Below are 144,179 nucleotides of genomic sequence, written 5' to 3' on the forward strand. Positions count from 1 at the left end.
ACGTTAGCTTCCGTACTTTTCTTACGGTTTTTTGTATTTCGCGCCTGGCCATCTCCCTGATTTTCTGAAATTCGTTTAAAATTACGCAATTAATAAAATACATATACATAAGCCAGAGAAAGGTTTATTACGAAATACATTCATATACATGTATTATACAGATGCACACGCACACACGAAATCTATTTCGACGCATATCGAGAGAAGTACATAGTACATACACTCGTCACTACAGTTATATATATTTAACAATAATGGTACCTTTATTTCCGCCGGTACCTCCGCTCTTGGTGCCCCCGCCGCCGGTGCCTCCGCCGCCGGTGCCCCCGCTGCCACATTATCGTTGTCCATTCTCAAATATCTGTAAAATGAAAGTTATAAATTAAAATAGGATTATTATAATCCCAAACTCACAGTTCGTTTTAATTACAATCACATTTGCTGAACAGAATACAAGTTTAATTCTTACCTTTTGTATAATGACGACGGTTTTTTTTTGGATGCTTCCGTTTCTGCTGCTGATCTTCATCTGCACCATGCGTCTACTAGAAGGCGGCATGGGTGAAGGTGAAAGTGGGGATCTATGCCCGATAGTTTTTTCGTAATTGGTCGAATCGCTTGACGAAGATGTCAAATGAATTGGTTAAGTGAGACTGAAACAGTAATATGCGCAGGCTCTCTCTCTCTCACGCATTGACACTTGTCTCATTCCCTCCACTTCACACTCGCTAGTTTCCTAAAGGCAGAATTTCCTATGTGCGTCGATCGCATGCGGTTTAAAAGAATATAGTCGCAAGTCACCGACGCACATAGAAAATTCCGCGTTTATAATGAATATTAATTAATAGTGGTCTTCCACACCACCTTTGAGGTTCCACTAATGGCGCGTTAGATTTTTTTATAGTGGATCTTCGCCTGGAGCCCTATTATACCACTTCATAAATTGTCAGCCCACGTTAGATCGCCTCTGACTGTATTTGTTATAAATTGTCAGCTCACGTTAGATCGCCTCTGACTGTATTTGTTATAAATTGTCAGCTCACGTTAGATCGCCTCTGACTGTATTTGTTATAAATTGTCAGCCCACGTTAGATCGCCTCTGACTGTATTTGTTTTAAATAGACAAGTAGAAAGGCAGATATTCTGAAAATGAAAACAGTCTTTCACAGATTTTGCAATTTTCGCACCTTTGCGGTTGGCTTGTGAGAAAAACTTTTAGGGCGTCGTAATTCTTGACCGAGCCAGACCGTATCCTTATGAATTTTTAATCATAAAGTATGCTATTTTTTTCCGATGTTCGTTACACGTATTACTATCAAACCAACCATGAAGCTCAGGTGAATTGTTAACACCTTGTATAAACTAAGGAAATATTTTATCAAGAATACCCTCTTCAGCCCGTAAGATAGGATATATTTTATCAAAAATAGCATTAAATATCCTGAATGCAAAAGAAAATTTCTTACTAGGGGCTATAAGACTTCCAAAATCGGAATCATTATTTTTTTTCTTGTAGGCACGAAGAAAGATTAAAATCTGTTCATTTCGTGAAAGAACTGTTGTACTATCTAATAATTCTGCCTTGCATATGTCGCAGTTAGTTTTTCTAATGTTTTTCATAGCGACATATCCCGCAAAATATTCAATGGCACACGATTCTAAGGTGTGGGCAGTTTCAGATACTTCTTGCAAGATATCAGCGATGATAGTATCACTTGCATCCTCTGCTTCTAGGCTTTTACGGGTGACTCCAGAATCTCTGATGAATCTGGAGTCACTGCTGTCATAATTAACAAAATCTGACGAATCGCCGGTACTAATTGACGCAACATTTTCCGAAGATTGTGGTAACTTCAACAGATTAAGATCTTCATCATCTAAACAATTTGCAGATTGCGACGGCTTCATTAAATTTAACATCATATTTTTCTGCAAAAATCTAAATGTTTTCGCGGACGGATTTTGTTCATAATTACCCGCGTTATGTCTGATCATAGAAAACAAATTTTCTATTGGATCTTGTTGTAATCGCGACGTCATTAAATATGACGACCTTCATCGCGAATGTCATGCCACAATTGTATCGTCGCATTAATTGACAGCTGCAAGCCTCTGAAGCACGGAGGACGTACCTGCCGACCCTTTTGAATCACAAACCAATTTGTACATGCTGTTGTCTGTCTTATCAAATTCTCTTCTACTTGAGGATTTTTATTTGATAAGGCACACTTTTGCGGATTAGCATCATGCGCGGTTCGACTGTTTAAATTATCGAATAAATCATTCAACAGTCGAACAAAACATGCAGTATTCACAACAGTATCGCTTTGGATCTGTCCCTGCGTGCTGGCCGTTAACAAAGCTGCCGAAACTGTTCGACTAAACACTTGCAAAGCGAGCCTACAATTCATTCGTTCGAATACATTCGGTCGAATATGCTTTTCTGACAATTTTACAGCTTTTCTTTCGTTCAAGGTCCCATAGAGATGATATATCTGACCATGAAACTACAGAATCGTTAATCATCAAATCATACTGCAATAAATTGTTGCGAATGTTTTTAAATATATGCAAATAATCATGAAGAAAATAAATTTTATTTCCTTCATGTATTATATATGGTTTCTCAAGAGATACTTTTCGATCTACTACCGATCTGTTAGCAGAACCTTAATCGCAAACAATTGCACGTACGCGTAAACCAGCGCTACAGACAGCAGCAATTACCGCATCAAGCACATTCAACAAGTTTACAGTTGACATGTTGCTGCTACTTATGAAATAAGCAATTGGTTGCTTCCAATTAAAAAATAAACCGCGAAGCATGAAAACTAAGGCTTGCGTGCCTGGTTTCATCTCAGATCCAAAAGCACCATAATCTTGGAAGCCTTCAATTTTTTGTTTTTTTTTAATGAAAATCAAAGGACTTCTTTATTGTCATTTCGTCGAACAGTAACACGCAATTTCGTTCAGAACTATCCATCCACGATACCTTTCTATGTAACTGCGTAAAAAAGGTCGTACAAATGCCCGGCCACATTTCAATGCTTCCAAACCATCTACTAATTGTCATAGCACATGGTAAACGGAAACCGAAATCGTCACGAAGTTTTCTGAATAAACTCGGTGACGAATAGTGCATTGATAGACAAATATGTTGCTCGTCCGCAGAATATACGGGTTGCGGATACAATACTTATTCGTCAACTTGTAAATATAGTCCAAATTATATCGCGTTTGATGTCATTTTAATCAGAAAAATGTTACAAATATCCTGGTAAAAGATTTATAAGATTTAAGTATTAAGATTTCAGTTTGTACAGGAGTAGTGACTGTGACAGAGAGAGAGGGATTGAACGAGAGAGAGAAATGGCGAGAGTATGAAATGACGAATGGGCGAGTGAATGCATTTGAAATGAAGCGAGTGATAGGTTGGACGAAGAGAGAGCGAGAAGGAATCAGTGAGAGAATGAGAGAGAATAGCGACCAGGCGAATGTGTTGGCCTTATCTGGTGCATTATACTTTTGAATAAACTTTATTTTTCTTTGAATTCAAGTAAAGACTACAACATATTGAAATGTGTAAAGTTTGAGTTTCAAGTTCATATACATATAAGGGGTTGATAGGTCCAGTGCCGCTGTTTGCAGAAACAGTAAGCAAGCGGCCATCGCACTTGTTGCTACAGACGCATATAGGCAGAATTCACTGTAGTAGAAACTCGTCAAAGAAGTAAAAAGTAGTAATTTCGTCCAAAAATATCGCTTTTTTCAGATATATAATGTATAATACGTATTTTTAATTGCTTTTGTTCATTTCTTAGAATTGCTTAATAAATTTATAATTACTTTTGTAATTAATTTATCATTGTCACGAAAGTATTACCGGCCGCCTTACAGCGCCCGGATTTAAATATATAACCTAACCTAATATATCAATAATATTCATTTTTAATTGAGTTTTAATAGACATTTTTTGGAGTCTCGTATGTGCAGCTGTATACAGAGCCATTCCGTTCCCTAGACTCTCGTTTCTAAACAGAAATGTGCTGTCGTAGAATTCTTTGCAAAGTAAAATTACGAATTGATTAAGAATAAAAAATAAAATTGTCCCTGTGAGATTCGAACTCGATCTTCTGGTTGTGACTGTCAGATTACTCGGGACTCGCGTCAGAATACATGAATTGTTGGTGAAGAGCACCGAAGCGGCAGCGTACACGGATGAAAGCAGATATATGATTGTGTGAAGTGCGAACACCAATTGCCATGCATATGGAAACAGATGTGGCAACACTGCAAACGTACTATACATGTATACGTTTCTTCACTTTCGTGTAGTCGATAAGGTAGTTGTGCCATGCATGCTCCAGCGAAGTATGGTAAGAGAAGAATTCATAAAACAGATACAACTGTTATACCAACTGTGGAAACCCAACCTCACCTTGGGGTACCGGGTATTCCAATAATGACGCCCCATCGGTAACATAGGCATGTTTAGTCTTCTTGGATCTGTAGTCACTGGAGCCATACAGAGATACGATCAACTTTATTTTTGGACTCCTGCTATTTCCTCCGACAGCATTCGACGGACAAGGTGCGTACCGCGGTCGTCCGCCGATAGCTCCGCTGTTTCCACTGGCCACTGCCGGGATTATCCCGAGCGGCTTTCCGATCGCCGGACTGGACACACTCGCCATTCAAACATCCACCGGGTCAACGGTCTCCAATTGCTGGGGTAGGACGAGGCGCGTACCGCGATCGTCCGCCCCGGAGGCATCTGACCCCGCATCCCGAACTTCTTCCTACTACCTCCGCCGTATCACGCCGGACCGCGACCAGGCCGCGACCGTGCCGCAGGCGTACCGCAACCGTATCGCGACCGTACCGCGACCGCATCGCGACCGTATCCCGGCCACCTCGCGACCATACCGCGAACCTCTCTCGACCGTGCCACGACCGTATCACGATCGCACACTAGGATAAGCACCGTAGGCTAAGTACCGCGACCGTAGCATTAAGGACTCTAGACTGTCGTAACCGTAGCCTTAAACACCCACTGTACATAAAATACACTACGTTATTTCGCTATCACGCCGTGTTCTTCTTTTGAGAACCTCGGACTCCCGACTAAGTCAGCACCCCGGCGGAGTTAACCGCAACAACATTATAAGTTTGAATTTTAGAAGTGCGCTTGGCATTGCTATACATACCACAATACCAGCACACTTCTAAGCAGCGCGCGTGGCCTGACGGGGATTTCCTTATAAATTCGCGTGGCACTCAACGTGTTAAATTTGCCATGAATATGCCATGAATTTGCCATGAATTTGAGGATTGGATTATCCCTTTTGAGATGATTCTTGAAAAGTTATTATTTTATACCATTTTTTACAATTGACATTACGATAACCAAGAATTACAATAGCGATGAATATAGTCCTCGTTTAGCATGGTCGGATACAATATATTTACCATCCATCAGTAAATCCCGTACTCTAGGCCGCAAAGCCGAACATTGGGGAGTGTCAAAAGAACTCTCACAAGCCTATAAGCAATAAAGCAGTGCCTGCAATAAGACAGCATGGTGGTAATACACGCTTTTAAACACGTACAACACACACCAGGTATAAGACGGCCATGCAACTTCCTTCTGATGTGTTTTGGATTATTGTAATATCGTCGACACATTTTTGATTCAAACTGAAGTAAAAAACGTACAGTAATTTTGTAGAGATCATTTCAAGGGGGACACCCCAATTTTCAAACTCAAATTTTCAAATTTCTGAATGTTGGCGAAATTCCCCACGTACACGCAGCGTGACGAAGTTGGCAGCGAAAATAGTTCGTTGGTGCGTCGTTACCGATAGCGGCAGCACCTCTCGGGCCCACTTTGTCCACGCGGTCCCCTCTCTACGCCGGAACCGGCACGATCGACGCCATGATCGATTTCCTTCTTCTTGATCGAACGCTCAGAGCAAACGCACGCGCTTCGCTTGTACACGCTCACGCAAAGATCAAGTCTAGTTTGATTGTTAAATTAACAAGTTTTCGACCGCGCTTTGCCCACGCAACGAACTGTGTTCACTCAGTTTAGTGTCCGCGCTTCGCCCACGCATTCTATTTGTAATTGACCACGCGAATAACTGTACATACACTTGTATATAATTCATCATTATTTTATATGTTTTTTTGTGATCATTAAATATAAGTGTGCTCGTTAAAAGGCGTGTCTCATTCTTTCAGACCTCGCAGACCTCGTGAACTCGCAAACATTTGGTCCTTCGAGCCGGATGAGACACGCCCGGTTCGCGTGACGCAGTGCCGTTTAACGGTTTTTGTGACGCCATTACGCGTAGTGACCGCGCTCATCTTTGAGCCTTGTGACTCTAGGAATAAGTGTGCGGTACAGAGCGTCAGACGAGCCCATTCGACCACGCAGTGCTCTTTGGATTAAGTGCAGTGACATTTGTTCGGACCACGCAGTGAACGTTTACGCAGTGATCGGAAAATGCCAAAATCGCGTGATGTGTCGCCCGCGTCCCAAGATGGCGCAGGACGCTCCGACAAGCCAGAAGAGGAGGCGCCGGCTGCGCCCTCTTTGTTGCAAGTGCCGGAAGCAGCGATTCAAACAGTAACGGTCGCACGTCCGCCCACGCCAATTACGCCCTCGCAGTTAACGTTGCCTGAAGAAACGTTACCGTCCACGCAGACCATTCGCACACGCTCGCCCGCACGACTCTCTTCTGAGCTCCAGATGCGTGCCAGGGTGCAGGAGGATCATCTGGATACGATCCGTGCCATTGTCGCGGATTTGCAGACGGTGGCTGCTACAGATCCTCTCGAGATGATTGAGGAAGAAGTCACGCTGACTCGTGACACACTCCTGCACCTCCACGTCAGCTTCCAGCAGGAGCATGCGATGCTCAGTCGCCAGTGGCCTGTCTCACAGCTGGGCCACGAGTATTTCAGTAAGAAGATGGCCTCCACAGCAGAACAGCTAGTGCTGAAGGGGAAAAAACTTCTTGCCCAGCTGGAGCGAAGGCTGAAGCCGAACACGCCGACCTCGCAAACGGACGCTCAGAACACGCAGTCCACGACAACAGTGCCCTCGCAGATGCGGTCTCGTCTCCCTGAGATACCTCTCCCTAAATTTGAGGGAGATTACAGCAGGTGGATGGAGTTCAAGACTGGCTTCACCTCCGTCATCGGCAACCGATCAGAGCTCTCTGATATTGATCGGTTGCATTATCTGAAGGGAGCAGTGACTGGGGCCGCCTCGCAGCTGATTTCACATCTACCAGCCACGTGTGAAGCGTTCAGCCAGGCGTGGCAACTGTTGGACGCCCGCTACTCGAACACGCGCCTCAATGTCCAATCTCACATGGACCGGCTTTACAACCTTCGGCCCATGAAGATGCGCAAGGCAGCTTCATTGACCAAAATGGTCAATATCATTGAGGAGACTCAGCAGGCGCTGAAATCATTCGACCTCGCAGACGAGCACAACTGCTATTTGCTCACCGCTCTGGTTCGCCTACTGGACACGGACACCCGGGAGCATTGGGAACAGTCGCTCTCAGCGCAGCGCACGTTTCCTCCCCTGTCTCAGCTGACAGACTTTCTGTTAGCTCGAGCCGGCATCCTAGAACAGGTGGAGCGGATGGCGGAGCAGAAGTCATCGCAGACCACGACGACCACGTCAGGGCGCCCCGCCAGCCGTGACATCCGGCTGGTCCAGCAGAGAACCACCGCCCACGCAGCCAGCGCAAGCCAGCCCACGCCAACAACATCCGGAGCTTCTGCCGGAGTAGCTCCCACGCCTCGTCCACGCATGTCCGCTCTGTATCCTTGTGCGCTCTGCGCCAAGGATCACTTTTTGTCGGCGTGCCCTGCATTCAGGGACAAGAATGTGGAGGAACGCATCAGTGTGGTAAAGGCCCAACAGCTCTGCGTAAATTGCTTGGGCCACCACAATCTTCGCAGCTGCCGTACTTCACAGCGATGCAAGCTATGCGGTGAGCTGCACCACACTATACTCCATGGTGGCAATCTCATCCGAGTATTGGTGCCCGGACCTCAGACCTCGCAGTCCTCTACCTCGACTCAGCCCACGACAAAGGCAACGCAGGCTACTTCAGCTCAATCGTCAACGCATTGAGATGTCGGTGCAGTCGTCGACGCCCACGCAGCCGTCTCAGCCCACGCATTAAAGGACCACGCAGCCCACGCATTCAGACCACGCAGACCACGGACCACACTTCTAGCAACAGCACTCGCAAGAGTGCACACCGACCTCGCAACGCAGCAAGTAAGAATTCTGATCGACTCAGGCTCTGAAGTTTCTCTTATTTCAGAGTCTTTAGTTAACCAGCTTAGACTCAGACGGAAACGCTCCTCGTTGGATGTCCACGGAGTTGGTGGAGCAAGGACCTCGCAGACAAATGGAGTGGTCAATATTACACTCCATTCTAATTACAGACCACTCGCAGTCACCGTTCAAGCACACGTGCTTACAAAGGTGACCACTTGCTTGCCATCAGAACCACCATCTCAGCCAACGCAGCCATCGCACTTGGAGAAATTGAACCTCGCAGATCCTCAATTTCTCGTCTCAAGACCGGTGGACATCATTCTCGGAGCGGACGCATACGGGCAAGTCATCAAGCCAAATATTATTCGGAACACGTCATCACCGTTGATCGCTCAACTCTCGATTTTCGGTTGGCTCATAATCGGGCCCCTCGAGGGCACTCAGACAATTCGCAGGACTTCTCATCAAGTGACAGTCAATACTACTGATCGCCAATTGAGTGAGTTACTCAGCCGCTTCTGGACGCAGGAAGAGCCACCGCAGGACACGGCACCCTTGCTCACGCCAGACGAGCAAGAGTGCGAAGATCATTTCAAGACCACGCATTCAAGAGACCCCGCTGGAAAATACATTGTGCGATTGCCGCTCAAAATTCATCCTCGAGCACTTGGCAATTCTTATCAGACCGCGCACAGTTGCCTTCAACGGACTCTCAGACGATTCAGCAAGGACGCCCAGTACAATCAGCTGTACACCAAGTTCATGCTCGAGTATGAGCAACTTGGTCATATGGTAAGACTGAACAACGACTCAATAACTAGTCCGTTTCAGTACTTTCTTCCGCATCATGGCGTTCTGAAGTTGGGCAGCACGACCACCGCATTGCGTGTAGTTTTCAATGGCTCCAGTCCAACTTCATCAGGATACTCGCTGAACGATCTTCTACATACTGGTCCAAATCTGATGCTGAATATCGCAGATCTTCTCATTTGGATACGAAGATACAAACATCTGTTTGCAACTGACGTCACGAAGATGTACCGACAAATTAAGGTGCATCCAGACGACTGGAGCTTGCAGCAGATACTCTGGCTTGATGACACGCAGAAAGAAACGCAGTACCAGCTGACCACGGTCACGTACGGAACGAAAGCTGCACCGTACTTGGCTGTCCGAACACTCTTGCAACTCGCTGATGACGAAGGGTCGAAATATCCCCTTGCCGTGGAACCCATCAAAAATGGCAGGTATGTCGATGACATTTTTGGTGGCGCAGACACCGCAGAACATCTACAGGACGTTGCAAATCAGCTAACGCAGTTGTGTCAAGCGGGTGGATTTCCACTCGCAAAATGGCATTCCACAAGCAAATCGTTGCTAGAAGACCTCGCACCAGAACAGACCAACGCAGCAATTTCATTCGACGACTGCGCAACCAAAATTCTCGGAATTAAATGGATTCCACATCAGGACACGCTGAACTTCTCGACCATATCAGCTACGCAACGCACGCAATTTACAAAACGCCTCATTCTCTCCGAAGTAGCTCAACTCTTTGATCCACTCGGTTTTGTTGCACCTGTAATTATCAGAGCCAAAATTCTTATTCAAGAGCTTTGGTTACAGGAACTCAGTTGGGACGACATTCTGCCGCTTCACATCACTCAACGATGGTTATGCATCAGGGAAGATTTAACCAGCTTGGCCAAGCTTTCCATCCCTCGATGGTTCAACACCACGACCACGTCTACAGTTGAACTTCATGGCTTCGCTGATGCATCAGTCCTCGCGATGGCAGCCGTCGTCTATCTCGTCGTACACGCACCGTTCACGGGTACCCAAGTTTCTCTCGTCTGCTCGAAAACGCGAGTGACACCACTCAAACGTCTAACCATCCCGAGGTTGGAGCTCACAGCAGCGCTGCTACTCTCTAAACTGATACGGCATGTTCACGCTACTTTGAACATGACCGTCTCTCAAACATTTTTGTGGACGGACTCAGAAGTTACGCTGGCATGGATCAAAACGCACCCCTCCAAATGGAAGGATTACGTTCGCAACAGGGTAATCCAGATCCAGGAGATCACGCAGAACTTTCACTGGAGGCATGTACCAGGATCATCGAATCCAGCTGACTGCGCGTCAAGAGGCATGACGACAGAACAGCTTCAACAGCACACGCTTTGGTGGACGGGACCACCGTGGATCGCGCAACCACAGAACTCATGGCCCAAGCAGACCAGTGTTGACGCAGACGAGTTGGGCGCCCCAGAAGCTCGTGCTGTCGTTGCACTCCACACGGCAAACGCAGTAAAAGAATATTCATGGGAACTGATCTATAAATATTCTTCCTTTCACAGACTACTCAGAATCACCGCTCTTTGCCTCAAATTCGTGGACAAGCTGTTCAAACGAAAGGACGCTTCGCCCACGCATTCTATCTCGGCAGCTGATATGGAAAGGGCCAGACTCTACTGGATTCAGGCCACGCAATCCGCATTTTTCAAAGACGAACTCGCTGCATTCGCCAAGGGAACAACTCTTCCAACCACTCATCCATTCACGAGGCTCACCGCTTACCTCGACCATCAGGGAATCGCCAGGGTAGGCGGACGCCTCCAACATTCAGAACTCTCTCACGATGGCAAACATCCTGTTATTTTGCCTCGTGATTCACGACTCTCTGCACTGCTCATCGACCACGCACATCGTCAGACCATGCATGGAGGTACGCAATCCACCCTCGCTTTTCTCAGACAACGCTACTGGATTCTCGGTGGACGAGCTCCAGTGAAAACGCATATCCTGAGGTGTGTGAAGTGTGCTCGGCAGAGGGGGATCCGTGCCCATCAACTGATGGGCCAACTACCTCTTTGTCGGGTCACTCCATCACGCCCGTTCACCCACACAGGGGTGGACTACGCAGGACCGCTCACGCTGAAGACTTGGAAAGGCAGAGGAGCCAAGACGCAGAAAGGGTGGATTTGTGTATTCGTCTGCTTCGCAACATCAGCTGTTCATTTGGAAGTTGTCACCGACTACTCAGCCGACGCGTTCATCGCAGCCTATCGCAGATTCGCAGCAAGGAGAGGAACTGCAGCCTCTCTCTACTCAGATTGCGGCACCAACTTCCAAGGAGCAGACGCGCAGTTGCAGAAACAGTTCAAGGACAGCACACGCGAAAATCAAGACCTCGCAGCTCTACTCGCCAAGGATGGTACACAGTGGCACTTCAACCCTCCTGCCGCTCCACACATGGGTGGAAAATGGGAGGCGGTGGTTAAGTCTCTCAAATTCCATCTGAAGAGGACGATTGGAGATGCTTTGCTGACGTTCGAGGAATCAATAACATTGCTCGCGCAGATCGAAGCCATCCTCAATTCAAGACCGTTGGAACCACTCAGCGATGATCCAGACGACCTCTCAGCCCTCTCGCCAGGACATTTCCTGATCGGATCGCCGCTCAACGCAGTGCCAGAGCCCACGCTTCTCGACGTCTCAGTCAACCGATTGTCAAGGTGGCAATTTCTGCAGCAGCGTCTCCAGCATTTTTGGAGGCTCTGGTCCACGCAGTATCTTCAACGACTCCAAGCAGTCTCGAAGTGGCATCACCCGTCAAATGAGATCAAGGTAGGCACTCTTGTTCTTATTACTGATGAACGCTTGCCCCCAGGAAAATGGCCCATGGCTCGAGTTCTCAAACTCCTACCAGGCAAGGACGGATTGACCAGAGTCGTCGAGCTCAAGACGGCCACCACGACGCTCACGCGGCCCATCGCCAAGCTGGCCATTCTACATCAGCCTTCTCAGGACAACTCGGACACGCAGATCACATCATCGACCAGTCGCTGATGGCCGGGGGGAAATGTTGGCGAAATTCCCCACGTACACGCAGCGTGACGAAGTTGGCAGCGAAAATAGTTCGTTGGTGCGTCGTTACCGATAGCGGCAGCACCTCTCGGGCCCACTTTGTCCACGCGGTCCCCTCTCTACGCCGGAACCGGCACGATCGACGCCATGATCGATTTCCTTCTTCTTGATCGAACGCTCAGAGCAAACGCACGCGCTTCGCTTGTACACGCTCACGCAAAGATCAAGTCTAGTTTGATTGTTAAATTAACAAGTTTTCGACCGCGCTTTGCCCACGCAACGAACTGTGTTCACTCAGTTTAGTGTCCGCGCTTCGCCCACGCATTCTATTTGTAATTGACCACGCGAATAACTGTACATACACTTGTATATAATTCATCATTATTTTATATGTTTTTTTGTGATCATTAAATATAAGTGTGCTCGTTAAAAGGCGTGTCTCATTCTTTCAGACCTCGCAGACCTCGTGAACTCGCAAACACTGAAAGAAATTTTTGTATATCCATAACGACATTTCTATTTGTAAACATAAAAACCCGAAAGGAAGTGCCGCCACAATAGAATGTAGAACTCGACATCCCATTCCTGTCATCGCTTACTTGACCCCTGCCACGAAGCGTCCCATTTAAACGGTGTAGAGAACAGAATATTTTCTTAAAGCCTCGTACTCACTAGAGCATTCGTGCGCCGAAAACGTTCGTTCGGGCAAAAATAAGTCAGTACGAGGCTTAACACATTTTCACGCACACAGCCGTCTCTGCTGCAGGGGCCACCTCCGACAAGTAAGCGATGACAGAAATGGGATGTCGACTTCTACAGGGTGATCCTCTCGTAGCCGGACACAAAGGAACACTGGCGACAATGAACCCCTTGATCGCACCATAAAGAGGTCCGCATTGTCACGTGCCAGCGGAGACCTACCCGGTCCGAGATGACTCTGTGTGTCTTCATGGTGCGGTCAAGGGGTACATTGTCGTCAGTTCTTTTGTGTCCGGCTGCGAGAGGATCACCCTGTACATTCTATTGTAGCGGCACTTCCTTTCGGGTAGCGTAGCGAGAGGATCACCCTGTAGAAGCTTCAAATATCGGCAATCTTTTGGTCACAATTCAATGCTGCAAGTCACGACGTTGAATACGAGGAACGCCATTCAACCGACTCCCCTTTTGCCTGTTCAGATGCATACGTGCTTGACGGAGCTTCGTAGTCAGTTTCCCTAATCGTGAGAGCGCACTCTTGAATGAGGGATTGTCATCCTACACTTCTAACTCACTTCTGCACGAGAAATGGCCTCCTTCCTGTTTCTATTGTGATTTTCGAGAAATTCTGTATGTGTGTGATGTACATACACCTCCGTCTATGGGTATGCAGATACTCTCTAAAACATAATACTCTTCTTAAAATTGCACCAAATAACTTGAGATATTTTGAGGAGCTGTAAAAATTAATCTACTAGATGATATGCGTTTTTCGTTTTAATAAAACTACTGAAGGACATTTTTTATAATTGCTTCTTTTGGGCCTGCAATGAAAATTAAAAACAAACATGTTGTAGGTGTAAGTAAGCTATATGCATGTTGAAAATGTCAACGCGTCTAACAGTTATAAGGAATTGAAATTAGTGAAAATTATCCGCGACTAGGCACGATTTTCACTAATTTCAATTGCTTATAACTTTTATACACGTTGACGGATCTCGATTAAATTATCAGTATGCATACATATGCAGTGACTCACGAATTCCATTGTTATACTTTTTATTTAATCAAAATGTAATGACAAATTATAGATCTTTGGAAATGTATTTAATCAATAATTTAAATTACTAAATTTTAAATTTCTAGGAAAGTTGTATTTCAAGGAAACTAGGAACATTGGTACTATGTGATCAATTTCGTGAGTCACTGTAGTTTACATCTACAAAATGTATGTTTTTAATTTTAATTATCTTTCACTATTTTTTTTAACGATTTCAACAAATTGTAATTTTTTTAAATGACCAGGCACATCATCTAGTAGATTAATTTTTTACAGCTCCTCAAGAAATCCACGAAATTCAAGAAGGCCACGATACGCCTGAAGAACGAAAGCGAAACATTGGCGCGCGTTTAGAGTGAGATGTACGGTGATCATGCTATCTTTCTTTCAACCTAAATGATAGAATTGTCCCGCTCCGGTAAATTCTGACTGACCAAACGCGTGGATTTTATATAGCGCACCGTAGCACCCCTCGCTGCTGAAAAATATATGCATACTCTGAAGAACCGAAGGAATGGGCAATCTGAGAATTATTTTTAGAAAAAGTTATTAACTTTTTTAAATAAATGTTTTTTAATTAATAAAAGTATACAGGATACGTCATGCAATTAGGACGGGTTATATCTTGAACTTGGTAAAAGATAGGAAAAAGCTGTTTATGTAAAAGTTCAATGGGATGATAATGTCTGTTTTTCTGTGATTTCATTTTCTTCGTGAATGCAACGATGCACTCAAAAAATGCAAATCCACTTTTTATTTAAATGGAATTGCATTTTTTTTTACTTGTGTCAACTCCTTGAAACATTCTGCATAAAAAAGTACTATGGTACTATTAGAACTAATAAATGGAGGGACCTCGCGTCTATACAGTAAAAGTTGAATATGTGCAACAATTCATATATTCAGCCGAGGTGTCGAATCTCGGATTACAGTAAAACCTGGATAAATGCAACCAACATTGGGACCCAGTGGTTGCATTTATCCAAGCGAGGTGTCGATTCTGGGCATTTAATGTTGCATTTATCCAAGCGAGGTGTCGATTCTGGGCATTTAATGTTTCATTTATCCAAGCGAGGTGTCGATTCTGCGTCTATACACATGTTTTCTATTCAGCCGACATACCGACTCTGTGTCCGTACACATGTTTTCTATTCAGCCGACATGCCGATTCTGTGTCCGTACACATCTTTTGTATTCAGCCAACATCATTTATATTCAGTCGTGGTGTCAATTCTGTTGTTTATTCTATTACTATTGTTTATAAATATAATTCAAACTATATCGTGTTTGGTGTCATTTTAATCAGAAAAATCTCACAAATGCGTTAGTAAAAGTTTCATTAAGAAAAAGTTAAAAATAAAAATGTTTTATCGTTCAATTAGTATTAGTCACACCGATATTACGGTCGGATCATATTACACGGTTTCCTCGTCGAGCGGCTCGGTTCGCCTAGGGGGATCCCCCCAAGTGGAGGGGATAGCGATGTTGCACTTATCCAAGCATTCTTTCGTTGCATTTATCCAGGTTTTACTGTATATGCGATGGCCAGCCAAGCGTGAACGTAGAAAGGGACAGACAGTGGAGGAGAGAGCGAGAGGTCCAATGATCAAAGGAAAGAGCCGAAACATATCGGTGTGACTAATACTAATTGAATCAAACAACTTTTTTATTTTTGACTTTTTTTTAGTGAAACTTTTACTAGCGCATTGGTGAAATTTTTCTGATTAAAATGATACCAAATACGATATAGTTTGAATGGGGCGAGGTTTGTTATGGGGTGCTGTGAAAAATCCAGGCAGACAGCAGTCAAATCTTAGCGAAAAGGGACAATCTCGACATGCAGAATGAGAGAAGGACAGCATGACTGTAGTGCGTCTCACTCAGCGTTCGGGCGTTGTTGCCTTTTTCGCTTGCCTTCGTAGCACAGTTCGAGTGACGTAATCAAGCTGACGCTTGATTCTGGCTACGATTCCAGATCGGCAGCCTTTCTACTTAGACGCCACCTTATAACTACTAGCTGAACTAAATTTGTCACGTAACTTGCTCTGTAGTATCCAGATAATGGCGGAACTCGTCTTTGGGAATGCTTTTACGGGAATCGGTTATTCGTCCTTATATGAGAAGGTCTTGAGCTAAATAAGGGCTTATTCGAAAGAGGAAGGTTCAATGCAGGGCGGTCAACTCACCGTTTGAGGCACAAATCTCTTTTAGTGGCCTAAAAATGCTTCGATTGCGCAACTGCATTTTGTCGACTTTTTCTCCTACTTTGGACACTGATATTATTAAATATGGACACAATCTCGTTAAACCATGAGTTGACTGCCCTGCATTGGACCTTCCTCTTTCGAATGAGCCCTCACCCAGCCCTATGTGTTCTCTTATAAGGACAAATAACCGATTCCCGTAAACCCATTAATAGGCCCATTTTTGCCGGTAATGTCACTTCGCTGCATTACCCTAGTCTACCCCCTTAAGGAAAGTCGGTCTGGTGTGCTATCGGTGAAAAAACCATTAAATCGTCCAATATTGGCTAAAATGATGCTGAACGCAGCATTCGACAGCCATGTTGTTTGCTTACAACAGCGTCTGTCTCAATCTTACAATTTCGAAAATACGATTTTTCTCAACGTATGGTGTTTATTAGCGTTCAAGCGGACCAGACCGACCTGTACCGAAGTCTACCCGTGTGTGCTGTACTCGCCAAAATTTTATTTATGCAATTATCAAGACGAAAAATCGATTCTACGAAATTGAATGTCTCTCTCGCGCTTGGCGTATACGTGCATGCTTTCCGTTGATTGTGTGAGTGCACGCATACAGGTCATGGCACAAGGAGTCTGTGCCTTTAAGGAAGCGTTATATTTAAAAAGCGTGCTGAATTGCGTCGGATGGCCAACCGAATCTGCCACGTTATTTAATGACAATCAGGGCGCCCTACGATTAGTGGAAGACAATAATTATCACTCCCGGACAAAACACATCGATATTCGTCATCATTTTATACGTGATGTATTTGCTGATGGAAAAATTAAAATAAAATACCTGTCGACGGATAAAATGCCCGCGGACGTGTTGACAAAAGGTATGAGTGGAGCGAAACATTATGAATGCGTGCGTAATTTGGGTATGAAGTGTATGAGTGAATGTGGAAAATTCGAGCCATAACTTCGAGGGGAGGTGTTGAGAGTACGAAGGTGATGGCGTTTTGGTTGTTATTAGTATTTATGCATTATCTAACAGATGGAAACACGATTATTGCCAATGTAGGATTCTGGCCATCAAGGCCGTTGAAGTAATTAGCAGGCCTACTCCTGCAGTTGCGGTAGTGGTAGAATAATGAAAATGCACTCGTTCCAGGTTGAACAAAATTATATTTTTAGTCTTACAAGCACTGCGTGCCTTTCGCTCCAAGCATCATGCTTCGACTCTCTCGACTCCGTCAGAGGCGCTGGTGTCGCCCGACAGGGGCGCTCCCCACACCAAATGTAAATGCCAGCGGTAGAAACCTCTCCCCTCAACGGTTTTTCTATTCAAGTGTGCGTCTATTCAGTGTTTATCGAGAAGCGTTCGATCTCGGTTTAACTGGTAAACGGATAACGTATTCGTGTAAGAATATTTAGCAAATATATATTAATATAATTCTTATACCGTAACTTTTAAAATTTAGGTTATAACGGTTACGGTCTCTGGAAAAAAGAAATGAACTAAAGGGATTAGAGAATTCGCGATAGCGGAGCTCAACGAACCTACTATTCTATCCGTTTCCCTAACACAGCTGTTGAAATTTGACTTACTAATTTAATATTTCAAGAAATCAAAGAATTAAATATGAAATATCTTCTTAAATATTAAGTATTGACAAAAACAGCCGAATATGGGTCAACTTATGTTTCATCAAGATTTACCAGAAAAAGCTATATCAAAATCGATGACCCAACAGCTGTGAAGTCTCCTTGTTACAGGAACAAAGTTGATAAAAATGTCGAATTTTACAACATATTCAAAAATCATCCAAATCGGAGGAGTAACGCCTTTTCTAGAAGTTCACCTTACTCGTATACTATCAGACAGCTAACAATATATTATAGACAGGATCGATTTATGATTTTTGGGGCCTGAGGCTACTAACTCTTCGAGGGCCCCCTTGGCTGAAAATCAAGAATGCGATATCACATGCCTCCGCATTAAATATCCAATCACGTGATATTGCATGCTCAAAATCTAAAATTCAGATTTGAAATTTGAAATGTTCAATCACGTGATATCGGGATTTCGTCGTGATGGTATCTGGATCATTCAAATATTGCGATACGTAGTAACTGACACGCTCATATTAGTGGCAACCAACAAGAGGATCATAAATAATGCAAATTTGAATCAGCAGTTGTAAAAATGTCAACAATGCTTACTTTGGTTTAATTTGTTTCTACGTTTACCACAATTCCCAATTATTTCAAAGAAAAACAGTAAATAAAATTTAATTTAATGTTTTTTAACAAGTTCCATGCCGGACCGTTTTTTGAAGACTTCCCGTTCAGGCCGCGTGGGGCGTATACGACCCAAACTTTTACGATTAAATAAGTCTTTAGACGAACGTACGCTTTACAATTTGTAACAAAATAACCGTACAAAATCATAATTAGCAAGAAAAGGATGTAGATTTTAATATGCATTAAACAACAAAGCAATAAGATGCCTATATTTGACTCTACTATAAATTTTTAAAAAATTCGCTTTTCAATGAGAACTGCAAGCGGCCTGAACGGAAAGTTCAGCGGTGGTCGTATACGCCACACGCGGCACGGAACGTGTTAAGAAATCATGTAATTAATATCTTTTTATATGTATAATATGACGATAGATCATCTTAATAAAAGATAATAATTTAGTTCAAAAATAAGTGTTTAACACACACTTCAACTGAGAAAAAAGAAAGAAACATTTGTACATTCGTGGATCCTGATATATTATTCTTACAATAATAACTGTTTTATATTGTTTAATATTTTAATATTAAATTATTCACAATTTTTATATACATTAAGGTTTTTTTGTAAAAATAATTATCATTACACAGTAAAAATATTGAGGAGGGACTTGCTCAACATTGCAGAACCTTGAACCAGCTGATAAAAATATTCATATTCGAATATTAATATACATATATACATACATGTACACTGAGTTGCGTTGATTCTGTCGCAACGTGTGACTTTAACACATATTCACGCTGGCAGTCAATTGGCTGCAGTCGCCAATCGGCTCTCCAGCGTGAATATGTATGTCACACGTCGCGACAGATTCGATGTAACTCACGGTGTACACTTATGTTATATCTTAGATTTTACGTTTTTTTCTCGCAGGTTGTTTAGAAATGTCCTTATCAGTTAAACTTGTACTATCTTTAGTAGATTCATTCTTAGAAACAGGTCTTTCTGGTGTTGCACATAAACCTAATTCAGGCAATCTGAAAAAGAAAATATACATCAAATTATGTTATGCTTAATGATTTTTATAATTACATTAAAATTTATTAGTATAAATTTTGTTCTTTATACAATTTCATAAACAACGTTTCTATGTACAGTAATTGCAATAAAAAGAAAGGTAATTATTGAGATTAGGTTACACCTCACCGATTTTAATGAAATTTAAATATGTTGTAAAATTAGACATTTTGAACAACTTTTTCCTATACATATAACCGCCACTCGGCCTTAATTTTCGAGATATTTTCGAAAAACTGTCGAAACTAACACATTGAATTCTGTCCATCCGTGTGTGTCTGTGACAACATACGCATTAGTACGGGATCGCTGCTTGTCTACTGTTTCTGCAGGCAAAATGTTGATTAAGGCTTCGTTTTCGAGTTATTAACAAAAAACACTAGCCAATCAGAGCGTGCCTTTAGCGCGGACCGAACCACGGGAGCACGACCACGGCTTGAACGCAGAGCAAACCCAACACTCTCGTAGTTCGGTCCGCGCTAAAAGCGCGCTTTGATTGGCCAGTGAGTTTTGGTAATAACTCGAAAACGAAGCCTTAATCAACATTTTGACAAAGGAAAAAGTTGTTTAGGATCACCTTGTCAATCATCCGGTTGCCGACGTAGTAGTTGGACACCTTGTATATACATTGGTATCGGTCGTCGTGCTGCTGCCTACAAAAACAGTAGAAAACCGGCGATCGCACACTAACACGTTAGGTGTAACACGGACGCATAAGACAGGTAGAATTCAATGTATTAGTTACGACAGGTAGAATTCAATGTGTTAGTTTCGACAGTTTTTCGAAAATATCTTGAAAACTAAGGCCGAACGGCGGTTGTATGTACCGGAAAAAGTTGTTAAAAATGTTGATTTCTATAACATATTTAAAAATCATCGAAATCGGAGGTGCCGACCGTAATTTCAATAATTACCAAACCTACTCCCCCTCTGATTTCGATGATTTTTAAATATGTTGTAAAATTCGTAATTTTAAGCAACTTTTTTCCTCTAAGTTATATATCGGACTTGATTAGTTTACAAAATATTCGCGAAAATCTATGAGTACAGTAAAAGCTTTTGATCTGTGGGAATGGATCAGTATATTACATTACATCCAATGTAGATATAGTAATAATGATATTGTTATTAAATGTATACTACATATCTAATGTGCAACAAATATTGGGTCGAATCTCGGGTTACTCGCGACGACCAGCCAAGCAAGAACGTTACGAAGGGACAGACAGTGGAGGAAAGAGAGAGATCCAATGATCAAAAGAAAGAGCCGAAACGTATCGGTGTGACTAATGCTAATTCAATCATAAAACTTTTTTATTTTTGACTTTTTTTAAATGAAATTTTTACTAGCGCATTGGTGAGATTTTTCTGATTAAGGGGGGACATACAATTAGAACTTTCAAAAAATGCATTTTTTTTTTTTTTTGCATAAATTGTTAGTTCAATATGTCAAGAATATCATCCCAAAATTTGAAAAAGAAATTCGAACTATTTTTGAAGCTATAGCCTCCGATCGTGACACGCCTCTTGAGCATTGCTGAGGCCAAGCAAAACTTTAAACGCGTTTTTCTCGAAACATGATTTTTTACATTGGCGGGAAATGTAACTCAAAAATTATTTAACCGATCTTTCTGAAATTTTTATCACAGCTTCATAACACTATTACCTTGTCGCTAAACCTAATTGTTTTTGTAAAAAGTACTTTGTTATTGCAAAAAATATTTAAAAAGTACACAAGAAAACCTGTAAAAATTTACTATTATTTCCAAACGCATATAAATCTTCCAATTCTCAACTTTTCAATTTGTATTTAGGTACAATTAGAAACTAAGGGTATGAGTAATAAGTTCTTTCTGTCTCCAATGTTTAAGAAGGATATAACGGGCGCTACACGTCACGCCGATTTCCACCTCCCGCGCGGACCTGTTGGACTATCGTATTAATAAAACCACCATTTTGAAAAATTAAAGATTAAAAAAAATATGATTTTGTACCTTAATATAGGTATTAATAAATGCCAAAGTTTCAAAAATGTACCACTATTTCTTTCTGCCCAAAAAATTTCCGCAAAAGCTTGCAAATTTCTAGCTTTCAATTGTATGTCCCCCTTTAAAATGGTACCAAACACGATACATATAGTTTCAATTATAATTACTTGCTAAAATTGATGTTAAAAGTTAGCGAAAAGCAAAGGAGGGCTGGAAATAAAAACCAGCCGCAGTGTCGATTCTGCTTTCAAACGTTGCATATATCCAGCCGAGGTGTCGATTCTGGGCATTTAATGTTGCATATATCTAGTCCAGGTGTCGATTCTGCATCCGTACACATCGTTTGTATTCAGCCGCGATACCTATTCTACGTTCGTACACATCATTCAGGCAGGCCGTACACCAAAGATGCATCAAACATGCAACATGCGACGTAAGGTAAATACCGCGCAAATAAAATTGTTTAAATTTTTCAGGATTAATTTGCTGTACTGATTTACGCAATTTAGCAATATGTAACATTTATATTACGTCGCATGTTGCATGTTGCGTGTTTGATGCATCTTTGGTGTACGGCCTGCCTTATACATATGTAGCCGAGGTGTCAATTCTGTTGTTTATTCTATTATCATTCTGTTATTACTGTTAGCTTGTAAATTACATTAATTTTCAATAGGAAGAAACTGTCCGGTTTCATGGAAATCACGGGCTGTTCGTAACATTATAAAGCACCTAATTTGCAGTCAATACTTCAGCAACATATTCTGAATAAATAAATGAATAAATGAATATAATTCAAACTATATCGTGTTTGGTATCATTTTAATCAGAAAAATCTCACAAATGCGTTAGTAAAAGTTTCATTAAGAAAAAGTTAAAAATAAAAAAGTTTTATCGTTGAATTAGTATTAGTCACACCGATATAACGGTTCGGATCGTATTACACGGCTTCCTCGTCGAGCATCTAGGTTCGCTTAGGGGAATCCCCCGAGTGGAGGGGATAACGATGTTGCATATACAGTACTGATCCGTAATAAGCAACAGTTTTCCGGCTCGAAATAAGCAAATCTCTATCCCTACCTTTTCGTTTAATGCCGCCCGCAAAGTGTGAGGTCCGAGAAATGAGTGAGAGGTCCGTGAATGCGAGAAGCCGATGTTTTATGTAATAAATTGTCACGCTCGACTGAGCAGTGACATCGATTAGTAGAAGAAGGATGATGGAATATATATAATGCTTTCTCAGTCTAGTATATTTGCCTCGAAATAAGCGAAATAGTGCGAGTGTGAGAGGGCATGCTATATTCTATCCTTGTTCAAAAAAAAAATAACATCCTAGCTCGACCGATCACTTTATGATTTGCCACTACTTCGGATCTCTCACTCATTTCTCGTGTTCTCTATCGACCCGTTTCGAGAACAAAGTCGAGCCGAATAGCATACCTGATCCGTAATAAGCAACTGGCCAGACCCGAGCGTGTTGCTTATTACGAGGCAATCCTGTATCCAACCAATCATCCGTGCATATATCCAGCTTTTACTGTACTACTACATTAAATTTCGCCTGTATGTACATACATATACGTCCGCGGCTGTGTGTGCATCGGCAAGCGACCCTCACTTATCTACTGTTTCTATCAACAGCACCACATGGTCCAGCTACCTTCCATAAAACGGGTTAACTTAAAATCAAAGTTAACTATTAATTTCAATAATTTTGACATTGAACTTGCGTGGCCAGCTAAACGCGGCAGGAATATTAATATAATTTAACCTAACCTACTCTAGACATATAAGTAACGAAAAAGATTATATTCCGTCAACATTGGTATTATTTATTGTACACAACAAGATTGTCTGCCGTTAGCGGTATTTTATTTTTTCTGTTATTTATGTATGTCTAAGTTAGGTTAGGTTAGGTTACCCTGGCCGGTCATCAAAGAATGGCGGGACCGTAACTTCGGGAGGATCACCTACCGGACCACGTAGGTACTCACCGGGCACGGTTGCTTCGGTGACTTCCTGCGCCAGATCGGTCGCGAGGCGACGGCTGTATGCCACCACTGCGGGGCGAGGCGGGTCTCCGCGCAACACACACTGGAGCATTGTCCAGTGTTCGCGCGGGCCCGTCACGCCCTACAGTGCGAGTTAGGAGTGGATCTCTCGCCGGCGAGGATCACTGGAGGTCTTCACAGAAGGAGGTCATTGCTCTGAAGGAGGAGACGCCGTCGGGGGAGGCCCCTCGACCCCATTGCAGATAGGCGGCTCCAAGGTCGAGCCGCTGGGCCACAGGTGGTCGGGGCTGGGGCCTTGGTCCCCATTGTACGCGGCCCAAGGAGTAGCTAGCGTCGGGCGTGGCCTTCGGCGTCGGCGGAGTTGGCAAAGGTTAGACCCACCCCCGAGATGGGGCGCAAACGCGCTAAGGGTGAGGGGGTCCCGGAGTGTTCGTCAGAGATCCCGGGGCCCTCCCTCAAGCCCAGTGCAGGCCACCGTGGGGGTTTTAGCAGGTAAGAATCCTACACTACCCCCGGCCCCTCCCCAGGGGGCTGGGGGTGTCTTATAGAAGATTTCCCCCACGAAAAAAAAGGTTACTCTAAAATTCCGATCGCCTTTAGACCGGCCACGCGAGTCACATGTTGTAATTTAAGCATAACTAGGACCCCGACCAAATGGTGCTGTTTAAGCTGGGCACAAACGAGCGCAACGCGGCAATACTGTAATGCCGCGCAACAAACCAATTTCTGTCGATCTTTTCTTCGGGTTTGCCGCGTTCGAGCCCAGGTACCGAAAACAATGAACTGATGACGAATGCGTGTTGAAAGCCGCGGCGCGTTCGTCTGTACCCAGCTTTATAGAAACGGTAGGCAAGCGAGCCGGCGCACACACGGCCGCGTGCGTATACATATAGCCAGAATTAGCTGAATTGTAACAATATTCTTTCGGAAATATCTCGCAAACTAATAGAGTCCGACATATACATAGCTTAGAGAAAAAAAGGAGCTTATGTTGTCATATTTTACAACATATTTAAAAATTATAGAAATCGGAGGGGGGTAGCTCTTCTACAAGTTCACCTAATATTGTTGCAAACTTCTTGCTACATGAAATAATATACTATAAGATTTTAATATCATTTAAACATTTGTAATTATAAATTTTTCTTTATATAATGTTAAAATTTTTCGATATCATATAACCTTTTAAATAAATTTCTAGAATAGAATAATACTTTTTGTTTAAAACTATATTTCTTTTCAAAATACAACGAAAGATTAATTAATTAATAATTTAAAAATTTCATAAATTAAATACACTTATTTTAAGAAGTTCATTTAACTTACCTAAGCGAATTATTTTCAATTGTTTCCTGAATTTTATCTATAGTTTGTACATTATTTGTACTCTGTGTTGTACAGCCAGACTTACTTTGTTGACTATGCACAGAGAATTTTTGCATCTGCGATGGATTACTTTTAGAAGTAATTTGCGTTGGAGGAGCAATTCCATTCTTTTCGTAATATTTTTGTAGATCAACAGTTACGCTCTTTGTAATATTGTAAGTTTTATATATACCAACAAGGAAATCAGCCAACTCAAACATATTTGATCGTAAAGATATAACAATAAACTGTGCATTCTTTGTCCTTTCTTTTATATAATTTCCAACGATTGAAACATTCTTGAAATCCAATGCAGCATCTATTTCGTCCATAAAATACAAAGGCGTTGGCTTATAATGATGCAGTGCAAACACAAGAGCTAAAGAACTCAAGGTTTTTTCTCCTCCACTGAGATTACAAATATTTTTCCAAGACTTTTTAGGTGGTCTTACGCTGAAAGCAATTCCTTCACTAAATGGATCCAATGAATCAACCAATTCCAATTCTGCATCACCTCCTAATGTAATCATTTGATACATTTCCTTTAACTTGTCTGTAATAACAGAAAAACCTGCAAGGAACTCTTCAATTCTACGCCGTCTGGCTGTTTCATAAATATCTCTTATCCTGTTACGCTCAGCTGTTATTTTTTCTAACTCTGCTGCACGCTTCAAATACAATTCATCCTTTTCTATGTACTCATGAATTAATTGCATATTTGGAATTTCTGTGGGCAACCTCTTCTTCATTCTGTGTAAATTATTCGAAATAACTTTCTCATCTGTTTCATCAAATTCTTTCTCTGTCAATTCTTTTAATTCTTCCAGACTTTCCCCAGGTATTGCTTGAAGTTTTAATGCAGATATTCTTCTTGTTAAATCTGGAATTCTTTGCATTAACTCTTTGATCACACTCTTGCATTCTTTTAATTTTTGATCCAAATCTATTTTAACTGCTTTCATTTTATTTTCTGTGGTTTGTAAAACGTTTAATTCTTCTTTGAGGGATGACGTAAATTCATCTCTTTCTGCCAACTGCTCTGTAAATTCATCGAGTTCTTTCAAATACTCTTTTCCTTGTTTTTCTAATTCCTGTTTTTCTTTTTCAATCTCACGCAATCTTTGTTCAGAGGTATGCACATCATTCTCTAAACTCTCTATTCGCTGCTCAAGCTTCTTTACATTTCTCTCCGCAGTTTTAATCGCGACTTGTAATCTACAGATTTCGCCTTTAGTCGTATCAATTAATTTATTTAAATCAGCTATCTTTTTCTGCTGATTTTTCACCCTGACACCTGATAATTCTTCTATTTTGGTATTGATACTTTTTACTTCTCTCTCAAGAGTGTTTGAATTTTCTTTCACCTTTTCGAAATGCTTTTTAGTAACCTCCATCGCTTTCTGTAACTCCGCAACTTTTTTAGGGTTCGATACTGAATCCTTAACCTTCTTTTCCTGAATTTTGATCTGCGTTAATAATGATGGTTTCTGTTCCTCAAGCGCTTTTACTTCAATCTCCAACTTTCCTTCACTGACCTTCATATTCCTTAAATTTACATTTAGAGTATGAATCTGGTTTTCTAAAACCTGAGATCTAGCTCTAAGCTCATTGCACTTCTCGTTGGCTTTGTTTAAATCTGTTTGCAACCTTTCAATGTCAACAGAGGATAGTTCGTTCCTCACTAGTTTCTGCCCCATTCTGCCTTTCATGGCTGACCTTCCGCCCCCACTCATCGTTCCAGATAATTCTATTAATTCGCCTTTTAGCGTAACTACTCTGAAACGCTGCCGGCCATACGCAATTCGCGTTGCCTCGTCTAAATCATTTGCTACTAATGTATCTTGCAGACTGTAGTAAAATGCGGGTAATATTCTCTCATCGTCAATTCGTATCAGGTCAAACAATCTTGAAACATTTTCAGGAGTTTGTATTTTTTGCTTACATCTTGGTAGTAAATGTTGCTGTTTTTCTAAAGGAATAAAGGTTGCTCGCCCTATATCATTCTGACGTAGAAATGTTATACATTTTTGGGCAGTATCTACAGTATCTACTACTATATTGTCTAATGGACCACATGCTGTTGAAATTGCTACATCATACTTTGCATCTATAGCACCCAGATCACCCTGCACATACAAAAATAAGATATAATTTGATACCATTACAGTGTCTGATACAATTAATCCAGTGTTCTTCAATGTATAGTACACGTGCAATCATTCTTAATTTGAGAATCAGTAACTCATGGAATCATTATTGGAAAAGAAAAGAAGAATTATTTCAAACATGTGTATATTTCTCAATAAATTATAGTTAATGTGATAACTTGAACAGTTTCAAAATTCGCTGGAGACCATTCGTGAATCCTCGTTCAACTTCGTATACGAACATATAATACCGAGCATGATAGGTTTCTCTAAGAAAAATGGCGATGTAGGAAAGGGGAACTCCACCACTCGCTATAAAACCCTATAACGTATGAGTAACTAATCAGAAAATAATAATTCCCAAAATTCTAAGCTTGAAAATATTACTATCAATATAATTTTTAATTATCAAATGTTATAAAATTATAAAATATAATATACAAATTAAATTTCAATGTATTAAGATTTGAAAACAGAGACGCAAGCAGGCTTCAGAAAAGGAAGAAGCACAATGAACATTTTTATTCTGAACTATGTGGTAAACAGAGAAATCAAAGAAAAAGGAAGAAAACTATATGCTTTCTTTGCAGATCTAACAGCGGCTTTCGATAAAGTAAACAGAGAAAAACTGAGCAAGGTTATGGAGGAAAAAGGAATAAGTAACACTCTAAGAACGAGAATTAACGAAATTTACAAAGAAACAGAGAATAGGATAAGAGTTAATGGGAAAGTATCTGAAAAGTTTTGGACAACGAAAGGATTAAGGCAAGGATGACCACTAAGCCCTACCTTATTCTCGTTATACACGGCGGACCTTGAAGAGAAATTGAGAGAAGGACAAGCAGGAGGAATGGTGATCGGAAAAGAGAAGTTTTGGTCACTGTCATACGCAGATGACATCGTACTATTAGCAAAACATCCGCAGGATTTAAAGGAAATGATAAACAGAATGAAAAGATACTTTGAAAGAAGAGAGTTAATGCTAAACGCTGGAAAGTCGAAGATAATAATTTTCAAGAAAGGAAGAAGTCAGAAGAAAAAGGAGATATAGAAATGGGGAGAAGAAGAATTAGAAGAAATAAGACTTCAAATACCTAGGGTATCACTTCCAGAAAAATGGAGAAACGGAGATGCACTGGAGAGAAACAGCGAAAAAGGCGATGATAGTGATGAAGCAAACATGGGGAATAGGAAAAAGGAGATTCAAAAACAACTTTGAAAGAAGGATGGAGATCTACAGAAGTTTGGTGAAAAGCGTTATGATGTATGCAGCAGAGATATGGGGACGGAGCGAATCGGAGAGACTTGAAAAACTACATACAAAGTACATAAAATGGGTATTATGATTGGACTTCAATACACTAACATATATAGTAATGGATGAAACAAAGGAGGACAAAATAAGAATAGAAGCAGGCAGGAGAGCAGTGAGATACGAAGAAAAACCAAGGACGAAAGGAATTAACAAGATAATACTAGAATGCTGGAAAGAGGTAGATACAAAATGCGAGAAGAAAAGATCGAAATGGGAAGAACAGAGAAGACAATACTACGAAGAGAAAGGAATAGAAATAAAGGATGTCAAAGCTAGATGCACGGGAGACCTGACGCTAGCAGAAAATCTACCACAGTTAGACAGAGCGGAGCAGTGCCAATCATTTTATGACAGAATAGTAATAGGAAGGTATAACAGAAAATACAGAGGGATAAGGGAGGAAAACCGAGCTTACTATTTGCAAGCAGAATACAAAGGAAGGGACCAATCAATGATTGCAAGGTTCAGATGCGGGAATGAAGAAAGTGGCAACAGATACTGGAAAAACAAAGAGGACAACGTCTGTAGAATGTGTGGATTAGGAGAGGAGACAATAGAACACTTGTTAGAAGAATGTAGGGAAGTATAAAGGGATAATGATTTAATAAGGTGGAATATTTTGCAGGGTCAAGAGCAGGGGAGAAAATGGATGAGGGAAATAATTCGAAGAAGGAAGGAGATAGGCCAGGGACAGAAGATCTGAAGCTCACGGACGTTATTGTATTAAAATTAATGTACATATCTTATAAAATATTGTAGGCGCACTCACGTGCCAAACTCCCTTTCAAAGCCGAAAGGCAAGAAATAAAGCTATGTATCTATCTATCTAAGATTTGAAAATTTCAAAAATCAATTTAAAAAATTTAAAAATCTCAAAAATGAAAATTTTTGAAGTTTAGAAAAATATTAACCCTTCATCACACATATGTTGTATATAGTCGTGCGTATTATACATATGTATACGCACATTCACACTGCAAATGTATATTCAAAAAAGTTGGTTATAAGGGCATATTTTTCATTCTTTCGTATGATACACGTGGGTTAACTAAAGAGGTGGTTTTTCAGATACAACAAAAGTTTTAAACAAACGGCAACCAAATGTGTGTTTAACTTTCTTTTATAGAACATTTTGTTCTTATAAAGTTTATTTATTATTTATGTATTTGCTTTTTCTGAATACTTATATTTTGATCCAATAATTAGTTGGATAAATACAATAATTGGAGTATATCAAATTCCAGCTTACCAGTTAAGCGTTAATTATAATATTTTACACGCGAGTGGCGGGACCTTTTTCTCCTAGAGCGCCATTTTTCCTAGAAAAACCTACCATACTCGCTACTATACACTACGAGTCTATAAATTTTAATTATATCATGCTAATACTAATAACACTGTCCAACAAATTTTAACTTTTTTTTTGTGTTCCGATCTCCACTAGGTGATTCTTATAGTGCTTTGCACGCTGATTACAAATCTGCAAACCGTTTTGTTCCTATACGTACAGTTTTTGAGAAATTTGATTTTGAAAAAAAAAACATATTTTTCAGATTTATACAAATTTTCTGACGTAATTATAAAAGATATTGAAATTCTATTTACACTGAAAGATTCTGTAGACTTTCCTGTATACAACGATACCTACCTTTAATACATTATAAATGTTTAAGTATGTTTAAACAATCATTGAACGCGGAGGGACCCCGATTTGGCACCAATTTTTTAGGATATTTTTCAATTTATCTGAAAAAGTAGAGGTCCAGCGTAAAATCGAATTATACCACGCGATAGAGCAAATTTTTATCTTGAAAAACTACCCAGAGAAAGTTGCAGCATCTATTTTTTTATCAAGCCAGAAAGCGTAATAGCTTCGCGGGACACGAAGTACCGACAGTGGCGCTCCGCGTCAGGACGGTTCCTCGGCGTCCCGCCAAATGCTGTTGCCTTAAGTCCTGACGCGGAGCGCCACTGTCGGTACTTCGTGTCCCGCGAAGCTATTACGCTTTCTGGCTTGATAAAAAAATAGATGCTGCAACTTTCTCTGGGTAGTTTTTCAAGATAAAAATCTGCTCTATCGCGTGGTATAATTCGATTTTACGCTGGACCTCTACTTTTTCAGATAAATTGAAAAATATTCTAAAAAATTGGTGCCAATTCGGTGTCCATCCGCGTTCAATGATCGTTTAAATATACTTAAACATTTATAATGTATTAAAGATAGGTATCGTTGTATTCAGGAAAGTCTACAGAATCTTTCAGTGTAAATAGAATTTCAATATCTTTTATAATTACGTCAGAAAATTTGTTTAAATCTGAAAAATATGTTTTTCTTTCAAAATCAAATTTCTCAAAAACTGTACGTATAGGAGCAAAACGGTTTGCAGATTTGTAGTCAGCGTGCAAAGCACTATAAGAATCACCTAGTGAAGATCGGAACACAAATTCGCTGTTGGACAGTGTAATTTATATAATTACTTTTCTTATAATTACTACTTTTTGATTACTATTTTTTAAATCATAAATTTTGCTCTATTAAAAATTTATTATATGTATTTGATTTCATTTACATGTATCTTTAAATTTTAATAAAATATTTATAATGAAATATACTTCTTTATTTTTATTTATTACTATTATCCTGATAAGAGGGTACTTGTTAATGATGAAAATTTAAGAAAGAGTACAGGATATCTGAATTTTGAGAAATGCTAGAGTAACTTGATAATCAGTGAAATAAAATATTTATATACTATATTCTGTCGAAATACTACGTACGTTACCAATTAGTATAAAATATACAAATTAATTCGGTGCCTTTAACATTATTTCAAACTTCCCCGCAGTTTCGTAGATTCAAAATGTTACTAATAAATAGCGCGAAATTATTAATTATTCGAATAGCTGAAATGACCATGACTTTTTAAAAATAAATCTACAATGGAAAGAAAAAAAATGAATTAATTAATTTGTGTATCTAACAAGTATGCAAGTATGCAAAATATATGATTAAAATGAAGATGTATATTAATATAACATAATTGAATATATTAAAAGGTTTATTTGAGAAAATGTAATAATATTGTTATTTAAGATAGTATACGTTGTATACGTTGATGTTACTAGGTAGCTGTAGGATGAATTTAAAAATTGTATAACTCCAAAATTTGATGATTCAGAAATTTTTAAATTCCAAAATTGGGAAGTTTGAAAATTTCAAAATTACAAACATAAAAAATTCTAATTCTGATTCTATTTTTATTGGCAAATTCACTCAAGAAGAGTGAACGATTTAAGTACAATATGTATGTACATACACTGATCATGAGTTGCAATGAACTTGTCGCAGTGAAGTTGGCTCCAGATTTACTGACACATTCACGCCGCGTCGGTGAGACGATTGGCGAGGTGCACGCGGAGGGAGGACTGCCTATGTTAATAAATAGAATACTAGTGTATCGACATTTTGGTCGGTAAGTGACATAGCGATCTTCTTATGACTGTCGCGAAAAATAATATCGATGCGATAAATCGATTTTTAACGTTTATTTATAATATAAAATTCTGGTTGTTCTCATTGTAAAGAACATACTTTGACGTATAAGAAAGCAAGAAGACGTGAAAATCGATTTTTCGCATCTTTATCATTTTTCGCGACAGTCCATTTCACATTCGACCTCATAAGTAGGTTTCGGCCTTATAGGTAGATCGCTATGTCACTTACCGACGACAATGTCGATACACTAGTATTCTATTTATTAACATATGCAGTCCCCCCTCCGCGTGCCCCTCGCTCAGCGGCTCATCGACGACGCGGCGTGAATGTGTTACTGAATGTGTAGCCAACTTCACTGCGACAACTTCGATGGGACTGAGTGTACACTGAGTCCCATCGAAGTTGTCGCAGTGAAGTTGGCCACGCATTCACTCACCGACGCGGCGTGAATTCGTCAGTGAATTTGTAGCCAACATCACTGCGACAACTTCGATGGGACTCGGTGTACACTGAGTTGCATTGAACTTGTCGCAGTGAAGTTGGCTACAAATTCACTAACGCATTTATGCCGCATTGGTGAGTGAATGCGTGGCCAACTTCACTAACACATTCACGCCGCAGCGTCGGTGAACCGATCTCGCCATTGGCTCACCGACGCTGCGTGAATGCGTTAGTGAAGTTGGCCACGCATTCCCTCACCGACGCAGCGTGAATGCGTTAGTGAATTTGTAGCCAACTTCACTGCGACAAGTTCAATGCAACTCATCGTACACGAACGGAGCGTATTCGTGTGTTCTGCCCTTCATTACTTTATATTTTAAATTTAGCGGTTTTTTATGCAACTACCTTATTGGTTGACAATCCAATATAAAGAATTTTAGGAAACGTGCGTAAGAGTGCACATTATATCCTTACATCGCGAGTAAAACTAAGGAATCTAGTTCCGACAAAGAGAAATTCCTAGTTACTTCAGTGATTATACATAGATATGGGTGGTTGTCAAAGAACATAGATTTTCTATGTTTTGTGAGTTTTAATGTTCTTAACAGCATTAAACATGACCAAATGGTTTTTAAAGTAATATAATTTATAAATTATGTAGCGCCCCAACCGATTTGGAGGAACTCGAATTCAGTGCACCTTGGTACGAAGCATCGTGTCAGACAAAGGAGTTGTATGTATAACACAATTTCTCCATGATCCGCCATCGGGTACAAGAAGTATATAATTTTGACGAACGAGCAGAGTAAAAGCCACATTTTGGAACTGCACTCTGTGACGCATTCTGTGAACACTTTACTTTAGTTATAAAGTGAACTCTGTGTCACTTTACTTCACTCTCTGTCAATTCAGTCCCGCAGTCAACGATATTCTCTCTGGCACTCTGTGCCATTCAATTACATTAACAGTCGACGATTCAGTCGTGGGTACTCTGTGGGTGAACGCACTCTACCTCCGCCACACCTAACCTATACAACCAAACACCAGGCGGCCAACTGGAGTTCGAAAAGGACATAACTACACCAGGAAACATGCCATCAAAATGTATCGCGTTTATCACCACCCTGCCCCTTTCTCCGGAAACCCCCAGACGAGGAGCCTCAATAGCAGCAAATGCACCTCACTTCCTGCCGGACCCATCCAGTGAAAACCACGCACGTGCTAACAGCCCATGCAACCTAGGGCAAAGTGAGTCGACCAAATTCACCACGATCATGTCTTCCCCTAATAAGAAACTCAAAATCGACGTTAATCAAACCAATCTCACGACATTCCCCGGATCCAGTCCCCGGACCGTCTCAAAACTGAACCTCATTATCCTTACAATAAAAAAATTCTATTCAAAATCAAAACTATCCAAAGGGCTCCCGACCACCTCCGCTCTATATCAAACTGGCAGCAACCGAACTAATATCCTTTAGCCGTAACTTCCACTCCATAGTGAGTGACAGACTCCAGCTCAAGTTCTTAGGAAATCAAGTGCGTGTCCAATTCCTGGATCTCGAACCTTCTATTATGGTCAATATAGCCTTCTTAAATGCCAATTTATAATTCCACACTTATTCACTATCATCTGAAAAATCCTTAACCACGGTCCTTAAAGGTCTCCCTAACCTCACTCCCGATGCCATCTTGATGAACTCCAAGCAACCAATTGCACCCCTATTAAATTCAACAATAATTTCACAATCTACAAAATCACCTTCATGCCGGGTACATCTCTCTCCCAAGTAAGAAAATTAGGATTCCTCTTTTACTGTATAGTTTATTGGGAGAAGTTTAATAGTAAATTGCCATATTCTCAATTTTATCGCTGCCAAACTTTTGGCCACTCGTCTGCCAATTGTAATAAAACCCTTAAATGTGTCAAATACGGAAACGAACACCCTACCAAAGATTGCACCAAAATCATTGAAACTCCTCCCACCTTTACTGATTGCCATGGGAACCAAACAGCGAACTACTCTCTGTGTTCCAGGCTCCTCTTCTATCTTTCCGAAAAGGAACCACCAGCACGTGGACTATTCCCATAACCTCTCTCGATTCGACGCTCGAACTTCACCAACCCTTCACCATCACTTCCCTCCCTCTACCTTACCATCCATACTCACGAAATCCTCTACCCAGGGCAAACTCTATGGCGAAACCCTAAAATTTCCCCCATCTAAACCCTCAACTTTACCCACTACCTTAACTCCCCAGTTAATCGAAATACAGGAATTCTCCAACCTCTGGTACGAGATTTCCGAACTCTTCGATTAATACCAAGTTATCTACTACCACCAATCCCATAGAAAAGTTCGAAGCAGTATCTAAAACTCCACATACTCTCTTTAGATAATGAACCATTACACTAAAAATAGGAAATTTCATGACATGGAACGCCAATTCCATATCTAACAAAATCCTCGAACTTGAATCATTTCTCATCAATAACAACAAGGTGGGGCAGCCATCCAGGAAACATGGCTTACCCCGGACAGATTCCTATGACTACTGTAGAATAGTGGATGATTTCTAGTGTTAAGCTTACAAGGGAACATCGGGGACTGATACACACCGATTTTGATGAAACTTTGCATAAATATTTATTAGACCTGTTTATGAACATAACTGTAATTCGTTGCAGCCCGTTTTTCACTTTGAGGGAGATATCAACCCTTTTATTCGGACCGCCATTTCTATATACGTGCTTATAAATCGTAAACAACAAAAGATATAAAAAAATAGTTGAAATAAAAGTTATACCGTTTCTTGAGGTCTATAAAGCTGCGTGTAAATTTTTTTTTTAAATCATCCTTTATGCAAAATTGAATTCCCCCTCTCCCTCTGTTTTGAAAAACTTTCCTTTTTGCTCAATCAATAAAAGCGCCTATTTATTATGAACTCAACGATGTATTATAGTGTACAGTTGTTTTAATTATTCCAATGAAATTTTTGATTTAAGATTTTTGATCTGTCTGTATTGACCGCTAACTTAACTTATACTTGCAACGTTGATAAGATTTTTGATAAGAACCATTTTTCCATTCGTTTTACGCATCATTTTCATAATTACAAGATTAATTTCATCATCATATGATGAAGTACATTTATTTTGTAGATTTTCTACAATATACAGAGTACTTGCAGTGTAATAGTACAATTGAAAAGACGGTTAATCTACATATAAAAATAAGCTGAAAATGTAGATTAACCGTCTTTTCAATTGTACTACTACATCGAAAGTACTCTGTATATTGTAGAAAATCTACAAAATAAATGTACTTCGCCATATGATGATGAAATTAATCTTGCAATTATGAAAATGACATGTAAAACGAATGGAAAAATGGTTCTTATCAAAGATCTTATCAACGTTGCAAGTATAAGTTGAGTTAGCGGTCAATACAGACAGATCAAAAAACTTAAATCAAAAATTCCATCGGAATAATTAACACAACTGTACACTATAATACATTGTTGAGTTCATAATAAATAGGCGCTTTTATTGATTGAAAAAAAAAGTAAAGTTTTTCAAAACAGAGGGAGAGGGGGAATTCAATTTTGCAAAAAGGATGATTTAAAAAAAAAATTTACACGCAGCTTTATAGACCTCAAGAAACGGTATAACTTTTGTTTCAACTATTTTTTGGTATCTTTTGTTGTTTACGATTTATAAGCATGTATATAGAAATGGCGGTCCGGATAAAAGGGTTGATATCTCCCGCAAAGTGAAAAACGGGCACCAACGAATTATAGTTATCTTCATAAACAGGTCTAATAAATATTTATGCAAAGTTTCATCAAAATCAGAGTTTATCAGTCCCCGATGTTCCCTTGTTAGTCATACGAATACGTTTAGTTTAGGTTAAGATAATTTACGATAGGGTCATGGTGACGCGTCGAGGGCCTGCAGAGCTGACGAAGCGGGGATTGCAACGCGCTTCCTCTCCTAGGTCGTGAAGTGAAAAGGGTTTTTCTGCCCCCCCCCCCCCCCCCCCCCGTCGAAAATCGGGGGTCGAGGACCTTACGAACGGGTCAGTCTTGATGTATTGTTCGTGTTTTAGTCGTTTAATCGCAGTTTTGTCGCAGCTTACAAGGAAGGTTAGGGAACCCGGAAATTCCAAAAATTATGAAACTTCGCATACAAGTACAGTAAGTCATCCGTAATACGACCCTGTTTTCCGTTGGTGCCATAATTCGGTTTTAAAGGGTGAAATTACCCCTTGAAAGAAATTCGGAACTTTCTTTTTTGTGGAATATCTTAAAAACGGTGAGAGATATGAAAAAAAAGTTTAAACAAATGTTGCACAGTTCTGTTGTGTTTACAAAATGGCGTCAAGAAAATGTTGGGGGGGAGGGGTAACTAAAAAATTATGCACTTTTCAAAAATTTTCTTGACGCCATTTTGTAAACACAACAGAACTGTGCAACTTTTGTTTAAACTTTTTTTTTCATATCTCTCACCGTTTTTAAGATATTCCACAAAAAAGAAAGTTCCGAATTTTTTTCAAGGGGTAATTTCACCCTTTAAAACCGAATTATGGCACCAACGGAAAACAGGGTCGTATTACGGATGACTTACTGTACTTGTATGCGAAGTTTCATAATTTTTGGAATTTCCGGGTTCCCTAACCTTCCTTGTTAGTTGTTTAGTCGTAATTTGTCGTAGTTTAGTCGCTTAGTCGTAATTTTGTCGTAGTTTAGTTATTCATAATCTAGCCGGTTCGAATTGTAACTATTTATACAAATATAATCTTCACTTAATTCAAATCCGACCAGCATTCGCTTCCGCCTCACCATCGTTAAATCCCACAATACAAAACTACAACGTAGTAAGACGCGACAGTCCTACCTCTTCCGCCAGAGGAGCAGTGGCCATCTTTTCCCCCTATCCCCTTTCTGACACCGACTTGCTGAAAGCCGTATCTATCAAATTTCACTCACCCTCTCTCACCTTTGTAGCTGCTTACTGTTCTCCTAACACCAAGCTCACAGCTAATCACTTCAACAAACTCATCTCTCATCGACCCCCATTCCTTATAGGAGCAGATCTCAATGCCAGGCATCAGCTTTGGAACCACTTTAGACGAAACGCTAACGGTGCTTCCCCCCAAACCACTGTGAACAGGCCCCATGCAAATTAATCTTCCACATTCGCATAGTTCCTAACCGACAACTCCCGACTTTAGACATCTTCCTAACGAACACGCATGGTTTTCATAACTGTAGAATCACCCTTGACCTCAGCTCTGACGACATATCCATAACCCTAGTTATCCAACAAATAGCTTCTCTCTCCATAACGCAGACCACCCCATATACAGACTGGAACCTTTGTAGGTAACAAACTCTCATACTCCCAATACATACACTGCCGTCCATAAGTCATCGGACACTCTTTAAAACAGAATACTCTTTTTAAAATTGGACCAAATGACTTGAGGTTTTTCGTGAAGCTACATAAATTATTTTACTAAGATATGTGCTTTTGTCGTTTCAAAAAATTACAATTTGTTGAAATCGTGAAAAGAAATAGTGAAAGGTAATTTTTTAACTTTTTTGTATGAATCTATAATGAAAATTTAAAATATATCTTTCGTAAATTCAAATAAGTTATGTGTATGCTGAAAATTTCATCGAGATCGGTCAAGGCATTTAAAAGTCATAAGTAATTAAAATTTTAAAAAATCGTGACTTTTCATCTAAAAACGTGACTAGTTATGTTCTTAGATGAAAATCGCGATTATCGCTGTTACAATGAAAAATGAAAAATCGCTGTTATAATGAAATATAACAGCTGAATTGTACGTTCGTCTTTATGACTGGTATCCCATGCCAGACACCATTCATAAAATATTGATACACGGACCGACAGTCATATCTTCACTATTACTTCCAATTAGTCAATTATCGGAAGAGGTTCAAGAACCCCGTCATAAAGAAATAAAAAGATTTAGAGAAGGATTCTCCCGTAAAACATCAAGAGCAGATACGAACACTGACATCCTCCACAATCTATTGATTTCATGTTATATATCAAACTTCAGACCACTTCCCGACAAAAAATCACATATTACTAGAGATATTTATGTTCTTTTGAGCGATCAAACGACAGACCTAATTTCCGACCAACCAAACGATAGTAATAATAACTATTTAGATTATAGTTAAGATAAAGTTTAATATTATTTATGGATACCTAATTATGAATACTGTTTATTCAATATAAATATTAAATTATAAGCATTATAATATAGTATATTATTTATAAGTATTTAGTTATATGTCTTATTTATCAATTATTAATATTTAAATATCAAATTATAAACATTATTAATTATTAATATCATTCTAACCATTGTTTCTATTTTATAAATATTTATAAATATCTAAATATCAACATTATTGGTTAATTATTAATATTATTTATTTTTAAATATTGGTTGCGCTCCGTATTTAGTTAACAAATATTGTTTATCAATCATTTTATTAATTATTTTAATCTGTTCTTCAACTAAACCCTCTAGATTATAATTTTCAACTAACAAAATAAAACTTAATGCACTGGAAAATATATATGTATATGTATTTACATATTATAAAGCTTGCAATCAGGAATTATTTAACTCAATCAGTAGATAGTTATTAATAAACTAGATAAAAGTGAAAAAACGTCTAATTAAAAATTTCAATTTTATAGGGTAGAAAACTCTTTATAAGGCTACCTTCATAAAGGTAGTATTCTATGTAGTAAAAAAAATATAACATCAAAATCAGATTCTACGTGTTAAAAAAGCGCTAATACTGTTCTCTTTGTAATAAATGCTGCATAATTACGAGAGGTATGAATTTTGTCCACCTATTTTATGATTTTGACCCACTGTCCCACGGCCAGATCTATCTTATCACCTCCCCCCTCCAAAATACAGTGAACGCAACCTTGGAAAAATTTTATCTAACTGACAAGGGGAGTGCACGGGTGTAGAAATCGCTTTTGGAATGGCACTAGGTGGAAGTTGTAGTATACATGTAGGGTTACAAACCCTAATGGGGTTATTCAGAATGGGCCTTCGTTTTTGAGATATTTTAATGTAAAGTTTCAGGTATTCTCACGAATCTGGTATTACATGTAGGTAAATCTTGTTTAGAAGATGGTTTTGTGGTTAAAGTGGTAAAGTGCTAGCCTACTAGTGAGACGGCTTGGGTTCGTATCCAAACTTGTGGATTATTTTTTTTTTACTAATTTTTGTTGTGAAAGTATACTTCCATATTATACATATTATATAGTATACGTTATACATTATTTTACATAAATTTAAAAATTGCAAATGCACTTATAACATTTTCTTATTCTAATCCTATCTTTCGCTGGTGCTTTTATATTTTTGTATTGTGGAAATATTTGCCTGTGCGAATGTTTCACACCAAAAGTTGCATTTGTCAAGCAGATAAAATAGGATAAGGATCACACCTACCGGTAAGGGTATTCGAAAGATGGGATTAGAATAAGAAAATGTTATGTTATAAGTGCATTTGCAATTTTAAAATTTATGTAAAATAATGGATAACGTATATTATATAATACATAATATATGGAAGTATACTTTCACAACAAAAAAAAAGAAAAAAAAATATCATCTAGAAATTTGGATTCGAACCCCAGCCGTCTCGCTAGTAGGTTAGCGCTCCACCGCTTTACCCACGGAACTGTCTTGTGAACAAAATTTACCTACATGACATACCAGATACGTCAGAAACTTTACATTAAAATATCTCAAAAACCAAGGCCCATTCTGAAGAACCCCATTAGGGTTTTGTAACCCTACATGTATACTACAACTTCCACCTAGTGCCATTCCAAAAGCGATTTCCACACTCGTGCACTCCCCTTGTGAGCACAGAAACCCAACTGCCTTCCCCAACCTAACCAAATTTATATCACCTCAGAATTATTAAAAACTTTTGACCCAACAAAACGAGTGGTCACGATAAAATCTCTCCTCTTCCCAAAAACGCCTTACACAAAGTAATTCTTCAAATCTATTGTAGTGTGTGTGTGTGTGAGCTGAATGGTCGCATGAGTGGGACGGGTGCATGGTACGAATGACGAGTGCTTAGAGCTGAGCGAATGCGAGTGACTGTTTAGGCTAAGGTTTGAGTGTCGAGTGGGGCGAAACGGGGTGCAATGTATGTAAGAGAGGGTGATCCTAGACAATAGGTTTTCCGGCCGGAGGGCAGAGTTTTTGCGAATCATAGCGAGAGGTTCATCAACCGAGGGAGAACTACGAGTGGTGTTGCGAGCGGCGATATTGTGTTATCAACATTTTACGTGTTTAACAATTTAACTAAGATTTTAATAAAATCTTTTAATAAATTCTAAGCTAATGCTTATTTCCTACACTATTATATAATCAAATCCTCATTTCTGCAGTGCTACTTCTCAACCCAATGGAAAATAGCTAAAACAGTCCCAAACCCTAAACCCGGTAAAGTTCACCACGACCCTGCCAACCACAGGCTGATTAGTCTACCTCCCATGCTATCAAAAATCTTCGAAATTATAACATACTTCATACTTCTAGAACACACCCAAACTAGCAACATTATCATCGATCAACAATTCGGTTTTCGTAAAAAACATTCCATAATTCAGTAACTGATTCAGTACCACACCCACAATTTAAACGTCAACAGACCAACTGCAATGTATCCCCAGACCTCCACAAAGGATTTGACTCCATTTGGCACAATGGACATAGCATAACTTATCATACTTCAATCCCCCCCCGCACAACTACCTATCAAATCTTAAATTCTATATCCAAATAAGAGCTGACACCTTGGAACCTGTCGCCATACTAGCTGAAGTACCTCAAATATCGGTGTTCAAACCCCTCCCATTCCTCATCTTCATCAACGACTTCCCCACAACCAACAACGCTTCCCTAGCACTCTTTACTGACAATACTGCCGTGCTGGCCTCCTCCTGGAACCTACAACTCCTTGTGCCTAAAGTATAGCTAGCGTTTGCGACTTCTCCATCAGTTTTTCCAAAGCTGGAAACTAACCCTTATTATAGCTAAGATCCGAGCCATATTGTTCTATAGAAGAAACAAACGCACACGAGCTGGATTCCCCACAGTCACTGTGAATAGTACCACTATACTATGGAACAACCAGCTCACATACTTAGACACTGTGCTTGACTCCAAAATCACCTGGCAACCTGTCATCCTCAATAGAAGGAAAAAGGCTCTGGCCGCCATTGACGCAACCAGACTTTTCATAGGACCGACATCCGAACTCCCCACCAAGCTAGAGCTTCACCTATACTCTACTTGCATCCGACCTGTACTCCTCTGTACGGAGCCCAGGTTTGGTCTGACGCAACAATAACACATATTCAAACCCTACAGAGACTTCAAAACGAAGCTCTTAAAATCATCCTCAACCACCCCACAGACTACCCTACAATGGAACTCCACCGACTTGCTAAAATACCGCAAATAACTACAACCATCAAACAGTTTGTTAAGAATTACCAAACCCATGACCATGCCAACCCCCTGGTCGCAGCCACCTCAGATTTTTAACAAACCAACATTCCATACCCGCTTAAAATCAGATTACTAATCATGATGGCCTAAGCAGGCATCAAGGCAAAGCACACGCCTTAAGCTCCCTCTCCCCTATCACGCAAATTCGTATAAGCAACCATACTACTCTTTTGTTCATGTTGCAGGTTTTTAGAAACTTTTCCCCTGCCTCATCACATGCGGTTGGAATTCATCCAGTCAACATCACGAAAAAAAACACTCTCAGACCAGTCAGAGTATAAGGGAAAGAAACTCCAGGAGATTCTTCGCTAACCATCATTACCAACCACAGGCTCTACCTAATATAAAAAAACGAGCAACAACAAAAAAGAAACAATACCGACTCCTGCATTGTACGGCAGAACTCTGCTTGACCGTTTTATAAATACTTCTTATTTTCTTACGTTCAACTGTTTTTTTTCTACTAACTCTGCTGCAAACACTTCAAATACCATTCATCCTTTTCTCTGTACTCATGAATTAATTGCATGTTTGGAATTTCTCCGCGTGACCTCTAGTTCAAGTTCGACAATCCGCATACGTCGCGAAGAGCCCAAATGGACAACACTGACTTTTCATGCCACACGATACACTTGATACCACTTGGCGACTCGTGGTTCTTTTCGTGTAAAACCATGCAAGCCTGCGATCCGACAACCGGACCATAGCGCGACACTTCGACCCTGAGAGGTAGTCTCCAAAGTCACACGTCTACGCTAATAAGGGACCTTGTACGCTCGTTATAATTATAAGATATTCTGGCTTCTCAAAAGTCTGAATCTTCCTTTACCAATTCATATATAGGGTGGCCCAAAAGGAGCTTCAGTTTTGATTTCGGTGCCATCTCTTTAATTTTATAGATATTCAAATTATTATTTGATAAACAAGTAGACCAAAACTAGAAATTTTTTTTACAGTGTTTTTCAGTTTTAAAATGGCGACTGCGAAGATCATAAAGAAAATCACTGAAGTCATCCAGTTGAAAAATTGAGAAAAAGTCGATTTGTATTCACACGTGTTTGACTCACTTTTTAATGGCCAATAGAGATACGTAATATTGATTTCCAAAACGTGTATTCGTTTTTCTCATTTTTTTTTTTCTTCAAAAGTGATTACAAAGTATTTTTTTCTTCCATATCGAACATCGAATGAAAGTACTGGATCAATTTGATTTATTCATTCTACATGAACGATTCATTATTTTATTTGTTGCTCACGAGCAACTAATAATTCCACATTGTTTTTAATTTAAGAGGATGTAACATTTATCGCACGCTTCCGTTGATACTCATGCTGTGTCAATGCGTTTGTTCACGACCACGAGCGCGGTTGAAATCAAACGCTCTCGTGGTTCAGCGCGCATTCTGATTGGCCAGTGTTTTTCTTTAATAACTCAAAAACGAAGCTTCAACCAACATTTTGGTAAAGGATAAATTGTTCAGAATCACCCCAGCAACCCCTATTTCCGGAAGTTATGTGAGTTTCGGGACACCTTGTATAGACTTTGGTAATAGACATGCCACGAAAATGATAATTTCAACGTTTAAATGTGATTTATCTAAGATCAATGAAAAATTTAGGTTTTTGATAAGCCAGAGTATCTTCACATTAATAAATTATATTATTTTAAAAACCATTTGAGCATGTTTTATGTTCTTAAGAACATTAAAACTCCCAAGACATAGAAATCTATATTTTTAAACAATCGCCCATATACAACACAATATATTAAATTTATTTATCTAAAATTTGTTTTAATTAGCTTACCAATCTTCCAAAAACACCAGGAATTCTGCCTTCTCTTTTCTCTCGCATTAAACTACTGATAACCTTGTTTCTTGATGTATTTGCTTGCATCGCAGACTTTTGTTCCTCAAAAGAAATTCTCATCCTTCTTAATTCAGAAGTTATTTTAATTTCATTATCTTCTACTGTTCTCAATTCTTTTTGTGCTTTCTCTAAATCGCGTTCGCAAGCTGGAATATCATTTTGTAAACTTTGCAACTGTTCTTTCTTCTCCTTTAAATTCTCTGTTGTAGATTTCAAGGAATTCTTTAATTTTTCTAATTTGTTCTTTTCAGTAAATTCTACTGAGGTATATAGCTCTAATTCAGACTGAGCAATATTAAAAGCTGCTTGTGCTTGATCAACATCTTTCCTTAAAGAAATCAACTGCTTTTCAAGTTGAGAACGGTCATTCAATAATGGTTCAGTTTTCTTGCGCAATTCAATCATCAAAGTTTCTAGTACTGCTTCTTCCTTCTTTTTGTTTTTCTCATGATTTTCAATGACTCCCTTACATTCCTCGATGTCTCTGATACTTTTTTCTGGTACTTTACTCAGCTCTTCCAACTTTGATTTCTCCTATAAGAAATATCAAATTATTATCTAAGACAGCAATAAGTCAGTAATCAGAAGCGCGGAAATATCAAATTTGCAAATTAGAAATTTTTGAAATTTGGAAAGTTGAAAATGTAGACATGTAAATATATAGAAATTTCCATTTTCCGAACTTGCAGATTTCTTAATTTTTAAATTCTTAAATACGTCCTTGTCTTTTGATGGACCTCAATGTTTAATTAACGACTCGATTGTTTCAATTTTGTTGCTTATACCTCGAAAAATAGGCCGCAGATTGCAAAATGGTAAAAGAATTTTTGATTCTATTTTCACGAGGTAGGTTCTCGGATTGCATAGTATTTTTTGGACACTCTGTATATGTTATAGCCGTAAGTTTTTAATTTTTATGACATCAGTAAGAACACATGGTAACTATACAATTTAATGCAAGTAAAGTGTTACAGGGGACATTTCCAATTTGAAAATCTGAAAATTTGAAATTCCCAAATTTTTATATGAAGTTATATATTTCTAAAGTGTCCCAAACATTTTTCGCCTCGTTTTGGTTTCACAATTTTGGAACTGTAATTTTGCACTAAATTCAAGATGAAACAATAATTAGTTTCTGTGATATGACAGACCAAAAAAGTCAACATTTATTAATGCGTCAGCCCATACGCTTCAATATACAGACTTTAGTCAGTCCTAGAATTTTAAAAAATGTTCTCAGGAGTTTTGTTAACTGCTTAAAACGAATTTAAACTTACATTTTCAAAATTCAGAATGGCAAATTCAATATAGCTGTATGTATATAAAAAAAATGTTCTTTCATAAAACTGTAGTCCATAATGTAAAAAATTATGAAATTAATTTTCGAAAGTTGTATATTCTAATTGATAGAATATATATAATTGAGGACAAAAATAAGTGGACACTGTTTAAAACAGAATACCTTAATTAAAATTGGACCAAATGACTTGAGGTTTTTTAAAAAACTATAAAATGATTTACTAAAATATGTGCTTTGATCGTTTTAAAAAATTACAATTTGTCAAAATCACAAGAAAAAATAGTGAATAGCAATTTTTTAACTTCTTTTATGTGAGCCTCTAATGAAAATTTAAAATATGCTTTTCGTAGATTTAAATATCGCAACTCTTAAATCGTAACTTTCCACCTAAGATCATAACTAGTCACGTTCTTAGATGAATAATTGATTATTGGTTCAATTTGAAAATTTGTTATGACTGATGTCTTATGATTAAGCAATTATCTGGTACAAAGGTCTATACTAAAATTATGAAACCAAAAAAAAATGACTTTTTGTGTCGCTCTTTGGAAATTTGAAAATTTGAAATTTCTATCATCAGGTTAAGTTTCATTAAAATCGGAGTATTATTTTGGGAGGCCTTCCATTGTAAGACACAATAAAAGACAATATTGTATTTGGCAAAAATGAAAATATTAAATCTTACATTTTTTAAAGTTGCTATATTAGCCTTTCGCCTTTTATTTGTCTCCACTAATTCTGCATGAAGTGATTCGTCATGTTTTCGTATTTTATCAAATTTAACCATAACATCATCCCTTTTCTTCTGTAAATTATCCCATTTTTTACTCTTTTCTGCAATTACTTTACTCTTCTGTTCCTTATCCTTATGAACTTCTTTTATTTTGTCCGTAAGCTTTGATAAATCTTCGTTTAACTCTTTCATTTTGTTTTCATGCTGCTCAACTTCCTTTATAGTTTCAAATCTATTGAAACATAAAATTTCCATTAAATTTATAAATGACTGACTTTATTAACACTGGCGTAACTAAGACTTTTTCTAGCGTAGCCCAGATCCTTTATCCTTACTATCTTTTCTATCGGAATCAAGCATAATAAAAAATTGAAATTCTACAACTTTTATTAGTAACATTTTGGCATATTGGTTGAAATAACAGAGATATTGTAGATGAACAAAGTTCATGAGACAAATGCACACATTATATAGATGTAAAAAAAAATTTACAATTAGCACTTAAACAGATTCGGTCAAGACAATCGATTTTCCAAAAAGTGAATGTGCACATTGAAAGTAAGAATGAAGTTAGAAAATTTAAGTTATGCAAAATATAAATAGTATGTTGTGTTTTTAGTTGAATTATATATTATATTTCGGCCTAAATATTTATTTCTATAAGATTTTTAAAGAGAATCTTAGAATCTCACAATAGAATTTTAAGATTTTAGAATTTCAGAATCATAGAATTAAAAATTTTGAAGTATTTGAATTTTGGATTTTTGGAATTTCGGAATTCTAGAACTTTGAAATTTCGAAATTCTTGAAATTTAAAATTTCGAAATTCTGGAACTTAAAAATTTTCGAATACAGAGATTTCCCATTTTCAGAACTTTCGAACTGTGGACTTTTTAAATGCCCGAAATTGGAAAGTTCGCAATTTTAGAATTTTGAAAGGTTAGAATTTCAAAATGATGAGAGGGCTTGTCCATATTTTCGGAGAACACCAGGCCCATTCTGCTACCTAGTAACATCAACGTATATTAATGATCAAATTACCTTTTGTAACAATAAAGCTGATGTTGTAATTTTATAACCATATTCTCCATTTTCAAATATTGAACAGCCTCTTGCATGGGTTCTTCCAATGCTACTTTTTCTTTCTCAACAATTCTAAGACGATTCAATTTCTCCGTTCTATAATCTGATAAATGTTCTACCTTCTCCGATAACTTTTCCAATGGTTCTTTATAACGGAAAGTTCCAATTATATCTTCCAAATATTCCAACATGCCAGTATCATTCTCATTCTGAGCCTTAGGCTTCATCATTGCTATTTGTTCAACTTCTCCCTATATTAACCAAAAATTCATATAAAATAAAATTATAAAAATATACAGTATGAATTAGCAAGAACTAACTTACTAATAATTTGGCTGCAACAAAAAATGTTTAAAATAAAATTTATTCTATTTAAGATCTGATCCAATAAATATAATTTGAGTTTTTAATATCTTATATTTTGTAATATATATTATCATTTAAACAGTTCTTAAACTTCCAGAATTCTAAAATCCCAAAATTAAAAATTTCAAATATTCTAAATTTTAAGATTCTAAAATGCTGAAATAACAGAGTTCCAGAATTCCAGAACACAAAAATTCTAAAATTCCACTTTAATATCTCACAAAATATAAGGTATAACAAATCAAACTACGTTCACCTAAACAGACTCCATGAATACAATAAATTTTATTTCGAACGTTTTTCATTAAATTATTTGTGATGGTTATACCTACTAATATTGTGATACATACCTGTAGAATTAAAAAGCGATTGTGATCCAAATCTACACCATAAGATCGCAAAAGCTTCCCAATTTCTTTGAACTGTACTTTCTTTTCATTAAGTTCATAATACGAAGAATTATCTTTAAATGCTGTTCTTGATATAACAAACTCACTATTTGGAACAATATCATAATCCATCCCAGGCTAAACAAAATCATTATTTTATCAAATTTGATATAGATAAATTTAGTACTGTACATACCTTATCAATTATTTGTTGGAAATGTACAGACACTGTACACCTATTGATATTTTGTTTTTCGCTTGAATTATGGATCAAAACTGAGATTTTTTTGGACCGAATCTTAGAAGCTCTATATCCAAATACAAATAACATAGAGTCTATGACATTACTTTTTCCACTACCATTTGGCCCAACAATGGCTGAAAAGCACTATAAAGAGGAGAAGAATGAATTCAGAAAGTAGATTTAATATTTTTAAGAAACGTGATTATTTACCTTGTGAAAAGGACCAATAATCTGTGTGCCACCATAACTTTTGAAATTTTCATTGACGATCTTAGTTATCATGAGTCGAGGGCCACTTATATCAGCCACACTGATAGTTTTCAAAGGAGGTGGTATGTATATCTCTTCATCCACTCTAATTCCCCCTTGTTCGTCAGTTATTGGTGCATCAGACTGAAAAACATCTTCAACTACTATCTCCATAGAAGTTCGACCTTTTTCAGAAGAATTTTGACTATCCTCATTCTCTTCAGCCATTCTATCAATCAACATATATATCTTTCATGAAATTTATAAATTTATGTAAAATTAGTTTGAGGTTAGAAAGATACTAATATTTCATACAACAATGTGGTTTGTGATTTTTTAATGGTCATTATAAATTCATATATCTTATGTAAATTATTATCACGAATCGAATACTAATTAATAACTTCTTAAATAATAGAACTTAATGAAAAATAATAAGTTATAATATTCTCCCGCCTACACATTTCTGTTTCATATTACCAAAGTAATCATAACTATATTCCTTATATAACTTTGATGTAGGTACGTACACGTACGTTTTATTATTATTTCATTAGTGAAAATGTTTTAAAATATTACCTTTTGCAACATTTGGTTTATTATGTCCCAAACAAGATAGCGGAAGAACGCCGAAGATTCAAATTTGAAATATATTTAACGTACGCACGCGATACCGCCAACCGCTGCTATATAGGGACTTTTTGGTAGAAAAATGTTATAGTGTTGTTGCGTGCGCCGTTCGCCGTTCCAGGTTATAGGGATTTTGGGACGTGAGTAAAGCCGGGTATCCACCGGCAGGGTTGGGTCATCCGAGCGTTTTCTAGAGTTCGTTACATTTTACAGTATTTTACCGCGTTGCGAACCTCGCCTGTATATATATGTGCAATATCGTGTGAATTTAGCTGCAGGCTTGTAATCGCAAGTGTTGAATGAAATGTAATATGGCGACGATGCCATAAGAGTATGACTGCAGCATGTCTGCATTATGTTATATCAATGCTCATAAATTAGGAGACAAAATCAGTGATGCCAGAACCGTGGGACGTGGGACAAATTTTTACCCTCTCCACGACGTCTCACGACGTCCCAGTGACTCCCCTGCCGCCGTTGTTTCATCTAACACAAGCGCGTTGTCCCACGTGTCCGTGTGAGCTCTGCGGGTTTGGCAGAGTTCGGCTGCTCTCGTCATTTCTACGTTATCGGCTCGATGCTCAAGCCGCTAAAGCACGTGGCAGCAGCATCGACGAATCGACAAAATAATATAATTTCGTACATGGCAATATGGCTGAATTAAGAAACCAGGAGAATCAGTTCGAATCCCGATTTTACGGTTTCAGTTCTGATTCTTAATGCATTAACGTTTTTTTAATACATTAATACTATGAAATACATTAACTTGGGAAGCAGTTAAAAGAAGGAGTTGAACTGCATCTTTCTTTGATATTTTTTTAATTAATATTTAAGTAATTTCTTCAATTAGATATTACTGTTATTCTAACTATTACAATACGTAAATCCGAAGACATACGAGGAAAATTGGTTAGGTTAAATTGTAAGGATATAAAGAAATTTCAATCTTTAACGGTTTGTTAGTTTTATTTCTTATTCCTTACAACTATTATAATTTTATTCTCTGAATGGTTATTACAATGAAAGATGGATTAGATACAATTTGATTCCTCATTTAATTTGTTATACATATACATATCAGGTTTCTTGCAACTATTGCACCTGGTCCACGCTTATACGATATTGCATATTATACTTTCCTATAATACAACAAGGAAACAAAACTATAATATAGTGATTACCATAATACAATAGAAAATGTTAAGCTTGCTATAAACCTTATATTTTTTTTGTGTACTTATGCTGCACTTTCGCTTCGTTGCTTTATAATGACTGATTTTTCTTTTGAATGAAACTTCCACTAGCGTATTGACGAAATTTTTCGATTAAAACAAGATCAAACACGACATAATTTGAATTATAGTTACTTTATATATTTGCATTAGGTCTTAAATAAATAAGTAAATATAATGCAAATTATGTCGTGTTTGGTCTTATTTTAATCAGAAGAACCTTACAATTACACTGGTAAAAGTTTCATTTAGCAAAAATGAAAAATAAAAAAGTTATTGTTGAATCAGATGTTTTTTTTTGGCCCTTTAATTCTCGGACCTCTTTCTCTTTCGCTATTTGTCTTTTTTATTCAAGTCTTTAGCATTCAAGAACTCACTCGAGCCAGCGTCAGACACTTTCAGGAGAATCGGGAAAATCCAGCAGAATAACACATTCTATACTGAAAGAATATACTAATTTATGGTAATTATTGAGATTAGGTTACACCTCACCGATTTTGATGAAATTTAAATATATTGTAAAACTCAACATTTTGAACAACTTTCTCCTGTACATATAACCGCCGCTCGGCCTTAGTTTTCGAGATATTTTCGAAAAACTGTTGAAACTAACACATTGAATTCTGGCCATCCGTGTGTGTCCGTGACAACGTACGCATTAGTATGGGATCGCCGCTTTTCTACTGTTTCTGCAGGTAGCAGCACGGCGACCAATGACCAATATATACCTTGTGTACTTCTGCATTCATGATTTCAATGTATCGTAGCTATGATGACACCTGGGAATTTAATATAGCCTAACCTAACCCAATCTACTCTTCCTAATCAGTGAATTAAGTTAGGTTAGGGCAAAGTGATATTCTGGTCGCCGTCAGGCAACCAGACACACATACTGAGATTCAAAATCATGAAAATTAGTTAAATTTAATTTTTAAGCCCATCCGTAATATATGTATATATATATTGATGTCGGTCGCCGTGCTGCTGCCTGCAAAAACAGTAGAAAAGCGGCAATCCCATACTGATGCATACGTTGTCACGGACACACACGGATGGCCAGAATTCAATGTGTTAGTTTCAACAGTTTTTCGAAAATATCTCGAAAACTAAGGCCGAGCGGCCGTTATATGTATAGGAAAAAGTTGTTCAAAATGTCTAATTTTACAACATATTTAAATTTTATCAAAATCGGTGAGGTGTAACCTAATCTCAATAATTACCCTTTTTTTTAGTGAAACTGAAGAACAAATACGTCCTTCCCGATTTCAATGATTTTTTGATATGTTATAAAAATTGATGGTTAAACTTCGTCTTAGGGGACCAAAAATTAACGGGTCCAAAATATGTATGTGTTCTTGTAGTTTTTGATCTGAAAAGTCCGAAAATGCAAATTAAATGTCCAGGAAACCAATAGTTCAAAAGATACGAGTATATAAAAATGTGTGTACTTGGCGTACTTTGACAGATCAGTACGATGCGATATTGACTCTCCCCCGCGTCCAATCCTTTGTTTGGACTCTATTTGTTGGGTGTGAGTACCATCAGTTCCTATCAAATCCGAGGGGATATTGTTTATAAAAAAAAAAAACTTAACCTTAGGTATACCGGGTTTAGGCCACCACTTATATAATTCTGTTTTACCGACGGCGACTCCACTCATTGGACAATATGGCGTCGTATTGACCTGTCAAAGTACGCCAACTATACACATTTTCATGTACTCGTATCTTTTGAACTATTGGTTTCCTGGACATTTAACTTGCATTTTCGAATGTTTCAGGTCAAAAACTATAAGATTTGATACTTTTCATCCAATAATTTTTGGTCCCCCAAGACGAAGTTCAGCCAAATTGATTTTCTGAACAATTTGGTGAAATACTGATTACTTATGAAAAGCACCCCGAAAATAAATCTGTTGCCAGAGTTATTAAAATTTTTTTAGACAGATAAGTTAGTATGTTTTTTCAGCATAGAATGTGATATTATGCTGGACTCTCCTGATTTTATGTTACGTCCAAATATTGGATGAATAGGTAACGAAAATGTGATGCTGGAAGAACAACACGGCTGGAGCGAGTTCTTCAATGCTGGCGAACGTAGAAAAGGACAAGTAGCGAAAGAGAAAGAGGTCCGAGAATTAAAGGGCCTGAGAAAAAACATTTGAGTGAAACAATATTAATTCAACAATAACTTTTTTATTTTTATTTTTTGCTAAATGAAAAATTTACCAATGTAATTGTAAGGTTCATCTGATTAAAATAAGACCAAACACCATATAATTTACATTACTTTTACTTATTTAGATATAAATAAGTAAATAAATAATTATAATTCAAATTATGTCATGTTTGATCTTGTTTTAATCAGAAAAATCTCATAAATACGTTAGTAACATTGTCATTAAAAAAAATTTTGATTGTGTTAGTATTGACTCACACGTACCTACACGGGTATTAAACTTGCTTTCTTCCCTGTACGCTGCTTCGACTCTCGGCTGTCACCACATCAAAGACGAGCCGAACTCGCTCGAGAAACTGTGATTTCTCTGGCGACACGCAAAAATTGGTCTGATTCATCGTACATAATACATATAGCTATTGTAGCATCCGTGTGTCATTTAGGTGTTCGGACGCGGTTGAGAACCTTTGTCGATCGAGGGAGGTTTATGATCTCAAAAGGCCCAGCGCGTTCGTCGTCGGGAATAGCTCTTTGACTCGAAGGACGAGTCAAAGCAGGGCCTTTGTCTATCGGTTTTCGCTCGGTTCGGTCCTACGAAATCACGTGCAAGTCATAAATAACCTAACGGTTCCGCTGTCCCTCGTGCGTCATCGATAGAAGGAAGAAAGAAAGAAAGGACATTTTCAAATGCCACCACTCTTATGCTAGAGTTTTCAGGCGATTTCCGGATATTTTTTGCTTGCCTTTTTAGTCGGCTAGAAGACTTCGTACAGTTCGGATCGCGGTCGTGACATGGTTAGTTCGCGAGTGCAAGAGCCGAATCTCTTTCGAATTTAGAATAATCGGATGTCGTTGGGATGTGACTAATACAGCCACACCGACGACCCGTAGGGCTGGTTACATCACGTAACCGCCCTGATTACTCGGATGTCGTTCGGATGTCGACTGTTGCAGTCGCACCGACGACCCGTAGGGTTGGTTAGATCACGTAACCACCCTGAATACACATTAATCGGATGTCGTACGGTTGTTGACTAATACAGTCACACCGACGACCCGTAGGGTTGGTTACATCACGTAACCACCCTAACTACACATATTACAATCGCATACAAGACACCCGTGGTCGTGACGACGATCCGGTAGAGTGGTTACTCCATGTAACCACTCTGATTCGATATTGTTGTTCAACACGGAACAACCCGATAGGGTTGGTTACTCCACGTAACCACCCTAATTACACAATACAAAATACACGCAATCGTACTTATGAGCCGGAGAGCAATGGCTTCACATGTGACTATTTTGATTTAAATACGACATAAGATAATATTACATGCGATCACTCGCACCTCGCTTCAATTCGTTTTATTTTTATCCGATTTCGAAAAGGAGGAGGATACTCAATTCGATCCTAGATTTTTTTTTTATGTATGTTCACCGATTACGCCGAGACGGCTGGACCAATCGGAACGAAACCTTTTGCATCTGGTAGAGTATCTCTCCCGATTGGTCCCGTTATAAAAACATTTTATATTTTTTCACTCCAAACGCTTTTTATTGCAAAAAAACGTATTATTTCACGTACGTGCGGCGTACGGTCGCCGATTTCTGCGAGACGGATAGACCAATCGGAACGAAACTTTTTGCGTCTTGTAGAGTATATCTCCCACTTGGTCCCGTCAGAAAGGCATTTTGCATTTTTTCATTGCTAACGATTTTTTTTGCAAGAACGTAATGCTTGATTTACATTTTTCACCGATTACCGCGATACGGATAGACCAGTCGGATTGAAAATTTTGCTTCTTGTAGAGTATATCTTCTAATTGGTCCTGCAAAAAAATTTTTGTATTTTTTCATTCCTAACGACTTTTATCGCAAAATACGTAATACTTCATTTATATCTTCCGGCGTTTATGCTGTAGGGAATGTACCGATAGCGATGAAACCTTTCACATTTAGTAGGAGGTATATCCGCGATGATCCCACTTACAAAAATTTATGAAATTTGTTGTTTATTAACAACTTAAATTCGGTCAATTTTTTTCGGTTTATGGTTATTAGCTAAGCAACAGAAATCTAAAATCACCTTACACTATCCTACAAGTACTACACGTTCCACTAAAAAGTGTGAAATAAAATAATTTTTAACAAAAAACAAATCCGACTTCGAAATGCACTAAAAAGTGTCAAATAATTTCTATTTCATTTATACCAATATTCCATAACTATTAATAATATCTACTTAATCGTTAAATAGGATACCAAATACATTTCAAAGTTTTCGGAGGCGGCGCAAAATTAAAAATACCCGAACAAACGATGCTGCCAATAACGATTTCATTGCGGTATAGCAAGCTTGATAATTAATAAGTCGTAAGAAAACAAGTTCGAAACGTTACAGATACGGCCGAAAACATTTGTAATTGTAATGCCTTGTCTACACTCGTAGACAAAATCGCGCAACTCGTGTCTATAGACAATATTCCGCAACTGTCTATAGACAAATGGAGAACAAAGCGGGCGTCTATGACTGTTCCATAGACGAAAATCGCAAGTCTATTGTCTTCCATCTCGAATGGAAAACTTGAGACAAATTGCGCTACATCTCGTAGTGGAGACGTGTTCATAGACAGAAACAAATGAGTCTATGTCCAGACCTGTGTCCATTATTGCGTTTTCGATCATACTGTAATTATGTGGATCCCAGAGAGGACATTATTATTAATAGAAGATTTCCACAATGCAACATGCTTATGGGATGTTACATCGGCGGACTACAAAAACCGTATAAAAAAAAAGTTACCGTGGAAGGCATTGCTCAAAAACATAAAGTTTCGATTCCCGATATAGAAAAGAAGATTCACAATTTGAAAACTCAGTTTTATCGTGAGCATAGGAAGGTAAAACAGGCAAAGAAAAGTGGTGCCTCTCCGTTCGAGTCCGGCTGGTTTGCATATGATAATTTATTGTTTCTCCTTCGAGGAACGGAATCAAGAGGTAGCCGAAACACCGACTGCGAAGATGTAAATGAAAAAAATAGTGAAGTAAGTATAACTTTAAAAAAAATTAATATCGATTTATTATGAAAAAAATTTACATTCGCATGTAAATAAAACAAAACAGAAAAAGACATATTAAGGACACTTTTCATAATGCAGTATTATACATAATGTTATTGTAATTTTTTTTTACTTAAATTGTTTGTCAGGTTTTTTATTTTTTATTTAACACTTATCATCTTGCCATGGAACTGCTCCTTCAGGGGAAATAAAATAATCTCGAAATTCATTTCGAATTTCATGCAAATTAACATTTATTCTCCTTGGAATATTTTGGAGATTTATCAAAGAATTGTGATCGTCCACTTCCCTTCTCCAAGATCCCATAATCAAATTCCCATCATCATCGTCCAAATCAAATGTACCATGCGGAGTATAGTTTCTTCTGGATTCAGAATTCCTCCGTAAAAAATTATGCAGATAAATGCATGTCATTACCACAGATTCCGTTTTGTCCGGACTTAAAGCTATAGGTTTTAGTAACACTCTAAATTTGGATGACATTATTCCGAAGACATTCTCAATCACTCTTCGTGCTCTACTTAACCGATAATTGTATATTCTTTCTGGAGAACATGCTCCTGGCGTACGACTTGGGTATGGCTTCATCATGTAAGTTGATAGCGCAAACGCATCATTAGCCACGAAAACGAAACGAACCGACTTTGTTCTTCCTGGTAATGGCTCTTCATTAGGCACATTCAGCGTTTTTCTTTCCAAATCTGTGTACAATGAAGTGTACTTAAACACGCCACCATCAGAAATGCGGCCTTGGCATCCAACATCTGCATACAAAAAATTGTAGTTGGCATCGGCGACTCCAAGCAACACTATACTAAATGTCCCTTTATAGTTAAAATACAAGCTCCCACTGTGCTCCGGTGCCACTATTTGTACATGCTTTCCATCAATCGAGCCCAGGCATCGAGGGAAGTTCCATTTTCTGTTAAACTCTTCGCTTATAGCTCTCTATCTAGTTTCTGAATTCGGTTTCTATAATATAAACAGACCAAACAAGGAAACTAGTATCTTAGTAACTACGGTATTAGGTGTGTTCAATTTCTTTTGTATTGTATTTAGGTATTTTTATATAAGGGAGCAATAAGATTATTAATAGCTTTCATTGCTTCTCAGAGTGGCACCAATCCTGACGAAGAATTATCTTGCCATGAAAGTTTTAATACTGATGATGAATCGCAGAAAGAGATTGCTCCAACCTCATTCAAAACCCCTACAAATTTAAAGCGTCCACGGAAAAGTGAGGATACAACAGTGCAACAAGCGGTAAAATGCATGCAGTCACTGTCTGAAGTAGTTTCTGCCAGAGATGAGTATACAGTATTCGGGGAACATATAGCTAATAAAATGAGAAACTGTAAAAGGTCTCATTTAGAAATATCTATAGCCCAGCTCAAGATCCATAACATTCTACTGTGTTTGGAAATGGGAAAGTATTCCGAAGAAATTCCGAAGTCAACTCCTTCGCCACTTCTTTCTCCATTACCATGCTCCTCAAATACCCCCAGCCCTTCAATGTCAAACACTTCTGCTTCAGACAGTGAATGTATTATTGGTGGAAATATTAATAATAACAGTGAAGATGTTCATTCATTTCTAAAGCACTTTTCCCCCTTATAGAAAGATGTGACCCTTCTATTAGTACAATAAATATATAATAATATTATTTAATCATATTTTTCATTTAAATAAATTTATTGCATTAAAATGTTTTTGGTGTTATAATATGATTTGCACAAACCTGCACAAATATCTTTAACGATGTTATGATGGCTTCACAAACTTCGGGAACAAACTGAGAAATAGCTTGTTTAGAGATCCTGAAAGTATACATGAGGCTGGTAAAAGAATCGCCACTTGCCAGGAAACGAAGTGTTACTGCCAAACGGAGAGAAGCTGGTATGGTTTCTCTAAATCTGGTTTCTTCTTTTGAGATTTTACTACCAACCATCTGTAGAAAATCTTCAAAATCTAAAGGAGTTAAACGCGTAAAATTTCGGAAACCCGAACCATCCTCTAATTTCAGCTTATCGAGAAGATTTATTCCGAAATTAGGGTCATTCCAAAATATGGCCCGCATCCACCAACGTTTTCGATTTTTCTTCTTTTTAGCATTCAAAATTAATACCGCACATACAGCGATACCACAGGCAGCAACGTCTGAACTCATGGTGTTGTGGCGACTAACTGTAGATGTGGACGCGTGACAAAGTCGATCGACTGTGTTGCAAATTATTCGCGACTGTCTATAGACAAAGTTCTCGATTTGTCTATAGACAGTCGCGCGATTTTGTCTACGAGTGTAGACAAGGCATAACGATTATGTCAGAAATTGGCAGCACTCCTGATGTACATGCACTGTACTGCAGTTCACGAGAGACCATACTTAACTCGCGTAGCTGACTAGGTCTAAAGAGATTTTTAGTAACGTGTGTTATTCCCCTCTACAGCTTGCTTCGTGTTATGCTTTACATATAAATGATGGGCAGAAATATACATATGACGTACGATAACTGATAACCGGTGATGATATTGTAAAGTTTCACGATACAATGAAATTCCTATTATTTTTCGAAAAAAAAAAATGATGTGAACGCAAAGTAAAGAAGCAAGCTGTAAAGGGGAACCACACGGGCTATTAAAAATCTCCCTAGACCTAGTGAGCTGCGCGAGTTAAGTGCGGTCACTCGTGAACTGCAGTATAGTTAATTCACAATGGGTATGTTGATTCCCGTTGAATATAGTTTACTTGAAATTATCAAATGGGTCATTTATCATAGGTTGCCGACGCCCGAGTTAGGATCTTCCTAGTAGAGGAAAAATTTTTAATTTTGCGCCGCCTGCGAAAACTTTGAAATGTATTTGGTATCCTATTTAACGATTAAGTAGATATCATTAATAGTTATGGAATATTGGTATAAATGAAATAGAAATTATTTGACACTTTTTAGTGCATTTCGAAGTCGGATTTGTTTTTTGTTAAAAATTATTTTTCAATTGTTCTGCTGCCATCAGGTAACAGATTTTTCAAAGTTTCTCATGCGTTCAAACAATGCACTAGGGTCTTGTAAATTTTTCTTTTTTCGTTTTATTTTCTATTTTAGTGTTTTTTATTTAGTATTCTATTTTAGTTTTTAGTATTTTCTATTCTAGTGTTTATAATTTATTTAGTTTCTTGTATTTTTTTTTTGGTTATTAATATTTTGTATGTTTTTTTTTGTATTTTGTTTGTTTATTGCTACTTTGTGTATTCTTTTTGTGTTGTGTTTTTTTTATTTATATTTTACTAGCATCCCCGTCGCGGCTTCGCCCGCTCTCATAAATAGAAAATTCGAGAATTTGAAGTAATAATTGTTGTATTATTTTTTGGTGATCAATCTCTAGTATTTCAGAAAAAGTAGGTGTTGCTGCCTGCAGGAACAGTAGAAAAGCGGCGACCCCATACTACATAACGCGTACGTTGTCACGATCGCACACGGATAGGCAGAATTCAATGTAATAGTTTCCACAGTTTATTAAAATAATATAGCCTATGTCACTCCAGAGAAGGCGAGGAAGCTACTGTTAAAAGGGTCTAGCCGTATAAGCATAGTGAATCGGCCCCAGCAACACTTTCGGTTGATATTTATACCACATAATGCTTTTTGCCTAAACAACAATTGTGTGCAATTTCAACCCCCTACCCCCTCTGATAAGGGAGGTATGAGGGTAAAACGCAAAACCTTTATCATTTTTTTTCTCGGAAACTATTTAAGATATTTGATCACATTAAAGTGCAAATACATAGTAGGTATTCATTAGCTGTATATCATATTTTTTTTCAAAATTTTTATTCGATGATTAAGGGTTGAAAATTAATAAATAAATTTTTGAAAATGATTTTTATAAACAATCCGTTGGATGACACCCACCGAAAAAATTAAGAATAATCCTTTACTATTTAACTATTATCTGTAAAAATTTAAAAAGTGTCGGATTGGTACATCATAGTTAAAAAAAAATAAAACCAATGCAACGCCCTTTCATAAGGCAAAGCCGGCCTGAACGTTAGAGGCGCTCAACCTAACCGACCTACAGGGGAATACGTAGCGCCGACCCGCCACGTTTCTCGTACCAGAAACAGCTCTCAGAAAAGTATGAGCTCTTCTTTCCCTAAACTGTGTGTTAGTTAACAGTCATTTATTTAAATAATATATTAACAATTTAAATTTTTTAATTAAGTTTTCTGGTCCTAACTTTTAACGTCCGTGTTTTCACGGTATTTCTCGTTTTAAGTATGTGGGAGCTCGTTGAAGTTTCTGCAACGATGCCTCAGCTGTTTGCAGCTGTCCTCTGCCATCATTTCCACTCGTCGCGTTAATGTTCGCCGCGACAGTGAAATGCTTTTACATAACTCCGTTTTCTCGGGGCAAACCTGCTCAACCACCGCCAAAACGCAGCGCCGTATCATTTCCCCATCCTGGAAGCTGCACGTCGATTTTGCTATTTCCAGTGCAATCATAAAACTAGCGCGCACAGCAACTTGGTTATTGCAGGCATTCTAAAAAGACACACACTTTAATATATTGTTTGATGTGAACTATAAATACATTGTTGACAGTTTACTTTCTAAAAGATCTTACTTTTTCAGCCTGCTCCTCCAATGTGGAGGACACTTCTGCCGCCCTCTCTTCCGCACTCAGAGGACGAATCTCCTCCTCATGATTGTTGTTGAAGTGGCGCTGAATATTAAATCTTTTATTTGAATTCAGCTGTTTGTGGCAGATTAGACAAAGTGCCGTATTATTATGTTCCATAAACAAGAACTCCTGTTCCCACTGAGGGTTGAACTGCCCCCCAGAAGTGGACCGCTTCAGTACGGACGGGCCGGCCATACCTTTTATAATCACTACATAGTAACATAATCAAATCAATAAGTTGCTATGCAAAATGTGGAACATTACGAACTGAGGAACCTTACTAGAGATATCAGTAAATATGTACTTACGGTGGAATTACTCCTTAGTAACACAAATCAAAAACGCCAAAACACTTTATCTCACTGCACTTTACTTCGCTTGCTAACTGAACTCACTGATCGCTGTTTGGAAAATGTGCAATCGGTGCGTTTTCCGAGGTTCGTTAGACTCGTTCGTAGAATGCTGTTTTCCGGGGATGAATTTGTGATTGGAGAAAATTTTTGTGGAGGAGGATACAAATGCAAGAATTTGGGGAAATGAAGGTGGAGTTAAAAGACACGGTGGTGGGGTTGTTACACGTTTCTTCCGAAAAAACTGCAAAGGTGAAGGACAAGAACGAGGATGAGGTACTTTTATACATTGATTTATATTTCCAACGGTATGCCTTCCGAAGTGTCCTTTTGTAAATTTGGTAGGCGCTACATTGGTTTATAACGGTTAGCACGGTAGAGTTAATAGACATGGTGACGGGGTTGTTACACGTTTCTTCCGAAAAAACTGCAAAGGTGAAGGACAAGAACGAGGATGCGAACATGAGGTACTTTTATACATTGATTTATATTTCCAACGGTATGCCTTCCGAAGTGTCCTGTTGTAAATTTGGTAGGCGCTACATTGGTTTATAACGGTTAGCACGGTTTATGACTCCTGCGCCGCGAACGCTGTTTTACAGCCGTCTTCAACCGGAAAATATTCATCGACACATTTTCCTAGTACAAATCCGATGGTCGTGAAAGCAATTGTAAGCGTTATAAACCGGGACATTATAACTAGCCTTTCTCCGTCTCTTAAAGAAAGTAACAGTTCGTGAAATATTATTCTACATTTAAATATAAAAATAATTATAATTAAACTTGATATAATTAAACATTACATTATTTAAATGCCCATTGCTTTACGTTTCGAATATTCTGTCGTGTAATCATGCCGCGTATTCGTACCACACATTCATATCTCCGTCACCTCGACCGCCGCAGCTCGATTTCTCCTACAATGCTGCCCCACCACCTCGAAAGAGCGAATCAGTAGAGTAAACGCGCTCCCAAAACAGTGTCGCTGTCAGACGCGCTCTTTGAGCCGGTTTCGTGCCCATGCCTGGGCTAGACCCTTTGGTATCAATCGGATAAGTAGTTTTTGAAATTTTTCTGTAAATACAAACAAACGCTGTCTCTGTATAATAGTATGAGTATGATATGATATGATATGATATGATATGATATGATTGTAATATATATGTACCTACTAGAAGTTAGCCCCCCACTTTTAAAATAATTAAAATTTGACAATTGTGCTGACTTGTGCTAGGTTTGTGCTACATTGTGCTCGAATATTAAAATCGTAATATGAAAAATACGATGGAAAAATGAAAAAAAAACTATTTTTTAGGCCAGCCCCCCACTTTCCATGTATTTCAATTTTTCCAATTGTGCTAAGTTGTGCTAACATTGTGCTAAAACACCGCTCAAAATTATTGATTGCTCATGAACAACGAATCCTATTACACCGACGTGGTGCCGATGCACTTGATCACGACCACGGTTTGAACGCAGAGCATACCCAACACTCTCGTGATTCGGCCCGCACTAACGACGCGCTCTGATTGGCCAGTGTTTTTCGTTAATAACTCGAAAATGAAGCCTTTACCAATATTTTGGCAAAGGAAAAAGTTGTTCAGAATGACCTCACTAATCATCCCTCTTCGACTCCTACCCCAGTTCTGGGACACCCTGTATATATATGTCCGCGCATGCTTATATGAGAACACTCCTTTAATACTGCATACCAACCAATACCTACTGATACCAACTGCACACATGCAGAGTTATCTTTATATTTTATAATTGAAATTTTAATTGTTTCATTTAAATATAAAATGACAGATTATATATATTACATTTGATACAAGGTTAACATAAAACCAGTATTAAGAACTATATATGTGTTATTTTATTTTATTATTGCATTGTAAACAGATTTTGATGTATTCAAAAGATGACTGAAATAAATTGGTATGTTTTATAATTTTCTTATTAATAGTTAAAGTGGTTAAGTAATTTATATTCATTTTTTAGGATTTCCAAACCTGTAAATTATAAAGCAATAAGGTTTGCGTGTTTAGAAGAAACAACAGATCATCCATTAAAACCTGTTACTGTTATAGTAAGAATTAATATGATGAAAAATGTGTAATACATTTATCAATATTTTATCAATATATTTGCAGTTAATTGATGGACGCAGTGGGATCAAACGCAATGCATTACGAAGCACAAGTACCAGTAGTTCAACTGCTACACCAACTCCAACGCATACACCAATCCCTGGAAACCCTTTAACAGATCCGTTACTAAGCCATTCTTCTTTCGATGGATCTGACCCCCTTTCGCAGTTTGCTAGAGAAGAATTAGATCCTTTATCCAAAATGGCTGCAGATGAGGTTATCACAACACTTCTCCATAGTACTTACAATTTAATTTTAAATCTTAATATAATATTTATATTGTAGTGGGATTATTCCTGCAATGCCATAGTTTGTGGAAAAAAATCTAAAGATACTGCAGAAGAATTAGTAGAACCATGGTCAGCAAGACGAGCTGCAATATTAAACAAATACACAACTTCAGAAAAGTTGTCGATTATTACCAGTTTTTTGTCAGGTGGAGAGAAAGGTATCACTGTTATCTTTTATGAGAATACTGAAATTAAGAATATTTTTTGTATTTGTTATATTTATATTATGTTATATTATATTTCTTTTATCAGTTGTTGTAAAAGTTCAACCAACTGGTGGAGTAGTTGACAAAGTACGAACAAGACTGGAGCAGTTAGATGATTTCGAAGAAGGATCTATTAGACAAATGTTAGATCTCTCGCAACAGCAGTACGCTGCAAGAATTGAGCAATTAAATAATGAACTTGTACAGGCCTGGCATTCAGATCAAAGGGTTAAAGCACTTAAAATAGCAATTCAGGTTTCTATTTTTACCTTCTTTCGATCTGTATATAAATAAATATTAAATTAATGTTATATTATTTCCAGTGTGCCAAATTATTAGTAGATACATCCGTTATGGCTTTTTATCCCAGCAAGTTTGTTCTTATCACAGATATTTTAGATATTTTTGGAAAACTTGTTTATGAGAGACTGAAAGTTAAAGCGGAATATTATAAGTCAGTACATAAATTCTATATTATCTGTAATGAATTAGCATAACACATTCATAATAGGAAATGTTTTGCAGGCCAGGAAGTAAAGTACCAACTAGTTTACCTAATAATTTTACACCTGACATGGTACCTGAAAATGCGAAAGAAACTTGTAGAAACTGGTTTTATAAAATAGCATCTATAAGAGAACTAGTTCCACGTTTATACGTAGAGATGGCAATAATAAAATCTTATTGCTTTTTAACAACAAGGTAATATATAATAGATTATATAAATTATATATTATATATGAGCTGTCCATTTGTCAACTTGATTAACTCTAAAAAATAAAAAGTAAAGAAATTGATAAAGTATAAAAAGTTAAGCATCAATCGAGCACTTTAGCATTAAAATCTTTAAAAATTCAATAAAAGAAGTTAATCACATTGATGTAGGAATGATGCATATAACACGGTACAACACGATTTTTGATCATCAATATCCATTACGTGATTCTTAAAGGCTTTTGTACGCTGATTACGAATCTGCAAACCGTTTTGCTCCTATACGTACAGTTTTTGAGAAATGAATATTACAGATCACAGAAAAAGATCAAATTTGTTGGACTGTGTAACATGTATTATATGTATAATCTCAATACCAGTAAAGAATTTTTAATTCAGTGAATTTAATACAGCGTTGCTATAAATATTATTTATATGTATAAAGTGTAAAGATTTAGATTTTGAATCATTGAAATTTAGAAAATTGCATTTTGAAAATTGAAAACTTGAACTCTGAATTTTTAAAAAAGGTATAGTAGAATCAGATGGTCAAAAGTGTCCTTGAGCAGATTTTAATCGGCAATGCACCATTTAATAGCTTACCAAAAAACCCGTGATATACCAAGTTTCAACCCTATATCTCAACCAGGAGGGTAGTTATAGGGTAAGAAAGAAAAACTGGTTTTTGCCACATTCTCTCCATTTAGTGATATTCAAAAAATCTGCAAAAATTCCAAGGGGGTAGACACGGGTAATAGTAATTTAGTAAGGTAATAGCGCGTTGACATTACCGGCAAAAATGGGCATAAACATGGGTTTACGCGCTTCCGTTATTCGTCCTTGTATGAGAACATTTAGAGCTGGGTGAGGGCTTATTCGAAACAGGAAGGTCCAATGCACACCGCTCAACTCATGTTTCAGTGGGATTATGTTGATGTTTAGTAATATAAGCGTCCAAAGTAGAGGTAAAAAATCGACAAAATGCATTCGCGGAATCGAAGCATTTTTAAGCCACTAAAAGAGTGCTGTGATTGAAATCATGAGTTGAGCAGTCTAGCCACAACCCTTACCTGTAAATTAAGATCTATTTTGTCTTCATTTGTTGCGAAATAAGGACGAATAACGGATGCCCGTAAAAGCATTCTCACAGACCAGTTCCGCCATTTTGTGGATAATACAGAGCAATTCATGTGACAAATTCAGTTCAGCTAATAGTTATAAGGTGGCGTCTAACTAAGAAGGCTGCCAATTTGGAATCGTAGCCAAAATCAAGCGTTAGCTTGGTTACGTCACTCGACTGAAGGCAAGCGAAAGCAAGCGAAAAGGGCAACAACGCCCGAACGCTGAGTGAGACGCATTACAGTCATGCTGTCTTTCTCTCATTCTGAATGTTGAGATTGTCCCTTTTCGCTAGGTTTTGACTGACGCCCGCCTGGATTTTTCACAGCGCCCCATAACAAACCTCGTTCAAAGAGGAGGTATAACAAAAGAAGAATACATATACCTCTTCTTTGCAACAATCCTACAAATGTTTATATAAGTTGTATAGGAGATATTTATTTATTTAAATTATTTGCATTCACTCAGAATATTGACTCCTTTGTATTTTTTATTAATTTCGTAAAAACAAAGTTACTATAGGTTTCTCGAAATGCAAGCGTCACGCAATTGGGACGAGTTATATCTTAAATTTGGTAAGAGATAGGAAAAAGCTATTGATGTAAAAGTTGAATGGTAAGACATATGAAAAGTATGAGATATCTCACGAAATATTAGTTTTTTAACACGTTCGCGACGGGGTGTACCACCGGTGGTACATCCTTGTCTGTCCCATGGGACGGGATGAGCCACCGGTGGTACATACACAATGGTTTCATCAGACGGGCTATACCACCGTTGTTGTATGAACTATTATCGCGTCATAGCATTTAAATAACTGATTACTGTAGTTAACAAATTTTTGAAACCCCCGTCCCATGGCGGGGACACGAGATTCAGGCCCCGTCGCGAACGTGTTAAACATTGTACTGTTAAGGTGGGTACAGACATGCAACATAATACAGTAACGTATCTCCGTCGCGCAACACACTGTGCAACATTTGTCGTTGCGCGACGATGTTACGTTGTGGACGTATACAGAATCTCGTGGCGTATCATCAGCGCGTAGCATTATGCCGTCCCATCAGTTCATGGTTTGTGTGCACGTCCGAACTTGCATAGATGGGGTGTATCGTGAATGCGTAACATTTCTTTGATGTGACGGTGAAAAACCGACAATTGATGGGACGTTGCGATGTTACGATGTTACGCTGATACGCTGTTACGGTGTGGCGTCCACACTTGATACACGACGGAGTTACGTTACTGTGTTCTGTTGCATGTCTGTACCCACCTTTAGATATATGTAGGCGCGTCAGCGAAATAGCGAGAGGGAATAGTAGCGAAGGGCGAGAAGGAGCCGAGGGCTCTCCATTTATTAGTTCTAATATGTAGTACTTTTTTATGCAGAATGTTCCAAGGAGTTGATACAAGTAAATAAAAAATGCAGTTCTATTTAAATAAAAAGGGCATCTGCATTTTTTTAGTGCATCGTTGCATTCACGAAGAAAATACGGTCAGAAAAATAAACATTATCATACCATTGAACTTTTACATAAACAGCTTTTTCCTATCTCTTACCAAATTCAAGATATAACCCATCCCAATTGCGTGACGCATCCTGTATGCTTTTATGAATTAAAAAACATTTATTTAAAGAAGCTAATAACTTTTTCTAAAAAAATTCTCAGATTGGACGTTCCTTCGGTTCTTCGGAGAAGGCATATATTTTTCAGCAGCGAGGCGTGCTACGGTGCGCTATATAAAATCCACGCGTTCAGTCAGTCAGAATTTACCGGAGCGGGACAATTCTATCATTTAGGTTCAAAGAAAGATAGCATGATCACCGTACATCTCACTTCAAACACGCGCCAATGTTTCGATTTTGTTCTTCAGCCGTATTGTCGCGATGCCTCTGGCGAAATGAGCGTTTGAATGTGTTTGTAAAAATACTTGAGGCGCTGTTGCCTTCCTAGATCGTGTTGCGCGCACGCTAGCTGAGAATTAAACCTTTCAAATTCGTAACAAACCACGCAAGTGGCTCCACCAGGCCCAACGAAAAAACTGCTGTAATACCGACGTCTCAAATCGGAGAGGTCACGTGCCGTGTCTACCCCCTTATAAGTGTGAGTTTTTTCAGATTTTTTGGTTGCTAATCCTAGGCTTGGAAAATCAAAAACGCAAAAAAAGTCGAAAAATTATGATTTCGGATAGAAGCTTTCGGGGCACTAGATTTTTACTTTTACAGATATTAGCATGACTGGCGTTATCCAGTTTTTTCAGATTTTTCATTCTTATGTGCCGTGTTTAAAAAAATCAAAAACAGATATTTTCAACGATATTTTCATGTGATAGATTAAAAATACTTTCAATTTTTATATTTCCTTATACACTTATTAGTGTATTATATGATTTTTAATATTTCTACACTGAACGGAGTAAGATCTGAATGGAGGGAGTTAAGTTAAAAATCATTTTTTTTTAATTATTACATACATAAGAATAAAATATAATCATTTGATAACATACAAAAAATATTTTAAAAATATTTTATAAAAATAATTTTGATACACTGCCAATTCTCTGGCTGTATATTCTAATTATGGATAGCTACCAATATTTTATTCATTGAAGAGCCGCGTGGTATTGGTTTATGATGGACATGGAAAGCAGTATATGTATATTTTACCTTAATCGAAAATATCGGTTTTTAATTTTCTTACACACGGCGCACCGGAATGAAAAATCTGAAAAAGCTGACGATACCAATCATGCTAATATTTAACTAAATACTGTAAAAGTGAAAATCTAGTGCCTCAAAAGCATCTAACCAAGATCTTAATTTTTCGACTTTTTTTGCCTTTTTAAAATTTTTCACGGCTAGGATTAGCAACCAAAAAATCTGAAGAAATTCATACTTATAAGCAAACATATCTAAAATATTCTGGAATTTTTTCAGATTTTTAGAATATCACTAAATGGAGAGAATGTGGCAAAAACCAGTTTTTCTTTCTTACCCTATAACTACCCTCCCGGTTGAGATATAGGGTTGAAACTTGGTGTATAACGGATATTTTTGGGTAAGCTATTAAACGGTGCATTGCCGACTAAAATCCGCTCAAGGGCACTTTTGACCATGTTATCCTGCTATACTCTTTGTGTTTTGAAATTTGGAAATTTAAATTTTGGAACTTACAATTAGAACTCGAATTGTGAACTTCTGAAATTTAAGTTTTGAAATGTTTAATTTTTGAAACTTTGAAATTATAATTTTTAAAAATATATTAAATCATATTTAATATATTTACTTTCCTATATAACGTATGGTATAACCTTAGTACTAATGAAGAATTTTTAATTCAGTGAATTTAATACAGCCTTGTTACGAATAACTGGAATGATAAGAGGAATTGGAAATCCTCTAATAGGTGTATACGCTAGATGTTATTTGTGCCGAGTGGGGCTAGCTTTGAACAAAACATCTGATTTTGAATTTGTAAGAGAAAATTTTTATGATTTTCTCATTACTTATCAACAATTATTTGGGCAATTCGTGAAAAATGAACTGGTTAAACAAAATATGACCTTACATTCTTATTTGAATCTCTACTCGCCAGCTTTAGATTGGATTTTACAAGTTTTAGTCGCCACTACTGCTGAAAATCGTTTAGAAGATGTGCTCGCTAGATGTAAAAAACAAGCAAATAGGTAATTATATATTATAAGGAAAAGTTGATACGTAGGGAGGCTTGACACAGTTTTGAATTACCTGGCAAATAAACAATAGAAAACTATATTTATTAGGTATCAGAAAAAATTTGTACGATTTTATAATATCATGTTCAAGTGCTACGACCTTTCTTGAAAGAATTTTATACAAAATTAACAAGGAGAGGCAAAAACAAGAACAAAGACAATTATTTTTTCCACACTGATAGGGCCTGAAAAACTGAAGCTAATGATACCCGGTTTTGGGCGTAGACGGTTATTAGTTTATAAGATATTTAATGTTAAAGTTATTACCCTGCTTATGGTCTGAAGTATAGAAAGTCTTTCTAACATGGTTTGTGGCGTAACCGGTAAGGCGTCGGGCTTCCGGAAGGGTGGATGTTTTTTGTCGCCAGTTCAAATCCCGTTGGACAGATTTTTTGAACATGTTACAATATTTCACTTTTTCCTTTTTTTTTTTAATAAATATATTTTTTTGCTATTATAATTGATTAATAAATATTTTTGAACAATTTTTTATATTTTTGAACAATTTTATTTAATCGTTTTTATAAAAACATTCGAAACATAAATATTGAAACATGTTGAAAAAATCTGTCCAACGGGATTTGAACTCGCGACAAAAAACATTCACCCTACCGGGAGCCCGACGCTTTACCGGTTACGCCACGAACCTTGTTAAAAAGATTTCCTATACTTCAGACCATAAGGATGGTAATAACTTTAACATTAAATATCTTATAAACTAATAACCGTCTACGCCCAAAACCGCGTATCATTAGCTTCAGTTTTTCAGGCTCTATCAATGTGCAAAAGCTCATAAAGTCAGCGTCACACTTGGGGCCTTCTCCCTATAAAAATAATTATGCGTAAAGAGATTCCACCCCGCAAGAGTGTAACATTGATTGTTATAGATAAACTAATCATCATTTATTTTTATAACTCTTTTTTAAATATTTTTTATACTCGCACATTCCATTGGTATAAAAGTCTTGAGTTTTACTTGCAAAAATAAACCAAGTACTGTTTTAATTTTATCATCAATTTTGTAGTGGTTATTTGTACAAAAAAAAGAAAAATGTAAAGACAGTGTAATGTTTTCTCACATTTTCCTTGTGGGAAAACTTCCTATAGTTCCCATCAAGTTTTGGAATATTTTATTTTGAGTTCTAAAATTTAGAAATTTTGAAGTTTACGAAGTGAATGTAAATTAATAAATGACAGAAAAACCACATGAACTTTTTTTGATACCTAATAGAGTGCTGTAAACCACGTGGACAATGTAGTGGAGATAATATATATTAAATGAATTTATTTAATTGTGTAACAGGATTATTACAATTTTGTTTATTTTAGTTAGCACGATCTTTTTCCTCTAATTTGTATTAATCCTCCAGGCCTCCTCTACATTTAATGATTTTGTTACCGGATGATTAAAGAATGATTTTCTTTCAGTTCGCTGTTACTGAATAGCATTTTAACAGCATTTAAGCCATCGTATATTGCTGGAAGAGCGATGGATTTTGTAAATTTGATCAGCGAAAGTGAAGACGATGGTGATTATAATAAATAATCATTGGTGTAAATAGGTAATTGGTTCCTCATCATTTTAGAATTCTGTGATTCTGAGACAATAAGATTCTAAAGTTTTATGATAAAAAAAATTCAGATTTCCAGAATTGAAAAAATTCAAAAATTTCTAACATCAAGATTCCAGAATACTAGATTTCCTGAATGTGAGAATTCAAAAATTTCAAAATTCTAAATTTGAGAAATTTTCGAATTCCTAAATCATGAATAAAAATTCAAGATTTTTTGATTGCAAAAATTTTCGAATTCCAAATCAAAATGTTAAAATCTTCTCATAAAGTTTTACCTTAATAGAAATAAATGTTTTATCCTGAATGTAATATGTATGTGATACTGCTAAAAATAAAACATACGATAATATTCTTATTACATGAAATTATGGATAAAAGTAATTAAACAATATATTAGAATCAAGTTAGAATGAGATAATATTGAACATTTAATGCTGTTAGTAAAGATAAGTGACCAGGTCCATTTTGGATAAAAATCCTAGTTACACCAATGCGCATAATTCAACTAATTAATTAGTGAGCATTGTGTTACATAAATGTTCATATTTTCCAGGTTTTCCGCAATATCTTTTATATAGAAGTTTAGGTGAAAGTCTCATACAAGAATCCCCACCGAAAGAGGATTGTCAGCAAATTCTAAATATGATATGGAAATACATAAACGATTTAACAAATCCTCATAAATTTATGCATTGTATTGAAATTTGGATTCAGTTTACTTCCATTCATTTTTCAGTAAGTAAACCATTACTTAAAATCGGAAGAGTATTTTTGTACAATATTTATGTTGCAGGTAAACGAATTAAATGCGTTTTTTGGAAAAATAATTGATCGCCTTAATTCAAACAAAAGTTTTGAGAATTACTATTTACAGCTACAAAATATTGTAGAGAAAGTAGTATCTCATACTCAAGATTTTGAATCACTACTTGCTATGGTAGTTATATCTAAACCATCACCTTTTTAAAAAATTGAATACATATTTTCTAGGACAAATTTTTCAGGATAATTTCTTGCCTCTAATAGATTTGTTTCACAAGGAAAGTATTAAAGTTGAAGTTTGTAAAACTGTGATAGAAGGTTTAAGTGTTCAAACTGGTCCTATCACTGATCCTATTATTATAAATGCCCTTATGTTTCTTGCTAGAATAATGCACGATTCTGTTAGGTAAATAAAATTGTTCTTTATATTGTAAACATATATCGTGTACTATCTTATAATAGAATAATTTCAGTACTTTAACCGTTGAAGATGAGAAACGACAAATTGGTCAACTTATATGCAGTTTGGTACAACGTGTTGATTATGGTCGTGATTTTGAGAAACAACTGAATTTTTATGCTGAAGCCAGAGCAGCTTTTCCCAATCTTGATACTGTTCATATACAACTTGTACAGGTAAGACATTATTTCGACAAACAAAATTTCATTGAATGTTTTTGGCATAAATGGAAGGCGTAAAATGTACCCCCTGAAAGTGAGGCAAAGATCTGCAGTACCTCTTATATTCTCACCCCCCTCCGGCCCCTATCACCACACATACATACTTAATCCAGAATTGATACAAGACATATATTTAAAAATATCATGTAATTAATATTTTTTTGTTATGTATAGTGTAAAGTTAGATTATCTTAGTATTATATAAGATAATACTTTAATTCAAAAAGTGAAATGAATTTTATACATATTATTCAACATTTTAGTATTAAGTTATTCACATTTTTTATGTACACTGAGTTTTCTTTAAGAAAGTAATTGTCATTACATTGGAAGGCATATGTTTCAAGAAATCATATAATTAATTTATATACATATATATAGTGTGTAAATAGATTATCTGTTGATACTCGAAAAATTGTTCGTGGACATCATACGAGAAGAACGTCAGCATTTGTACGTGCTTGTGCTGCATTTTGTTTTATTACAATTCCATCGTTAACTTTAGTTCATACACGGCTTCAGTTGTATCTCCTATCTGGACAAGTTGCACTTCTAAATCAGTGCTTAGGTCAAGGTAATTATGATTTCGTATTTATAGTTATTGGCGTAATTAGGATTTTTATCTTGGGTAGGATATATCCACGAGCGACTGAATTTTAGATCTTTAAACTTAGATTTTTATCAAAAGATTAGTGATATAGCGGGCCCTAATTTTAATTAATTAGACCTTAAATTCTTACAAAACCACCAGGGGCGAATTAAGATTTCTAGAATCCTGAGGCTATCGAACCTTCGAGCGCCCCCTTACTTGATAAACTTCATTCAATAATTAAAATTTATTCTGAATAAAATTAAATAAAAGGAAAAATGTAGCAATAAAATAAAATTTCGTTAAGTATTTCTTGACATAGTAAATGGAAGAATTAAACTCTGTTATAACAGAGCTTATAACAGAGCTCTCTGCAAAGTAAGGCCCGGGGTTGTGACCTCCCTTTAGACCCCTATTTAATCGGCGCTGCGGCCCACCGAGAATTTTTCCGAACGTCCGATGGCCAATCCATTCCTTATTGTTAGTTTTATTAATAGTGTCAAGTGTTTAATATTATTTAACTCCCTAATTTTAATATCGCTTAGTTTATTCATGATTTTATGTGATAATAACATCATCGCATGTTTTGTTTTTAATTGCATTACATCTTGCATTTCAGACAAAGTATTTATTGAATTTTGAAAATTTGGAATGTTGGAACTTGAAAATTCTAGAATGTTTGAACTACACAATTTTGGAATTTCAATTGAAATGAGATTTTACGAAGAAACTTAAGGATTTTAAGATGTTTAGAATTTTAGGATTCCGAAATTTTTGAATTCTGAAATATTGGAGCCTGAAAGTTTAGAATTTTGAAATTTTCAATTTTAGTATAACAGAATTCTAAAATTTTAGAACATTTTTTAATCCTAGAATTAAAAAATTTTGAAATTTTACAATTTTTGGATTCTGGAATTTTTAAATTTTGAGAATCAGGAATTTGTATGTGTTCAACTGTTAGAATTTTGGAAGTTTAAAATTGTTGAAATTTGAAATCTTGAAATTTTACAATTTATCAAGATTTTTTAACTTTAGAAGTGTAGAATCGTGTGATAAAAATCTGAGAATTTTAGAATAATGAGGGGCCGGTGCATATTTTGCCTAGTTACGCCAATGTTTTAACCCATTTTATCGATGTTTTAACTAATTAATGATTATTTTGTTAGCCGACGCGTGTTTCAAAGCTGCCTTGAGCTTAGTTCCGGAAATGCCTAAAACAATAGATATAGATGGAAGGCAAAAAAGCTCACAACCATATCTACTTTCATATTTATCAAATTTTTTATCAACATTATTGGTTGTACCAGTATGCATCTACAATCAATATTATAAAAGTTCTATTATATTCTTAAATATTTCTAATATTATTATAACGTATAAATATTTCATAGGATAGTCCAGAACACGGAGTTCTATATTTAATGAGAGGATTACTTAATGCTGTTCAACGTTGTTTTGAAGAAAATACATTGACAAAAACATATTTATATTTACGTGTACTTGATTTGTTATCGACGGTAACTCAAGAAAATTATCCATATCATGTTGACAAGGTATTTCATATTGTTGAAAATCTAAGAATTTTACAAGTTTAAAATATTTTCTAGATAATTTTTATTTTATTTTCAGGTTGATTCGAACGATAAATTGTATGGGTCTGATCAAAAATTCATAAGCGAAGTCAATAAAATGTGCTCTAAGATTGTAGAAGAGGTTTTATCGCATTTAAAGTACCTTGGGTCTACTGATCAAGTGGAAAAACAAGTAGCTCTTGCAATTGAACTATTTAATTGTTTTGTCATTAGAGCAGATCTGCGTGATCCATTATTAGCACAGATGGCTGTAAATTTGTGGAATCTGTCTCAACGATATGGTTACGTTGACTCAAAAGTAAAGGTAGGGAACAGTACCCAGCATGATAAGCTTCAATAGGAAAAATTGCGGTACAGGCGAAGCAAGTTGCACGACTCGCTATAATACTATGGCACCTACGAATAATTAAATAATAAAACAATAATTTCACGAATTCAAAAATTAAAATTTCAGAATTCAGGTTTCAAAATTTCAGTTTTAACACTTGGATTTTGAAACTTTGAAATTTGGATTTTGCAAATTTAAATTTTATATTTAAAAATTTTGAAATCTTAAAACTGTCAAAGAGTGTAGCAGGATAAGATGGTCAAAAGTACCCTTCAGCCGATTTTATTGGCTTACCAAAAAATATCCGTTGTACACCAAGTTTCAATCCTGTATCTCAACCAGGAGGGTAGTTACACGATAAGAAAGAAAAACTGGTTTTTGCCACATTCTCTCCATTTAGTGATATTCAAAGCATCTGAAAAAATTCCAGAATATTTTAGACATGTTCGCTTATAAATGTGAACTTTTTTAGATTTTTCGGTTGCAAATCCTAGGCGTGAAAAATCAAAAACACAACAAAAAGTCGAAAAATTGAGATTTTGGTTAGGAGCGATTTCGGCACTATATTTTTGATTCTTTCATTTGCTAGATAGCATGGCAAGTATCCTCAATTTTTTTCAGATTTTGAAGGACTACCAATTCTCTGGCTATATGTTCAATTAACAAAACATTGAAAGCTATCCGTAATTGGAACAATATACAGCCAGAGAATTGGTAGTGCATCAAAATTATTTTTATGCATACTTAATGATAAAATATTTTTAAACTATTTTTTATACGTTATTAAATGATTATTGTTTATACTTATATATTTAATAATTAATAGAAAATAATGATTTTTAACTTAACTCCCTTCATTCAGATCTTACTCCGTCCAATGTAGAAATATTAAAAATCACATAATACAGTAAATGTGTAAAAGAAATGTATAAATTGAAAATATTTCTAATCTATTACATGAAAATATCGTTGAAAATATCAGTACTAGATTTCTTTTAGACACGGCGCATCAGAATGAGGAATCTGTAAAAAAATTGTTGATACCAGTCATGCTAATATCTGTAAAAGTAAAAATCTAGTGCCTCGAAAGCTTCTACCCAAAATCTCAATTTTTCGAATTTTTGTTGCATTTTTGATTTTCCACGTTTAGGATTAGCAACCAAAAAATTTGAAAAAATTCACACTTATAAGCGAACATGTCTAAAATATTCTGGAATTTTTTTAGATTTTTTGAATATCACTAAATGAAGAGAATGTGGCAAAAACCAGTTTTTCTTTCTTACCCTATAACTACCCTCCCGGTTGAGATATAGGGTTGAAACTTGGTGTACATTGGTTATTTTGAGATGTTATTAGATGACGCTTTTGACTATCTTATCTTGCTATATGAATATACATGTATGAGCTGAATATAATGAATATGTATATTTTGAGCTGTACTTCCGGAAACCTGTCAAATCCGATTTAGCTGAAAGTTTGTAAATAGCTTCATTTTACATAAAAATAATGATTCTGAGAAGGATTTTTGGCACTTCAAAGATTAAAACCCAAAACTTTGCGAGAAATGTGGAAGTTAGAATTTTGCGAAAAAACATTTTACTAAAGAAATGTCACTGTCTGCATTATCAACACAGCTCGGGAAAATAAATAGGGATGGCTGTAAGTACTTTGATATATAACTAAAAATATCCCTGATATTACATACTGTATTTTATAAGTTAGATTAGGTTTAACTTTTTCTAAACCGTGAGCCTTCTGGCGGCCGACAACATTTTTGGGTCTTATTTTTTGAATCGCCAAGAATCCTTTTTGCAAATATTGTTTTTATGTAAAATAAAGCTCTCTGCAAAATTTTAGTCAAATTTGATTTGACAGGTTTTCAGAAGTTCAGTCAAATTTTGTAATCTTCAGTAATTAAAAATTATATGAATTTTTTCTGAATTTATATTTTTGAGATTAGAATTTTAGTAATCACTTCTTCATTTAATTATTCGTGTATTATAGAGTATCTTAATTAGTAGTGGTTCCCTTCTGGTATACCGCCATTTTCTCCAGTTAAACATATTTAAGTTCATTGCTGGTAAGTTGCCGTCCAATCAAATTCGCTGACCTACCTCCAGTCACACGTATTATGTTTATTGGCCGAGGCCCTTACATCCACAAATATATCGCGCAACGAACGTCGCTAAGGACAGAAATTGAAACAGAATGAGATGAAGCGATAGCGAGCGACGATTCGGACGCATTGACGTAGACGTAGATTCGGGGTTTATATTATTAAGAAAACAGGAGAGTTTTTACACTTTCCATAATGTAATTTCCATAAATTTTGCATAATAACAACTGTTGTCAAGAACGAGTATTATAAAATATCCATGTATCTTCCGCGAATATGGAAATTTTACGTCTATGCAATGCGACCGCTGATTTCTCAAGTTACGGGTTAGATGGAGGGAGTTAGATGGAGCAAACGCACAGTCCTCTTGCCCCTCTGTCGGATCAGTTTGTCGGTGCTCGGCAACTTACCAGCAACGAACAGTACTTACGTAGATTCATTGAATAACTACCCGGTAACCATCCCCACAAACCTCCTAGGGGGATCTCCCTTGAAGAACTGCGAAGCTGGACACGCGAATAGTGTAACCTGATCTGAATTGGAATATTGATGAGACAAATCAACAAAACTTTTTGATTTTTGATTTTTTTTTCAATAAAACTTTTACTAATGTAATTGTGCGGTTCTTTTGATTATAATAAGACAAAACATGATATAATTTGAAGCATGTTTACTCATTACCTTAAAAAGAGAGAAAACTTCAGATCACATTTAGGTATTAACTCGATGAAAAAAAATCACTCGTTAAATAAGTAAATATGCTTCAAATTATATCATGTTTGATCTTATTTTAATTAGAAGAACCTCACAATTACGTTGATAAAAGTTTCATTATTGAATTATATACTATTATCTCACCAATGTTTTTCTGAGTTTCTTTGATTCTCAGCTGATTTCTCTTTCACTCTCTAACCTTTTCTAAGTTCAGCAACATTTAAACACTCGGTTAAGCCGTTTCTAAGAACCGAAAAGACACCTTCGTTCCATAACTGCCCGGTTTCGGTCCCGATTTTCGGGTAGTTATCCAACTTTTATTGTACTGAATAGATAACGCGGTTTTTGAAAAGTAACATCTTTTAACATATTCCGTGCCGCGTGGGACGCATGCACCTTACGTTAAACTTTCCGTTCAAGCCATTTGGAGTTTCATTGTAAAACGAATTTTTCAAAATTAGTGAAGTTTTGTATCGACATGTTTACGTTGTTTGACTATTACAAAAATTGTAAGGTATACATCGGAAGCAAAACTATTAATTGTAATAGACACATAGAACGGAAAGTAACCACAAATTGGTCCGGCACGGAAAGTGTTGAACAAATTTTTCTATTCTTTTCTTTTTTTTTTTAGATGAAGATGATAGCTTATATGGTGCAAAAGAGTCACGATGTGGAGTATGAACACTTTGCAGATATTTTGAAAAAAATGTTGAAATAATGAGGATTTCAATTCATAAACGGGAAATATAAAAACTGACAAATGCATTAAATGTATCTTTTTAATTATTCTTTTGGAAGACATTGATTTTACATTGAATTTCTTATAACCACGATAATATGTATTATATCCAACAAATTTGATAGAATATTAAAATATATATCCTGAAAGCGATACTGAATAATAATATAAGATATTGTGAATTTTTGTTACACAAATATAAATAATACTTATATAACAATTATTGTATGTTTTATTTAAAATCAATATGAAAAAATAATATACTGATTAGAAGTATAAATTTTATATATTACTAGCAAGTACATAAGCATATTAAAACAATATAATCCCATTTTTTGGAAGATCTAATTTTGGAAGCCACGTGGAATGTACTTTAAGATGTAATTTTTTAAAAATTATTATGTTTTTAAAATGGATCGAAGAGTATCCAAAAATATATCCGCATGATTTTGCGTGAATGTTAAGGCAGGCCTTAATCTTATTGACCGGTTTCCGCAGCCACCTGCTTGGATACCTAAATAATATTATTTTTATATTATATTTTATCCCACTTCATTTTTTAAATATGTAATGTTCAATATCGTAAAGAAACCGATTCCTGATCGCTTTTTAAAATTTGCGATTTTTTTAATGTGTAAATAAAAAAATTAACTAAATCCGAAAGATTTATTGTTATTCGAGTAAATCTATGTTTTATCCATAATTTTATTAGGTTGTAAAAATTAATTCGGTACCTTTTCTTTTTTCAATTGAAGATTTATTTTTTAAAGTCATAGTAACTCTAATTATTGAAATCATATTCTTATACAGCTTTTTAAATTCACAGAAGCATAGAAAAATATTCAAATTTAAAATAACAATTAAGAATGCATAATGCTACGAGCACCGAATTACATAATTGGAAAACCTAATTACATGTAAATTTTAATTTAATTTCCAAAATGGAGAAATGCTAAAGTAATTTTTGCTCAGCTGTATCATACAAAAATAAATAAAGAAAGATGGTCATTCTTTGGAATAAATAATAATCATTTTAGTATACAGTATTTGTAGACTAAACTGATCAGAAATTGGTTTTGATAAAGTGGAACCGATATTGTTTACATAAGTTGTACATTATCGAACAACGTAGATTTCTTTGGGGAAAATAGCGCTTTGAAGAAGAGAGACCCTATCACATTTATTTTAATATTAATGTTTATATTAATCAATCTTAATATTAACAAATTTTTTTGAAACTTAAAGTTTAGATTTCAGAACCGTGAAATCTTTTTTAAATTTTAAGATTTGGGTAATTCCGAAAAACTGAAAATTAAATTTTGAAATTTTAAATTTGTGAAACTGTACCAATTTTGGGAACTTTGTATTCTGAAACTTTCAAATTTAAATCTTGATACCTTGAAACTTCATTCATGAATTCTGCATCTTGAAACTTAAAAACTTAGATTCCTGAAACTTTGAATTTTGATCTTTGAATTTCAGAACCTTGAAATTTTTAATTTGAGTTTCGAAATTTGTTAATTTAAACTTTAAATTTTGAAATCTATAATGTACATATTAAAGATTGTTACAAATTATATTAATCATTTTTAAACTAATTTTTAATAATAACATCTTCAAAATTAAGATTTTGGTGAGACTTGCTTTCTTTGCATCGTCATTTTCCCCATATAAATAATATATATTCTATAAATATTACCTTTAGTCAATAATTTCTTTATTACTGTATCTCTGAGTTCAGGTGAAGCGCAATTAAATGCAATAAATGTTCCACGTCCTCGAACAGAGTCAACCAAACTAGAAAACTCATTTTGCAGATTCGTTAATTGTTTCTGCATGTAATCACCAACAACGGTAACTCTATCCAACAAATTTTCTTTTCTTATTGTCTCCAAAACTGCTTCAAGTAATATTATTTTACTAGGATCTCCCATCCAGGTATTGAACACACGGTATGACTGCTTAGGTCTACAAATGGTACATTGACATGTTAATGAATAAAACCAATGAAGGACAAACCTAGTGGCGGGAAAAGAAGATTTAAATCAATCATATTTCTTAGATAAAATTGTAGCATTTTGGTTGATTGATTCGTTAATGAGTTCAGTAAACTCGGAATAAAGGAACCCATCCGCAAACTGAAATGCAATTTCAAATATTTTTCGTAATAAATGAATTGCAAGTTTTATTGCGTGAACATGTAGTGCTGAATCACATGTAATAAATTTATATTTAACTTTTAAAGTTTTGTGTCCAGCTTTCAATAAATAGAAGATTTTCTTATGCCGGGTCTACACTGCTGTTCGCGAACAGTTTGCGAACAGCTCGCGGACCATGTTCGTCAGCAATGTGGACACTTTCGCGAACAGCGAGCAGGTTGCAGCGAACTGGTCAGCGAACAGCGAACACTGTTCGCTAAGGAGGCGGTACATTAAAGGGTCTGTTTGCGAACTCGAAACATGTCTGGACGCGTTGTAACATATTTCTGTTGAATTTGGCGACCGTCAGCAGCCAGCGAACAATTGTGCAACCGTTTGCGTTCCGTTTGCGAGTTGTTCACGAACTATGTCTGAGCTTAGGTGTGAATTCTGTTCGCGAACTGTTCGCAAACAGCTCGCAAACAGCTCGAGAACTGTTCGCGAACATTTCTACCCAGTGTAGACCCGGCATTATAATTACAGATGCCTCGTCAATTATAAAAGAGTAAAAGCATCGTACAAATAAAAATTTTTACACTTTTTAAATTTTGTATCCAACAAATCCTAAATGAGTTATATATAGAATTGTTACATGTGAATTATTTTTTTTTTATACTCGTGTAATAAACCTGTAATTCAATTATAGTGAAAAATACTGTGAAGTGCGTTTATAATTTTGCACAGGTTCTTTCGCTTAGGATTTTCCAAACTAGTCAGTAAATCAACCAATTAGAGAGCTATAATTTTACCTAAACAATATTGTTTACAAGGGAACATATTGAATCGACACCCGCCGATTTTGATGGAACGTGTGTGAGGTATAGAGTTTTCAGAAAAATATTCGACACGTGTTTTTTTTATCGGCCATCATGCATGTTAAGAGGGTGAAAACAGGTCCCAAAGTTTGGGGATGAAAATATATTTTTAGAAATATGTCTGTAACTAGGGGGTGTTTTAAAATTGTGTGGAATCTAAAAATCCAAGTTCTAAGGCGCGGAATCCACCAGTTCAGAAGTTATGCATGTGTAAAACTGAGCGTTTTTAGCGTATTTGACAAGTCACTTCGACGTCATATTGATTTGTAGCCTGTTGTCGCCGTCGGTAAAACACAATGTATCTTTCGTCACATTTTTCATGTGTTTTGTTTTACTGCCTGTAGCTTGCATTGTTTCTCCGCCTGTACTTTGCAGTTCGTTATTTTTTATGCGTATGAAACATTCTATTCTTTTCGTAACGTTCTATTCTTTAATCATGGAAAGTATTAAGTGGAATTTTTTTAGTTTGCCTCGGTTAGTGTTAATCGGAAGGCGATGAAATTGTTCGCGTTAGACCACGGAATTGATCGCTTTCGATGTGTCGTTGGTCGCGACTAGGGCCGGCGCGACCTTTTGCGGGGCCAGAATACACATTCAAATTCTATACATTTTCACAATAAGGAATTATTTATTATAAGTACTCTAACCTTGTGTCGCGTGTGCCCCCCCCCCCCGTTACAATTGCTGTGCTTCTCACACCTCCCACTCCAACATTAAGATGACCCCTAACCCTTCCCTTACCTTACCCCTTTCTCTCTGCCCACCGGTGTCGGGCCGATGGAGGCGACGGAAAGGACCCAGACGCGGACAACCCCAGAAGGAGCTTCGAGGCCGGCGACAGCCCCAACACCCCTTCCAAAAAAGGGAGCAATGATGAATCGACGACGAACGTCCCCACAGCCCGAATAACGGCAGCCAAAGGGATCCCGGGAGCCATCTGTCGCCGAGGCCGAAGACCTCAGCCCACATCCGTCACCACCGAGGATCCGTCAGCCCCATCGACCTCGATTACCGGTATATCGATAAATCGATAATCGATTTATCCCAGTGCCGGAAGAGGCCCCATCCTAGTCCCATCCCCTCCCCAAAAATATCCCGCGACGAGCCGCCAATTAGCCTTGAGCATTGTAGCGAGTATAGATAGAGTTATTGAGAAGCGATTTATAGAATACGATAAAAGCAATTTGCAAAGTGTGAGAGTGTGTGTGAGGCGTTTTGGTGAGTCCCTTATATTGTATAAATTTGTGAATACTGAGTTCCGGCAACGGCTACCTTCTCCGTCAGCGCGTTATAATCCGCGGTCTCGTCGTACTATCCCTTTTCCGATCCCCTTTTAAGATTCCCCTTTTTCTACAATTATCCTCCTACGCGTAACGTAAAAGAATTTCCGGTGAACCCTTCCCAACCCTGAGACTCCCTACCCCAGCAATCCTCCTCGCGTACTCCCCCGCGAAGTATTATACGGACGTGCCACGAAACCCGTCCCCTGTATTGACCCCTATCGTTCCCCAATTCCTTCGCCACGAAACGTGGCTGGCGTCCAGCGAAAGTAAAGGATTATCATAGTGTAAAGCGTATAAAGTGAACCCCCGAGAGGGTCACAGTATAAAGGTTGTTATATATATTTTTTGTAAGATGAATATTACCTAATTTTTCTCGCTTTTTCCGCCGCAAAATCTTTGATTACGTCGTCAAAATTGATTGAGTTTGCTACTTCGCTTTTTATTGAAAGAATAGCCAGAGATGTAAATCGGTCTTGGCTTATTTATGATCGAAGATAATTTTTTATTAATTTCAACCGTGAGTTTTCGTAGATTGCAAGGCCGGGTTTCAGCGAACGCGCTAAACCTGCCTCGCGCCGCCCCTGGTCGCGACAAATGCAAACAATTTACAGCGACAATAGATTCTTGTTTTGAAGATGTTCACCTGACGTTAGACAAAGTAATAAAGTAACAATGAACTGATTTTTGTAATTTCGACGATTAATTAATGCATTCTTCAAACTATTTCTAATATTACTTATGTTTTTAAGATTGATTTATTGCTTTAGAGAATACGGTACATGAGCTATGCGATATCGGAAACAACTCCGTTTTGTTATCGTCTGCAACAATTGCGGCATGGTTTCATTACTGCCGAAAGATGGTAGTGGACCATTTCTCCAATATTCAAACGGGAAAACCAAAATTAGGGGGAATTACGGAATCGGAGTCTCCTATTACCGTTCAGATACTTTATGTTACAATTCGATATTCTTATATTTTTATACAATTTCTTATTCCGTTTGATTACTGCAATTTTTATGTTATTTGAAAGATTGACGAAACAAAATTTGACAAAAGGAAGTATGTATAACTGTGGCCGGAGAGTTTAGGGCCATTGGGTCTTAGGCATGGTTGATACTTCTACTAACGACTGCCGAATGATACTTATCGAAAATCGTGAAGCGGCAACCCTAATTTCCTCAATTAAAGAGAACGTTGCCACCGGTAGTGAAATTCATACCGACTGCTTCAGAAGTTACGCAGGACTTGCTGAAAAAGACTTTATAAGTCCGTAAACCATAGCGTGGAACTCGTAAATTAGTCTGAACTTGGCTTTGATTCGATTTCTATTACAATTGGCATTTTTTACTATTTCATTGTCATTCACTAGTATAATATACCGGAGTACAGCACACCCGGCAAACCTAAGCAGAGACGGCACGAGGCAGGTTCAGCGCGTCCGCCCGAACCCGGCCTCGCGTTTTGAAAGGACCCGCCGGCTACGAAAACTCACGGTTGAAACTAATAAAAAATTATCTTCGATCATCAATAAGCCAAGACCGATTTACATCTCCGGCTATTCTTTCAATAGAAAGCAAAGTAGCAAACTCAATCAATTTTGATGACGTAATCAAAGATTTTGCGGCGAAAAAAGCGAGAAAAATTATGTAATATTCATTTTACAAACAATATATGCAACATATTTTGTATTTATAATAAATAATTCCTTAGTGTGAAAGGGTCTAGCAGTAGAAGCATAGTGAATCGGCCCCAGCAACAATTTCGGCCGATATTTATACCAGATAATGCTTTTTGCCTAAACAACAATTGTGTGCAATTTTAAACCCCTACCACCTCTGATAAGAGAGATATGATGGTAAAACCCCAAAATTTTACTAATTTTTTTCTCGGAAACTATTTAAGATATTTAAACACATTAAAGTGCAAATAGTAGGTACAGTATTGCTTCGAAATAAGCAAGTGGTCTCTGCTTCGATATAAGCAACTCGCTGTCCCCTCTTCTTTGTTTGAAGTCGCCGCCCGCAAAGTGAGAGGTACGAGAAATGAGTGAGAGGTCCATGAAAGCGCGAAGCCGATGTTTAGGGTAATAAATTTCACGCTCGACTGAGCAGTGACATCGGTTAGTAGAAGAAGGATGAAATATATATATGTACAGTAAAACCTGGATAAATGCAACCAACACTGTGACCCAGTGGTTGCATTTATCCAAGCGAGGTGTCGAATCTCGGGTTACACGCGACGACCAGCCAAGCGTGAACGTAGAAAGGGACAGACACCGGCGGAAAGAGAGAGGTCCGATGATCAAAGGAAAGAGCCGAAACGTATCGGTGTGACTAATACTAATTGAAGTATAAAACTTTTTTATTTTTGACTTTTTTTTATTGAAACTTTTACTAACGCATTGGTGAAATTTTTCTGATTAAAATGGTACCAAACACGATATAGTTTCAATTATAATTACTTGCTAAAATTGATGTTAAAGGTTGGCGAAAAGCAAAGGAGGATTGGAAATGAAAACCGGTTGCAGTGTCGGCTCGGGTTTCAAACGTTGCATATATCCAAGCGAGGTGTCGATTCTGGGCATTTAAACGTTGCATATATCCAAGCGAGGTGTCGATTCTGCGTCCGTACAAAACGTTTGTACCGTGCCGCGTTACCTATTCTGCGATCGTACACAACATGCGACGTGTTGCATGTTGCATGTTGCATGTTGCGTGTTTGATGTATCTTTGGTGTACGGCCTGCCTTATACATATGTAGCCAAATCATATCGTGTTTGGTACCATTTTAATCAGAAAAATCACACAAATGCGTTAGTAAAAGTTTCATTAAGAAAAAGTTAAAAATAAAAAAGTTTTATCGTTCAATTAGTATTAGTCACACCGATATTACGGTCGGATCGTATTACACGGTTTCCTCGCCGAGCGGCTCGGTTCGGCTTAGGGGGATCCCCCCAAGTGGAGGGGATATCGATGTTGTATATATCCAGACAAACTTTTGTTGCATATATCCAGGTTTTACTGTATATGTACAGTATTGCCTCGTAATAACCAAGTGGTCTCGACTTCGAAATAAGCAAGTCGCTATCCCCTCTTCTTTGTTTGAAGTCGCCCGCAAAGTGAGAGGTACGAGAAATGAGTGAGAGGTCCATGAAAGCGCGAAGCCGATGTTTAGGGTAATAAATTTCACGCTTGACTGAGCAGTGACAGCGGTTAGTAGAAGAAGGATGGAATATATGTATATAATGCTTTCTATCCTTGTTCAAAAAATAACATCGCTGCTCGGCCGATCACTTTATGATTTGCCGCTACCTCGCGTTCTCTATCGTCCCGTTTCGAGAACAAAGTCAAGCCGAATAGCTACCTCCCTCGAAATAAGCAACGGTTCGGTCCCGAGCCACTTGCTTATTTCGAGGCAATACTGTATTTGCTTCGAAATACAGTAAAACCTGGATAAATGCAACGAAAGAATGCTTGGATAAGTGCAACATCGCTATCCCCTCCACTTGGAGGGATCCCCGTAGGCGAACCGAGCCGCTCGACGAGGAAGCCGTGTAATATGATCCGACCGTAATATCGGTGTGACTAATACTAATTGAACGATAAAACTTTTTTATTTTTGACTTTTTTTTATTGAAACTTTTACTAACGCATTTGTGAGATTTTTCTGATTAAAATGATACCAAACACGATATAGTTTGAATTATATTTATAAACAATAGTAATCGAATAAACAACATAGAATTGACACCACGACTGAATATAAATGATGTCGGGTGAATACAAAAGATGTGTACGGACTCAGAATCGGCATGTCAGCTGAATAGAAAACATGTGTACGGACACAGAATCGGCATGTCGGCTGAATACAAAACATGTGTACGGACGCAGAATCGACACCTCGATTGGATAAATGCAACATTAAATGTCCAGAATCGACACCTCGCTTGGATAAATGCAACATTAAATGCCCAGAATCGACACCTCGCTTGGAAAAATGTAACATTAAATGCCCACAATCGCCACCTTGCCTGGATAAATGAAACCTTTGAAACCAGAGCCGACACCGCGACCGGTTTTGATTTCGATCTCTGTTGCTTTTAGCCAACCTTTAACATCAATTTTAGCAAGTAATTATAATTGAAATTATATCGTGTTTGGTACCATTTTAATTAGAAAAATTTCACCAATGCGTTAGTAAAAGTTTCAGCAAAAAAAAGTCAAAAATAAAAAAGTTTTATAGTTGAATTAGTATTAGTCACACCGATACGTTTCGGCTCTTTCCTTTGATCATCGGACCTCTCTCTTTCCGCCACTGTCTGTCCCTTTCTACGTTCACGCTTGGCTGGTCGTCGCGTGTAACCCGAGATTCGACACCTCGCTTGGATAAATGCAACCACTGGGTCCCAATGTTGGTTGCATTTATCCAGGTTTTACTGTAAAGCATAGTGCGAGAATGAGAGGGCATGCTATATTCTATCCTTGTTCAAAAAATAACATCCCTGCTCGGCCGATCACTTTATGATTTGCTGCCACCTCGGATCTCTCACTCGTTTCTCGCGTTCTCTATCGTCCCGTTTCGAGAACAAAGTCAAACCGAATAGCATACTTACCTGCTTCGAAATAAGCAACTGTTCGGTCCCGAGCCACTTGCGTATTTCGAGGCAATTCTGTATTCATTAGCTGTATTTCATCTTTTTTTCAATATTTTTATCCGATGATTAAGGGTTGAAAATTAATAAATAAATTTTTGAAAGTGATTTTTATAAACAATCTCTTGAGTGACAGCCACCGAAAAAATTAAGAATAATCCTTTACTATTTAACTATCATCTGTAAAAGTTTCAAGAGTGTCGGATTGGTACATCATAGTTAAAGAAAAATAAAACCAATCCAACGCCCCTTCATAAGGCAAAGCCAGGCTAAACGTTAGAGGCGCTCAACCTAACCGACCTACAGGGGAATACGTTGCGCCGATCCGCCACGTTTCTCATACCAGAAACAGCTCTCAGAAAAGTATGAACTCCTCTTTCCGTAAACTGTGTGTTAGTTAACAGTTATTTATTTTGTAACGTGGTGACACCCGTGCCCCCCCCCCCCCCCCCCCCCCCCCCCGTTACAATCGCTGCGCTTTCCCCCACCCATGCGCCCACCTAATAATAACCTCTAACCCTTCCCTCACCTTACCCCTTTTCCCCAGCCCACCGGTGTCGGGCCGATGGAGGCGACGGACAGACCAACGAGGATCACCCTCACCAGGAGCTTCGAGGCCGGCGGCAGATTCACCCCTCCAACAACACAGAGCACCGAGGAGTTTTCCAGAGATTATGATAAAGCGGCCCAAACTGACGCAAACGTCCACCCGGAGCCATCTGTCGCCGAGCCCGAAGACCTCAGCCCACCCGTCACCGCAGGAAGTCCGTCAGCCCCATCGACCCCGATCACCAGAGTATCGAAAATCGATAATCGATCCATCCCGGGCCGGAAGAGGCCCCCTTCCAAACCCCATGCCCTCCCCAAAAATATCCCGCGACGGTCTCGTCGTCGCAGCGGCGACGACGAGCCGGCAATTAGCCTTGAGCCCTAGGCTAGCATTATAGAGCGTTATAGAGATTTTTGGTTGACAGATAAGAAAGCGATTATAGAGAGAGTGTCGGGATTGTGAGTTGGTGTGTGAGGCGTTTGGTGAGCCCCTTGGTTTTCTAATTTTCGATCATATTGTATTCTGCGTTTTGGCAACGTACCCCTTCTCGTTTCAAACCCCCTGATCATTATTGTGAAGCTACGCGTAACGTAGAGACCCCCGCGAGAACCCATCCTGACCCTGTACCTTCCCGTCCCCCGCTATTTCCTCCTCGCGCACTTCCCCGCGAAAGTGTACGGACGAAAGTGCCCGAATCCCCGCTACTGTGAATTCCCCAACAGCCCTTTCTTTTCTTTCTTTTTGGATTTCGATTGCCACAGTGTGGCTGGCGCCTAACGAGATTTTGTAGTTTGCGACGTCCCTGTTTTTGTATAGAGTGAACCCCCGAAAGGGTCACAATTTAAATAATATATTAATAATTTAAATTTTTTAATTAAGTTTTCTGATCTTAACTTTTAACGTCCGTGTTTTCATGGTGTTCCTCGATTCAAATATATGGCAGCCCTAAAAAGAGCTGATTGTGTTGTACGTTACAAATGGCCCCCTTATATAAATACAACTAAGGTGTTTCTTGTTTTTAAGCCCTAAAAAGAGCTGATTGTGTTATGTATCGCCAGGTTGAAGTAGATGATTTGAAAAAGAATATTCGAAAACTTTTTTTTGAAAAACACGCTTGTAAATAAGTTTTAATCTTCGTTGCTATTTTCATCAATAACTGGAATAATGTTAGTTTTAGGAAATAAGTGAGTTAAAATTTATAACATAATTAACCCTTTTCAGGGAGCCCATATACTTAAAACGAGGAAGACCTTAGTTACAACTATTCACAGATACCAGCTATAATTTAATTAAAAGTAATACGCACGTGAAAAGGTAAAGACGGAAATAGTTATAGAAGTCTATGTTCTTTACAACGTTGAATAGAATGATATTGCAGTTATACCTGTGATACCTTCTTCGATTATTAAAAGGACAACTAATGGCATCTAACATAGCGCCATTGTTCAAGACATGATATAAATCTGTGATTTAAGGCTCTCACATATTTAAAACGAGGAACGCCGTGAAAACACGGACGCTAAAAGTTAAGATCAGAAAATTTAATTAAAAAATTTAAATTGTTAATATATTATTTAAATAAATAACTGTTAACTAACACACAGTTTAGGGAAAGAAGAGTTCATACTTTTCGGAGAGCTGTTTCTGGTATGAGAAACGTGGCGGGTCGGCGCAACGTATTCCCTTGTAGGTCAGTTAGGTTGAGCGCCTCTAACGTTCTTGGCTTTGCCTTATGAAAGGGCGTTGCATTGGTTTTATTTTTTTTTAACTATGATGTACCAATCCGACACTCTTGAAACTTTTACAGATAATAGTTAAATAGTAAAGGATTATTTTTAATTTTTTCCGTGGGTGTCACTCAAGGGATTGTTTATAAAAATCACTTTCAAAAATTTATTTATTAATTTTCAACCTTTAATCATCGGATAAAAATTTTGAAAAAAAGTATGAAATACAGTTAATGAATACCTACTATTTGCACTTTAATGTGTTCAAATATGTTAAATAGTTTCCGAGAAAAAAAAAAAAAGTAAAATTTTGGGTTTTTACCCTCATATCTCCCTTATCAGAAGGGGTAGAGGGTTGAAATTGCACACAATTGTTGTTTAGGCCAAAAGCATTATATGGTATAAATATCAACCGAAATTATCGCTGGGGCCAATTCACTATGCTTATACGGCTAGACCCTTTAAGTATAGGATTTGAATGTGTATTCTGGCCCCGCAAAACATCACGTCGGCCCTGTACCTAAGGTTAGTTTTTTTTTTTATAAACAATATCCTCTCGGATTTGATAGGAACTGATGGTACTCACACCCAACGAATAGAGTCCAACTGGCGGTCGACAAAGAATTGAATGCGGGTAAGAGCTCGTTTTCATGACAACGACTTTGCCAACGTCTATGTGAGTACCTGTGGCGTAGGTTCTGCCGTTAAAATAAAACTGATTTGATGAAATCAATGATGGAAGCCATCAGAAGGCACTATGCTTTTTAAATAAGGTAAGCGGAAGTCGAGAGTATTTTTAATACTCATTTCTACGGACCAATCATATTACAGATAAAAGCCAATATAGCGTCGAAATAACCTGCTCAAATACGCTAAAAACGCTCAGTTTTACACACGCATAACTTCTGAATCGGTGAATTCCGCGTCTTGAAACTTGGATTTTTAGATTCTACTCGTTAAATAATTCAAGACGATTAAAAAAAAGGCCATCAGTTTTAGGTCCCCGAAGAAAAGTTGAACCTTCGTTGCTCATGAACAACGAATAAAATAATGAATCGTTCATATAAAATGAATAAATCGAATTGATCCAACACTTTTATTCGATGTTCGATATGGATAAAAAAAATACTTTGTAGTCACTTTAAAAAAAAAAAATGAGAAAAACGAATACATGTTTTGGAAATCAAAATAAGTTTACAAATAGTAAAAAAAGGATTGGGGGAAACTTCCGAAAGGCCTCCTACCCTTAGTGGATGAGAGTCTATATATGGGATTTTAGCACACGAGGAATCGATTAAGACTAATTACACAGCTGGATCTCCAACCATTTCAGAGATACAGGTAACTAGTAATTAGCCCGTAAACTAGACTTAACTAGAGATAATTATCACAAATAATGTCATAAATTGATTCTCGAAGGTACTCCACCTAACCCAACCTTTTTTTTTTATTTGCTAAAGGGGAAATATAGTTGTTACGTACGCGCGGAGCAGCCCCTTTCGCACTATTCGGCTAAGGGACGCCCGGGCAGTGTAGGACTCGTACCACCCACGAGTGGCCTTACTATCCTAAAACCCCTCCCCCTTGTACGAAGAACAGCTGATCTCCAGATGGGGTCATTGAACTCACTCAACCACACGGTCACTATCACTTTTCACAGAATTTCACTACGTAGTGCGAAAGGGGCCGATTCTTTCAAGTAAATAACCATTCTTATTCACTGTCACGTTGCTATTGCACCGGACACGAATGAAAAACATGTAAGTATGTAATACAGAATTACCTCGAAATAAGCAAGTGGCTCGGGACCGAACAGTTGCTTATTTCGAAGCAGGTACATATGCTATTCGGATTGACTTAGTTCTCGAAACGGGACGATAGAGAACGCGAGAAACGAGTGACAGATCCGAGGTAGCGGCAAATGATAAAGTGATCGGCCGAGCAGCGATGTTATTTTTTGAACAAGGATAGAATATCGCATGCCCTCTCATTCACGCACTATGCTTTATTTCGAAGCAAATATACCAGACTGAGAAAGCATTATACAGGGTGATTCTCTCGGAGCGCAACACAATAGCCGCCCCGCACAATGGAACCCTGCTGTGTTTGCGGGTAAAAAGACCCAGGAGGTCAAGTCGAGGACCCAAGTCTTCGCAAACACAGCAGGGTTCCATTGTGCGGGGCGGCTATTGTGTTACGCTCCGAGAGAATCACACTGTATATATTCCATCCTTCTTCTACTAACCAATGTCACTGCTCAGTCGAGCGTGAAATTTATTACCCTAAACATCGGCTTCGCGCTTTCACGGACCTCTCACTCATTTCTCGTACCTCTCACTTTACGGGCGACTTCAAACAAAGAAGAGGGGATAGCGAGTTGCTTATTTCGAAGCAATACTGTATTCCGTACTACTCCGTAACATTTTCACGGCGTTATCGGTCTTCCTTTCCAACATCAAATAGCACTGCCAGTTTGAATGTTGCGAAGTCTTTTCCGCTCTTTGTCCTTTTCTACGTTCAGCAATATTCAAAGGGTCAACTCGAGTCTCTTTCGGTTACTCTCGGTTACCGAGAATAACAGATTGATGGCTACGAACCATGCCCTATTTCCGAATGTATAAATAACAAAAAACGAAACAGACCTCGCAGATGCTCAAGCTAGCAGTCCCATTTGATGCTGGAAAGGAAGACTAATAACGTCGTGAAAACGTTACGAAGTAGTGCGGAATATCACATGTTTTTCATTTCTGTCCAGTGCAATAGCAACGTGACGGTGAATAAAAATGTTTATTTACTTGTAAGAATCGGACCCTTTTGCACCACGTAGTGAAATTCGGTGAAAGGTGATAGTGACAGTATGGTTGAGTGAGTTCAATGATTTCGTCTGGAGATCAACTGTTCTTTGTAATGTGTTCCCTCCTCGAATGTTCATGATCGACACAATGACCCAGTAACTGCAAACCATTTTCATTTCAGCTTGGTCATTCACAGACGAATGGCTAAGTATCATTTACATTCAATCCTTTTTTTATTAGTTGCAAACTTATTTTGATTTACAAAACGTGTATTCGTTTTCTCATTTTGTTCAAAAGTGACTACAAAATATTTTTTTATCCGTATCGAACATCGAATAAAAGTGTTGGATCAATTCGATTTACTCATTCTACATAAACGATTCATTATTTTATTCGTTGTTCATGAGCAACCAATAATTCCAAATTGTTCTTAATTTAAGACGATATAATATTTATCGCACGCTTCCCTTGATACCTACGCTATGCCAATGTGTTTGTTCACGACCACGAGCACGGTTGAAAGCCAACGCTATCATGGTTCAGCGTGCGCCCTATGCGCGCTCTGGTTGGCCAGTGTTTCTCGTTAAAAACTCAAAAACGAAGCTTCAACCAACATTTTGGTAAAGGAAAAAGTTGTTCAGAATCATTCCAGCAACCCCCCATTTCCAGGAGTTACGGATATACCCTGTATGTATTCTTACATGTCTGATAAAACTTCAGACATAGGCGTAGTCAGGTTATCAGCCAGGGAGAGGCAAAATTTATCTAAAGGCAAATTTCATCGTATTTATGTACGAGCCATTTCACGCCAAATCGCTCACTTTTGATAGCATGTCTTCCGATGTGCATTAGTATTACTTTATAATTATAGCTAGAATGAAATTAGGGAGCAAAATCCAATTTTTTCCTCTACGGTAGGGCAAATACCATTTTTCTTCTCCCAGAGCGCGGGGGGAGGGGGGGCAAGCGACCCTCCCTGTCACCCACTTGCTACGCCCATGACTTCAGACTTTATAAAATCTTACTTTAGAGCTTCAAGGTGATAATATCCTCCCAACTGCATTTTTTTGCTAAATGTAACTATATCTGGAGGAGATTCTAAATTAAAATGTTGATGACACCACATTTTTCCAGTTGCACCTCCACCTGTTTGTACTTCATCAAGCAATAACGCTGCGCCATTCTAAAATATGCAAAATTATATTTTACAATCTACGTATAAAATAATATTGCTTTTCAATTACAATGAGATTTGATTATTATAAACACGGATAATGTTATAATCAGTTGATCCCTAAATATTATACAAAATTAGTTCAAAATAATCCACCTATTATAATCAAATTTTGGCTACTGTTACTAATTATGACAATTAAGGGGGTATACATGGGTAATGCAGCGAGGTGAAATTATCGGCAAAAGTGGGCCTAAAAAGAGGTTCGGGAAATTACGTTTTTCGTCCTTATATGAGAGGATTTGGGGCTGTCTAAGGGCTCCTTCAATGCATTCGTTCAATGCAGCGCGCTTTGGTCATAATTCAACGAGATTGTGTTAATATTTAATAATATGAGTGTCCAAAGTAGAGCAAAAATACAATAAAATACACACGCAGAATCCAAGTATTTTTAGGTCACTAAAAGAGTTTTGTGAATCAAATGGTGGCCAAAGAGCGCTTTATTGAGCCTTCCTCTTTCGAATAAATCCTTATTCAGCTTAAAATCTTCTCATATAAGGACGAAAAACGTAACTTCCTAAACCCCTTTTTAGGCCCATTTTTGCCAGTAATGTCACCTAGCTGCATTACCCGTGTCTACCCCCTTAGGCCAGATTCACACTATCGATACGATCACGGTCCAGTCTCGGTCCGCTCTCGGTACCTACCTGAACCTGGCACCCGACTTTGAAAAAATCAATTTTTTCCAATTGCATTGTATTCTCCTTCGTTTGTACCCGTTTGTACCACTTTTCTTTTCGTTTGTATCCTAAGGGGTGAAAATAGCCTAGCACCCCACTTTAACATTTTTTATTACTTTCAATGCCAATTAAAAAAGAAACGTTTGTACCCGTTTGTACCACCTTCAGTTTCGTTTGTACCTGAAGGGGTTCGTTTGTACCGCTTTTTGAAAAAACCCCCAAGGGATAACTTTGGCATTGTTGAAGATTTTTTACAACTCCTTGTGGGTGCTGTTTTCTAATTGTTTAAACATTAACGCGTATATTTGTTCTAAATATTAAGTACCTTTAAATATTTTCTAATGACTACCTGTTCAAGATTGTCGATAATGAATGATCGAGGTTGTCGATGATATTAACCACTATATATCTGAGAAGACTTGTTCACTTATCATCAAATTTGATTCCGCCGTGCATAATCTAAATAATTACCGAGAAAAACATTACTGTTTCCAACAAAGAATTATTTTCGCGACTCAACAGCACATACAATGGAACATATCGAAGTGTAACACGCCTATTTTGATGAAACTTTGGGGAAATATAGGTTTTATAAAAATATTCAACACGTATTTTTTTTTATCTGCCATCGTCCATGTTATGGGGGTGAAAACAGGTTTGCGATGTTTTCTGTTACTCAGCACATAAGAGATCTCAATCATCACAAATAGTTCCTTTCTTTTAACGAGCCAGTGTAGAGTTTCCGACCAACGCATAGACGATGAAATACTGTAGGTCGTAGATTTGAAGTTAGTAATACTAGTTACGCAATATTTATAGTCTTTATGTCATTAATATAAAAAATATACAAAAATGGCGAAGTTGACCCTTGGTGCTTTTTTCAAAAGTCAGTATAAACGAACCCCTTGGGGTACAAACGAAAGTGAAGGTGGTACAAACGGGTACAAACGTTTCTTTTTTAATTAGCGTTGAAAGAAATAAAAAATGTTAAAGTGGGTGCTAGGCTATTTTCATCCCTTAGGGTACAAACGAAAAGAAAAGTGGTACAAACGGGTACAAACGAAGGAGAATACAATGCAATTGGAAAAAATTGATTTTTTCAAAATCGGGTGCCAGGTTCAGGTAGGTGCTCTCGGTCTAGTAAAATAATACAATGTAAATCTATGAGCGTATTCATCTTTGACTATATGTATAAGTATGGACCGCCAGTCATCCATACTTTTCCTATCCTTGCAATGCTTTGCTATGTAATGCACATCAGCATTTGGACGCTGTTTTTGATTAAATGGTAGAAGATGTAAACATTAAGTCAGGTTTGGCCGATAAAGAAGAAAAAATAATGAATCATACAGTACTGTTTTACCATTTTTTGAAATGATTACAATGTCTTAAAATTGAAATTTATGTAATAGACATACAGTCACTCACAGTGAAAATCGTCCACCCGCAACGGGGCGTATATTAGTCTAAATAAAACAATAAATACAAATAAAATACAATGATTGCGCATATTAAATTATTCTACATAAATAACTACATAATATACTCGAAAAGCAAAAGATTCTGTTGAATAATAATCGAGATATAACATTGTAAATAGAAACATGTCCGAAATGAACCTCACAGTGAAAATCGTCCACCTACAATAACGTTTGATAAATTGCAATAGTTAATTGATTTTGTAATTTTTAATGAGTGGTTCTTATAGATTTTTTTATGCTGAATCCGAATTTCTAAACCATTTTCATCTAACTTTTATAGTTTTCGAGATAATCAATGTTAAACAGAAATTGCAATTATTCAACTTTGGAATTGATTTATGCCTTTACAATAGCAGATATTCAGGTTGTTTTTTCACGTAATAATTCTGTGGAATGTACCGAATAAAATGATATAAATTGTTATTACATTATAGACATGTAAATATATTTAAATAATAATGGAAGTGGAAGGGACGCCTAAATCGCACGAACGTCGGCTGATATTTCCTATTATATTTCAGAAACTAACAATCTAGGAGAAAATTTAATTATATCACACGATAGAGAAACATTTTTGCTAAGTATAACATTAAAGCAATATGTAAAAATTAGGTTTCTACTTTGAAATTTAAGCCTGATAACTTGGCATAGAAGGAAGGAACATACTCGCAAAACGTACACAACAAACAGGTCGACCGTAAGTATTGAGAACTACTGCTGTCACCGCTATAACACCATCTGTTACATATCTATTAGCTATGGCGTTATAGCGGTGACAGCAGTAGTTCTCAATACTTACGGTCGACCTGTTTGTTGTGTACGTTTTGCGAGTATGTTCCTTCCTTCTATGCCAAGTTATCAGGCTTAAATTTCAAAGTAGAAACCTAATTTTTACACATTGCTTTAATGTTATACTTAGCAAAAATGTTTCTCTATCGTGTGATATAATTAAATTTTCTCCTAGATTGTTAGTTTCTGAAATATAATAGGAAATATCAGCCGACGTTCGTGCGATTTAGGCGTCCCTTCCACTTCCATTATTATTTAAATATATTTACATGTCTATAATGTAATAACAATTTATATCATTTTATTCGGTACATTCCACAGAATTATTACGTGAAAAAACAACCTGAATATCTGCTATTGTAAAGGCATAAATCAATTCCAAAGTTGAATAATTGCAATTTCTGTTTAACATTAATTATCTCGAAAACTATAAAAGTTAGATGAAAATGGTTTAGAAATTCGGATTCAGCATAAAAAAATCTATAAGAACCACTCATTAAAAATTACAAAATCAATTAACTATTGCAATTTATCAAACGTTATTGTAGGTGGACGATTTTCACTGTGAGGTTCATTTCGGACATGTTTCTATTTACAATGTTATATCTCGATTATTATTCAACAGAATCTTTTGCTTTTCGAGTATATTATGTAGTTATTTATGTAGAATAATTTAATATGCGCAATCATTGTATTTTATTTGTATTTATTGTTTTATTTAGACTAATATACGCCCCGTTGCGGGTGGACGATTTTCATTGTGAGTGACTGTATGTATGTATCCAGATAGCCTTGCTGTTGTATTCTCAACATAAACTAAAAATTAATGGACTTTAAAATGAAAGAAATAAGTGCATGTAGAATGCTATTGTATGTAACATATTTTACTATTTATAGTTATTCAAAAGTATGAAATATATCAAAGTAAAATAGGTTCAAATTATTATTGGAACGCGGTACGATGTGGCATCAGCGAGTAACGACGCGTGCAATTTTGGCTAGCGAGTACTACAAGCCGCCACTTGATCAAAAGCAGCGCTGCTGATCCGTATTACATACACACAACCATAACTGGTGGTCCATACTTATACAGGGTGTCCCAGAACTGGGGTAGGAGCCGAAGAGGGATGATTGGTGAGGTCATCCTGAACAACTTTTTCCTTTGCCAAAATGTTGGTAAAGACTTCGTTTTCGAGTTATTAACGAAAAACACTGGCCAATCAGAGCGCGCCGTTATTGCGGGCCGAATCACGAGAGTGTTGGGTATGCCAGAATGCGCGGTCGTGATCAAGTGCATCGGCACTACGTCGGTATAATAGGATTCGTTGGGCAAAAGTTGTATCGAATAATGAATTAAAAAAAGAAAGAAATAATAGTATCGAATTATTGATTGCTCATGAACAACGAATCCTATTAACACCGACGTGGTGCCGACGCACTTGATCACGACCACGGTTTGAACGCAGAGCATACCCAACACTCTTGTGGTTCGGCCCGCGCTAAGGGCGCGCTCTGATTGGCCACTGTTTTTCGTTAATAACTCGAAAACGAAGCCTTAAACAACATTTTGGCAAAGGAAAAAGTTGTTTAGAATGAACTCAGCAATCATCCCTCTTCGGCTCCTACCCCAGTTCTGGGACACCCTATATAGTTAAAAGTATTTATACTATGCGTCCGCTCCAGCTCCGATCCGATCACGCTCCAGTCCCGGTCCGGTCTCGGTTACTCACGAAGAATATTTTCCTCGTTTGAAACGCTTCAGCTTGTACATTTCCACCTTGTCTTTGTAGGTTGTTTACATGATTTGTCTCAATGTATTCCAAATTCTTTTCGCAATTTAAGATCAACTATTTCTAATAATATTATGCGGAATGCATGTCGTTAAAATAATTGTAGTGGCATTTTCAGGATCAGCTATGAGTCTTCTACAATAAACTCAGAAGGTAATAAAATTCTAAATGCACGCTCGTCTAATCTTCTTCCTCTACATAATCGATAATTAAATATACTTTTTTCAATATCTTCTATACTTTTTGATTCTAGATAAAGCTGCACTAAATATTTCTTTAATGGAAATGATTCATCACGTAATATCACGTAAGGTGCTATTGTATTTGTTTCTGACAGCGGAGAATCCTCAGAAACATTCAATTTGCAACTTTGTAAACTTTTTCCAAAAGCAGAGTTCGCGAAAATACCACCATCATTATTTTTTCCATATGAACCTATATCTACAGCAGTAAATTTATAATTTGCATCTACTAATGCCAAAAGTACAATCGAAAAAGACTTTTTATAATTGACTATCAGATCGAGAGCGGCTTGAAAGTGGCATAGCAGTATGGGTATGGTAAAATTTTACCGGACAGAGAGCAAATCGATATACATGACTTAACACTATCGAACCGAACCGATAGCGTGTATATAGTCGTACGGCAAGATTTCACCAGACCGAGACCGGACCGTGAGTGAACCGATAATGTGGATCTGGCCTTAAGCACCAGGACAAATGACAGGGATTCTTAGTAAATTCCCATTACATATTACCTTTTTCGTTATTTGTTGTAACTGTTGGAAAAATTCTGGAGACGCATGATTATCACCTCCTTCTGCTTGAATTGGTTCAATTATTACACCAGCCACTGGAATTTTCTTCTCAGTTTTATACTTCTCAAATAATTCTTCAATCTAATAAAATATCAATAACAGTATAAACTGTAAATAAATTCATTTTTTATTAAAAAAGAGAAGACAGTTATGAACCTCAGCTAGACATCGTTTATCTTCTTTCTGATTCTCTTGTACGTGTTCATTTAGGGGATATTTATATTCAGGAAATGAAGCAATGGGCCAATCGAATGCTGGAATATCTATTTTGTGAATATATTTACTATGCGTCGTTGAAAGAGATCCTAATGTTCTTCCATGAAACGCACCTATAAATAACAAAACGTTATTTAATATTATTTAGTTATTTAATATTAAATAAGTGCTGCTTCCTTCGTTTATACTTTCTATTGAATCATGTTGTGATAGTATGCTATATTATTTCAAATTTTAAAACAATTTATTTTTATGAAATGTAAAAAATAAAATTTAATCTCTGTCACGTAGGCAGATCGTTTTATCAAACGTATCTCTTATCATATATATGTATATATCAAAATGTATCTCTTAAGAAATAAACCGTTAACATCTGGAAAGGAAAACTTTTAGGCAAACAGGCCGCTTGTTCTTGAAATAAACAAGAGGCCCAGCGATAACAAAACCAAGTGTTTTGGGAAAGCAGTGTGTCCACCGTAATCACACAACAACTGCAACCACTCCAACCGACACCGAAACAAATGGGCCCAGCCCGATTATCTAAATAATAACCAGATCACCCCTTCCTTAATTAGTATATATGTTACCGTTAAAGTGCGGAAATCAGTTATTCTGCAGATTACCTATGTAGGTAATGTGCAGATTAACTAGAGTGATCCGTTAATGTGCGGAAAATTGATTCTTCCTCTACTTTGGACACTCATATTATTAAATATCGACACAATCCTGTTGAACCATGACCAGACCGCCCTGCATTGGACCTTCCTCTTTCGAATGAGCCCTCACCCAGCCCCAAATCTTCTCATATAAGGACGAAAAGTGTATTCCCGTAAACCCCTTTTTAGGCCCATTTTTGCCGGTAATGTCACCTCGTTGCATTACCCGTGTCTACCCCCTTAAACGGGACGATAGAGACCACGAGAAACGAGTGAGAGATCCGAAGTAGCGGCAAATCATAAAGTGATCGGCCGAGCAAGGATGTTATTTTTTGAACAAGGATAGAATATAGCATGCCCTCTCATTCTCGTATTATTTCGCTTATTTCGAGGCAAATATACCAGATTGAGAAAGCATAAGATATATTCCATCCTTCTTCTACTAACCGATGTCACTGCTCAGTTGAGCGTGACAATTTATTACCCAAAACATCGGCTTCTCGTTTTTACGGATTTCACACTCATTTTTCGGACCTCTCACTTTGCGGGCGACTTCAAACAAAGAAGAGGGGATAGAGATTTGCTTACTTCGAGCCAGAAAACTGTTGCTTATTACGGATCAAGACTGTACATATGAAAATGTATTTTTACTTGTGGGTCATGTAGACTGAAAGAAAACGAATACATACAGTTAAATAAATGAGAACTAATTTACCTTTGAATGATAGTATTGAAAATTTTGGAGCGCCAGGAACTTGATTCATAATACAGGTTTTCATTTCTTCTTCTGTAAATGGAGCATTTTTTCTTTGTTTCTCAGCATACCAAATGAAAATGTTTTTAAATGCATTTTCATTGGAACAAGAGCCACACATCATAGTTGTGATGTGGGACATTCCTGTAGGTGCTACCTGTACGTATTAATTTCATATTATTAGTTAATTCATAATAGTTATGAGTTATTAGTTAATATCATAATATTAGTTAAAAATTATTCTACGTGATTGACATGGGTGTAAAGAAGATTTTTTGTCTGAGGGGACGAGGTATTTTAAAACTAACAGTATTATATGTTTAATATTATTTGATTCTAATTTAATTTCAATGTTATTCAATGTTTTTTATTTATACTTTTACCTACATAAAGCCACATACTGACTTGAGCAATTTTGCGCGCACGGACGTTTGTGCGAATGTAAGAACTTAGTTCTTGAAACATTATATTCGTACGCGTAACATTGCGCTCCAGTTTTTATAATTTTATAATTTTGAAAATTTATAAGATTGATACTTTGAAATTTTGAAATTGCGGAATTTTTTAATTTTATAACTTTACGATCTTATAATCCTATAATTTTATGGTTTTATAATCTTATAATTTTAGAATGGTGAGATGACTGGTCTCACCCAGTATTCCACCTAGTATTCCAACAAGAATACATTAAAGTATTTAAAAATGGAGTAAAACTATATAAGTTAATCAAATGAAGCATTTTATGTACCTCTTTATGTAGCAAAACATTTTTCAGTCTGTTCGGCCAGTCCTTTCCAGGAAAGACTCCCAATGCTGGCCTGTTTGCTATAATTCTCTAAACAATATTTTATTTTATTCAATCGCTATTTATTTATTTTAGTTCCACATAATGTCATGCATATACCAAACAACTTCTATTCAACACTGTTTCAAATTTTGAATTAATAGTTCTATTAACATTTACCTGATTAACTGAATCTGTGAGAACTTTCAACATAGCTGGATGATTGTAACCCAAAGGCATTGATGAAATTTGCATGTAAACATCGAGCAGAACATTTCCATCAACATCCACTATATAGTTACCTGCTGATTTCTCATAGTCTGCGAAGAATTGTACGGAAGAGGCCTGCTGCAGTCATAGATTTCAACATAACCCATTTCATCTCTAGTATACATATTTAGAAAAGATTAAATGTCATACACTATTCAATTCTTTCTGTTATGCAGTCATAAGAGACAATAAATACTTATGTATTAAATATGCAGTGGGATCTGGTTATTAAAATCATAAATAATGTTATCAATCAGTTATTGTTATCATAATCAGTCAGTTTCAAAATACTCTATATAAAATTAGTTAATACTAATCTGCCTATTATAATCGACTATTGTTATCAGTTGCAATAATTATAGTTGGGGACAAATATTAAGAATTCTTAGCAAATTCATACTAAATAGATTTTATCTTCGAAATTTACATTTAACCAAAATATACCTCTTAAAGAGTTCTCTTAAGAATTTTCAGAAAATAAGTGCATAGATCTTTTCTTAAATCATACCTTTATCTTTTCAAAGTATATTGTTGCAGTGAATGAGGATCATATTGTCATAATTGTTTGTAATAAACTGAGTTCAATAATGAACATCTTTTATTCTCTGTTTAATATTATCAAAAATTGCAAGCCCCAAAGTGATCATAATAAGCAGATACCACTGATGCATGAAAAGAAACCTGAACATGGTATGAATTGAAATTTTCACAATAATTAAAAATTCTTCCACATACTTGCATTGCATTGAGTTCTTGAAATAAACTACATGATTGCGGTCCAGGAACTTCTGTCAAAACTATTGGCTTTTTTGGTTCTTCCAAAAATGAAGTGCTGGTTAAACATCTTTTCCAGGATACTGTATGTGCTATATCAAACCAAATAAAAACGTGATCTGGTATTTGTGTAAAACATGCTATATAATGATATTCAATTTGAAGTACATTAAAATTTCTCTATAGACACGATTTTTCGAGCCTCGCGGCTGTTCCTAATCTCCGGCGACAAGCCATAAAAGAAAAGAATAGCATGAGAGCCGTAGCAGACGAAAAATTAACAACAGTTTACTATAACGTTGGATTAAATCACGTTACCGAACCCCTAACGTTTAATAGATCGAGCATTTAGGTTCATTGATGTCAGTTAAAGATAATTGGTTGATGTACTTACTGACGTACTTTTGTACAAACTATACTCGCTATACACTGTAAGGTTTATATTTTATTATTTCGTTATTATTTATTATTTATTAACAATTTCATGTCAAATCATTTTGTATAAAAAATACGAGTGTTTTGGATTTAACAGGTGCAATATTTTGTATCTATTATCAGGTAGAATTAATTCGTTTACCAAATACAGAGTCATTCTGACTAATCTGAGTAAAACTCAGATTTCAACATTTTTTAATTTAAAAATTTGGTGGAACTGGAATTAGTTAATTAGAATTTTGAGTTTTGGAAATTCGGATTTAAAAATTTTTAAATTTAGACTTCAAAATTCAAATTTCAAACCTCAAGCTTTCAAATTTCAGAACGCAAAATTTCAGAAGCACCTTAATAATAGTAACTGTTATTAATAATAAATGATAATAAAATTATCATAAATAATTTTAATTGTAACAAATACTTTATATTTTTGAATATTATTCAATAGAAATAAAATATTACATATTTTAAGAGATTTTTTTTAATAAATAAATTTTTAATAGATGATCTACTATATCATTGTTACCAACCACGTGTTTATTTGTTAAATTAATAAAAGGCATAGGTGTAGATAAATTTAAGATAAGTACAAGGTCAATAAACAAGCTTGTTACCAAATATGTATATGTAAACGACGATATTTCGCCTAATCGTACGATTTTCAGATAAGATAAGCAATGTATATGGATTAAAAAACAATACATCTATATTTACAAAAGATAAATATGTATCTCTCAAGAACAAGTTAAATTTAAGATACTCAATTAATTTTTTTTTCATACTCATCAATATATTTAAAATTAAATTATGTTATTATTATTAACAATAAGTTACAAATCTTCTTGTACTGACACATGATATCAATAATATTATGATTTGCCATTCTAATTGTTGGTTTATTTATTCAAAATTTTTCTAAATTATTTATTAAAAATGAATGTATAAACCGGCAAAAAGAAAATGTACAAAAGAAAACGAGTTATAGATTTTGTTGGTGTAACATGTGCAGATTGATTCTTTTCTTGAAGCTGTTTTCAAATTTTTAGTAACTAATATGTAACAAGAAGTATATAACATAATGTAAAAAGTATAATAAATACCCTTGAAGAATTTCCGTGGTAATGTTCGACTGCTCAAAACGATCTGACACTTATTAGCAAACATATTGTATTTATAATAGTGATTTGGAATTTGATTTTTACTGAAAATTGATTTAGTCTAGTTGCCTATACTTGTAACACATCCTTATCCAGGGATACTCGCATTGGTTACTCTAGGATTGCCCGAGGTAGGGCAAGGTAGGGACGCAAACTGGGACGTGTGACGTTTATATCCCCTCTACTTCTACATAGCCTATACCTATATACATTATCACAGTCGGCTGTGATATTATACGATTTATACACCCAGAATTAAGGAATTATGAAAAATGCTAAGACATTTTGAAAGTGCATCGGTACTTTGGTGAAATATAGAAAAGGAACCATTATAATAATGGAGAATTTATTTATATATGTAGTAAAGTGATCAGTCGTAAAAAAATACTGTTCGTTATATTCCTATTTCGGGTAATATTCCCCCTCTACTATTCCTTACTACGTCATACTGTCTACCGTTTACAAAAAGTCCCGTGAGAATAACGCAATTTGATTGGTTGCGCCTCACTTCAGTTCACACTTACTGTTGGTCGTGATGTGTGATTGATCAATGTGATTACATCTGCTAATTAGGCTCAATTATATAGATGTAAATAGTACACAATATCAATCATAGTGTCCGTTCGTCTAGTGAAAAAGCACTAAAGGGGAAGGTGTCCCTACCACCGGGTCACGCGCGAGCGCGCAGCCATTATGCCTCGTTCGCATGAGAAATACCTTTGTATTTCAGGAGAAAAGAAATTTTTTCAAATAAATGCTTATCGGAGAAGTGAGGCGGTTCATTCCTCAACGAGTAAAATATATAATCAGTACGATTAAAAACTCTGTTGTCGAAATAATTAATCGCGTCGAGCCTCGGACACCGAAGGTGGCTCCTTCCGCCATATAGGATGGTGCACAAAACTGCGAACGCATGCCGTGATTCCATATCGAACCGGAATCTGCATAAGAACCTCTCTCTCGCACTGTAACTGTCGTCCTTGTTCCGCCCCATTTCACTCTGACTCGAGGCTCGTCGAATGTTATCCTTGTCGTTTCGCTTACGCCGAGACAGCGCGAAACCGCCCATCGTTCGAATACCTCGATTACTTCTTAGCAACGTGCAACAATAGACCATTTTCTATCTTCATTTTCAAGTCTTTAAACTTTATCGTTTATAACTTTTTGTAATTGTTTAAACAATTTTTCGTCGAGGCATAAAAAGATACTATACCTTAAGGCGAATAACTGTTGCTTATAAAGTTTTTTAATACCTCTAACGGTTTCAGAGAAAAAGGAAAGAAACGAAAAACGAATAAGATGAAACTGTTTCATTTCATTTGCTGTTATTCAATGCTTGCATTTACTCCTGTGTTAAAGAAACTGATACAAGAAAGAAGATCTCCCATTAAGAGTAAATTATTTTACTCGTATATGTATATGCAAAGTTACTTCCAGACGCGAGCAATACACTGTACCAAAAACACCATACTTTTTAATACACAAATATTTTTACCAGTATTTCTGTAGTGAAAGGATGTTTGAATGGGAATAGAATGCTCGCCGAATGAGTGAGAGCAAATGAAAGTCCAACGACAGGTGTAAGGTATGAGTGATTGGTTGAATGATGTGCGAAAGAGAAGCGAAAGGAGAGCGAGTGAGATGAGAGTATATATGTACGAATGCAAAAGGGCGAAAGCAGTAGAAGAGTGAGATAGTGCGAACGCGAAGATTGTAAAAATAAACAGACGTGGTGATTAAATTAAGAGTTTCCTTTTAAAATCAAAAGCAAATTGCATGGAAAAAATCTTTTTAAAGAAAACAAAAATTTCAACCTGTAAAAAGAGGTTTCGAACGCGCAACCTCCAAGGCCGGTATTCAGAGTCGCAACTTATTTCTAAGCTGGGGTAATGCGAGCGTCGAGGCCGAACTTCGAATTCCGCGTCGGTAAAACAGTCAACGTTGCATCGAAAATTAGACCGAACAGAAACTGATTTCAGCGCCACCTCAGTTATTACATCCAACTAACGGCATGCTATTCTACATCACTTTTCGCATACATCTAAATGACACACGGATGCTACGATAGCTATATTATGTATGCCACCGCCAAAGTATAAAATACGATACGGCATACATCACCTAGGAAATGTATGAATGACATAACTCCTTCACCCAAATATTATATATACATTTCTTGTAATATAACATAACCAAGGGAAGAATATTCCTGCAAATCGAATGCCTAAGGTTAGTTTTTTAAAAAAAATAATATGTCCCGATATTGTACTCCGAATTCCTACAAATCTTGCCCTTTCCGACAGAATAGGAGAATACTAATGTATGCACTGTTGGAGCATAGGCTTATTAGCGAGGGCGTCAAGGCAATTAGTCCAAATTGTATCATGTTTGGTATCATTTTAATCAGAAAAATCTCACCAATGCATTAGTACATAAATGTTTCATTGTGAAAAAGTCAAAAGTAAAAAGGTTTTATCGTTGAATTAGTATTAGTCACGCCGATACGTTTCGGCTCCTCTCTTTGAATTCTTGGACCTCTATCTCCTCCACTATCTCTCCCTTTCTATGTTCACGCTTGGCTGGAGCCGCATGTAAACATAGATTAAAACTTAAGATTAAAACTTCTTTATTGTGAGTTCTTTTTTTATGAAATTTTTACCAAATTGTTTGTGAAAAACTCCTGATTAAAATGATACCAAACACCACATAGTTTAGTGCCATGGAACTGATTGTTTAGAAGACAGAGTTCAGAAATTGCAAATACTATTATAAGTAAAAATTGGGTAATTATTGAGATTAGGTTACACCTCACCGATTTTGATGAAATTTAAATATGTTGTAAAACTCTACATTTTGAACAACTTTTTCCTATACATATAACCGCCGCTCGGCCTTAGTTTTCGAGATATTTTCGAAAAACTGTTGAAACTAACACATTGAATTCTGGCCATCCGTGTGTGTCCGTGACAACGTACGCATGAGTATGGGATCGCCGCTTTTCTACTGTTTCTGCAGGCAACAGCACGGCGACCAATGACCAATATATACCTTGTGTACTTCTGCATTTATGATTTCAATGTATCGTAGCTATGATGGCAGCTGGGAATTTAATATAGCCTAACCTAACCCAATCTACTCTACCTAATCAGTCAATTAAGTTAGGTTAGGGTGAAGTGATATTCTGGTCGCCTAACGGCGACCAGACACACTTACGAGGATTCAAAATCATGAAAATTAGTTAAATTTAATTTTTAAGCCCACCCGTAATATATGTATGTATATATTGATGTCGGTCGCCGTGCTGCTGCCTGCAAAAACAGTAGAAAAGCGGCGATCTCACACTAATGCGTACGTTGTCACGGACGCACACGGATGGCCAGAATTCAATGTGTTAGTTTTGACAGTTTTTCGAAAATATCTCGAAAACTAAGGCCGAGCGGCGGTTATATGTATAGGAAAAAGTTGTTCAAAATGTCTAATTTTACAACATATTTAAATTTCATCAAAATCGGTGAGGTGTAATCTAATCTCAATAATTACCAAAAATTGTCCAAACCATATCGTGTTTGGTATTATTTTACTCAGAAAAACGTCACAAATATCTTGGTAAAAGTTTTATAAAACAAAATGAAAAATAACAAACTTCAGTCGTTGCATCAGTAGTACTTCACTGATATATCCGATCCCAGATGTGCCCAGATCATATTACACCACTCGGCGAGCGAACATCCCGGCATCTCAAGGAGTACACCCTCCAGTAGTAGGGATGAGTTTTTCGTTTTCATTGAATCTTTACTATTCACTAAAATGCCGGGGCCTATTGATTTTTGGATATATTATAGAAATCGATATTTTAAACAACTTTTTCCTGTACATATAAATGATAGTCCAAAAATCATTGTAATCGGGGAGGACGTATTTGTTCTGCAGTTTTACCAAAAAAAAAAATAATAGCAACCAAAAATAATGATAGAAATAATGATCTCGTGACATATGGGTTGAAAATCGCTATCCTAGTCGATAGAACGTCGCGTGTAAAAGAAATTCACGCGTCAAAGTCTATCGCCTCTTCCAGGCTCGAACGTTCCATTCTCCACGATACATTATATCGTCGTCGACGGTTCGGTCGACGCACACAGATTCAGATATACGAGCTGCGAATGAGCGCGCGGTCGAACGTAGAATGTGGGTATCAAGGCACCCAAATTGAGTCGGAGTGATACGTCGGACCCACCACTGCCTTTCAGGGTGGCGAATAAAACAGAAAAACTTGGTTTTACTATATCTGAGATCTTTTATTCTCGCCTTCTAACCACAGGCCGGTTCGACTTGAAGGACGGTGCAAGATAACATGGCGCTAGTTTCTCGTTAGTTCTCTATCCCCACTCTCGCTGAGTGGGTTGTGCGCAGGCTGATCCCCACAAGAAAACGAACGAACTGCGCTCTACAGAATAAACGAGGAACTAAATTTCTGGTCTGTTTTACCTTGTTGACGTCTTTCGCGAATGAACAGTCAACGAAATCGTAGTTCTCAAAATACTTCTTCCTGGAGACTTGTACATCATCCCTTGAGTGCTCGTTTTATTCTATCCGACCCAAAGAATATTAGTCTGGTGCCTATTTGGACAAACTATTGGCAGAAATGTTTATATTACGGATAAATCAATCTAGGTGAGTTCGATCCGCCATTTTCTTGACCGTTGACAGACAGCAATTTCAATATTTTATAACTTTTTGACGATTTGGATAATATAAGGACCAGACTAATATTCTTTAGAGCCTCCTGAACACGTCCCTCAAATTTTGTTACATTCTGTTTAGAAATGAGGACGTATTTTGAGAACTCGCGTCTAGGGATTTTTCTAGGGACTGTCGGTAAAGTTTTCGACGCTCGCATCACCTTAAGGTTATCAGAAAGTTATAAAATATTGAAATTGCTGTCTGTCAATGGTCAAGAAAATGGCGGATCGGACTCACCTACATTGATTTATTCGTAATATAAATATTTCTGCCAATAGTTTGTCCAAATAGGCACCAGACTAATATTCTTTGGGTCGGATAGAATAAAACGAGCACTCAAGGGATGATGTACAAGTCTCCAGGAAGAAGTATTTTGAGAACTACGATTTCGTTGACTGTTCATTCGCGAAAGACGTCAACAAGGTAAAACAGACCAGAAATTTAGTTCCTGATTTATTCTGTAGGGCGCAGTTCGTTCGTTTTCTACGCTCGACCGCGCACTCATTCTCAGCTTGGGTATCTGAATCTGTGTGCGTCGACCGAACGGTCGACGATGATATTGTTGCGCGTGGATTTCAGGTGTCTAGGGATTTTTGGATGTATGCTACGTGGGTAAGGTGCCCGTGGAGCGCTAAAGCACTCTGCTCGCGGCGCGAGTTTTAATAAAGTACACTTTATTTTTAAGGAAAAATAATAGTTTGTATTTCTTTATTTCACGAAGTGTATCTAGACGGGTTGAAGCTTTGAATCGTTCTGAGCTTGGCGGTGAAGATCCTCGATCGAAGTTGGCTGCCATCCCCTCCTCGCTGGATCCTGAATCCTCCCTCAGGATCATCCCTGGTCCAATGGTGGAGGGGCCCATCCTTGTCCGGAGGCGGTCCCTCTTCCTGGCTTCGGTCCACCCTTGGGCGAGCGGAAGATGGTGGTGCTCCGCCAAGACTCGAGAACGATTCTGTGCACACGTGCTAAGAGAAAGCGTGGGATCCAGAGAAAACGTAAGATAACAAAAGGTCTCGCGCTAGCGAGCCAAGGCAACCCTTAAGAGAATTTACGACCCTCTGTAGATAAACAGGATGTCGAAGAGACTTCGACAGTTTCAAGAACCAACATGATTTTCGTTACGAGTAACGAATTAGATACGGTCCGCAATAAATTAGCTCTTTAGAAATTTCAAGTGTGACAGTCCTATTTCTCCGGATTTCCAACTCTCTCCCAGCACGATCACCCGTGTTGAAAGTTTTACAGTATCTTATCTCTTGTTTGTATATTCCTTTGAATTTTGGCTCCTAATTTATGAGTGTTGATATAACATAATGCAGACATGCTGCAGTCATACTCTTATGGCATCGTCGCCATATTACATTTCATTCAGCGCTAGTGATTACAAGCTTGCGGCTAAATTCACATGATATCACACACATACATACAAGCGAGGTTCGCAACAATATAATGTATCGTGGAGAATGGGATGTTCGAGCCTGGAAGAGGCGATAGATTTTGACGCGTGAATTTCTTTTTCACGCGACGTTCTATCGACTATGATAACGATTTTCAACCCATATATCATGAGATCATTATTTCTATCATTATTTTTTGTTGCTATTATTTTTTTGTTTTGGTAAAACTGCAGAATAAATACGTCCTTCCCGATTTCCGGATATGATATTCTATTCTTTTTTTGAAAAATATGATTGGCCAAGAATGGTTACTAATATAGTTCTCCAGGTATAAATGGGGTCATTACGAGGTCTGCTGGTATTGCTTTGAGACCAGCGGGATAGATAAGCGACCATATTAGCGGACGACTCGCCTACCTGAAACAGGGGTACACCGCGTCCTTTTCCAGCTCATTGTGACGCCAATTTTCATTTCTCGTCACTGATGGTAACGTCAAAAAGTGATCGATTTAGCATGTAATGACTGAAAATCGATTTCTTCAAAACCTTTTTGTATACATATAAAGAGTGGTCTCATTTAGTTTCCGAGATATTCGCAGAAAGCTGCCGATACAGGTGCATTGAATTCTACCTATAGTTGTTCATTTGTGACAGCATACATACGCGTCAGATTGGTTGCCACTTACCTTCCCTTTAGAAATGAGTGTCGAGCAGGAGTAAAGGTTCCGTTCACAACTACATATACCAGACTCCAAGAAATGTCTATTCAAATTCAATTACAAGTGAATGTTATTGATGTAATAAGTTAGGTTACGGTATATATCTACATCCGGCCGCCGTAAGGCGGTCGGCAACGCTTTTATTTAAATAATATATAATACGCATTTTTAATAGCTTTTGTTCATTTCTTAGAATTTCTTTTTACACTTCTTTTGATAATTAATTTATTATTATTTCAGAAAAACATTGCTGGCCGCTTTCCGGCAGCCGAATTTACATATACAGCCTTTCCTAACCCATCACATCAATGATATTCATTTCTAATTGAATTGCGCGTACAAGCGGCAGGATATACACTAAGTCCTTTTTTTGCGTTCATGTTTAGACGTTGTTTCTGCTATTCTTTGTTTATACATAATAACATAATATTTATTTTTGCAGGCGCACCCTGTACCACTTGCGGAACAGCAACCGCCGCGCGTACAAGCGGCAGGATATACAGTAAGTCCTTTTTTTTGCGTTCTAGTTTAGACGTTGTTTCTGCTATTCGTTGTTTACACATAATAACATAATACTTATTTTTGCAGCCGGACCCAGTACCACATCCGCAGCCGTATCAGCCACACCAGTCGCAGCTGAACGACTTATATGAGCCTGAGGAGCAAAACATAAGTAGTTTTTTTACTTTCCTGTTCGTACGATTTTTCTGGTATTCATTGTTTGTGAATAATAACATAATATTTATTTTTCCAGTCATACAGAGCAAAACAAGCGCTAATTCGCGAATACAGGAAAACAATGAAACGGCTGCAGCGGGAAACAGCGCCATGGTCCAGCCGCGGCCATGGCCGCGGTCGCGGGAATGGGAATGGAGGCGGTCGTGGTCGCGGCTGTAATGGCCGCAATATAGCATTTTATTTTTAATTTTTCTTCTTCTTCTTCTTCTTCTTCTTCTTCTTATTATTATTATTATTATTGTTATTGGTACTGTTGTTACTATTGTTGTTATTTTTGTTATTGCTGTAATCGCGGTTATTGTTGTTATTGCTGCTGTTGTTGTTGTTGTTATTGTTGTTATTGTTATTGTTATTATTATTATTATTATTATTATTATTTGTATTATTGTATTGAATTTATTCAACTCCCTTACGGGTTTTTGAGGCGCTTTTATCAGGAGCGTACCCAAACCTGTTACACCTTTTTCCTCCTCTTCCTTCTACATTTCTCCTAACATTCTTTTTTTTTTTTCTTTATTATAATCTTTGTTTTTAGTTTCGGCACCTGTTAGTGCTTACAAAAATATATCTATATCTATCTCTATAAAATAATGTAAAAATACAAAATAAAGAAAAAACATATATGTATATCCTTAACACTCCTGCTATCTGCTTCCTAACTAAATGGTAACTAAAGAATTAACCATAATACAATGAAAACAAAGTGAAAACCTGAAGAAAATAGCAGTAAAATAAAATATAATACAATAGAATACAAAATAATATAAAAATAAAGGTAGAACATAAAAACAGAGATAAAAATAAAAATAAAATAAAAATAAACAAATAAACAAAAAGCGTAGCTCACTGGGCTTCTACTCTCTAATATTCGTATCAAAAATAAACTTACTACTTTGTTAAGAATACAAATACAATATCAGCTTTCAGAAATTGTAAAACAGAACCAAAATTAGATTTATCATTCTCCCTTTTTCTTTTGCGCACACTTTTATCCTCTCTGTCCTCTTCTTCTAATTTCTTTCACTTCTCTGCATTCTCTCTTGGCCTTTGAAACTTCTTGCTTTACCTCTTCTTCTTTTCCTCTTCCTCTCTGCTTTTCTCCTAATTCGTTGTCCTTTCCAGTCTTTCCCTCAGGGTTATTTTTTCCCAGTTTTTCTTTTCCTCGTTCCACTTTATTGCCGTCCCCTCCACCCATATTCTTCTGCTATTGAACATGACCTTCCTTCCTGCGTCCCTTTCCTTTTTTGCCTTCTCTTTTATTATCCATTTGAATCTTCTTTCTTCCTTGCTTAAATCTTCATCTACCTCCACCCTCCACCTTTCCCATATCCCATTTCTCATCCATACCATCTCTTTTCTGTTGTCCTCTTCCTCCAGCTCCGTGATTACTATTACCCGTCCTCCCTCCCCTTCCCTTTCTATTGCACTTTTTATTAGCACTTTTTCTCCTAATTCCTTCTTTAGGATTAACTTAATATGTTTCAGCCTCTCTTCTATGTTTTCCCCTTTCACTCCTTTCCACACCAGGCTCTTTCCTCTTCTTATATTTTTCCTTCTTTCTTCTTCCCTCATCCAGCGCTCTCTTCTTTCCTCCGCCTCCTTCGTCATTTTATATGTATCTATTCCTCCCACTCTTTCTTTTCCTCCACTCTCTCCTTTTCCTCCTTTCTGCTTTCCCACTCTCCCTCTTTCTTCTTCTCTGGTTCTTCTTGACATTCTTCTTTCTGTATCTTTCCCCTTCTCTCCTCTCTTTTTCCTTTTCCATTGTTGTCCTCTTCCTCCTTTTCTTTGGTCTTTCCCTCTGTCTCTTCCTCTGAGGTATCTCCATCCTCTCTTTCTTCCTCTCTCTTGTATTTTCTTTTTCCTTTGCTCTTCTCTCTTCTAACCTCCATCTTCTCAAGTCTTCTCTCAGGTTTATTACCTCCTCTCTCAACATTCTTATCTCTTCACCTATGTTTCTTATATCTTCCATCTCTCTTCTTTTCCTCTTTTCTCCTACCGTTTTACTCTCTGTTTGTTATCCTCGCACTTCTTTGCACCATTTCTTTTGCTGTACTCTTTCTAGCGCACGTGCTTCTCTAAAGCCGGGTATCCACCAGTAAAGCCGGGTATCCACCAGTATCAAACGCCCGTATCGTATCACCGTTCCGAACCCTTTTGAATAGGCAGACGTTGCCTCGTTGCATGCCACGGCGTGCTACGGCTCGGACAATAGTTCTTCGTGTCTTAAAATAAACTCCTATAGGCGAGAAGTTTCGATTTGCTGCATGCTGTTTCTTTAGTGTAATTATCCAAACCATATCGTGTTTGGTATCATTTTAATCAGAAAAACGTCACAAATATCTTGGTAACAGTTTTTTTAAGAAAAAAATGAAAAATAACAAAGTTCAGTCGTTGCATTAGTATTATCTCACTGATGTATCCAATTCCAAATCATATTATCTCGTGCCTCAAGTGTCATGTTTCCACTTGACATAGCCTTTCGGGCCTTCGCCTGGGTATGTTGTTTTTACGTTTCAAGTGGTTTCCGAACCAATCCTTTGAACGACAAGAAACCGACAATTTTCGGATCGACCCGTTCCTTCGCCTCCGTATCACAGACCAATAGAACTTTCGATACTCGGCAACGGAAAAATCTCTGGAAAATTAACATTGTCCTTTTTCAATAATCACACAGGTGATTATTAACATTGCTCTTTTATGTACAGCGTAGCACCGAAGATAATTGATCTGTTTAAATATATTTAGACGATAAAATTTGTCTAAATTAAATTAGATTAAATTCATAAATAATTTAATCGCTTTTGAAATGAATCCAATAATACCGCAAGATTTCAAATAAATTGAAACCCAAGTGACGGCACGAAACGCTATGTCAAGTGCCAACGCATGAACCTTTCCTTCGATGCAACAGCAAAGAATCGACAAATTTTTCGGATGGATCCGTTGCCTCCGTTCCTTTGGAACGCCACGCAGCAAAACGAAACTCCTCGCCTGTAGTGGCCCAGTCCTATTGCCTAACCGTTTATATCAAGAAACGAAGAAATGTTGTCCGCGCCGCAGCATGCCGTTGCATGCAACGAGGCAACGTCTGCCTATTCAAAAGGGTTCGGAACGGTGATACGATACGGGCGTTTGATACTGGTGGATACCCGGCTTAACCTGTCTCACGTCCTGCGCTGCGTTTCCTCTGTGGCTCCCTCTGCCATTCCTATTCCTACTCCTACTTTGTGTTCTCCCTCTCCTCTTCGTTCCTGTACTTCTGTATTTCTTTCATCCAAGCTTCTCCTTCTCCGTCTCCCCCTAGCAGCTGTTGCACCTTCTCTTGCCATACTATTGTTCTTTCTTCCCTTGCGGTGCATCTTTCCCAGACGTGTTCCCAAGTTTCTTCCTCCCATCCGCAAACTCTGCACTTCCTTTTCTCTTCCTTTTCCCAGTATTTTGCTTCGTTCACTTCGTTTCCGAGTCTAAATCTGGCCACTCTTCTCCACCTTTCCTCCCTCCATCCTTTCTCTAGGTATTTCGGTATCCCCGGTTCCTTTATAACTCTGTACCATCTGTTATACCTCGAATCTATTATCTTTTCCCTTCTCTCTTCTTCCTACATCTGTTTGTCTTTCTCCTCGAACTCTTCATACCCCATCTCGCCACTGCTCCTTTTTTCTTCTAATTTCTCTATTCCCCACCCCCTTTCCGAGAAGAACTTTCCTCTTTCCTCTTCCCATTTGCTTTTCTCTCCCCTCCTTACTTCGCTACTGATTATCTGTTCCCAGCAGCTCTTGGCTAACTCCCCCCCTCTTTCTTCCCATAGTTTTCTTTCATATCCCCAAGCCAGCTTTCCCGTTCTTATTCTCAATTTCCACCTTTGCAGCTCCTCTCTCAGCAGGTATCCTGGTGTGCGCCAGTCCACTCCTAGTGTCCATCTTAGGAACCTCTCGTGTAGTGCCTCTATCTCCTTCCATTCCCTCCACACCCATATCTCTGCTCCGTAAGCTACGATCGTCCATACTAGCCTGTCCCATAGCCAAATTCTTCTCTTCCAGTTTTTCCCAAATCTTCTTTTTCCTATCCCCCATATTTGTCTCATCACTACTCCGGCCTTGCTGATTCTGTCCTTTACTTGCAGCTCGTTTCCTCCGTTTCTTCTAAAAACATATCCTAGGTATTTAAACTTGTCCACCTCCTCTATTTTCTTTCCTTTCCACCACCAGCTCATCTTTTCCCATCTCCCTGCTCCTTTCCTGAACCTCATTATTTTTTATTTGTCCTGGTTCAGTTCTAGTTTTTTCTCCTCCAGGTATCTTTCTAGTCTTCCTAATAACGCCCTCATATCCCCTCCCTCTTCCGCTAGCACCACAACATCATCTGCATAAGCCAGTGTATAAATTTTTCTCCCTCCAATTTTTATCCCCCCTCCTTCCCCCTTGCTCATCTTCTCTTCCATATCTGCTGTCAATAAGTTGTACAGCAGCGGACTTAGTGGACACCCCTGCCTTACCCCTCTCGCTGTCCAGAATGGTTCAGTTGTCTCTTCGCCTGTTCTTACCCTACTTCTAGTTTCCCTTAGTATCTCTTTTATCCTTATCCTTAGACCTTCTCTTACGCCTCTCTGCTTTAGCGCCTCTAACAACACTCCTCTGTCCACTGAATCGAACGCTGCCTTTAGGTCTACGAAGAATGCTATCACTTTTCCCTTTTCCCTCTTTATCTGCCTGTTCACTAGATAATTTAGCACATATATGTTGTCTACTGTTCCCATCCCTCTTCTGAACCCTGTCTGATTTGCCGGTACCATTCTCTTTTCCTCCGCTTCCTCTCTCAACCTTTCTGTTAAAATCGCCGCGTATATCTTATAGAGCGTGGGCAGTAGTGTCACCCCCCTGTAGTCCGTTGCCCTTGTCCCATCCCGTTTCTTTTTTATGGGCGCTATTATCCCTTCCTTCCACCCCTCCGGCCATCCCTCTCCCCTCCATACTCTGTTGCATACTTCCCATGCCCAATCCAGGACCTCTTCTCCTCCGTATCTCTACACCTCGTTGGGAATCTCGTCTCCCCCTTCAGTTTCGCCACCGCCTTCCTTATTTCTTCGCTTCCTCGTCTCGTTCTCTGTCTCTTTCTCCTCCCAGCACCACTTTTTCCTCTGATCCCCCCAGTAGATTCACGAAGTGCTTCCTCCACTCCTCTTTTTTTATGCCCGTTTTCACCCTCCCTCTCCTCTTTTTCTCCTTGTTAATTATTTTCCATACGTCGCTTTCTATTCTTGCCTCCTCTACTTCTCTTTCGAATCTTTCGTTTTTTTTTCCTTCTTAGCTTCGCATAATCTGTTATATTCCCTTTTGGCCTCCCTGTAACTCTCCCTCCCTACCCTTCCTTTCCTCTAGTCTCTTAGTACCTTCCTCACTTCTTTCTTCTTCTTCATGCTCTCTTCATCCCACCACCCTTTCCTCTTGCTTATTTTAGTTCCTTTTCTTCCTCTTTCTAGTCCTTTTCTGAACTCTTCCATCATCCTCTCCATATCCTCTTCTAGTTGCCCTTTCCTCGCTTCTCTCCATTTGATTCCTTTTTTGAACCTTTCCCTTCCCTGTTCTGTCCAGTTTCCTCTCGCCACTTGTTTTATTCTTCCCCTTTCTTCTTCCTTCCCCACTCCTCTCCCTTCTATTTTCAGTATCATTGGGTGGTGGTCCGAGTCTATTCTATCCCCTATCTCCGTTCTTTTAATCTTCTCCTTACCCTCCTCTTCTACCAACACATAGTCTATCACTGTGCTCCCTCTTGCCCCCGTGTAGGTGAATTCTCCCTCTTCGTCTCCACTGATGTTTCCGTTCAGTATCTCCCACCCTGTCTCCCTCAAAGCCTCCAATAGTACTCTCCCCTCGGCATTTTGTTTTTATCCTTCGATTTTCTTTCTCCCTCCCCTTCTTCCCCATCCTTCAATTTTCCTCCCCCTCCTTCTTCTCCCGTTCTCGCTTTGAAATCTCCTCCTATGATCGTTATTCTTTCGTCTCTTATATCTTCCATTCTTGTCCTGAGCTTTTTCATTTTCTCCTCTATGTCTGCGTTCACATATACCCCCACTACTCTCCATTTCTCTTCCCCTCTCATAAATTCCACCGTCATTATTCCCCTCTTTTCCTCTTCTTTTATTATCTTTCCTTCCTTTCCCATCAGGCCCTCCTTCACCCCCATCAGCATTCCCCTCATTGCCCTTCCTTTTTTTTTCTTCCTTTCAGCCAACTGGGCTTCCCACCTGTACCCCTTTGGCAGTCCTTCTTCTATCTTCTCCCACCCTTTCTTCTCCAGCCACGTCTCCATTAGAACTATTACGTCCCATTGTGTGATCGTCTTCCAGAAGTCCTCATCTTTGTTTCTTATCCCCGCGCAGTTCCAGAATCCTATCTCCCACTCCTCCTCTTCTCCCTCAGCCCCGACCTCATCCTTTTTAGTGTTCCTCTTCTTCTCCTGTCTCTCCTCTTTTTCTGACCTTTTCTCTTTTCTCTTCTTTTTCTTCTGTTTCTTTTCTTTCTCTCCTCCCCCCCCCCTCTCTCACACTGGCTTTCTTTCTCCCTGCTCCCTCTCTCTTTTCCCCCCTCTCTTTCGTCCCTCATTTCCCTTGCCCCTTGTTGGATGCATCCCCGTTATTTTCCTGCCATTCTTTCCCTTCCCAATCTTTCAAGTTATCACTTTCCTCGTCCCACCTCCATTTGCCTTCTATTCTGATTCTTCCGTGGTCCACCCAAACATATCTTCCTTTTTCTCTTTCCTCTCTTGCTATGTTCCTTAGCCTCCACTGTGTCCTCCTCTCCCTCCATGTTAGGTCCTTTTCTATTTTTTCGTCCCTGCCCTTCAGGCCCTTCTTCTTCTCCATCACGATTCTTTTGTGCTCCATTGTCTTCAGCCTCAGCTGTACCATGTTTACTTCCTTCCCCCCCTCTGTGTACCCTACCGGTTTCACCTCCTCTATCGCGTCCTGAACTCCGATCTCTTTCAGAAGCTCTTCTGTTCTCTCCTTTATCTTTTCTCTCTTCACTTTTATCCCTTTAACTATAATGTTTTTCTTTCTATCCTCTTTTTCTTTCCATTCCCATTTCCTCTCTAGTTCTCTTAGTTTCGCTTTTACTTCCTCGTTTTCGCTCTCCTCCTTTGATTTCTCTGCTGCCCCCTTTCCAGACTTTGCATTCTCTCTTCTATCATTCTCCATCTGGTGTTTTCTTTTTGCCTCCCCCCCCCCTAGCTCCACCACTTTCTTTCTTAATGTTTCCATTTTCTTTTCCAAGTCTTTCTTTTGTTCCATCCATTTATCCTCTCTTCTCTTCATTTCGTCTTCTAGCTTTCCTATTTCCCCTTTTATTCCGGCTATCTCCTCCCTCAGTTCTTTTCCCAAAGCCCTTGTGCTAGTTTCAATCCTTTCCCCCAAGCCTTTTTGGCCTTCTCTCAGCTTTTTTATCATCTCCTTTAGTTCAAGGAAACCTCCTTCTTCTTCCATTTTCTCGTTTTCCTTATCCGGCGACCTCTCTATTATGCTGCTTTCTCTAAATATCCATTCTTCCGTTTGGTGGCTTCCGCCTCTCCCACCCCCTCTTCCTCTCTCCTCCTCGTCTCCTGCTTCTGACTCCCTCTTCCTTTTCCAGATATCCTCTATGCTGGGCGTATTTCCCACACTCTGGCTCTTTTCCCTCTTTAGAGCCTCTACGTTGGTCGGCCTCCCTCGTCTTACCCCTTTGTCTGCTTTTCCGGCCTCTTCTCTTCCTTCTACTGTTTTCCTCTTCTCCTTCGTTTCCTCCTTTCTTTGCTGCCCGCTGTCTCCCTTTACGCCCTCTTCCTTATCCCCGAGCATTCCTTTGCTCACCGGTTTATTCTCTGTCCTCTAGATGTCTCTTCCTGTTCTCTTCTTTCTCCCGTTGCCGCGCTTTCTCAGCCTCTATCTCCTCCTAACCTCACACCAACGTACCCCTTTTCTGCTACACTTCTTCTTACATACACTGTTTTCCTTTTATCCTACACCGCCGCTCTTTCTCTCCCTTTTCCGCTCACTGATTCTGTTGCCCTTGTTTTTCGCTCTTCCACTTTTTCACCTTTTTTCTCTCTTTGTTCACCTACTCGACACCACACACGTCCGTTCACAATCGTTACCCGTAAGGGAATCCTCTTATTATTTTTATTATTTTGTTGCATTTTTTTTTAATTACTTTTTTTTTTTATATACAGGGAGGACCAGGATGGTCTCCCCACACGTTTTTCTCACTTATCATTGGCGATAGCGAAAAAAATGATAATGGGGGGTATTAAGGGTATTTATGCCGACCGACGGAAAATGTTATATTTTCAAGATGGCCGCCGGTTTTGGCGCCACATTCAAATTTATATTTTTTTCTTATGGAATGCGCGTATTTCGTATTTCGTAATGGACTGTCCTTATTTTTGTGTGTATAAATGAAGAAAAAGTTTATAATAAAAAGTTGACACTTTTCGAGATATTGACACTCAAAGTCGAAAATGGTTTTTAATTCATAGCTCAAGAACCGTGGGTCCTATCGACATGGAACTTTTTGCAATCGGTGACGCCAATGTTGACCAATAATACCATGGAAAAATTATTTCGATCAAGTTTATTTTTGTGGTCGAAAATCGATTTTTTAGTTTTCAACCCCCATTTTCTCGAAAAATTCAAATGGCACCCCCCGTATGTTGATGCATGTTTTCGTTGCTCCTTTTATGAGGTTTCATAAAAGGTATTGGTTGATACACTTTTTCCTATTGTTTTTCAAGTTATTTGCAAAAAAACCGGGTTTTCGGGCAAATTTCAGCTAGTCATTGTTTTAAGTGCTTGTATGAATGCTCATCACAGTCATTAACAGCCTTATACTCATTCCCATCCCCTTATACCCGTATAAGGGTTTGTTCCCTACCTGCTAGTAACCTTTCGAGCTAAGTCTCGGATGGTAATTCAGATGTGTTTTTTGTGTAACAGAAAACTCAATATTCTTATTCAAAAATTTTATGTGGAACTTTAGTTTACAACCTATTTACAAGTGTTCGATTATAACTGGTGTTCGAAGTGACCGCCTTGCTCTTGTAGGCAAAGTTCTGCCCTCCGTAACACTGCCGACCTCACAACTTTTCGAATCGTCTCCTCGTCGATTTGCCGACAAGCCTCTTTAATTCGGTGCCGCAGTTCGGCAACATTGCGAGGTGGGTGATGGCAGTCGTACACCTTGTTCTTCAGATATCCCCACAAAAAAAAGTCAAGAGGCGTCAAGTCTGGTGACCGCGGGGGCCACGCAACACTACCTCTTGTTCCAATCCAAAAGAAGTGGTACTTGGATTTTCTACAAAATGTGTTGCCGAATCTCCTGCAAAATGTCCCACTGGACATAAGGGGGGACCTTATTTTCCAACAAGATGGGGCACCGTGCCACAACGCCAGAATAGTAACAAACTACCTTGATAACCACTTCTTTTGGATTGGAACAAGAGGTAGTGTTGCGTGGCCCCCGCGGTCACCAGACTTGACGCCTCTTGACTTTTTTTTGTGGGGATATCTGAAGAACAAGGTGTACGACTGCCATCACCCACCTCGCAATGTTGCCGAACTGCGGCACCGAATTAAAGAGGCTTGTCGGCAAATCGACGAGGAGACGATTCGAAAAGTTGTGAGGTCGGCAGTGTTACGGAGGGCAGAACTTTGCCTACAAGAGCAAGGCGGTCACTTCGAACACCAGTTATAATCGAACACTTGTAAATAGGTTGTAAACTAAAGTTCCAAATAAAATTTTAGAATAAGAATATTGAGTTTTCTGTTACACAAAAAACACATCTGAATTACCATCCGAGACTTAGCTCGAAAGGTTACTAGCAGGTAGGGAACAAACCCTTATACGGGTATAAGGGGATGGGAATGAGTATAAGGCTGTTAATGACTGTGATGAGCATTCATACAAGCACTTAAAACAATGACTAGCTGAAATTTGCCCGAAAACCCGGTTTTTTGCAAATAACTTGAAAAACAATAGGAAAAAGTGTATCAACCAATACCTTTTATGAAACCTCATAAAAGGAGCAACGAAAACATGCATCAACATACGGGGGGTGCCATTTGAATTTTTCGAGAAAATGGGGGTTGAAAACTAAAAAATCGATTTTCGACCACAAAAATAAACTTGATCGAAATAATTTTTCCATGGTATTATTGGTCAACATTGGCGTCACCGATTGCAAAAAGTTCCATGTCGATAGGACCCACGGTTCTTGAGCTATGAATTAAAAACCATTTTCGACTTTGAGTGTCAATATCTCGAAAAGTGTCAACTTTTTATTATAAACTTTTTCTTCATTTATACACACAAAAATAAGGACAGTCCATTACGAAATACGAAATACGCGCATTCCATAAGAAAAAAATATAAATTTGAATGTGGCGCCAAAACCGGCGGCCATCTTGAAAATATAACATTTTCCGTCGGTCGGCATAAATACCCTTAATATCCCCCATTATCATTTTTTTCGCTATCGCCAATGATAAGTGAGAAAAACGTGTGGGGAGACCATCCTGGTCCTCCCTGTATATATATTTTTCAATATTATAATTACATAATATTTTCCGCTACTTATGTTGTAGTCATTTATTCCCCTATTCCTTATCCTGTGTACTGACGAAGTATGTGGGTACATTCACGATTTTCTTTAGATGGACAAACTAACCGGAATTCGATTTGTAGGAATTCGGAGTACAATATCGGGACATTATTTAAAAAAAAAAAAAAAAACTAGCCTTAGGCATTCGATTTCTAGGAATTCAGAGTACAATTCTCATATTCCTTATCCTGTGTACTGCCGCCAATCAAATAAAATATTTTATTTTTTACTATATATTTTGTTTACAGTTATTTTACTACCCGTTCCTTTCCTATATCCCCCAAAAAAGGAAAAGTGTGAATTATGTATATATGTGTATACATTCATTTTTCACAATCAGATCATGACGAAGATTGTATATAAATGTACATATACTGGATACATGACAAATCTTTATGGTTACTTTTATTTTTTTTTATTGAATAAAGTAAATGCATTATCAATTAATTGCAATTTATTAATTATCAACAGTTTTATTTTATAATTTATCATTTTCTTTTTATTTCGTTCATAGTATTACAATTTATGTTATTCAAAAACAAATATACTGCGTTCCTATCACATTTATATAGTTCTTATTCCTAAACATTCGTACTTCAGAAAAAGATTTGATACCACTTATATATATCGGAGTACCATATCGGGACATATTATTTAAAAAAAAAAAAAAAACTAACCTTAGACATTCGATTTGTAGGAATATTCTTCCCTTGGATATGTTATATTACAAGAAATGTATATATAATATTTGGGTGAAGGAGTTATGTCATTCATACATTTCCTAGGTGATGTATGCAATATCGTATTTTATACTTTGGCGGTGACATGCATAATACATATAGCTATCGTAGCATCCGTGTGTCATTTAGATGTATGCAAAAAGTGATGTAGAATAGCATGCCGTTAGTTGGATGCAATAACTGAGGTGGCGCTGAAATCAGTTTCTGTTCGGTCTAATTTTCGATGCAACGTTGACTGTTTTACCGACGTGGAATTCGAAGTTCGGCCTCGACGCTCGCATCACCTTAAGGGGATAGACACGGGTAATTGTCCCGCTCCGGTAAATTCAGACTGACTGAACACGTGGATTTTATATAGCGCACCGTAGCACGTCTCGTTGATAAAAAATATAGGTAATTATTGAGATTAGGTTACACCTCACCGATTTTGATGAAATTTAAATATGTTGTAAAATTAGACATTTTGAACAACTTTTTCTATTCATATAACCGCCGCTCGGCCTTAGTTTTCGAGATATTTTCGAAAAACTGTTGAAACTAACACATTGAATTCTGGCCATCCGTGTGTGTCCGTGACAACGTACGCATCCGTATGGGATCGCCGCTTTTCTACTGTTTTTGCAGGCAGCAGCACGGCGACCGACATCAATACATACATATACATATATATGCATATATTACGGGTGGGCTTAAAAATTAAAAACTAATTTTCATGATTTTGAATCTCAGTACTTAATTCACTGATTAGGTAGAGTAGATTGGGTTAGGTTAGGCTATATTAAATTCCCAGGTGCCATCATAGCTACGATACATTGAAATCATGAATGCAGAAGTACACAAGGTATATATTGGTCATTGGTCGCCGTGCTGTTGCCTGCAGAAACAATAGAAAAGCGGCGATCCCATACTAATGCGTACGTTGTCACGGACACACACGGATGGCCAGAATTCAATGTGTTAGTTTCAACAGTTTTTCGAAAATATCTCGGAAACTAAGACCGAGCGGCGGTTATATGTATAGGAAAAAGTTATTCAAAATGTTGAGTTTTACAATATATTTAAATTTCATCAAAATCGGTGAGGTGTAACCTAATCTCAATAATTACGAAAATACATATATGCCTACTCTGAAGAAGCGAACCCAGATAGCACACGATGTCTTAAAGACATCCATTTTACGACCATTTTAGGTCTGAACGTCTTACGACCTTACCTGGACATCTTTACGATATTTTGTCCCGAACGTCGTTAAGACATCTGAAATTCATGTCTTTAAGGCATCTTTATAGGGTACGAAGCGAACGTTGTAAAGACATCTGAAATTCATGTCTTTAAAACATCTTTACAGGGTACGAAACGAACGTTGTAAAGACATCTGAAATTCATGTCTTTAAGGCATCTTTATAACGTACGAAACGAACGTATTATTTATTCGAACGCATTGTTAAATGGAACGAATTTCAATGGAATGAATGCTAAATTTATTTATAAGTGTGACTGGTCAGTACGTGTTGTTCAGGTAGCCCTGAATAATTTTTATATGAATCTAACATAGTTTCATAAGAAGGGTAATATTGAAATGTGTAAACGCGTTTTTTTCTTAATACCATTACGATTCCTAATACAATTTTCAATCATTTGGGAGTGTAGCTGAAGAAATATACAATATTTAACCAATTGCCTTGGCCTCTTAAGATAGAGAAAAGCAGGATTCGCTATGCTTATTCGGCTAGACCCTTTTGGACAATGTTTTGAGGCAGGTCATATGCGTTTTGTCAGCACGTTTCCCCTTCTTAAGGAAAGGTCCTCCAAGTCGGGATGTTATAAAGAAGACGGTCAGTACAAGTCAGGTCAGTTTCCTGCGAGTCGTTGAAGTTTGTATTTCGCTTTGTGTGTCGTGCAGTATTAGCTATTTGCTGTTTGTTGGATTTTGATTATTCAAAAAGAGCGTAAGTAAATAAAGTGATTATTATTTCGTTGTTATTATTTTTTAATATATTTTCATTATTTTCTGAAAATCTTTCATAGAATATTGATTCTTTTAATAATTTAGATTCCGTTTCTGTTTATAATGTTTCCAATGTTGATTTCTGTATCATTGAACATGTACAAATTCTTATTTTAGCTACTGCTCAAACGGCAAACCTTGCCGATAATGAAAGGACAACGGAGGTGTCAATCCAAAATTGGTTAAGAAGAGCTTTCGATAGAAAAAATGTAATTGCGAAACAATTTTGAATTAATACTTTGTATATTTTGAATAAAATATTATTATACTAAAAACAATTGTATTTTAATTAAACAGCATTTATAAGACATCTGTAGGATATATGTAAGATATCTTTAGGGTATTCATAAGACAACTTTAAAACGTCTGTAAGACATCTGTCGGATATCGGTAGGACATCTTTAAGACATCCCGTTTTCTAACATAGGATATTTACAGGACGTATTTCAGGCATTCGTAGGACTTTTCAGATATTCGTAAGATATCCTCAATATCTGGAACAGATATCTTTAAGATGTTTTAAGGACGTTTCTGTGACGTTTGTACGACATCTTTAAGGCAACCTGTTTTCTAACATAGGATATTTACAGGACGTATTTCAGGCATTCGCAGGACCTTTCAGATATTCATAAGATATCCTCAATATCTTGAACAGATATCTTTAAGATGTTTTAACGATGTTTCTGTGCTATCTGGGAAGGAACGTGCAATCTGAGAATTTTTTAGAAAAAGTTATTAGTTTCTTTAAATAAATGTTTTTTAATTCATAAAAGCATACAGGGTGCATCACGCAATTGGGACGGGTTATATCTTGAATTTGGTAAGAGATAGGAAAAAGCTGTTCATGTAAAAGTTCAACGGTATGATAATGTTTATTTTTCTATGACTTCATTTTCTTCATGAATACAACGATGCACTCAAAAAATGCAAATCCACTTTTTATTTAAATGGAATTGCATTTTTTTTTACTTGTGTCAGCTCCTTGAAACATTCTGCATAAAAAAGTACTATCGTACTATTAGAACTAATAAATGGAGGGACCTTGCGTCTATCCAGTAAAAGCTGAATATATTCCATCCTTCTTCTACTAACCGATGTCACTGCTCAGTCAAGCGTGAAATTTATTACCCTAAACATCGGCTTCGCGCTTTCATGGATCTCTCACTCATTTCTCGTACCTCTCACTTTGCGGGCGACATTAAACGGAAAGGTGGAGATAAAGATATGCTTATTTCGAGCCAGAAAACTGTTGCTTATTACGGATCAATACTGTATATACTGATCGAATTGAGTATCCTCCTCCTTTTCGAAGTCCGATAAAAAATGAAATAATAGTTTTATTATTAAGCAGTCCTTCGCTTGTATCGACTTTTCGTACAAGATTGGTAACCTCAAACAGTCCTTTGTTCGACGAGTGAACGTGTAAAACGGCCGTCCTTTGCCTATCACGCTTCGCTTACCAATATGTAATGCGTCTTTCCGCGTTTCTAACATTTGCGTTCGCGTTGCTCTGGAGGGGGCAGCGGCGGTTCGTCGCTAACTTTGCGTTTACACTAGTAAATTACACGATGAAACGTGCTTCTCTTCGTGATAAATTGAAATATGCTAGTCTTCGTAAGAAAAATGAAACGTGCTACGTTTCGTAATGTACGTCGAAATGTTAATTCAAATGGCGTATAGCAAATGCCATACAAATAATGTTAAGATTCTCATCCTACTCGTTTCGTTTGTCGCGTATCGAAGTTCGTACAAAGTCCCGTACAAAATCCCATAGCATGTGTTCGCTCTAAACTTCCGTTAGTTTGCGGGTGAAGCACAGTTGTCCGAATGTGTTTAATTTTGAATGTATCTTCGAAATTTTTTATTAGTTCACATATAAAATTCGTGCCTTAATCTGTTAGAATATGTTTTGGGGAACCGAATATATAAATGTAATGTTGCAAAAGTTTCTCGATAATTGTTTCTGCGTTACTTTGTTCCAATGGTATTAAAATCAAATATTTGCTAAAGGTATCTAAGACTGAGAGAATATATTGGTTGCTGCGTTTAGTTATCGGTAGTGGTCCGAAAATATCTATAGCTATTCGTTCATTTGTTTCAGTTGGTATGTCAGGAGCTACTGCTAATTCTTTGCCACGTATTCTATTTAATTTTTCTGTTTGACATGTCTCACATTTTTTCATTTTATCCATAACGTTCTGTTCTAATCCCTTCCAATTGAGTTTTTCCTTGATTCGTTTCATCATCTTGATTTTGCCTAAATGTCACGAGAAGTCAGAGTTGTGTGCTTCATGTAGGATTTATTCTTTCTGTTTCTTAGTTGGCTCGACAGTCGTGGGGTTCGCGGTGAAAATTATTTCTAGGCTGTGTTGAGTAGTCAAGAATTGTAAAATGCTAATTAACGTCTGTTGTTCGGTCGGTGTAAACGGTTCGATAAATCGAATTTTTAAGGGTTTTTGATTTTGAATATGGATATTAACAATATATAGAGTATGCGGGTGGATGATTGTTTATGTGACAGAGTTCGAGAGGCTGAGGCGCGAATGATGATAATTTGGAACCGAGCGATAGGGATCGTATGACAGAGAATTGTGAACGTGACAAAATGAATTGAAAGTACGAAAGACGAGGATGAGCGTGAAAGAAAGACAGAGAGATTGGGGGCAAAAGCAAATGCATAACGCGGTGTGTAGTCAGTCGAAGACGAGAGCGAATGGGGAACAGATCAAGGAAATAAACGTTTTTATCAGACACCGTGTCAGTAGTCATTGTATTCCTGCATAGTCCCAAGTATCAGATCCTACAAATATTATTGAGGTGGTCTAACCATTCTACTTTGTCTAAGGTTCCTAATTCGGTCCGTGTCAAATTATACCAGTCCCTATTGTCTGTATATGGTTTTTCAACGAGTCTATGTTTATTACTATATTTGTTTAAATAGTTCGAATAACCACTAATTAGTCGATCTTTCCCTGATTCTATAATTTCGTCTGAGGGATCATTATCACTGTCACAGCTCACGGTCTCGCTGTCTGTGGTGTTAAATAGTCGACTTAATCCGTCAGCTGCGTTATTATCTGAACCCTTCTTGTATTCAACTTCGTAGTCATATTCTTCGAGTCTTAAACGCCATCGTAATAACCGAGATGAAGGATCTTTCATACTGAGTAACCATTTTATCTGAGTAACCGTTCGAAATGATCGAACGTCTTTTAACTTGGTCAGGGTACGAAAATTTTTAACCTTTTCTATGCGACCGTAATTTGGTTTTATTCCGTCCGGAGTAACGATATGTGTTGAGTGGGTACATCTATATACATCTATACATATATACTCTAATGTAAGGCCATCTATTGGACCACCTTTTTATGTTTCCTCTCTAGTGGTGCTACATATTGCATTATGGTGTGATGCAGTCTTTGTCGCCAAGCAAACCATGCGAGCGTGTATTATTTTTCGTTTCTTTACTTATATATTACTTTCTATATAATATCATATAATAAACCAAGAACAGTTTTATCTTCATTTAACAATATGTTCTAAGTATTCGAGTTCCAGTCGCAAACACTCGCACTTATCCAGTTGTAGTTTCAAATTTTTCTCGCGGAGTCTTTGAAGCACTGCAGTCAGATTTCTATTATGTTTTTCGATGGTTGGTTCGAAAATTACTATATGATCCAAATATATAAAGCAAATTTTACCGTTTAATCCTAACATAGCTCTGTCCACCATGCTCTGGAACGTGGCTGGCGCGTTTTTTAGACCAAATGGCATTCGGTTGTATTGAAAATGTCCGTCTGGTATCGAAAATGCTGTATATTGTTTAGAATCAGTGTGCATAAGAATTTAATGAAATCCGGAACTAAGGTCAAGGGCAGTAAAGAATTTAGCTTGTCCAAGGTGATCAAGGATATCTTCGATTACAGGGATCGGGTACGCGTCCTGGTTGGTTAATTTGTTCAATTTTCGAAAGTCTATCACAACTCGCCACTTTCGCTTGCCTGATGCATCAGCTTTCTTAGGTACCACCCAAAGAGTGTATGGACTATCTGATTCTTCGATAATATTTTTATCTAACATTTTTTTCATTTGATTATGAATTTCTTGCTTGTGATATTCCGGGGGTTTATACGATTTCGTATTAATAATTTTCTTTTCCTTTAGTATCATCGAATGTTGTATTAAATCTGTCGAAGGTATCGGTTCGTCTTCCAAAGCAAATACGTCGGAATAACTAAAAATTATTTTTTCGATAGGTTCGCGGAATGCCGGTTCGATATGTTGCAGTCTGATCTTTTCACGAAGTTTTAGAAATCTATCGAAAATATCTGAGTCAACGTCTGTTACTTCGATGTTGTTCAATTGTATCGCCTCGTCTTCGGTATTAATAAAATTTATTTTACGTTCGTTATCATAAAATATACTTTTAGGCAGTATTTCAATTTCGTCAAAGAATGGCAATCTATATTCATTTAAACAAAGGGAGCGATTATCAATTGTAAAATCGTATTTCTCGAGATATGGCAATCCTAAAATTCTGTCTTCTTTTAATGGAAAACTATCTGGTGTTAGATAGAATTCGTGATATTGGCTTAATGAATAAAGCGTTACCTTTTGTTTTGAAGTATGTTTGTCGTTGCTCATGTAAAAAAATTTGTTCGTGTCAATCCGTTTCGTCTTATCACAAATAAAATTTTCCTTCACCAGATTTATTCCTGCTCCTGTGTCCAGGAGTAGCTGTCCGTATTCGCGCATTCCTCCAAGACGTGCTCGTATGTGCCGAAGTCGTCCTGACACTGTGAAAATTCTTGTTCGCTCGTTTTTTCCGCTTCCTGATTCGATATTTCTATTGCATTTGCTCGAGGTGGTAATTTTCCTTGATTTGCTGAGTAAAAATTTCGTTTCATGAAACATTTCTCAGTCGTATGACCCAATTTCTGACAATTGTGTTGAATTGATTTTAAGATTTGTAGATTTTGATTTTGTTGCGTGATACTCTGTCTTGGTGGTGCATTGTTCGTAACAATTGGATGTTGTCTGTTTTCAGCGATATACGGCTTTGATCGAGACCGGTCGAAACTGGTTTCTTTTAACCAAACTTCCGTTTCCATGGCGAGTGTTTGCGCTTCCATAAACTTTTTCGGATCTAGTGAAAATACCATTTTGCCAATTTCACCTCTCAAATGTTGCATGTATAATGGGACGACCATTTCTTCCTCAATTTTAAGTGCGACTTTTCGTTGTGTCGGGTTAGTGTGAATATTTTGTATAGCATAATATAATTCGTTCATTTGTGCGCGAAATCGTGTGTTATAAGATTGAAAGGATTCGATATTACCTTGATGCATGCTTTGAAGTTTTTGTCTGCAACTGGATATTGTGACTGGTGGAGCAACATGTGTACGAAGAGCACTGAATAATTCGTCGTACGTGTTAATAGCTACATAGATCCTTGATGTTTCTTTCTGCTTGGTCTTCAATTTTGGTAGATAGTATCAAATCTAATAGAATTTTTTGATCATTACACTTACTTCGTATTTTTTTCACTGTCTTAATGAAATCTTCCACTCCAATGTCATCTCTTCCTCTCAATGGTTTTAGAATTTTAATTAAATCCTTTGGTGGATAAAGCGGCGCACTATGATTTTGTGCGAAACGGTGCTCGAGTTCCGTCGGTGAACGTCGAGGCTTTTGCGATTCTCGTTGCGAGACAGATGGTCGAAACGAAGCGGCGGCTGATGACTCGCATGTCACTTGAGTTTCATCGTCCGTCGGAAGCCCCGTCGTTGTATCGTCATCGGTTATCATTTTTCCTACTACATACTTGCGATAAACTATGGATTTTCTCCCTCCGTTTTATTGTACTTTTTTCCAGTGCTGACAGTCTTTCTGTGAGGGTTTGAAAATTTTTGTCAGATATTTCAATAGATTTTGGTTGTGCTACTGTCACTTGGTCGATTTTACGAGTGAGCACTTTGATTTGTTGCATTATTATTTCAAAGTTTCCGTCCATTTTGTCGTCAGATGAGAATGGGATGATGGGTGTAGGTTCACGATATTACAAAAAATAAAAATGATTGCTCACCTGACTGTTTCAGGAAAGCCCGCTTTGAGGTATTTTCCTGGGTTTCCAACTAGATCACCCTTTTCCACAGCGGTGGCGTTACTAAACTCTTCTCTTCGTTGAATCTTGGGCTTTAAAATCGGCTCTTATTTTACAGTCCTTAGATTCGTAATTGAGGCAGGATAGCCAAAATGTGTGACGGCAAGAAGGAAGGAATAAAGAAACCACACCCAACGGAGTCTGTATGATAACTATTTTATATTTTTGGTCGGTCTTTCCGTCGCGCAGTGGTTAACTTTTGCCGACGAGGCATTCTTAGAATCTAAGTAGTGAGATACGTGATGAGCTCTCACGAGTGTCAGAAGATATCGTGGGACCCCCTCACAGTATGTTCTTTGTACTTTTCCTTTGTTTACTCTATCTCCTTCTGTTTCCCCTGTTATGTTACGTCGCCGTTGCGTCTTTGAGACGACCACGTAACGTAAAAATTACGTTAATGATCTAATTGCGCGATTGAAATAAGGTATTTGCTGCCACCCCGCCGGACAGTTCGCGCCCCCGCCTTCTACGACTAGAACAAATTTAAAATATTGAAACAGAAAAATCGTTTTACTGCGGGTTCGGTGATACTTTAGTAATATATGAAAGTGTTTGGTAGGTTTGGAAAAATGAAACAGATTATATGTTGACTGATCGTGTAATTTAAAGAAAATACTACTTGTAAATAGTGTGTAACAGAAATGATCAGAAATTAACAGCTTAATAAATGTAGTTGTAGTTCATGACAAAATAATGAAGGGACAAAATAATGATGACAAAATAATGCTTCTTAGATTCGATCAACGATGAGGCGTTACAATTTTTACTATTGATGCAAAAAATATAAAGCAAAAAATGGCAAAATATAGATACACGAGGGAGCGACCTAAATGTGAAAGTTTCGAGACCAGAGATCTTATAGATCGCTTGTTTCGCCTTTCTGATCCAGATTGTCGTGATGAAGTTAGAAATAGACAATTCACCGTACAAGATGTTATAATTATGCAAGGTGTCCCGGAACTCGTGTCACACCCGGAAATGGGGGGTTGCTGGGGTGATTCTGAACAACTTTTTCCTTTATCGAAACGTTGGTTGAAGCTCCAACGCGTAGAGCGCGAGCTGAACCGCGAGAGTGATGGGTATGCTCTGCATTCGAACCGTGGTCGTGATCAAGTGCATCCGTACCACGTTAGTATAATAGGACACCTTGGGTAAAAATTGTATCAAATAATGAATAAAAAAAAAAAGAAAATGTTTCGTATATTATTTGGAATGTCAGTTAATAAGCAAGACAGGCATTTTATATAGAATAATAGGTTTGCTAAGAACAGAGAAATAAACTTTCCTTTACGTTAGACGCCATTGATTTTTAACTAACCGAGAAAGGAAAAGAACATAGAACCAAACAATCAAGATGTGACGTAAATAGTCAAAAAAAAAAAAATAGAACCGCCCAGTACATTAATCTCACTAACCATGAACTAAACTAATACAAAATAATGAATAAAGCTATTTATAACACTCCCACTCTTTGTTCATTTACATCGAATATTAATACTGACTTTCGATTTAAACAAAACTTATCGTGTGATAAAGCCTTTGTCAAGAAATCTGCCAACTGTTTTTCAGAAGGTACATACTGTATGGATATACTTTCTGTTCGCGCTTTATGCGCTCCCGTGCGTTACGGTAAGCTTTAGATATCCCGCGTGTTTTCGCAACACGCGTGGAGTTTAGAAGGCGCCCCCTATTATACTTTACGAACTAGAAAGATGTATGGTACCGGTAGCGACCGGCCGAGGGCCCAGAAGTAGGCACGTGGGCGTTGAACTATTGATTGATTGATTAGCGATCGAACATGGCGTGTTTTGCAGCGTGCGTGCGTGGTGTGTGCGAATGTTTTTTTCTGGAATGGCTGAACGCGGGGACTTCTTGACCAACACTTTGAACGACACACAGACTGGACGAGGCGCCACCTGCCCTCGTAGAAGAGATTTGCCCTGTCAGTCTCTCTGGGATGCACCCAATCTGGCGGCATTTCATTGCCCGAACAGCAACACGTGACGAGGGCTGTACCCGTTCCTGTGACGTCAGGGTCGCGCTGTCTGCACAGGTACGATTCTTGGGATATCTCCCACATTATTCAGGGCTGCACGGCGAAGGACATGCACCATACCGTGCAGCCAGCTCTACTTCCCACCGAATCGGCGGTGATACGCGCTCCCGCGTAGTCAGTAAGCTCGCTCTTGCAAGATGCGATAAATACATTCAGATTCGATTGCCAGAGTACTCCATTCATTGAACTATAGCTTCTGTAATTTCTTTTTGACGGCTTTTTCCTCCACTCACTGAGTGGAGGTTTTTTATGCCTATTAAAATCTCCGCTTTTCTATTTTCATTACGCATTTGTTCTTTCGTTTTCCCCAAATTGACATTCCCCTACCTAATTAGAATTCACCTTAGGAATCCAGTTGGCAGCCCTGCCAACGGTGTTAATACGCTCAGCAGGCGTGACGTCGAGCCGCCTCGTCTTGAAGGTAACTGCAGGTTCGGTTCTGCCAACCTTTGCGTATTTAAATTTACAGTAACTTTAGGAAAAACGATACACTTTCATTCTCGATACATTCTCGAATATAATGAAACTTGACGTCTATGGGTTGAAGTGTTCAGCAAATCAGCTCGCTGGATACGTCCCATGTAAGCCCGTCAAAACGCTCAACAGCTGCGATGCACGTGGGAGTCTTAAGGTGCGTGTTTGCACAGAACCGGCGATATTTCCAAGGCAAGGGTGACTGTGGGCCCAGAAACCCCTATGCGGGGTTTGATATATGGTCTTGGTGACCAGTGGTGCCTGGGGCAGAGCGCAGTGACGGTTCATGAGCGTTGTTGGGTCAGTATGACTCGCAGTGACACGTGCACGGCAGAAGGAACTGTTTGGAATACGGAGGAGAAATCATGAAAGAAAGCTAAGCCGAGTCAACAGAAAGGTTTGGGCCATTGTTTGGACTGGCTACGACTCATGCACAAAAAACGTAGGAAGAGCCCGTAAAAGATTGTAAATTGCTTGACGCGCACTCGTGGACAATACGAATGTATGAACTGAGTGTTCTGACTTTACGGGCCTTGTCCTGCAGAGGATCTGTTTGATGTTGGACCTTTACGTTTAACACGATAATTGCTTTGATGCGCGACCAACTACGACTCCGACCAGCTTAAGACCTTTTTATCCGACTTCGAAAAGGAGGAGGATACTCAATTCGATGTGTATATATATATATATACATATATACAGGGTGGGCCAATAACTATTAGCACCTCAGATATCTTCGAAACTATAAGTTCCACAGAAATATTTGCTGAAATAAAATTGCACAGTACGAAGGGGACCATCCGGTGGCGATAATAGTTTTTTTGCAGGTGGAGGTACTTCGGACATTTGAAGGTCGCCTCCGTTTTTTTAAATGGATCGGTATATTTTTGCTTCCGTATCATGGTAAAGGATCTTATAACAAGTTCAACGACCTATTACATAAGGTCATTGAAGGTCATAGAAAGTAGAGAAAGGCGATAATACTTACGGTTTTGGTAGTAAATGAAACATACGTTTATAGTAGGTGTTCGAAATGATGACCATTACTGTCAATGCACCACTGGATTCTTTTTACGATTGATTGACTTGCAATTCTTACAGCGTCAGAACTTATTGACGCTCAGGCTGCAATAATTCGCTGTTGCATGTCGTAAGGTGTAGTTGGTACTTCTTTGTACACTTTCTCTTTCAATGTTCCCCACAGAAAGAAATTTAGAGGTGTTAAGTCTGATGCACGAGCTGGCCACGATATTGGACCGCCGCGTTCAATCCAACGATTTCGAAATTTTTCATCGAGTTCCCTTCGCGCAATCAATGAATAATGTGCTGGACATCCATCATGTTGATACCACATGGTTTGTCGTGTAAGTGAAGGTAACTCTTCTAGCAAAAGACCCAATGTATCCTTAATAAAATTAGCATAGATGTAGCCATTCAAATTTCCATTGATAAAATAAGGTCCAATAATTTTATCATCTATGATACCGCACCATACATTCACAGACCATTGTTTTTGATGTTCAACCTGTCGCAACCAATGTGGATTTTCCTCTGTCCATAAATGCATGTTATGCAAATTAACATTCCCGTGATTTGTGAACGTTGCTTCATCAGTAAATTAAACGTTATTAAGAAAAAACTCATTGTTTTGAATCTGACGTTTAGCCCATCGACAAAACTCAACGCGATTCATGAAGTCGTTTCCATGTAATTCTTGGTGAAGATTAACATGGTACGGATGAAATTTGTGATGGTGCAAAATGCGAAGTACGCTCGTCCTACTAATCCCAGATTCGTGTTCAATTTGTCGTGAACTAATCTGAGGATTTCTAGACACACTTGCGAGCACACCGATTTCTATTTCTTCGTTAATTACTCGTTTCTGGTGTTCACTTTTACGAAGACTTAAACTACCGGTTTGCCTAAGTTTATCACACATATTTTTAAATGCTTGACGCGAAGGCTGAGACTGATGTGGATATCGTTCAGTATACAAGTTTTTCGCTCTTACAGAATTTTGTTAGCATTCGCCATAAATAAGAAGCATATCGACTTGCTCTTCAAACGAATACATCGTGCCGGGTTGACCAATTTATCGATACTAATTTTATCATGTTTCTCTTATCCTGCAAACTTATTAAAGTGTCCTTCAAGCAGTGTTTATTCTCAGTGAAGTATACGGTAAGCATTACATCTTCCTCTACTGTTTATAATACGTATGTTTCATTTACTACCAAAACCGTAAGTATTATCGCCTTTCTCTACTTTCTATGACGTTCAATGACCTTATGTAATAGGTTGTTGAACTCGTTATAAGATTCTCTACCATGATACGGAAGCTAAAGCCTACCGATCCATTTAAAAAAATGGAGGTGACCTTCAAATGTTCGAAGTACCTCCACCTGCAAAAAAACTATTATCGCCACCGGATGGTCCCCTTCGTACTGTGCAATTTTATTTCAGCAAATATTTCTGTGGAACTTATAGTTTCGAAGATATCTGAGGTGCTAATAGTTAATGGCCCACCCTGTATATATATATATATTTTTTTTTTTATATGTATGTTCACCGATTACGCCGAGACGGATGGACCAATCGGAACGAAACCTTTTGCATCTGATAGAGTATGTCTCCCGATTGGTCCTATTAAAAAAACATTTTATATTTTTTCACTCCGAACGCTTTTTATTGCAAAAAAACGTACTACTTCATGTACGTGCGGCGTACGGTCGCCGATTACTGCGAGACGGATGGACCAATCGGAACGAAACTTTTTGCGTCTTATAGAGTATAACTCCCCATTGGTCCTCTAAAAAAAATATTTTGCGTTTTTTCATTCTTAATGACTTTTTTTTCTAAATGTATGTTCGCCGATTACTCCGAGACGGATGGACCAATCGGAACGAAAGCTTTTGCATCTGGTAGAGTATGTCTCCCGATTGGTCCCGTCAAAAAAACATTTTGCAATTTTCATTCCTAACGACATTTTTTTTCTAAATGTATGTTCGCCGATTATTCCGAGACGGATGAACTAATCGGAACGAAACCTTTTGGATCTTCTAAAGTATGTGTCCCGATTGGTCCCGTTAAAAAAATATTTTATATTTTTTCATTCCGAACGCTTTTTATTGCAGAAAAACGTACTATTTCATGTACGTGCGCCGTACGTTCGCCAATTACTCCGAGACGGATAGATCAATCGGAACGAAACTTCTTGCACCTTGTAGAGTATATCTTCCACTTGGTCACGTTAGAATGGCATTTTGTATTTTTTCATTCCTAACGACTTTTATCGCAAAATACGTAATACTTCATTTATATCTTCTGGCGTTTATGCTGCAGAGAATGTACCGATAGCGATGAAACCTTTCACATTTAGTAGGAGGTATATCCGCGATGATCCCACTTGCAAAAATTTATGAAATTTGTTGTTTATTAACAACTTAAATTCGGTCAATTTTTTTCGGTTTATGGTTATTAGCTAAGCAACAGAAATCTAAAATCACCTTACACTATCCTACAAATACTACTACTGGTTCCACTAAAAAGTGTGAAATAAAATAATTTTTAACAAAAAAAACATCCGACTTCGAAATGCACTAAAAAGTGTAAAATAATTTCTATTTCATTTATACCAATATTCCATAGCTATTAATAATATCTACTTAATCGTTAAATAGGATACCAAATACATTTCAAAGTTTTCGAAGGCGGCGCAACATTAAAAATACCCAAACAAACGATGCTGCCAATAACGATTTGATTGCGGTATGGCAAACTTGGTAATTAATAAGTCGTAAGAGAAAAATTATAGGTACAGCTGAAAACATTTGTAATTGTAACGATTGTATGAGAAATTTGCAGCACTCCTGATGTACATGCACTATACTGCAGTTCACAAGAGACCATACTTAACTCGCGCCGCTTACTAGGTCCAGAGAGATTTTTAATAACGTGTGTTATTCCCCTCTACAGCTTGCTTCTTATTATACTTTGCGATCATATAAATGGTGGGCAGAAATATATGACGTACGATAACTGATAACCGGTGATGATATTGTAAAGTTTCACGATACAATGAAATTCCTATTATTTGTCGCAAAAAAAAAAATGATGTGAACGCAAAGGAAGAAGCAAGCTGTAAAGGGGAATCATACACACTATTAAAAATCTCCCTAGACCTCAGTAGCAGGCCCTCCAAACTCTCGTATTTAATGCTGTAACTAAAATTAGTTTGGCGCAGAAAATCCAGGCAGCGCTAGTGTCGATACAAACACATATAGATGATATCGGTGAGGTACACACACACAAGCATATGGTCCCTATATACGTGTGCATGGTCTTACTTATTCAAAACTTTCAAAAATAAAAATAATGAAAGGGGAAAAATGACAACAATATATGTATAATAAAGAAAATATATTAAATTTTTACAAAAATATAATGAATATATATATATCAATAATAATATACAATTAATCACAATCATACATACAATAAAACACACACTCTGCTCACAGATTATACTTAATATATTAATACTATGTTAATGGTTTTATATATTGTATATGTAAACTGAATACTTACAATCTTCTTCTTCTCTATTTTAATAGAGGCAGCCTCTGATACGCAATATTTATTACAGCCTCTGTAATAATAGATTTCATTAACAATTATTTACATATGCTATAAAAAGTATATAAGAGTTATTACCAAATAAGTTCAGTGTTGGAACTGCTGATGTTAATCTTTTCCTCATGAAGTATTTTTCTTTAAAGTAGCTGCTACAGACCACCTGAAATTTCAGTTTTCAGGTGGAAGCACAGACTTTGGGTTGTCACATACTTCCACCTACTGTGCCATCCTCTTCTTATCCTTTCTCTCTTGGGGGAAGAAGAACATCCTGCTGTTTTCGTTAATACACCTTCTGATGCTGCATATTTTCTTTCTCCTTCTTTTAAGATACATTTTAATAATTAAAATTAAATATATTACTAAAACAGCAATGTAAACAGTTAATGCTTTCAGTAACAATTTAAAAAAATTCTGTACTTACTTAATTTCTATCTTCTCCTCCTGTTGCTGCATCTCATCAGCAGAAGTTACTGAAAAACCTAAAAACGTAGAAAAAATTAAAAAAAACATCTTTTTAAATAATAATAATAGTCATAATGATAATAGCAATAGTAATGACAATAATAATAGTAATAATTATAATAATGGAATTCACTAACCTGGAAATTCTGTCACCACTGTCACCCACTGTGCGCCATATTTCTTCAGTCTCTTTAAATTTTGAAACAATTGAAAAACGCGGCGACAAATTTCGCGGGAACATGACGTCACGATATCTTTAGTTGTGTATGTTAAAATCAGTGATACAAGGTATGCATGTAGAGAAGCGACATCAGCGCTGCCTGGATTTTCTGCGCCGAGTTAAAATTTGCATCAAGTTCACAAGAGTGGAGCTTGGAGGGCCTGCTCAGTAGGTCACTAGCTGTGCGAGTTAAGTGCGGTCACTCGTGAACTGCAGTATAGTTAATTCGCAATGGGTTTGTTGATTCCCGTTGAATATTGTTTACTTGAAATTATCAAATGGGTGATTTATCATAGGTTGCCGACGACCGAGTTAGGATCTACCTAGTAAAGGAATAGTTTTTAATTTTGCGCCGCCTCCGAAAACTTTGAAATGTATTTGGTATCCTATTTAACGATTAAGTAGATATTATTAATAGCTATGGAATATTGGTATAAATGAAATAGAAATTATTTTACACTTTTTAGTGCATTTCGAAGTCGGATGTTTTTTTTGTTAAAAATTATTTTATCTAATAATCAAGAACTCAGCTATTGAGCATGACCGACCGTGCTTCTAAATTGGTGCAATAATTCATCGGTTCACGAACTTACAGTTGTTACAATCTTTACGAGGTAAATATAGAAGTAACGGGACTGTGTATTACGGTGAATTTATTGCTCTCGATGGTTAATACTATCTGATTGTCAAATACATGAGATTGATATTGGACGTAAGCTTAGTGCAATTCTAGTTTAATTCTGCAATTCTGTATTTGGATCTGCTGGTATCGCCTGAGGATTGCAGTCTTGCATGTTAAATTTGACTAGACTCATGAACTCGTTCAATATATCCCTGTTGAGCAAGAAACATTCTTCTGTTTTGCCTATCTCGTTTAATTTCAATTTCAACAAAATAGGTTGAATAATCTATCTTAATATCAAACTGCGAACCGAGTTCTTGTATCAGAAGTGCTAATGTATCAGAACAAGTACTCATTAGCATACCATCATCCACACATAGTGCCAGCCAAATCTCTACTCCATGTATTTCTCGATACACGCATCTGTATGTATCTAATGGTTTTTAATTGAATAGGTTCAGGAATTTATAGAATTTCTGATTCCAACATCATGGGGACTGCTTAAGTCCATACAGACACTTTTTCAGTCTACAAACCATTTCTAGATCGTCGCTTTGGAAACCATCCGGCTGCTTCATGTAGATCTCTTCTGTTAAATCACCATAAAAGAATACAGTCTTTATGTTAAATTGCAAAATTTCCATATTGTAGATTGTTGCAAGTGCCAGAAGAATTCTAATTGAGTCGTACCGAATTACAGGAGAAAACATTTCCGTACAATCAATTCCCGCTTTTTATGAATATCCCTAATCGTGTCTTGAAATGCTCGATCTTCCCATCTGCTCTTCTTTTAATCTTATAAACCCATTTGCAATTTACAATTTGTCGATCTGGAGGAGCAGGTGTCAACGTCCAAGTTTCATGTTTGTTTAACGAGTTCATTTCTTTTTTCATAGCATTATTCCATTCCTTGGCATTCTCACCAGTGACCGTTTCTTGGCACGTTTGAAGTTCATCATACAGGGTGTCCCAGAACTGGGGTAGGAGTCGAAGAGGGATAATTGCTAAGGTCATTCTAAACAACTTTTTCTTTTGCCAAAATGTTGTTTAAGGCTTCGTTTTCTACTTATCAATGAAAAGCGCTGGCCAATCAGAGTGCGTCTTTAGCGCGGGCCGAACCACGAGAGTGTTGGGTATGCTCTGCGTGATCGTGATCAAGTGCATCAGCACCACGTCGGTATAATAGGGCAAAAGTTGTATTGAATAATGAATTAAAAAAAGAAAAGAATAATAGTATTGAATTATTGATTACTCATGAACAACGAATAAAGTAATGAACCGTTGTTCATCTAGAATGAATAAATCGAATTGATCGAACACTTTTATTCCATGTTCGATATGGATAAAAAAAAACTTTGTAATCATTTTTGAAACAAATATGAAAAAACGAATACACGATTTGGAAATAAAAAAAGTTTCGACATACTAAAAAAAGGATTGAAATGGAATAAACAATAAACAAACGTGTTAAATTCGAAAACATTCAAAAATAATGTAAATAAAACTTACCCATTCGTCCGTAAATGACCTAGTTGCAATGAAAATGGTTTGTTGTCACTGGATCATTGTGTCGATTCTGAATATTCGAGGAGGGAACACGTAACGGAGAACAGCTGATCTCCAGCCGAGATCATTGAACTCACTCAACCACACGGTCGCCATCACCATTCACAGAACTTTACAATGTGGTCCAAAAGGGTCCGATTCTTTCAACTAGATAAACATTTTTATTCACTGTCACATTGCTATTGCACTGGACATAAATGAAAAACATGTAATATTTCGCACTACTTCGTAACGTTTTCGCGACATTATTGGTCTTTCTTTCCAACTTCAAATGGGACTGCTAGCTTGAGCGTCTGCGAGATCTGTTTCGCTTTTTGTCATTTTTCTAATTCAGAAATAGGTCATGGTTCGTGGTCATAAATCTGTTATTCTCGATAACCAAGAGTGACCGAGAAAGACTCGTGACGACCCTTTAAAGTCACCGAACGCAGAAAAGGACAAAAAGCGAAACAGACCTAGCAACAATCAAGCTGGCAGTCCCATTTGAAGTTGGAAAGGAAGAAACGTCGTGAAAACGTTACGAAGTATTGTCCGTTCACGACAAGTTGGCGAGGTAGATTGTTTACTTTCTCACTCTGTTCCACCTCTCCTGCTCCCGTGCGCTATGTCGTTATTGGCTGCGGCCAGTGACAAAGGACGACGACGAGCATATCTGGACAAAGTGAAATAGAATGATAACTTTGCAGCATTGACGTAGCCTCCCAATTGCCGATCTCTAGCGGCAATAGATAGAAAGTGTATCTTTTTATAGCTGACACTTTAATTGGGTGGTTACGCCAATGCTGTGAAATTATTCTATTTCACTCTGTCCCAACATGTTCGTCGTCAACCTTTGTCACCGGCCTCAGCCAATAAGGAACATGCGTGTGGTAGCTAGAGAGGTGGAATAGAGTGAGAGCATGACCTTGACTCGCCAACTTGTCGTGAACGGACAATATAGTGCGGAATATTACATGTTTTTCATTTGTGTCCAGTGCAATAGCAACGTGACAGTGAATAAAAATGTTTATTTACCTGAAAGAAATGTTAGAAAATTCGACGACGGAGCTCAAGCATTGATGACCCAGCACCTAATTATACGACCGACCAGATGTTGGCCGATTTTTATGAGCTAGACCCCCAAGGGGTACGGAAGGATTTTTGGAGAATTGGGAAAGTCAAGCTGACTTTCCTAGGCGAAAAAGGGCAGTCCTGTTCGGCCTGTCAGACGGAAAAGACCGCCTCGTCACGACATTTGTTGTACCGTGCGAAACTGAAATACACAACTTTATCATCTTTCGATTTCGTATTATCATTCTTCTTACAGAAAATTATGTGAAAGGTGATAATGACCGTGTGGTTGAGTGAGTTCATTGATCTCGTTTGGAGATCAGCTGTTCTTCGTAATTTGTTCCCTCTTCGAATGTTCAGGATCGATACAGTGGAGATTATCTGCTTTCAGCGTAGCAGGTTAATTTAGGAACGAATGGGTAAGTTTCATTTAAATTGTTTTCAAATTTTTATTAATTATTCCATTTCAAACATTTTCATTTATTGTTTAGAATGTTTAGAATTTCCTATTTTACATTATGACAGGCGACAAGAGAATAGATTCCGTATTCATTTTAAACAACAACTAAAAATGTTCAACCAGTTCAATTTTGTAATTGTGCTATGCCAAGGGGGTGCCGAGCCGTTTGTTTGCAACCTACGTCAAGCCCGGCTGACGCTGCCGTCCCTGAGCCCGTGCGCTTTACGCGCTCGGATTGGTCAGTGTTTTTTCTTAATAATTCAAAAACGTAGCTTCAAACAACATTTTCACAAAGGAAAATGTTATTCAAAATCACCTCAGCTACCACCCTTTTACAGGACCAATGCGAGGTCTGGGACACCCTGTATTCTTGTAGAATTGTGGGAGCGGCTCTGTTGCGCACAATACGATTGCACACTATCGCATTGCGCACAGCTCCTTTGGCCACAGTATTATATATTGGCCCAGTAAGAATTGGGCACAGCTCTATTGCGCACGTGCAGAATATCGCACAGTACAGTTGGGCACCGTAAAAGTTGCGCACAGTATCAATTGAAATATTTATATATTATTTGATTTTGTCAGTTTGTGAAGCTGTTTTAGGCTTATCAATTGTTGTATCTATATTAAGAGTAGTTGGTAATCAAGGATTTATAATAATAAAATCAAAATGTTAATAACAGAAAGATTAATTTTTATAAATTCATTGTGTACCACAGGGTTGTCTGCCATTTTTACCAGGATTGCTGTCAGTTTGTGAAATAACGGTTCTGAACTTGGCGATGTCTTGTATTCGTGTTTTATTTATAGGTACAGTTGAGGTTAGGTTAGGTTATATATTAATATTCCAAAGATTTAACCATGTCGGACGGAACACGCATAACCAGAAATAAATCACGACATAAGAAGGGAAGCGGGCGTACAAATTTAATTCCGTGTCCAATTGATACTGTGCGCAATTTTTACGGTGCCCAACTGTACTGTGCGATATTCTGCATGTGCGCTAGAGTTGTGCCCAATTCTTACTGTGCGCAATAATACCGTGTCCAAAGGAGCTGTGCGCAATGCGATAGTGCTCAATCGTATTGTGTACAACTGAAGGCTTCTCACAATTGTGATCTCGTGTGCTTTTCTGAACCCTCTTGTGACTCTTTGAAAATAATTTCTTTTGTAAATATCGTTGTGTGAAATAAACTAAGTGTGTTACCGTTACGCCGGAGTGTGTTATTTCAGCCTGCCCAGACCACGCAAAATCGCAAACATTTGGTCCTTCGAGCCAGATTTACACGCTCGGCTCGCGTGACGGTTCGCAGTGACCGCGCCTCACTCTTGAGATAAGAGACTCGTTGTTGGTGTGTGCGCGGAACATTGAGAGAAAGTGACTCTACTCGTCATCGTGACATTTTTCGTGACATTTTCGGTGTAAGTGAACGTTAAAATGTCCAAGTCACGTCCCTTTCAGCCCTAGCACCGGAAGAGACCGCGCAGCCATCTCAGGCCGCTCGTCCATGCTCGCCTGCTGCGCCGCTGTTTCTTCAGCCGCCAGAGTAGACTACGAAGACCACGCAGATCGCGCGCACACGCTGGCCCACGCGACTCACGTCAGAGTTGCAAGTCCGCGCCCGAACGTAGAAGGAACGCCTCGATATCCTGCTGGCCATAGTCGAAGATCCGCAGATCACCGCAGCCAAGGATCCCGCCGACATCGACCCGGACGAACCGGAAATCGTCCATACCACTTTTACGGAGGTCTACGAGGCGTTCCAGCAGAAACACTCAGCGCTTTCCAAGGTGTGGCAATCCTCGCAGCTGGACCACGCCTACTTCAAGGAGAAGGTGGCTGCCGCAGAAGCCCGGGTAGCCCTCGCTGCACGAAAATCGCTGGATCAGATAGACAGGAAGTTATACCCGTCCGCTCAGACCTCGCTGACCACGACAACACCTCAGCCCACGCAGCCTCAGGCCATGTTCGAGGGTGAATACAATCGTTGGCAGGAGTTCAAGGCCGTCTTCACCTCCATAATTCGAGACCGCGCCGAAGTCACTGATCTCGATAGGCTCCACTACTTACAGGGAGTCGTATCTGGTGGTACTGCGCAGATGATCTCTCACCTGCCCACGACGGAGGAAGCGTTCGCCC

The 144,179-nt window shown here is 37.6% G+C and overlaps 4 protein-coding genes and 1 long non-coding RNA gene across 8 annotated transcripts; 1 reads left to right on the plus strand and 4 right to left on the minus strand.

Annotated features, from left to right (window-relative positions):
• Positions 1-18,929: 18,929 nt before the first annotated feature.
• LOC114881186 (structural maintenance of chromosomes protein 4) lies at positions 18,930-48,710 on the minus strand. The gene is made up of 9 exons (XM_029197890.2): positions 48,620-48,710; positions 48,002-48,269; positions 47,744-47,935; positions 47,509-47,685; positions 46,751-47,043; positions 45,662-45,941; positions 43,614-44,210; positions 24,768-26,932; positions 18,930-19,401 (listed from the first exon to the last, which is right to left on the minus strand). The coding sequence occupies exons 2-9, from the start codon at positions 48,266-48,268 to the stop codon at positions 19,272-19,274; spliced, it is 4,101 nt and encodes a 1,366-aa protein (XP_029053723.2). The 5' UTR covers position 48,269; positions 48,620-48,710; the 3' UTR covers positions 18,930-19,271.
• Positions 48,711-50,182: 1,472 nt separating this feature from the next.
• LOC123987772 lies at positions 50,183-51,574 on the minus strand. The gene is made up of 3 exons (XR_006829377.1): positions 51,360-51,574; positions 51,123-51,271; positions 50,183-50,342 (listed from the first exon to the last, which is right to left on the minus strand). It is a non-coding gene; the product is annotated as an uncharacterized LOC123987772 (long non-coding RNA).
• Positions 51,575-59,430: 7,856 nt separating this feature from the next.
• LOC123988201 (EPM2A-interacting protein 1-like) lies at positions 59,431-61,237 on the minus strand. The gene is made up of 2 exons (XM_046287392.1): positions 59,783-61,237; positions 59,431-59,700 (listed from the first exon to the last, which is right to left on the minus strand). Exons 1-2 carry the CDS (start codon positions 60,032-60,034, stop codon positions 59,431-59,433), a joined length of 522 nt encoding a protein of 173 aa, XP_046143348.1. The 5' UTR covers positions 60,035-61,237.
• A 661-nt stretch (positions 61,238-61,898) lies between these two features.
• Positions 61,899-77,721, plus strand: LOC114881110 (VPS35 endosomal protein-sorting factor-like). Its single transcript, XM_029197751.2, has 18 exons — positions 61,899-62,127; positions 62,191-62,278; positions 62,343-62,555; positions 62,625-62,787; positions 62,882-63,090; positions 63,159-63,289; positions 63,361-63,537; positions 68,011-68,355; positions 69,832-69,932; positions 70,531-70,712; positions 70,771-70,914; positions 70,982-71,145; positions 71,213-71,375; positions 71,802-71,994; positions 73,176-73,315; positions 73,401-73,562; positions 73,639-73,905; positions 77,394-77,721. The coding sequence occupies exons 1-18, from the start codon at positions 62,111-62,113 to the stop codon at positions 77,478-77,480; spliced, it is 2,946 nt and encodes a 981-aa protein (XP_029053584.1). The 5' UTR covers positions 61,899-62,110; the 3' UTR covers positions 77,481-77,721.
• LOC114881108 (4-aminobutyrate aminotransferase, mitochondrial) lies at positions 77,524-103,520 on the minus strand. 4 transcript variants are annotated; one of them, XM_029197748.2, is made up of 10 exons: positions 103,301-103,520; positions 101,730-101,860; positions 100,905-101,069; positions 100,689-100,775; positions 99,902-100,097; positions 98,471-98,643; positions 98,255-98,395; positions 92,549-92,706; positions 79,201-79,469; positions 77,524-78,015 (listed from the first exon to the last, which is right to left on the minus strand). In XM_029197748.2, exons 1-10 carry the CDS (start codon positions 103,362-103,364, stop codon positions 77,900-77,902), a joined length of 1,500 nt encoding a protein of 499 aa, XP_029053581.2. In that variant the 5' UTR covers positions 103,365-103,520; the 3' UTR covers positions 77,524-77,899. The 4 variants fall into 4 exon arrangements, with proteins under 4 accessions (XP_029053581.2, XP_029053580.2, XP_029053582.2 ...); XM_029197747.2 differs by having other exon boundaries at positions 100,905-101,072; XM_029197749.2 differs by lacking the exon at positions 103,301-103,520 and adding an exon at positions 101,937-102,110 and having other exon boundaries at positions 100,905-101,072.
• Between the last annotated feature and the right edge of the window lie 40,659 nt (positions 103,521-144,179).

This window comes from Osmia bicornis, chromosome 1 (assembly GCF_907164935.1).
Source record: "Osmia bicornis bicornis chromosome 1, iOsmBic2.1, whole genome shotgun sequence".
Classification (NCBI taxonomy): domain Eukaryota; kingdom Metazoa; phylum Arthropoda; class Insecta; order Hymenoptera; family Megachilidae; genus Osmia; species Osmia bicornis.

Bases quoted from the DNA above. Each gene is read 5' to 3' on its own strand.
- LOC114881186 (XM_029197890.2), bottom strand. From the start codon at position 48,268: ATGGCTGAAGAGAATGAGGATAGTCAAAATTCTTCTGAAAAAGGTCGA. The intron at 47,936-48,001 runs GTAAATAATCAC...TCCTCTTTATAG, and splicing joins TTATTGGTCCTTTTCACAAG to TGCTTTTCAGCCATTGTTGG. The intron at 47,686-47,743 runs GTATGTACAGTA...GATTTTGTTTAG, and splicing joins TCCAACAAATAATTGATAAG to CCTGGGATGGATTATGATAT.
- LOC123988201 (XM_046287392.1), bottom strand. From the start codon at position 60,034: ATGGCCGGCCCGTCCGTACTGAAGCGGTCCACTTCTGGGGGGCAGTTC. The intron at 59,701-59,782 runs GTAAGATCTTTT...GTGTCTTTTTAG, and splicing joins TGGAGGAGCAGGCTGAAAAA to AATGCCTGCAATAACCAAGT.
- LOC114881110 (XM_029197751.2), top strand. The intron at 63,290-63,360 runs GTCAGTACATAA...AATGTTTTGCAG, and splicing joins GTTAAAGCGGAATATTATAA to GCCAGGAAGTAAAGTACCAA. The intron at 71,376-71,801 runs GTAAGACATTAT...ACATATATATAG, and splicing joins TTCATATACAACTTGTACAG to TGTGTAAATAGATTATCTGT.
- LOC114881108 (XM_029197747.2), bottom strand. From the start codon at position 103,364: ATGTTTGCTAATAAGTGTCAGATCGTTTTGAGCAGTCGAACATTACCA. The intron at 100,098-100,688 runs GTACATAAAATG...TAATACGTACAG, and splicing joins ATGTTTTGCTACATAAAGAG to GTAGCACCTACAGGAATGTC. The intron at 92,707-98,254 runs GTAATATGTAAT...TGCATATTTTAG, and splicing joins TACAACAAATAACGAAAAAG to AATGGCGCAGCGTTATTGCT.